The sequence below is a fragment of the Gymnodraco acuticeps genome, unplaced genomic scaffold, assembly GCF_902827175.1.
Source record: "Gymnodraco acuticeps unplaced genomic scaffold, fGymAcu1.1, whole genome shotgun sequence".
Lineage (NCBI taxonomy): Eukaryota > Metazoa > Chordata > Actinopteri > Perciformes > Bathydraconidae > Gymnodraco > Gymnodraco acuticeps.
In genome coordinates, this window is record NW_022991287.1 from 11,877 (window position 1) to 156,055 (window position 144,179).

Below are 144,179 nucleotides of genomic sequence, written 5' to 3' on the forward strand. Positions count from 1 at the left end.
ATACACAGTAAGGGGGCGGGGTGAGTATCTGAGGATTTCATCGGAGGATGGTCTGGTCGTTCCTCGGTTATCGCTCCTCCATGATCGCTCCTCGATCCTCGATCCTCGATCCTCGATCCTCGGTCCTCCGGCAGAAATAAGAGCCATGGGACGGTACTCAAGATGGCGCAGGCAAATCAACTTCCGGTGAGACCGAGGACCGAGGAGCGAGGAAATTAAAATAGTCGACCTGAGAAGCAGCCTATAGCGGGCCCTCTGTGAATGTAGAGAGGGACCAACAAGCCCTCCCGTCTTCACATAACTCGCAGAGACGGCATTTAACCCTTCACATTCCAACAGAAACTGAACAGGCAGATTCGAAGGATTTATTTATTTGAAATATTATTTTAAATACAATTAAATCAAGTTATTTTGGTAAAACTAATGAAAAATGTAACAACAACAAAATATTAAAAATAAAATTTAATTTTTTTAATGTTTTCAAATATTATTTTTTAGAATATCTTAGGCCCTCACAGAGGGCCTAGAGGGCCCTGACGGCTCGCCACTGGTGTTGACATATTAAAGATTCAGATACATCAATGTTTCAGATGTGTACATAAAACGCTCATTTTGAAATGAAGTAGTACACCTCACCTATAAACACTACCACACATCTCACACTAGAGATATATCATTCATAATAAAGTTAGGGATAAATGGTTGTAATAGTTGACCAAAGGTAATATTAGATATTAGTAATATTTTTGGCTAAAAAACTTTTTTTTTAAATAGCTAGCTAAAAAATGTAAATTAGCTAGCTAAAAGTGATGGCTAAATGGTTAGCTAAAAGTGATGGGCAGATTGTTGGGATAGTTAGCTAAGAACTGGTTAAAATGGTGAGCTAAAATAATTAATACATTGTAAAAGTAGTTACCTTAAAGTTTTTGATTAAGGTTTAAAAGAGTTAGCCAAAAAAAGTATGGGTAAAGTGGTAAGCTAAATGTATTAGACACATTGATGAAGTAGTCGGGCTAAAAGTGATGGCTAAATGGCTAACTTGATGAACCAATTATTCAAAACGTTTGCTATAATAAATTGAATAAATGGTTGAGATATAGCTAAAAGTATGGATAAATGGTTGAATAATCAGTCTAAAGTTTAGACTGATTATTCAACCATTTATCCATTACTTTAGACTGATTGTTCAACCATGTATCCATTACTTTAGACTCTAAAGTAATGGATAAATGGTTGAACAATCAGTCTAAAGTAATGGATGAATTGGTAACATAGTTAGCTTAAAGTTTTTGATAAATGCTTTAAAGAGTTAGCTAAAAAGAATGGATAAAATGGTTAGCTACAAGTAAAACACCAATTCTTCAAGTAGCTTGAAGATAATGGATAAAAGGTTGAATAATTAGCTAAATATTATATATACGTACATTGTTTAAATAGTTAGTCGACCTGAATGTAATTGATAAATGGTTGGAAGTTAGCTAAAATAAATAATTTAAATTCTTAGCATTAATTTATGGATAAATGGTTGAAATACTTCAAAGTAATGGATACCCACATAAGCATTAGTATTATCATTCCAAAGGCACCTGCGTGCTTCGAACAAATTGGGTTATAAATATCAACGTCAAACAACAATCTGAATGCAGAAGTGTTATACTGTAGTTGTACTTGTTCCTAACAACCTCAGACGATGGTGGGGTGAAAAGCCTGCGATCTTATGGAAGCAGAGTTTGTTCTTGCAGGTGATGTGAAATCTATTTATTTCTATATTCTAAAGTTCCCCCTCTAACTGTGTGTCTGATCCACAGAGATGGCTGAGCGTCATGATGTCCAACATATCCTGAAGGTAGCGCGGGAGCTGGTGCACAGAGTCCAGTCTCTGATGGACAACAAGTGACTGTAGAGGACTGTGAGGATTCAGAGGGGGGGGGGGACACTCTCCCTCTCCTCCCCCAGAGAGACAGTGTTTCTAGGCCTTCCCCTATCCAGAGCAGGGCCGGGGGGTCCAGGCCTCCCTCCTGCCCAGCTGAAGGCCCTGGGAGTGGGGCAGAGCGCCGCAGCAACAGCCTGGCTCTGGAGCTTCAACTGTTTACATTCACCTTCACATGGAATGCCCTCGGTGTCCGTTCAGACATGTGGATTTGTCTGCATGCTTGTGAGTTTGATCACACTGTGAACACATCCTTGAGTCTCCCCAGTGCTACAGAGCTTGTGTGCGTGCATGAATGCACACACACACACACACACACACACACACACACCACATACACACACCACACACCACACACACACACACACCACACACACACACACACACACACACACACACACCACACTTCCAGACAGCATTGGCTCTATCAATACTGCAGTTGTTCTAGAGTGAACCAGAACATGTTGGATGCTTGTCAGGATGCTTTAGCGTTCTGAGTGGGTCGACAGGGGGGGCGGGATTTACAAACAACATTGTCCGAGGAGCAGAAAGACTTAGCCAAGAAGTTTCATTAGTTGACCAAATGGACTGTGGCCAACCACCTTTTCATGAGTGCTTTCTACTATAAGCATGTGTGTGTTTACCCCCCCTTTGTGCTTTTTGTCCAAGAGTTCATTCTCACACAAATGTTGCCTTTATCAGTAACAGCCCAAGGTACTTAGTTGCACTTTTTTGTGAGGATTTCCTTCCTGGTGCCTGTGAAAGCCTCCCTAAGTTGTTCAGGGGCCGGAGGCGCCACAAGCGGCCAACTGTGGAGAATTCTGGGATAAATTGCAGTCAACTTTCCTGAGCATGGCAGTGAGCGGGTAGTCCTTGTTCTGAGTGACGTGGCAGCAGAGCACAACAGCAAAGCACACGCCGTCCTCCATACTTTGATATAAAAGTGGTGTGACTCTGTTTTGTAGTTACATGGCTTTCCCCACTAGGGATGCTAAGGTCATGGCTTTGTGATATATCTGGTCATTTGGGGCGTTAATTGCCACTGGAGGAATTACTAGTCTATGATTACACACATATTACACATTACATGATTATATGAACTGTCTATAGTTGTCTATTCTTTTAGGAAAAAGCATTATTCTAGATTTAGATGACTTTATAATTAGTCATCAAAACCCATAAAGAGTCCAAGTATTTCCAACTCACTGTAGCCTCAGCCTCATTCCCATTGGTTCCCACTCATCTTTAAAACAGGCTCTCCAAATATAGTTTCATTTTTTTTAAAGCGATACACAAACAAAAGTATTTTGAGTGGCAGATGTATTTGATGCTGTACTTAATATTTACGGCAGCAGGTATTCCCCTCATTTTTAAACTTTTAATTGCTGGAAATGTGATGAGTTTTTGTTCGTCAGTGAAGCTCTATGACACATATAGTGATGCAAAGCCAGAGACACATGTTAGTTGGAAACATTTATTGTTGGTTTGGGTCTTTCCATGGGATTTGTAGACAGTATGAAACAATAACATATTCCCAGTTGTCCTTAGTGACTTGGTGTAAAGGATGCTCACTGTCAGGAAAAGTGGTTGCAATTGTCCGTGTGGAACCTGATTCTCCTCCAGCCTCTGGAAAGAAAACATACCTGGGCTGGGTTGGTCTAAATAAAAAACGTGTGTATTTAAAGAAGCTGCTTTTAATGCCAAACGCCCTCTAGTGTTCAGTGGATCAGGATCAGGTTTGTCTTCGCAGTGACAGCAGAGTACGCTCATGTTTGTATCTGAAGGGACATTTTTGATACGGTTTCCAATCCCCCTTTGTCATGTGACCCTTTATCTCCTCGCCTCCTTAAAATGTCCAACACGGCTGCATACGATTGGTCATCCAGCTCGGACCTGCACCTGTGATCCAAGTGCCAAGAGTCTTCCCCAATCCTCAAGTGTACTGTAGTGATCCAGCTCTCTGATTCGCTAGTTTGATCCCAGGAAACAGGCGGGGGGGTGGCTGTACCTTGCTGCTCCCCCCCACTGCACCCTGACGGAGGAGGGTCTCTCGGGGACCTGGGGCCCGTAGCAGAGCTTTTTCTTCCAATCAGGACATTGTGTACCAAAGCCTTGAAGCAGCCCCCTCTGTGGCATGACGACAATGTGCAATTTCATACTGCATCTTGAAGACTGACTGTTTACTATGTGTGTATAATATTTTTGAAATGGTGATTCTTTATCTACTGTGTAACTTCTGTCGTTTGAAGAAACCCATCAGAGTCTACGTTGCTGTAAATACGACCTGAAAGCCCGATATTTATATGAAGACAGTGAGAACATATATATATAACTTATTTTGAGATCTATTTTTTATGTTGGTTTTAGCAGCACTAGCTGGAGGTGTATTCTGGGATGTGGAATGTGTGCAGGCTGTGTTACACGTTGACTGTTAAGTGTTCTTTTTCAATGTTGTGCACTGACTTCAAATTTCTATTTATTTAGAGAGCCAATGATTGCATTGCTGAGTATGTATTGGTAAGGATGTATCATTTGCCTTGAATGTAATGTATTATTAAATAAGAGTTTGTTCATTAGTGGGCTGCTCTGTTCCTTCTTTGATTAGAATTGCTGCCCCACAACCTCCTGGTGCTCGTGACCTCTGCTCGGACTTCCTGGATTTCTTCCAGGCCAAAGTGAATTCCATCCACTTGCAGCTTAGCGCACCAGCGCACTCCTCACACAGCTCGTACTCCAAGCGCCGCTGCTCCAACTGCACGCTCCTCATACTGCCACCTCTCTGCTTTCGCCCCTGTGGATGCTGTCCAGGTAAGCTGGTCTCTAAGGCCAAGCCCTCCACCTGCTCTCTGGACCCCATGCGCACTGTCCTAGTAAAGGCAACATTACACATACACACTGTTCTGCCCACCATCGTGGACATCATTAACTCCTCCCTGCTAACTGGCATCTACCCGACATCCTTCAAAACCGCCTCAGTCACCCCCATTCTGAAGAAACCCGGACTTGACCCAACTGACCTCAACAACTACCGGCCAATCTCCAACCTTCCCTGCCTTAGTAAAATCTTGGAAAGAGCAGTCGCCGACCAACTCCACCATCACATGTCCAACCATGAGCTCTATGAACCCTTTCAATCTGCCTACCGGACCCACCACAGCACCGAGACTGCCCTGATCAAAATCACCAATGACCTCCTCATCGCAGCTGACTCAGGCTCCATCACTACACTAATTCTCCTTGACCTCTCTGCAGCCTTTGACACCATCTCCCATAATATCCTCCTCACCCGCCTGTCTGAACTCCTTGGCCTCACTGACTCCGCCCTCTCCTTCTTCCACTCATACCTCTCTATTCAGTTTGTCACACACGCTGGCTGCAGCTCCCCCTGTGCCTCTGTCAACCATGGAGTCCCCCAAGGCTCGGTCCCCTTCTATTCACAATATACATCCTTCCGATTGGTGATATAATCCACAGCCATGGTCTCTGTTTCCACTCCTATGCCGACGACACCCAACTGTACATCAGCACAAAACCTTCTGCCCATCTCCCCCCTCAGTCACTAATCAACTGCCTACACACATTTAAAACCTGGATGACCATCAACCTACTCAAACTAAACCGTGATAAAACTGAGCTCATGGTTGTGGCCCCCAAGGCACTGCTCGGGAAGGTTGGAGATCTGCTCCTCAACATCGACGGTTCCATCATCTCCCCATCCCCTCAGGTCCGCAACCTTGGTGTTGTCTTGGATTCAACCCTCTCATTTCAAAACCACATCAAATCCGTTTCAAAATCAGCCTTCTTCCACCTCAAAAATATTTCAAGACTCCGGCCATCACTGTCCGACTCTGTTGCTGAGAAGCTGATACATTGTTTCATTACCTCACGCCTGGACTATTGTAACGGACTCCTGTCCGGGGTTCCCAGCAAAACCCTGAACAGGCTCCAGTACATAGAGAACTCAGCTGCCAGGGTTCTCACACGCACCAAGCCCTGGGAGCACATCACCCCCACTCTCTTCAACCTCCACTGGCTCCCGGTCAAGTCCTGCATCACCTACAAACTCCTCCTCCTCACCTACAAATCCCTCCATGCCCTCTCCCCTCAGTACCTCACAGATCTCCTCCACCCATACATCCCGTCCCGCACCCTTCGATCCTCAGACTCCGGCCTGCTCTCCATTCCCCATTCACGCCTCCACACCTTCGGGGACCGTGCCTTCAGTGTCGCTGCCCCCACCCTCTGGAACTCCCTCCCTGCAGAAATCCGCAACGCCCCTTCTCTCAACATTTTCAAATCAACCCTTAAAACTCATCTGTTCAACATCGCCTTCCAACAATAACTCACCCCCCCCCCCCCACTTACACTTCTGCCCCCTGTTTTATGTTTTGTTTTTTTTATGTCTTGTCCTTGTATGTTTCTTTGTAAAGCGACCTTGAGGTTATGAAAGGCGCTATATAAATTCAAGTTATTATTAATTTATCATTATTAGACCAGAACAAACTGTTCTTAGGAAGGTCATCAAAATGTATATGTTCAATTAGCCCTATTATGCCTTTAAGGGTGTGTTGTATATGTTTTTGCCAAAATCCCGAAGTTCCCTCCATCCACTAGCTCAGCAATTCTCCTGACCTCTTTAAAATAATAATTAGTGGTATTTATTTGAGCACTTTTCTAAGTAATCAAAGCGCTTTACATTACATGAAATTACATATATAATACATTGAATACTGTAGACAATGCCCACAGAAGCAATTTAGGGAGAAGTGTTTCACTGGTCTCATCAGTGTCCAAACACAAAGCTCTTAAAGCCCACTAGCTGTCTAACACCAAATAGAAAACTAACAAGTTTGTATCACCATTCAACCAAAAATAACCAGACTGACACCAGGTTTAAAAACAAAAACAACAATGTTTATCATGGTTGATACCGATCAGTACCCATGGCATTGCACAATACAAAGGCATGAAAAAAAGTAACATTAAAATAGGTATGGCATCTTCCAAAAGCTAACTTTTTCATTCATAAATGCTTCTTGCGATCTCGGTTCACTGCATTTTCTTACAACAGAATCACAGAATTTGTCTAAATAGCCAGAAATAATTTCTAAAAATCGATGAGCGTGATATGACACGAAAAAGAACAATCAGCAGACATTCTGTGGCTGTGAGAAGTATTAGTATTATTTTCTGTACAGTACAACATCGAAGGCCAAGAGTTCTCCGTAGACTCCGCTGAGGTCATGTGACCGAGGCCCAACACACATGGAGGGGGGGCGGGTGAGACGATGGCCATGATTCTCTCTCCAACCGCTCCTCTGGTCCTGTTAGAAACATCACAATGCATTGTTTTAATTAAAAGCAGTTTTACGACTTAATCAGCGGCCTGTAAACTTTATTAGTTTGGGTTTCACCAACTTACCACTCCCAACTCGACATGAAAGGAAATACCCTTATCCACTTTATTGCTGAGAGTTAGAAGAAAAGGTCTATACCGCTTGTTAAGATGGCAGAGCTAGTAGTGGGTTAGCTCAGGTTAGCATAAAGAAAGGACAAATATAGCCTGGCTGAAATGGTTCTAAAATCCCCCCAACAGATAAATACATGTTTATCCGTATAAAAACAAAGCATGAAAACAACAACTCCCTGTTTGAGGGGGGGTTTATGTGGGGGCTATATCTTGGCGGGGTAATGTTAGCATGTACAGTATATATTCAGTGTACAGACGAGACAGGGCAATAGATCTTATCACCTAAAGTTAGATAATTGTTGACTGGTCGTTTCAAGATTTCCTCTCAGGCTCTGGAACATTCTGCATGTTTACTGGTTACTGAGTTTATTTCAGACTAAATATGAATTGATGTCACAATAGTCAATGGAGTGAAAAATAATGGGATGAAATATGAATACCATTGAATATTCTTACAAAGTTACTACATGCCATTTGTTCTGGCAGTGGTGGATGAAATGGTGGCCGACATGTTAGAGCAGCAGCGTCTGTGGACCCTGAGGAGGTCTGAGCAGGCAGAACTACCGTCTGTACTCTACTATAGGTCACCATCCTGTGAACACATGGTGTCAAGTATTACAAGGTCAGGAAGTGAGGTTAAGGTAGAGAACGTTTGAATGATGCGTGTGTGTTTTATACATAACATCTGAGGCTGAACAGTTGATACTTTTTTTAATAAGCTTTGTCGTCATATTTGATGATGTCGTCATTGAAAATGATGGAACTAAATAATGATTCATTAAGTGGGATTCATCAATTAAATGTGTTGGACATTTTATGAATAAATCAACTCTTTTTACGAGTATATGAGTCAGTTTCATTCGATTGCTACCATGCTAATACAATGTGCGTTGAGCAGGAGAGGAAGCAGCATTTTGACCACAATGAACATTTGTTTTTTTTAGGTTAAAACTCAAAGAAATACACATAAAACGACATGTTTGTTTCCAATACATTTTGACTTTACACAGCTCTGGAGTCATTGGAAATGTTTTGATCACATACGCCTGAAACAATCCTACCCAGCCACCACTGAAACTTATTCTTCAAATAGTATAGATTTGTATTTTGGTGTAGCCTCATTTCATCTGAAACTGTAAAAAAGAAATCTGCGAAGCATTCAAATGTTTGATTTCCTACAAGTTGTGATTATGTCTTCAAATCCTCCAGTGAAAGTAACAGATGAATGTAATGGAGTATAGAGCAGCATGTTGTGTACCTGTGTGTGGTGAGGCGCTCTGCTGCTCCTAACTGGGCTTGGGTCTCACTGCAGACTTCTGAATCTGTATGGAGGAACAAAGAGGAGACAACGCACACACAGGTTACAGTCTGAGAGTGAGAGATAAGGAAACACCAGAATTGAAAACTCCAAGAAGATTCTCCAGTCAGCTGACTCACTGACTTCACATTTGTATGTCCTTTCCCCATGATTCAAAGAAAAAAGAGTGCTGATTGTGTGAAAAGAACGTCATTATTAACAAAGCAGACAGACTCTTCTGAAGTGAGTTCCTACAGCATGAAGACAAAAAGATGTAGGTTGCCGTGACAACCAGAGGAGGGCACCAGTGCTCTGCAGACCCAGACACAACAAAGCAACATCAAGAGATTAACAAACTAAAGAACCACAACAGACCAAAAGCATGGAGACAATCATGAGGCGGACAACAAGCTGCGTTTAATGACAAGGAACTCAAGAGATGAGTAAATGTGAGCAGATCTGAAAGGAGACCTCCACTGAGCTGCAGATGGTTCAACTCAAATCAGACACTAAAAAGAAAAAGTGGAATTGTGTGTAAAAACAATGATAGAAAAGCTAAACAGGCAGAAATGTTACTGTACCTGTGATTGTTCTTTTAGGAAATCTGGTAGCTGAAATTCACCCTTAAAGACCTGGGAAAACAAAGGACCAGGTTTAGAGCTCCACAAATGTACTGAATGCTTAAATGCATCGTCTGGATCACCACGGTTTACTGATGAGCATTTTCTGTGTGTGTTCCAGAGTTAGGAGATTCCTCTCAGCGACACACACCACTACTCCCGTCTCATTCCACGACTCATAACATCTACACAGGAAGTCACCTCCTGCGCGTTGAATGAAAACAACGCAGTAGCATGAGGTCGTTCTGTCAGCCGGGGATAGAGAAGAATGTGTGGGGGGGGGGGGGGGAGACTGGGAGGAACGGCAGCGTAATGACGGATGGAAGCTGGATATCAAAGGACTCGCAGATAAAGACATGAGACAGGAGCAGAGAGACAGCTCACTACATCCCCTCCTATCAGCATGTTATTTATTCAGCTGTTTGCAACCACCGGTTTGCCTTTCATTATTTAACATGGCTAAGTTGAAAACTCGATTCTGATTGGTCAGTGTGGTTTGGAAAAAGAGCAGACGGATGTTTTGATTAAGGGATCCTATGCAGTCATATCCATCCGGCAAGAAGTCTGGTGAATTTCAACTAAGTAGTGGCCACAAAAATATGATCCTCTATCGAAAACACCACCTTTTTGAATATCTATTTCTATATTTGTGGAGAGCGGGAAACTTTGGATTCATGATGGATAGACTGTCCTGAAAAAGAGAAGACGACAAAAAAGTGCAAGAGACGCAAAGAGGTTAAAGACAACGAGCTGGAGGACAGAGAAAGCCGCAGCAGCAGCAGAAGAAGAAGACAGACAGGAAGTGAACACTAACGGGAAAACAGTACTCTGGCAGTGTTTAAAGACTGCTTGATGGAACAGAACATGTGAGCAGACAGTTACAGAAAACCTGGATCAGTGCTGCCGCCATTTTAAGTGATGTTGCTGTCAGCCGCCGTTCAGCCGTTGGTACCAGAAAGCTCAGCCATCAGACCGCACCATTACGTTTAAATCAATATGTTGTATGAAATTCCATGTAGCCTTACATAATGTGTAGTGTGGTATTAAAGCATGATGTGCAGTATGTGTGTTTATATAGAAATATAGAAACTGGTTAGTTTTGCCTGCTTGTGTTGTGTTTAGTGTTGCGGTTTCTCGTTGCTTTTTGCAGTGTTTCTGTTGCTCCGACGTCCCCTCTCTGTCACCACCACTAACCTCAGCCGCACTCCAAGCAACGGCAACATCACAACAACCACAGGCAAACACAGGCAGTAAACAAGGGCAACGAATGACTGAACTATTAAAAGACGGAATTTTTATGTGCCTATTTTGATCTCATGGTTAAAAAAAATTCGTCCTTTTGATGGTTTACATAGCAGCGCTGCTACACCCAACATATCAAATGTTATTGGATCAGATAATGATGCTAGATCTGAACTGGACCCCCGTAGTGTGGGAGGACTGGATCAGAAGTCTTGTGCCCCCCTCTACAGCTCAGAAGAATACACTTTCCCAAAAACCTATTCCTTAATCCCCTGCGTGACTTCATGCATGCTTGCGTGCTTGCCTGGAGTGAACTCAGCGCCAGAAAATCCACGTAATCTCAAATTATTTCCAACACCAGAGACAGGGAGGCGAGCGCATGTTACTGATTTCCTGCCGGGAGCCATTTTGCAGCTTTCCCTCCTCAGCGGGGAGGCTCCGGGCCAGACTGCTGAGAGGCCGTCCAACCCAGAGAGGAGAGGGGGGAGAGGAGAGGAGAGGAGAGGAGAGGAGAGGAGAGGAGAGGAGGAGAATGCCCTCTGGTTGGACAAAAACAATCTAAGTGGTGAGCCGTCTGCTGAAGATCAATGTGTCCTTCAGAGGACAGAGAGGTGAAGGGTGACCTCTGAGAAGGCCCAGACTCCATGGCTACATGTTGGATCTCTGCAGTAACATGAAGCCGGCCCCCTCCTGTCCAACAGAGCCCCCCCCCCTCCAGGGCTGTGACCCGTGAAGGATCCGCTTAAGAAAAGGAGGGATAGTCACAGCCTCTTCGATTGAGGCAGACAACACGAGATGAAACACAGATCAGAGGGCCGCTGCCTGCCAATCATCTGTCTGACAGAGGGGATGCTGTGCTGCCTTCCTGTCATGATCCCACGGTTCAATGAACACACGCTGACCTCTTTTAAACTCATATGAAGGTGTCTGTCAGCTCATAAAAATGCTAAAAGTGACTTTCCACAGTTATAGGTAGTCACCACGTTTCTGTGATGGAAACTTCTGAAGCCATGGAGACGAAACTCAGAGAGACACGGGGAGAGCTGGAGCTTGATGGCAAACACTGATGGTTTATTATAGAGTTGGAGAACTGACAAAACGTGTGCTGCTGCCATGAGGTGACACAGCGGATGCCAAACCAATTCTGAAGAACTCTAACCCCAGACCCATGGATTTGGCTGGTTCTGAGAGAATACATGCTGCATAAGAAGATAAAACAGGCAAAGCACTATACCACCTCTATCAGCTGACGCCAACAGGCAGGAATATGGAGATAAACATTGAGAGCAGTCTCAGGCCTGTGCTCAGTGAGGTCTCAGGCCTGTGCTCAGTGAGGTCTCAGGCCTGTGCTCAGTGAGGTCTCAGGCCTGTGCTCAGTGAGGTCTCAGGCCTGTGCTCAGTGAGGTCGGGACAGACTGATAAACTGGGTCAGAGGTGTGGACCTAGGAAAATATTTCCCCAACAGTTTTAATAACTGAGATCGGAACTATGTCTACGGTCTACGGTTTAGAATTCAATGCAATCAAAATGTAGAAATCCACGTTATTTCCTTGATCTGCTAATTGGGAAAGTTCATCATTGACTTGGGAAATGCCATTAAGGGGACCTTGCATTTTTTTTTGGTCAATATCGTCTTTGATAGCCTTTAATGAGCATGATAGATTACAACATTTTGAATTGGCTCAAAAGTTAATATTCTTTTGCGAACGATTAAATAAAAGTGATTTGAGTTTCAAGGGAAAACTAAAGTCTAGTTTTTCTTCTTCAGTTGCAAAAAACGTGCCAACTTTCTCCAATTATAATGTATAAATGGTGGCTTCACTCTTCAGAGGATGAAAGCCCATCTGTGGGTAAATATTCTCCAGGAGGAGGTTACAAGAATCTTGAATGTTGAATTATCACATGCAGCAACATTTCTTAGAAGAGTATTGTTATTAAAAAAAACTCTAATCTGACTGTGCTAACGGAGTCTCCTGAAGCCAAAGGTTTGACGGCTGTGAGAACTAACAGCAGCCATGCTTGTTTAAAAGTTCATTATGATAGTGGCTTTGGAAGGAGAAGGGACAGGCTGCCAGTGTTGCCAACTTGACGATGTGTAGCCAGATTTAGTGAATGTTTGAGCTTGTGCATAGCTACATTTAGGTTTGGATCCTTTCAAAATGTACCATTCTCTTGCTAGCTTCACGAGATTACCAACACTAGCTACAACGAGTTTGATGATCCAATTCCGTAGATAACCCTAATACTATAAGTAGACCTTTCGTTAGGCGGTTTTTGTCAATTATATTCCTTTTTTAATTCAGTGTTCTATTAAAACAGAAAACCTTCTGTACCTTCCATCTCACTATAACAGCCGTAAAGAATATGTAAACCACTGACTAGGGGTGCTCGAATACGGCTAAAAGTATAATCACAACTATTTTTGAATGATCTTGAGATGACCATTATTTATTTTAGGTACAAAATATTTGTAATCCACTTTTTATATAAAGAGAGCACGGCTTCCTCTTCCATGGTGTGCTACATTCCTGCTAATCAACACATATTTGCTTTAAAATAAGAGCTCCTTACCCACAGTGCATCTCCGAGAAGGGAACCAAAGTGAGGTAGAGTCTCAGAGGAGCCCAGAGGCAGGGTTTAGCACGGTGGGGTCAGCCAAGGTGCATGCTGGTACAAGCAGCAGGTCAGCCCAGTGTGGAGCGGCCAAACTAAAGCCTGCAGTGCCTCAGCCTCAGCACTATGGCGGGGGCTCCCTGTGACTAAGCCCCAGTCCCGGGGGTTTGAATGTGGTAACAGCCCAGTGCATCTGAAAAGCTGCCAGTGTTGAGCCGTGAGCTTCAGAGGAGACTGCAAGAGCTGCACAGCAGTCTGCTTCCACCCGAGGTTTCCAGGGATATTGTTACCAAATGCTTTTATCCGAACTACACACAGAAACTCTTTGGAATCTGTGCATGTGTGTGTGCTGTTTCTGGAGCCAGGGGCTGTAATAAGCTTTGATAATACAAAGTAATGTTCAATCACCTGTGTTTGGAGATTGTTTTCGAGAGAGCAATAACTTGAGAGGACGCTTAATGATTTTCCTTCCCTAATCTCCTTGTGGTCGATCTTTGCCAGGGGGCCTAATACACTCAACAGACACATAATTAATCTGTTACAAGTCCTAGAATTGACCTTAAAATCAGGTCCAATTATCAAAAACTGTTGAGTACTGATAGTCAGAGTGGTGCCTGATGACAATTTATTTAGGCTGACTCGCAAGTTGCAAGGCAAGAGATCCCTAGACAAAAAGCAATGGCATTTCTCCATTGGATTTCAGTATATTGCAAAAATCTTTGTGGCCAACAAACAATGATACTTTTACGTTTTCGTCAGCAGGATAATTTCCATTGCATAAATGCAATCCCCAGGAGTAACGCTAGGCTACAAACAAACTACATCTCGGTAGAATCAACATCGCTAAGCTAAAGGCGTGATGATGTTTAGTAGTTTAGCAACCGCCATTTCTATGACAGAAGTTTTGGGCATTCCCTAGTGGGGTATTCACTGATGTATTGTATTTCTGAGAACTAAACACGACAATATCTTTGCTTGATTTAACCAGAGATCTTATTTCAGGGTCTAACCACAATCGCAAAAAAACATTGACTTTGAGACGAGGGAACCAGAGGAGGTACATGCTAAGCAGTGGCGACTGGTCATTAGGGGCACAGCCCCACCTAGTGTCAGCAAAAAGTATTAAAAATAATGATTACAACAAAATGCAAAAAATAAATAAAAAAATATATAAAATATATTTTAAGATCATGTTTAATAATCTGATTCGTCTGTACATTGCTGTTTTAGTCTGTGTTCTTCTAATTAGTGTCTACAGTGTGTGCCTATTGAGCTGTTTAGAGCCATGTGGGACAAAACCCGATCCTGCCCCTCCCTCTCACTGTCTAACTGAATGGTGACTGTAAAAACTACACTGCGCATGCTCAGAATATTTTCCTATTTAATGTGTGTGGCAACAAAATAATGACCATCAGGGCATAGAGCTGCCATCCCCACCATACGTCATCTCACATAATTCAGAGCTGATTGGCTGTAAGTACGTGTGCCGCGAAAAGTGTGGTGTGTGAAGACGAGACGAGAGCTGCAGTGACGCATCCTAAAACTAGGAAGTAAGCTGCGCATGGCTTCCCTCGACAAAAAAGCAATGAGATTTTTCCATAGGATTTTAGAAAATAGCTCCAAATAAGGTCTGTGGGAAACGTAGCTGTTAGATAAATGCACGTTTTGTTCAGCCGGATAATATCCACATGTCTACCCTACTTTTATCATTTTCTAATCATAAATCTATTGATTAGATCAGATTTATGATAGACTTTTGAAACTACAAGAACATAAGGAGGACTTTTACAAAAAAGTAATAGAGATTTTTGTCCAGAAGGATAGGCCAATGGACTTCATCTTCAAGTCAAGGTAAGACTGCAATTTTATTGAAAATGGGATCTTACTAAGAGAGAACAATTCAATATTTAAATGATAAAAATTACATTTTTTGGGTATCCTTTTGTTGAACTGTCTGTTTAAAATTAGTCGAAGCATCAGACAAAAAAAGCTTTTGAAAATAATATTATATTTTGATTTAGGTCAAAATATAATATTTGTAAACCTGAAGAGTCAGTGCCGGTGCCTCAGCAGCCATGAACCTCACTGCACCTCACTGCAGAAGCTTATAGACATCTAAGTTTTTTGTGCCCCACCACTTTTGTACATATAAAAACGCCACTGATGCTAAGTCATTGAAGCATTTTGGGAGTCGTTTGAGCACCACTCTAAAACATTGTTAACCTAATCATGTGGTTTTAATAGGGAAAGTTTGTGTATGGCTGCTTGCTTTTAGACAATGATTACATATTTTAGGGGAATCAACAAATGGAAAGGAATCTTGATAATTCAGAAGAGTGCTGTAAGCTCAGAGAAGCCTCTTATCGGAAAGCTTATATGTAAAAAGGTTTTCTATAAACCAAGCCTTAAAGTAAGCTATCAAAGTATATTTGCTCTTAGTATAAAAAAACCTCTTCAAGCAATCTTAATATGAGTTGAAGGAATTAGAGGCATGGATCATTGGACATTTCATGTGCAGTCCTCATTAAGAAATATTTTAGTCACTTTCTTTCCCATGCTCGTATAGTCGATGGTTTTATGAATACGAGTCTCTGTGGAGGTCTAAGAGCCAAAGAGCTTCACGACGGCTGAGAACTGACGCGGGCCCTGGATCAATACAACGTGATAAGCCTGCACATCAATAAGAGTTCTTGCAGCAATATGAAGGAGGAGGTTCTGCAGCAGAGCGGAGCACAACACGCTGAACGAGGAACTCTACATACATTCATTCTCATTTCTCTACTTACTCATTGTTACTGTGAGAAAGTGAGAACTTATCGATCCCAATATCCATTTCTCACCAGGGATCGGAACAACTGCAAAGCCACTTTAAAGCTATTGATTGTGGCTTCAAGAGATGGGCCCAAGGGGCCTCATTTACAGAAGCTGGAACCACCTCTCCTGACCAGCAGTCAGAGGGGAGGCCTCCACAAAAAGAACACAACTCAGGTGTTGTCTTTTTAACAAAGTCATTAGCGGGTCGGAGCAATTTGTTCCTTTATCATTTTCATTTTTGTGCAAATTCTGTGAATTGAGTTTTGAAACTGAGAACTGATCAACATCAAATGTATGACCTGAGCCCACTCCAAGAGCTGGGACTATATAACTGTAGAGAAATAAAAGATCCTTGACTACAGACGGATAAAACTAACATGAACAAAACACACCTTTTTCTGACAAGGTGTAGGTCTCCACCCCACCATGTCTAAGAGTGGTGCAGTGATGACGTGTCATTGTAGTGCGACAGGGAACTTAGTGTCCCTTGACAAAACGCAATGGGAGATCCCCATTGGATATTACTATATTGCAGGATATAAACTTTATGGCCAACACACATCCATGATACTTAACACGTTTTGGTCAGCAGGATAATACTAATTAACACCACGTTGTGTTCACTGTTTATGTAGATGTAATTGGCAGAAATAAAAAGCTGATGGAGTGCTATAAAAGGAACTATCACAGTCATATGGCTGCGCATGACACCATTACGCTAAAGGTGGACCGCCGTCGGCATGATGGCGTTCATTTAGTCACCAATTAGCAACCGCCGTTTGTATAACATATAGAAGCTTTGGAGATTCACACATTTTGTAAGCTTGGGATAACTACAGATATTTCAAGCTTCTTACCAATAAGTGGTAAGAAAGTATTTTCTGGTTATTAGGACTCTTTACTGCACCACTTTATAAATGATTACCTTTAAACTTTATTTCTTAAATCTATACAAAACAGATGGACTGTTTTGACCTCAGGGCTGATACTGCTTGGAGGATAACTTTTAAGACTGGTTTTGACTCACAGTAGAAAACAACTGAGCGTCATTGAGATAAGGCTGCTCTCAACAGGTCAAGCTTCATTAATCATCCAGATCCCTCCGTCTCCACAACACAAACATTTGGTTCAATGGCTGCTTCCAAACTATTTATTCACCAAGCAGTGAGAACCAGGCTGCATATTCTGTGGTGAAATCAGGGCTGACGATGAGATGAGACAGAGGGTAAATGTTTGGATGGGGCTGGGTGAAAACCCAAGACAGCGAAGAGCATTTCCACATGTGGCTTCATCATACAGTGATTTAGTTCAGGGCTGCTTTCCAGATGTCTTAGGCAATACAGCAGAGAATATTAGGGAGGGGGTGCTAACATACTAATGGAAACAAAATTATTCTCAGAAGTTGATGACTAAAAAGAACAATAAAAGCAGCCTTTGGACTCAAGAAGTTAAACGACTTTCTGTCCTTGTTTTGTGTAGTTCACTGAAACAGCAAACTACTGTTTTGTGCCCTAAAACGAATATAATTGTTATTTTTCCATTACTTTTCTTCTGTAATTCATCTCTTTGACAGCCCTGCCCCCCTTCTTCTTTTAATGCATTCTTCAGGCGGCCACCACGGCACACTTAACCTTTCACCTCTGTGTAGTGCCTGGCTGCCCGCATGTGAAGACTGCTTTAGTTGTTAAGATGTTACTAAAGAGTAAGACAACAGACCCATCTTACTAACAGGGCTTTATTTGGTCAAATTGCATCAAAAGGTTTTGAAAAAGTGGGAAGTCTTTGACATTAATTCAATTGTGTAGCATTTTCTGTTTTAGATTTGTTACAAATCCGTATCTGAGGTACAAGCATGAAAACAATAATACAGAGCCTGCAGCTGGGTTTGATGCAGGGAAATCGCTCTAATAACGCGCAGATGTACACAGCATCAATCTAATCAGAGGAGCTTAAACACACACATGTTGTCGTCTAGACAGGGAAGCCTATTGTGAGGAGGACAGCGTTAACTCAGGGTATATGCAGGAATCCTGAAGTCAAATGTAACACCTTTTAAGACCTTTTCCATACATTTTAAGACCTCATCGCCACTTTGAGTTTTAACCGGTTACATTGACACACTTTACCTCACATTTACTATATACAGTATTGATTGTCCTTCCTCCTTATCTTCCAACCATTTGGACGCAAACTTGCATTTCCCCATAACGATGTTGTTTAACAACCGGCACAAACGGACCTTCGCGCTATCAAGCAGTGAGCGTGCGATGTCCTGTTCAGATGACGTCCAATCCAACGGGATGCCATAAATAAACTACACAGAATCACACTACACACCTACGCAATGATTACATTCAGGCAGACTGTAGAATACAACCTCTTTGGACAATTTATATACTTATTGAAAACAAGCTACAACATTTAATACCTTGGAAAATGCCGTTTAATACTTTTTAATAGCCTTAATTTTGGCTAAATTGATTTATCAACTTTTAATACTTTTTAAGACCCCGCGGACCCCCTGTAACTATTTCAGAGAGCGGAGGAAGACATGGATATTTACTGCATCCAAAATATGTAAACAGGACCACAGGCACATTTGAAAAGCATTAGCATGCGCAACATGATGCTAACATGACAGGAAAAACATGAGGATTTGAAAGCAGTCCAGCACACTGACATATGGCAGCCTTGATAGAAAATTGGTAACATACAGTATGCAGGCTCACCTTTAAAGTAACAGACCAACATTTGTGAAATGTGCAACTTTGTACTTTTCTTAAAATGAGGCATTGTAATTTTAGGAGCATTTCAACACAACAGCTGTCTGCAATGTATCTGCAACCTCAACATTCATGGAGCCAGATGCAAAAAGCTCTGATCAGATACACAACTAGATCTGTACGGGACTGGACATGATCTGTTAAATGTGTTCAATTCTTTTTTGAACCGTCTGGTAGTAAGCTAACAAACCTGTGTTGAATGTTGAGTTTTGCCCTTATCAGTCTCCTCAGACGTGTCGGGGCAGATGTGGCTCAGGGGATAATGGGCCTATACCAACCAGCGGTTTGATCCCCCAGCAACCCCGAATTGCTCCCGTAAAAATGCACCAATACAATATAAAACGCACCAAAAACCTATTAGGTATAGTTTTCCACTTATTTGAATTAAACCTTGATTTACAAAGTTACATTTAAAGATGTACCAGCTCTGCACGCTGTTTTTGACCCCCATCATCCTCTTTCTCGCCACACGTACGCATATCCTCTTAGTGGTTTAGTTCTGAACTTATTTATATGTTTGTGACGCTGGGTTGAGCTTTATTAAAAAGGCACATCTTTAACCTGTTTTTCAGGTCTCAGGCTCGAAAATGACATAACCAGAACAAAAGACTATATCTTCACTTCTAAAAGGGTTAAATTAATAATCTTTTTTCAAAGCAATGATACATCTGTGAGTTGGATGTAGAAAAGTCAGAATCAATATACTGTAGATGTATTTATTTTAAGGTAAATTCAGATTGAACATAGTAGAACAGTGTAAATTATAGTGTCCGTCCAAAAAAAAAACATGACTTACAGTGAAAACCAGCCTTAATGATGGGATAGTAGACTAAAAGCTTTAGGAATCCAAACTATAACATTGATACCCTGTATCAAGATTGATGCAAAACAAGTGAAATTTGACCTTTTTAGAGAGGTTTAGAAAAAAGAAACTCACTTCTGGGTCATTTGGGTAGATTTGCCATATCTCTGTTTTGAACTGTTAGAGCCAATAGAATCGAGGGGGAGTTCCTAAATCCATCTAAACATTACCATTGAGGAATGAGAGTGATGCGCAGCCAGCATCCCCCAAACCAGAAGCTGTCATACACTCTCGTAGCTCTCATACAGTAGCAGATATATATGAAAGGTACTCTTATTGACATAAATGTTATGATCAGTAATCATTTCAAAGTGACACAGAGACATTGGATTGACCTTCAGCAGCGTTTATATGCGTTTCAATGCCATTGAACACAACTTTTGATCAGAAAACAGCAAAAGTAAGACGTATTTGCCGTTTTGGCCACGTAAAGTGAAGTTGTGTGTTGTCTTTGCTGGCTTTCGCTGCTGTGAGTTTTAGTCGCGCAGTGATGATACTTATACCATTGGAATTTGTGGAATCTCAGCTTTCATATGATATCTAGTTTGTGTAGATCCGATGAAGTATAAAATATTTCTACCGTGAGTTATGTGCTTAGCGCGTTAGCACTCTTTCGATTAGTGCTAATTCGGCGTTAGAATTGTGTTTTGTTTCGGTAAAAATGGTTCATATCGCCAGGTAGCTGAGTTTCTTCCCGTTAAATGGGCATGACACATTAATAGATTATTAAATGTTAAGAAGCCCTCAGACGATGTTTCTTGCAAGATGTTGCGGGAGCCCCCGCCCCCGGGGGCTCCCGGGCTTAACAGGTTAACCACTGGTGTGCCTTTCTATAGTTTCTGCTACACCAGTCTACAGACCCATCAATGAAAAGACTGGCTAAGAAGTAGCACAATTGTATCAAAGTGTGAAGGTTTTAAACAAGCAGTAGAACAGATATATTTTGGCCTAAGAAACTGTCTATGCAAGTTTGCATGATGTGAACACTGCATGTTCTGTTATTGAATGGAAAATCTAGAAAAACAAATTGGTATGAAGACAAAGAAAAAGAAAAAAAACTGGTTTCAAAATACTTCAACTCCTGATATAAATTAGTTTTGGGATGCACCCACCACTATTATAGTTAGCAGAAGTTGACTATATGAATAAGATGTAAATACTACAACGTAGGTATATTGTTCAGAGGAAGTTATGATCACACTGGTGACTTTGAAAAAAAGGCATGTATTAAAAAAGTTTTAAGGTTGAATACATCTTATGAAGAGCATGGGAAGACGTATTTGCCACTCTGCTACCTAGTCAGATTTTCCCATCCGTTTGTGGTTGCACACATTTTTCCAATAACTACCCGAAGGCAAAAAAAGAGGTTCCCTCTCCCCTCAAATGGTACACTCCAAATGTTTTCCCTTGGAGTCCCAACGGTCTTGACAACATGACAAATTGCAAATTCAGTCTGCACTTCTGTCCTTGTTCCCCTTCTTGGTTCCTCTCAAATGAATGGAAAAGCAATGTAAATGCTTCGGAAAAGTAGAATAGCTGAAACTGGGTTAAAGACAAACCCTTCAAGAATTATCGGAATAGCTGTCAACTTTTCCACAAAGATAAAATCTACCACACAGCACACAGAGAATCTTCTAGTAAACCATGTGGCCGGTGAGACATTTCCTGAGGGAATGGCAGGAAATGGTCTTAATTCTTTGCTGAAACATCACTGCTGCATGAAACGTGTCAGGATAAGAGAGGACTTTGTGACACAGAAACACACACACCACTAAACACACACACACCACTAAACACACACACTGTATGGCTGAAGCACTGATGTGAAAACTGGCTTCAGTTACCGTGACCTACGCCATGACACGGATGCATTAGAGAGACTGTAACACTATCCGTAACAAGAGCACAGACCTAGTCTTTAATGCAACTGTCTGCATGAGTACCAGTAATAGCAGTCTGTCAGAGAGAAAGGCAAAGCTAACGACTGCCTAGCAGAGGTGCCCAGTACGTCGACCGCGGGGGCAAAGCTGGTAGATCACGAGTCATTCATAAAAATAAAAAATCCAGCTCCGTTAAAATAGACAAAACAGGTTTTGTTCCCTCCTCCCTTGGCCTCCCTGCCACTTAATTCAGGAGTTTACTTGATTGACAGAAAAAGCGACCTATCGCATTCCAGTCTGTTAACCCAGAATGCAAAGCGATACAAAATCAGTCAAGTGCCGGGAAAACTCAAATTAAGTTAAAGAGACAAACAAGAGACAAACAACAAAATGAGTGCGGGACCGAGCAAGAAGCTAAAGACATACCACTTCCACCCAGAATGGGAGGAAGAATATTTGTTTGTGATGTCACATTCAAAGGTTATTTGCCTTATTTGTAAAGCAAGCGTCGCTCTGCCAAAGAAAGGTAACGTGGAGAGGCATTATCGGAGTGTTCACAAGGCATATGACAGCGACTTCCCTCCGAGTAGCGAGTTGAGAAAGAGAAAGGTCATGTATTATTGCTACACAAATATTATCTCGCAAACTCGTTTCTAACATGCAAAAAGACAAACAAATGCGTCTATGGTCGGTGTATTTTCAATCTTTCCGATCCAGACGAGATCTCTCTCCCCCGTCTGTGCGCGAGGGGGCGGGGCAGTTTACACACACGCGGCTGCTACAAGCAGCAACACACGGAGGAGATGGCGGAGAGAAGCGCTCCAAGGTGTGGTTACATGTTACCCGTCTTGAGGTGGACAATGCTCGTTGCCAAGAGTGTTTAGCATGTAAGGGCGGTAACACGAGCAATTTGTCTAAACATTTAGTAAAAGTGCTCCACATTCAGACGGAGGAATGCACCGGGTTGGACTGTGTTTCTAGCAGCTCTGTAGCGAGTAACGTTTCCACGTCAGGTGTTATGTATGCTAGCAGCACCACACGGAGTTAACTCCATTATACAAACATGGGTTAATGATTAGAGGTAACTGAGTTATTTATTTTGTTAAAGTTTCAGCTATTCTGTTTACAGTTCTGTCAGATTATTTAATACGATTTGTTAAAACATTGTTGTTTCTTTTTATGTGAAATATTATTTATTTAAATTTAAATAAAAAGCAATGTTAATTTTGTTCACAATTTGTTAAGTTAATTTAATAATATATGTATTTTTGAATCAAGTATTCATCTTTATTGTCTTCATTGTTAGTTTCCACATGCCTAAAACAACCTCAAGCTAAATCTAAAAGTTGATGGCTAAATAAGAGCGCTTGAGAAATTGTGCAAGGCATACAGTAATAGTCCGAATAGTCGATTCATCGTTTCATTAATCGATAGATTAATCGATTATCAAATTAGTCGTTTGTTGCAGCCCTATTATCCCATGTATAAATAAAAACGTGTTATTCAGCAACCCTTGCAATTTGGGATTTTATTTTTGGTTGGTAGACCTCGGTGAGCTGGTCATATCAAAAGTAGCTCACCAGCCAAAAAAGTGTGGGCACCCCTGGCCAAAAGCATCTTCTTAATCTAGTCTTGGCTCAACACTAACATTGTTACAATAAACATTTATCAAAGATGTGCTAATTAAGCATTTTACACTATTTGGCCAAACGTTGTGTCACATTTAATATCAGACTAAAAAAATAATAAAATCCAGTAATCAGGCATAACTTGCTAAATCAGTAACATAGCATAATTACTCATTAATACCATTGGGTGTTAGCACACATCATGTGAGTCATTCCTCATATTTAATACTGTTGTCGCACATTCCTCGTCACTTTAAATTAGGATAAACCGCACATATTTTGTTTCTTAGAGTAAATTGTAATATACTGTATATATATTTTATATTATAATAGTTTTTGCTTCAAAGATTCTTCTAATGAATGTTTATGTGTGCACCATATACGCCAAAGCTAATTCCAAGTATGTGGAAACCTACTTAGCAATAATCTCGATTCTGATTCAGTTTTAGTTCGTCCTTCTCACAGAAATGAGTGGTTCTAGTTCTTTGTATTATTTTTACATTTGGTTCTTACTCTGGACAATAATGTTAGCCAGACTGCAAGCGTTATCCATGTGGCTAACAATATAATATATCAACAAGTAGATCTATCTTCTTGTTCATAAGAAAACAGAAATGTTATTACTGTCTCTGTATTTATATCACTTGGAAACACTTGGAGGTGTTGAAAAGTGAACTGTTTTGCTTTGAATTCCAGGTGTCTGGTCAAACCAGGAGTCTGGAAGCATTGGAGTTAAATCTGGTATAATCGCATTTCTGACTCGGGTTCTATTTGAAATATATGTAAATATTAGTCTTTATTTTTATGGTGTGGTCAATAGTAGAAACAAAGGCTGAAAAGACTACATGTTTTAGGAAAATACTTAGACGCAAGGAAAGAGTTCCAGCCTTTGTCCTTAAAGCATGAGCCAGAAAGGCTTGGCCAGCAGTCAAACAGGGGAGAGGTCAAACCTGGAACCAGTCCAGGAACTGACACGTTGCAGTCTTTATCATCACTATACTGTTAATAACACCGTGAACAATAGACATTTTCAAACTAATGAGAACTACTGACTCTCATCCTAGATCATCAGCTCATTTGTCGAGCGAGGGTATGAAGTCATCCTCTTCTCACTGGTTTTAATGCTTTATCGATGTTTCAAAATGAGTATAATGGGTACTTATTCATATTTGAACATCTTAAAAATGCCAAATTCAAAACACAGAGAGTTCTATTTACAGCTAAACTGATTGCGTTAAACCTTCAAAATTGGGATTTCCAGTTTACACAAAATGTATGAAGAAATGGTGCATCTTAGTACCAGGAAGACCTTGAATCCACAACCTTTACAGATCTTGATGGATAATACTATAGAGAACTGTGTCCTCTGGCTCAGACATTAGGTATGCAACCAAAGAGAGGAGCTGCAGAGCATGTCACCTGATAGCTCAGCTTGAGGAAAAGGATTTAATAAAACATATTCTGCTCCAAAAATAGCAAAGGGTTTGACGTCTGGCAAAGACATCAGTGCCACAGCAAAGAAGACTGCAGGTACAATCTCCCAATCTAAGGCCTGCCTCCTATAAAACTCTTTGAGCAAACAGACCGTGTAAACTAAATCTATGTTTTCGCGAAAAAAATCTACGTCACAGGGACAAAGCAACATCTGGATAGATGTCATGTCTCAAAGGGGTAACTGCCAAAGCAACCCAAGCTGTAATCTGATGGCATCACTAGGGCTGGCCACAGAAGATAGTAAAGTACTGTTTTCACAGGATCAGCAGTACTTACAGTATACATGTAGAATGGATGCAGGGACTACAGTGTTATATTAAGGGGTTTTAATTGAGCAAATGTTCCTTAGGGATCTTACATAAAAACAAATGTTGTTAGTTGTTATGTTCCACTGCGATTGACACTCAGAAACACAACCAGTCTTGTTCTTGGAAATGCTTTGCAAGTGCATTTCTTTTGACCCTTTTCCAGAGAACCACTGGTTTCCATCTGTTTTAGTGTGGCATCATAATGCACTTGTGGTGAGCACACTACTTAGTACAGACTGAATGATGGGGTGTCACGTTTTCCAAATCCACGATTCTATTTGACTTGAGTTTTTAGGTCAAGCACTGACGGCTATGCCTTTCTTCATAGAGATAAACAGATCATTGCTATTAGAATAATATAATAATTTGTTTATTTCATTTGCAGTGAATGGGCTAAAATTCAAATAGGGAAAGGCCTTTTTAAAGTTATAGTCAAGCATTTTGGTTAACATGCTTGTACTCTTTCTTGACTGAGCGTTTGATGAGAAGATGAATACCCTCATATCTGCCCACTTAATATAAAGCAACGACCAGCAGCATGTTGTATAGGCTTACCTTAGAAACTAAAAAACAGTAGGACATGTTACCTGGGCTCCAAGCAAAGGAACAAATGATTGCTTATTAGCACATCTGAAGTTCACTAATTAATGAAGCTTATAGTGTTAGTTTAATCCATAAGAAAAGTCAGACAAGTTGCGGTGTTATACTTCAAGAAGGGTCTTTGAACCAACTGCTAGCTGTAGCTTCATAATTACCATTCAAACATGAGTGGTATTGATCTTTTCATCCAAAGTCTTAGTTTGAAAGCAAATATACTAAAATGATTTCATTACAAAACCCCTTATTGATTATTGTGTTAATAACTCAAAAAGTGATCATTTAGACTGACTGAGAATACAGTTCTGAACATGGTTGTAACACTGATCACTCTGGCTCAGACTCACCCTTCTGGTGTTGTCCAGGACCTTGGGGTCCGGCCGGCCGTAGTTGGGAGGGTTGGCGTGGGGGTCATAGCCCAGTCTGGACAGCATGGGGGCGATGACAGCCATGTCCCTCACCACGTCAGCTGGGATCTTCCCCACCCACTTGGACAAGGCCTCCATGTTGATGGGCTTGATGACCTGATCTGTGGACCTCTCCACCCTGGAAAGACAGAAAGATGTTCAGCTTGTATCTGCAAAAAAACATATCCTGTTGCCAAACATCCACGGTTTAAACCTTAAGAGGGTTGATTTGGCAAGTAGTTTCATCCTTTCAAAAATATTTAATGTCTCGCAATAGTTTCTGAATTCCTAGTAAAAATGAATAATTTAGAAATGTGGTCAATATTATATTATGGTCTAGTGCAGGGGTGTCAAACTCAATTTCATCGCAGGCACATTAGTATTAGGGTTGCACTCAAAAGGGCCGGTTGTAACTTTAAGACTATATAAAAATACATATATAAATAATATTAAATATATATAAAACAATGTATTATATTTAGGGTTGGGAACCGAAACTCGGTTCCAGATGAGAACCGATAAGAAAATGTCGGGTACCGGGTACCCATACAAAATACACAATTTCGGTTCTGCTTAACGGTTCCTAAACGCGGTAGACCCTGTATTCCAGCGGGTCCGTCTGCACCGCGGTGCTGCGGTGACCCGGTGGAATACAGGGCGGACCTGGAGAATCACAGAACGGCCGGTCGTCAGCGGGCCGTTGACGGCCGGCACCGCCCTTCATTTTTTTAAACGGCATCATATAAATTGCGCTGACAGGCGACAGAGGTCCACAGTTGCCCCGCAGCGATGCTCCCCCGCCCTCCCGTAGACATTTCACGAGCTCAGTCACTTCATAACACCAAAGATAGGTCGCGGTAAACACTCTGAAGTGAGGCTCCACTACACTAAAAAAGAAAAAGAAAAGGCAAAGTGTAATGCCTGTTAATAGCTTGCCACAGGCATAGCTCAGTTAAAATAAAGCACAGCTATTGTGCAATACATTTGTATTGCATGTATATTTTTTAGTAACAATTTCAGTTAAAGCTTTTAAGAATAAATATATTTTTGTTATCTAAACGTTTGACCTCTTTATTTTACAATTTTGGAATCGAAACGGGGAATCGATAAGAACCGGAATCGATAAGCAGAACCGGAATCGAAATCGGAATCGATAAATTTCAAACGATACCCATCCCTAATTATATTACATTATTGCCTCTGCATTAGATTATTATCGGATAGGGTAATAAGCAGGGGTGCACATAACTTTTTTGCCCTGGTTCTCAAAGGAGCACCTGGAGATGTTGCTTGGTGCTCATCCTTAAAATGAAATAAACCGTAACTTTTGAGGGGGTCTTGACTTTATTTGCCAGACACACGGCACTGAACACACAGAGGTGAACACAGAACACACATGCAGAGGTGAACACAGAACACACATGCAGAGGTGAACACAGAACACACATGCAGAGGTGAACACAGAACACACATGCAGAGGTGAACACAGAACACACATGCAGAGGTGAACACTGAACACACATGCAGAGGTGAACACTGAACACACAGAGGTGAACACAGAACACACATGCAGAGGTGAACACAGAATACACATGCAGAGGTGAACACAGAACACACATGCAGAGGTGAACACAAGACAACATTAGCACGACCAGTAATCCTACAAGCTGTCATCACTACCCTCCTGACTGTTCTCCTCACTGTCTTCCTCTCTGTCAGACATGGTAGCTGATGATGTAGGCCTACTTCTTCCTCTCTGGTTGAGTCTGTGATTAGCTGCTTGCATCCACAAGTCAACAGCTGGGTTTGGGTCGAAAGTCTCTGTTGTGATCATCTTAGACAAGTGGATGTAATCAAATAAGTATGTGAACATAACCAATAACCTATAGCCAATAACAAATTAATGTAACTTATTTTATTTGTGTTGTTCATTCATATATTATTTTACCTTAACATTTATTTATTTATGCTTTTTTTTTTATCTCCAGTTTTAAAGGATATTTGTGGTTACTGTCCTATAGTATACATTGGAATGATTTCAAACCTGTTTATCCCAATGATTATAAAGGAGTGCCTTGGAAATATGTGTTTACATAAATTGTGACCAAACTGTTTGAACTTAGACTAAAGTGAACTATCTAAACACTCAGAGTCCTTTACCTCACTGAGCTGTAGTTATCAGCCTCTCAGTCTGACTGGAGAGGACTCTCCCTCCACATCATTGTAGAAACATCTTCTTCTTATATCCGTTAGAGCAGCTAGCACGGCACCAGATTCTAATAACAACAGCGCCGGTACCGGGCGGTGCGCCCTTCTCTCTCTCTCTTGCTCACTCGCATTTTGGCTGTGAGCTGCGGGTGCCAGATAAGCCAACATCCCCCATTTTCATCACTTACAGCGCCCATCATACAGGGCAAATGAAACGTGTAACCGGGTGAAAAGGGTGTTACATTTACTTAATTATGAATATTGTTACATCAAGGCCGAAAATTAGGATGAACCCCAACGGTCAAACATGTTTTTTTCCCTCCCAGAGCTGCCAGCGCAGCGCCTCCAGAGATCTGGCGCCCTAGGCGAACATCTATAACGCCAGTGCTACGGGCCGACCCTGAGTTCATATGCAACTCGCAAATATCTTTCTCTCTCTCTCTCTCGCTCTCCTCTCTTTTCCCTTCTCTCTCTCTCCTCTCTTCTCTCTCTCCCTCAGTCCTCTCCCTCTCTCTCTCTCAATTTTGATACGCAAATGCGCCTTTTTTCAAATGACCCGGTGCTCTTTTTTTGGCGCATGCGCACCAGTTATGTGCAGCCCTGGTAATAACTTCATAATTAACTACGTCTGAAAGCAGAAGTCTAGGGCAAATAATTGCAAGTCTCTTCAGTGCGCATGTCACAAAACAAGATGCATTGTGGGATATGTAGTTTGTGGGCAACGTGCTTCTGTAAAGCGGCATGTAACCGTATAATAAACGTATTATATTCTTTGCAAGCTCTTGCGGGCCACAGACAATGAGGTTGCGGGCCGGATTTGGCCCCCGGGCCTTGAGTTTGACACCCCTGGTCTAGTGCAATGTCAAAACCAAAGTACATACATCTCATTTAGCTAATCCCCATTAAACCAGCCAAGGTTTATCATTATCCCATTTGGATTTGTTTGGCATTGTGTTTATTTTGGATCTGTACCTTATTGTTACTTTATCATTTATATTTGCAGTTTTCCTACTTTTCCCCAAATGGCCCGGTTTAAACAGACAAGTCTATCCCTCAGTTTTGTTCATTGGCTGTAATCTAATCCTGAGACAATATAAAAGATGGTTTCCTGGTTTCCCTCCCTCAGCAGATCCCCTTGCTGAATAAATCCCCCTTCACTCCATTAGTTCAATCTGCTGCCAACATGCATCACATTTCCTATACTCATCAACATATGGACTGAATTCTTTCCTTTAGCTCAGTTATTAAGTGGAATCTCCATCACTGTGTCAAAGGTGAAATATTTAAACCCTGCAAGGTCATGACATTTCAAAACAAAGTCAAAGTAACAGAAGAGAACTTCACCAGGCAATGCATTTCAAATGTGTTTGCTATAAGAATACAAATTCCTAGTTTTTATAAAAATGCAGGTTTCTTGGAATAATCCTCCACCCGCCCTTTCCCTCCATCAGCCAGGAAGCATTTTTGAGAGGGAGAAATCCACCATGTTGTCCCGAGGTAAATTATTCATTGTCTGAAATTAAATATTCAACAAGCGAGGGGAATAGCTGGACTGCGTCTTTTGTCTTCTGAAAGGACTTAACTACTACTGTCCAGCAGGAGGACTTTGATGTCAATCTATGATCATGTAGATACCTTTGGAACAGTTCCATAGGTTATATATATGCGTGTGGTGCAGTGGATAGAGCGTTGGTGTTGGGATCAGGGGGTCACAGGTTCAAACCCCACTGCAGTCAGCATGTCGTTGTGTCCCTGGGACACTTCACCCCAAATTGCTCCTGTGGGGATTGCCCACAGTATGTAAATCGCTTTGGATAAAAGCGTCTAACAAGTGACATGTAATGTAATATATGTATAGTTTGCTGTATGTCAAAACTCGGATGAGAAAACACTTTCTTTCCACAGGCAGTCACTGATGAACTGAAATCAGTTCAACATCAAACAACTTTTCTATTTATTGTTCTTCTTAATTATACATATTTCATACTTGTATTCAAAGAAGTTGTACCGGTTCTTTGCTGTTATGTATATTTATTTGGAAGTAAATCGAGATCATAAAAATACATTAAATAACTTGTTTGTGTTCACATACTTGGCCAATAAAACGGATTTCCTCGCATTCTAAAATACCATATTGCATTATGGGTGTGATGTTGGTTGCGACAAGACTTAGGAAATAGTTTGGAATTTTTTTTCGGAATAGACTGTGGGGAGATAAAAGTTGCTGAACATGGTACACTCAGAACAACATCATTTGTACACATAATGACATGTTTTAGCAGCACCCATCACTTTATACAAGACTGCACAAAATAGGCGTGAGGGGATGATAGCATTTAGTCTTGGCTTCATCTTAACCCACAGTTTTTATATATTTTAACATTAGGGCTGCGCAGATGACACATTTCTCAGTAAGTACCAATGCCCAAGGTTAGAGTCACCATTTTGTTGAGGGAGATGTTTTTGCCATTTCATTTTGAAAACCAAAGCATGACCAAAACAATTTTTTAAGAAAAAAATGTGAATTGTTATATAGCTCTTCATCAAACAAAGTATGGATGAGCACACATTTCTAAAAATACTTTGTACAAAGTCTCTCTCTCTGCTATACTATTCCCAACTCATTGAGCACATTTTCATTTCCAACAGTCAGTGGTTTCATTTGATTCTCTTTGCCGGTCATAATGTATTACTACCGTAATGTATTGATGATATATAATATTTAAAAACATTGAATTTCCATTTATTTAATTGAATGTTTTTGCATTAATCTATGCATTTATGAGGGCAAATTAAGATAAATAGAGACCGAGTGTTTAGTTTTCATGTCAACAAACGCAGCAGATGAGTGATTATTTAAGAGAGATTATTGTCCTTATTATATATCTTTTTAATTCCATAAAATGACATCAGCATCTCCAAATTTTCAGACAAACTGTACACAGGCTCCAAAATACATTGTATGCCACATACAAAGCCAGGCTTAAATGGAGTTATCCTGGGTACTGAGTTCAAAGAAAACATGACCGCCATTTCACAAAGAATTCTAACAAATGCTCATTTCTTTAATTGCCATTACTATTTTCCTTAGGTCACTCCCTCGCTCCCCAAACGATTCTATTTACCGTCAGCAGTCCAGCTTCTCCCTCCCTATGTTTCCTGTCTATACTCTATACCTCAATAAGGCAATTCACTTTCCTCTAATCCATTTACTTTGCAATTGAATCTTTACACTGTACGGGTATAGTCTCCTGCATGATTAATAGAGTGAGCTGGTTTCGTCTTCTCAGGAGGACGGTGGAGATGGTTTCTGAGAGACGGGCCATGATCCAAATATCCACTCTGCAACAAATGGGTAGGGAATCACTTTAGGTAACTCCATCAAGACCCAGGAGGCTGCTAAGTGTCGACGTCAGATATAAACTGATAAAGAACAAAGACTGAGTATAGAGAGAGCGGCTGACGAATCTCAACGGCTTAGGAAACAGATATTTGAATAAATAAAAAGATATGTAATACTGAAATACCTGTAAACAGTTCAACAACAGCTTTCCATCAACTGTTGCTCATTCACACAACTAACTTCTCTGAAAACAAAAACGTTGCATAACTATAAAGGTCCACTCAGGATCGACTTTCCAAACATTGCATTGTGCTTTTTGGGGGTTAACCTTCCCTGATGTGCATTCTATAGGTTGTTGTGCATGTAAATGGTCTGCAAAGGCTCCCTGTGTTCCCTCCCAGAGGAACTTTCTCTCACAAACACTCCCCCCTGTCTAAAAACGCCTCCATTGGACTCCTTTGTTTACTTCTGTAGTCTGGGCTCTGGTTTCAGACAGAGGGTGAAAAGAGGTGCTGCAGAACAGGCGGTAAGAGGGAAAAAAACAGCTTAATAGGGCCCTTTTGTATAGAACAATGATATAAGGAAACCAAACAAAGTCCTACATATAATCAGCCACAATGTTCTTTTTACATTTTCTTCTAAATAAAAGAACCATTTCCACTTTAAGTGACCATGTTTCCAGCTATCCCCCAAAAAAAATGTGCTTAAAAAAAATCATGGCGGTACTTGTGGAACGCACATAGAGGTACGGTTAAGTTTGGCCAAGAGGGGTACGTGCTGCTTGTTGTTTTTCACCACTGTAGAGCAGACTTCTTGCCGTCAATATCATATTTTCTCATGCCATCTTTTAAAAAAAATGTGGTTTAAAACCAAATAATTGACAAAAAGGCATATTTGCATACTGTTGCATTCTGCTTTTGAGTATGTGCAACTTGAATTGGTGTAAAATAATTACATGGTGGGACTCTTTCAGACCTACATTTTAGGCTACAGCGGATCCTACGACTCTTCTGCCGAGGTGTTTCTCTAGTGTTTCTTTAACAGAACATCATTTTAATGGACATAAAATGTCTCATTGCTATCATGCAGGATCGTATCATGAATCATTTCAAGATAGTTTAATCTCTCAGCCCCAGGCCAGAAAAAGACACTCAACAGCACAATAAAATCATGGAGACAATCCAGTGATATTTATATCCCGTCTGTTTGTTTCCTGTCACCAGTCTAAAATAATGTTCACCCACACTGCTGAGCAAATCATGTGCGCACATCCCTCCTCTTGGCTTTAAATGTGATGTGACAAAAGACCTACCCACCTGTCACATGACCACTTCCCTTCAGGCTGATGCTCTTAATGGCCTCTAGCTTGTCAATTATTCATTGCAGGACCTCCTTTACCCAAGGTGGTGTTCTGTATCACCAACGCCTGATAAGAGAGGATTGGCTGGAGACATCCAGATCTCCAATAGGATGGAGAGTTAGGAAGGAGGGGAGGAGCGGCTCCCTGTACTGGGATAAGTAATGGAGTAAGTTGCTCAGCAAGGCACGGCCTCTACTAAATCAGGGTCAGGTAATTGATGATAATGCATAGACAAGGGCCCGCTCTGGGGGCCTTGCTGCCAGCTGATTGAGATGTTCATGTAGATAGAGCCCGGGAGCTGTTGGATGCTGCAGAGGGAGAAGTGCTGGTGGTTGTAGTGGACAAGATGCGTTTTCTGCCAGGTGTCATGGGGGTTGACTTTAATGCATTGTGGGCAAAGTACTTGAGAGGGGATGGGGCAAATGTTAATGATGGTAGTTGTGCTGCCCCGAAGGCTTGTTGTGGCTGGCTTCTTCTTACGTCAATTGTATCAAAGTTCCATGTACATGTGAATTTATCATAGGCATGCTGACAAAAAAAAGCATAATCTGATCGAAATTTGGCCGAAAATGCATAGTAAATCAAATATTGAACCGTGACACCCTCATCATTTTGTATCTTGACCTCAGATCAAGCAAAGAAGGATGACTGGTGATACTGTGTGTACTTAGAAATCGTTACCAGCAGGGAACAGGAATACAAATAGTAATTCTAGCACTCTTGACAAAGACCCTTGTGACCTTTCAAAGAACTAATGCAGGGGTGATCCAAGTGTTTGCAGAAAAATCCTTTACCAGCAATATCAAATGTCTAGTGATCACCCAACAAAAATACTGAACTCAGTCTTAGCCTCAGGTTCCTCAGCGTTACACTCAATAGTTGACATATGGGTGTTTTACTGGGTGTGTTCTAGGTACAAGCATTACAGATAGGGATGCTCCGATCGGTCGGCCGCCTATCGATCTCGGCCGATATTCACTCTCTGCCGATCGATCGGTGCTCTCTATAAAGGCCGATCGTGAGAGCCGATCACATGGCGTAAAATACATGACACTTTTCTCTGTGCGCGGCAAAATGGCTTCACCAGTCTGGCATTATTTTAAGGTGAATCCGAAAAAGACAATAAAATAGCGGTATGCAACGTGTGTGAAGCAGAAATCCTGCAGCTCCACTCACTGTGACGGACTGGTGAGCTGAGCTAAACACACACTAAGAGTTAGACCTAACACACTTAGCTATTTTATCTACCTCTGGAACAAGCTAAACTAGTTATAAATATGTTTATTCTTCACTGTCGGGTCACTCAGTACTGGATCAGTGAGCATGAGACGATACTGACAGGCTGTCAGGGGAGAGAGAGAGGGGGGAGAGAGGCTCCCGTTCTCCCGTGTTATTATCCAAAGTTAATGTAAACTTGAATAATGTACTTCATTTGAATGTAATAATTATGTTGGTTGTTGTTTGTGGAAGTGCCAGTGAATGAGCCCCATTAACTGAGTTTTAAACATCACTTTAAATGGAAGATCCCCATAGGCCCCGCCCACTCGATCGGCCGATCCCGCCCACTCGATCGGATCGGCGATCGGTATCGGCCGAAACTGATTCCGGCGATCGGCCCCAAAATTGGCGATCGGAGCGTCCCTAATTTGTTTTTAAATGAATGCAAACATAATCTTCAGTAACTCTTGAGGTCTTACTTAAAAACGGTTTTATAACCCAATGTTATTCCTAAATGACTTGTGCAGTTTAACACTGCCTTTAACACACAAACTTAACTTAGTGTTTATTTTTATTTATTTTTTGTCTGACCTCTTCTCTAACCTGCTGCCTCTTTGATCTTTAAATTGTTTCATCTCAAGTCAAATCAAGAAGAAAAACAGAACAATGACAAATGGAGTCAATTCGAGTTTTTTTTATCACTAACAAATCTAAAGTTCTAGAAAGATAAAAAGGCATTTAGAGGGGGAAACTGCTCAATGGATGAAAAGAGAGGTTCTCCTATGCAGACAATAACAAAACGTAGCCCAAATGTCTCCAGAGGATATGGAGTGTGTTCTGGTGCTACGTGGCAGGAAGAGGGTGTTAGCATGGGGGGCTGGGGGATAGACAGAAGAGAGGAATGGGGTTGGACCCCTCCAGTGTTTCCTAAGCGCCTTCCAGGGGCCAACCCTCCCAAATCACTGAAACAATAACAACTCTGACACCGGGCAGAGCCATTAGGAAACCAGCTTACAGTAGTGTAGTGCAGACATAATCTCATGTGTTCACTAATGACTAGGTTCCTCGCTGCGCGCAGTCGTAGGATGTTTAATTTACAAATGAAATGTAATGATGGAAAGTTCAGAGGCTTAGTGAAAACATAGCGAGGGTATATGTGAAGGCCAAAGGTGCATGTTTATTTTTAAGGCCTGCAGTAACGGATATTCAATAGAAAGTGATATCTTGACACACTGCTACTTTTATGTCATTTTTCATGTCTGCTGGTTAAGAGCAGATCCATACTTTCTCTCCACTCAAGGACAAGTAGTTAAAAGCTAAGTAGACATGGGCATGTCCAAGCTCATTTCTGTTTGACTGGGAATGTGATATATGGCAGACATAACTTACCATGTGAAGCTTATGAGGCTGGCACAAATCTCTACTTCTTACAACAGCAAATATTTATCTAACCACCACTGCGTCATCACTGAAATATTTAATAAATCTGCAGCTGCAGAGGAAACATCTAGTAAAGCCTCTGCTGCTTATTATCAGCAGCCAAAAAAAAAGAACAGCAAATGAATCGCAGTGATGGCTGGTGATTCAGTGTTACCTCGCTGGTAGCTAGAATGTTTGAAAGTACTTAAAATGCCTCAACTCTTAGTTTAAACATTACAGTGGAAAAAACATAAGGCTATTGACCCCCGTTGTACAAGCTAGTGCACTCAACCCTAATAGAACAAGAAGACTTTGGACAATTGAGGTTCTGTTTCTGTTTGAGGGAACTGCTTAAAGAGAACATCTATTCTTAAAAAGGTGTTACAAGGGCCTATGTTCTAATTATATACTAAAATTAAAGAGAACAACATGGAGAAGTTCCTCCCAGAGCAACAAAAAAGAGAGTTCAAAGGCACAGTGACAATAGGGGGAGTGAAGTTTTACCCTGGCTACAATTACTACAATCACTGTGTACAATAAAACATAAAAGTTCAACCAAACATGACCATTAACCTGATGATTGACTATCTCTCTGCCACATCTTTATTTCCCCTATAAGACTTAAACTATCACCAAAACACAAGACATTGTGAGTCTATTGGCATCCGTGCTAGAACTGGTACCTTTTTAAAGTACGAGTACACAAGAAGTTGTCAGGGCTTGTGTTTGAGTATAGGTAAAGAATAAAAACCTGTCAACATCACTTACTTTGAGAGTGACACTCCTCCAGCCTTCCCAATGAGCTCCTCATGGCGGAGGACAGCATCATTCCATGGAACGTCAAGGAACTTAAGCAGTGTCTTCATCCATTTCTCCGGATGAAGGACCAACTGTTCGTAGTGCACAGGTAGGCATTTGTCCGATGCCTCCAGGCACTGAGTGTACATGGTCTCTATGGCCCGATTCCACTTGGTCAGGCAGTCCCTGTAGCTACCAAGGTCAAAGCCGGCAATGGTCACCTTCCGTGAGATCATAGAGTGGACTGAAGCCCGACCATCACGAATCATGAGTAGAAACTTGGCATGAGGAAAGATTTTGGCCAGGTAGGAAAGCGACTTCAAAGCAAAAGGGTCCTTGTTGCAGAGGAAGTTGGCGGGCTCTCCGTGTTTGACGATGATCTCCAACAGGAAGGCCTGCATGGCGGCGTCCAGCACCTCATCTGTCACTCCGGCCTCGTCAAGGCGCATCTTCTCCCGTCCTGAGCGGCTCCACATCTGCTTCATGGCCAGGATACGAGGTATCACTCGAGTTTCTTCGCCACAGCGCACCTCAGGGTGGGCATCCAGCATGGCTCGCATTAGCGTTGTCCCACTGCGGGGCACTCCACCAATGAATATGAGTGGCATGTCTTTATTGTAAACAAAAGGCGTGCTGAGATTCTGGCCTGTCCGTAAGGTGGTCCGCATGCTGCCTCCAAGCGCCGACAGAGGCAGGATCCCGCCCGGCTGGCTGCGCTCCTCTATGCGATGGTGGCACTCCATAGCATGGCGGCCAAGGTAGAAGACCGTGACCGAGCTGATGACCAGACAGGCCACCAGCAAGTTCTGTTTCAGCTTGCCAATCATGTTCAGACCACAGGTAGGTGAGGCAATATCACCAAAAGGGCAATTTAGGGGGAGGGATGGGAAAAGGAACTGAAGGGCAATCAAGGTTCCCACCCTTTATGGTTGTTTGCTGGGAACCGGGCATGGATCGAGCTCCCTGGTGCACAGTAGGCGTGGAGTCCCCAGCTCCATGAGGCCTGGATTGTGACACAAAACACAGTTCTGATTAAAAACCAAGAAAAAAAAAAGCACCAGGACATTCATTCTGCACATCAAAAGCATCTCAGAAGAAATCTACAGAAGAGGAATTTATGAAGCAGAGTGATCACCACATTCCCTTTATCTGACAAGTCTTTTGATCTAAGGCCAACATTACTGTGAAAATCTAGCACAAAGTGACACAAGACACAGGGCTGCTTTCAAAACCATTGTGACAATAGAGTTGCGATCCAAATAAACTAATAGTCAGTCTCCCAGGCTTTATATAGAGAGTTAGTAGAAAGAATGACAAAGAATCTCTGCTGACAGAGCATACAAAATGTAGCTTAACCAATGTAGGCATTTAATCAAGAACACATCATTTTTTTATCTTGCTGGACATTTCTCTTTGGCTTTGATTCTCAGGTAGTGCGTCATTGTTTACGTTTAGCATCTAATTTTGAGCATGCACACAAACTCAATCTGTAGATAGGGCACTGTGGCTTACAGAAAACATACACACTCATATAAAATGTACATGCCGCAGTGGCCTGGCTGAGAGCGTTCCCCCTGATGTTGGGTAATAAAATCTGCAGGCTTACTACAGCTTATATGTTAAATGGTTTTCTCTGTGCTGGCCCTGAAGCCACAGTCACCTTCCTCAACGACCAGGGAGGAAGAGGGGGAGATTTAGGGCAAAGGGAAGTCACTGCACAGAAGTGCTTCACTTACACATTCAGACTTTGGAAAATGTTACACAACTATATTATTAAAAGCTAATTAACGGTAAAATAACTGCAATTAAGCCTATAAATGTTCCATTGATTAGAATCGTATAGTTGCTGACTAGATTGTAAAAATAATAACACTTTCTGTGAAATTGGCATATAAAAAGAACAATAATGTTCTACTAGGAAATGACATCTTACAACCCTTCTTAGAGTCAGTAAATGGCGCAGCCCAACAGTAATTACTAGTTCTGGAGAGACGGAGTTGTCATTTTCATGTCCAGAGACCACGTAGTGTAAGTAGCAACTATACTTGGGCCTATCTGTGTGCACATGGGTGTGTTGTTTTTTTTAGCAATAGGTGTGGTCAGGCACATGGATAAAGCATTGCTTTCTTGTGGCAGCGGAAAAAAATGGCACCATTGAAGTAGGAAAACCTGATCATAAATCTATGGCGCACATTTTAACTAAATGTGTAATTTCAAGTAGTGATGTTTCAAGACCTTGTATGGGCAGTAAAGTCAAACCTCTGCGCTCAGCATTTCCTCTTTTCACACATCTGCATCAGCAAGTGTAAAAAAGTAGGTTACTTTAAAGTTTTTGAAGTAGCTAACAGGCCTTCTTCTTTGTGGCCTCACTTAATGCAGAGGCCCCCAGTGGGTTGCATGGGAAAGAAATACAGTTTTTATTATATGCTTATAATATTGAATATTTATTATAATACAGTTAATTGTGAAAAAAGCTCATTTGGACCGGTATTGTGCCCTAGGTTATAGGTGTGATTGCTCATGTCGAAGTAGTAGATTGTACAGATTTTTGGAAGACGGCGGGCGGAGCTGAGGGTCCTGAGGCCCAGGACAACACATCTGCTTATGCACCTTCACTTCCAGAACAAGTAGATGTGTTTTCTCAGGAGAAAAACAACTGCTTGTTTCTTTATTTGCCAAATCCATCAATAAATTAGGAACACAGGGAAACCCTGGCTTCAGGAGAGAATGGGAGATCACTCATTAGATGTATACATGTTACACTAAAAACACATTGGAAACGCCCAAAATGCACTTGTGCCATGTGTTTTAGACCATGCTATGGATAAGTTGAATAGAGGAACTCATATATAATCAGCCTGCTTAGGAGACTTTACGTCTGATCTTCAGTTATTGTAAGTCAAGGGTTAGGGTCCCAGAAGTGGCTGCCCACTTTTCCTAAACAGAATTGACCATGCTAAGAATAATTAAGTATAACTTTACTCATACGTCGTCTAGCAATTAGTTGTTTGTGCCTCACATTCCTGTCTCTTTATTTACTCTGCTGTCTGTTTACAAATGTTTAACGTCAATATGAGCATGATGGTTAACAGGCTCTGTAGGCATTGTTCTGACACAGCAGGGACTCTGGCATCACTTTGTGACAGGCTGATGTTCATCACAGCAGTGCAATGAACCCAGTGCACCCCTCTCCCCATCATGGTATTTGAGGCAAAACAGAATGACGCAAGACACTGTCATCGTCCCAACTCATGTTTTATTAATCAGGGACACTGTTCCCTTTCCGCAAATACATTACTTCTAAATGGTATTTTATTCTCTGGAGGTCTTACATACATACATACATAGAACTAGAAATGCTTTTCATAATTCAGGTTTGTTAGGTAATGGCGACTGCTTACGAAGGTGGAAATCACCTATTTGTATCTGTGCCTAGCCCTGACAAAATGAATGGTTAAACACAACTTGCAGACAGGCGTATGATAAATAGAAAAAGACATTGCTGTCTAATTCTCTAAATATCTGAAGTTTTCAGGTTTGGAAGGTGATCGAACCGCATACATTTAAAAAGACTATCTTAATAACACTTAGCATTACATCCATCATCATTGGAGATGTGCAGCTATAACACTTAAATGCCGATCTGTTTTCTAATTTAATATTGTTTTTTATTCCCCTTTTATTCTAGGGACACAATAATTCCTCACTATAAAAAACACTGAACTGCCACTGAATTGTCCTTTATCACGTGACCTTTAAATGAGCACAAATGTAAAAACACATTTAGAAGACAACCTTTAATAGAACATTCTTTTGCAAGATAAATATGTTTTTATGAATGCAGGATTTCCCACAAATGCCTTAAGTGTTAGTTTTGACGTGAGACTGAAGAATGTAAAACATTTGTAAATCCAGAACAAAGGTTTATACAGTGCAGCATCTGACAATGTTTATTTATTCATTTGTTCCTGTTGTTGGGCTTGGTCTTACTTTCAGCCCACCCACACACTCTCACATCTCTGTCTTCTACTCTATGATTCAATGTTAAAGAGGTGCCTGACGCTTCGCCAAGGTTGATGAAACTGTCCTTCAAGGGGAAAGAAACATAACTTTTTAAGTTAGATCCAAGTTATTTGGCTAGCCAAGTTCAATAGTGGTGCAGTGTTGACGTATTCTTGTAGACCAGCCCGGAAGTCAGCATCGCAAAGTCCTACTTGACAAAAAGCGAATGGGATGGTTTCATATCACACACACCATTTACACCACTTTTATGATGTTTGAGCACAACTGCAAGTTGCCAGTAAAAAAGTAAAAGGCCAAAGTTAGGCTGTAAACTAACTACCGAGCGGCGCATTGTTGCGTGTCACCACCGCCAAAGTAAAGGAGGCTAATGTTTGGAGTAGAGATGTCCCGATCCGATCAATTGATTTTTAAAAGATCGGAATCGGGAGAAAAAGATCGGGGATCGGGAATCCTTTTTTGTTTTTTTTATAATTAAAAACAAAAATGACCATGTTCACGTCTTAAAGTCATCATGAGGCCTTAGTTTTGGTTTAAAATTACACAACATCATGTATGTGTTGCTTCTTTTGGGCTTGTTTTCAGACCTGGTTGCTTATTCCTCTCAAATCTGGCAACAGAGTGGGCGCAGTGTCTAATAGTAGCAGTAAGCTAACGAGAGGCTACGTTCAGCTGGTGACTCGGGAGTCGGGACAGAGAAAATGTCAGCAGTTTGGAAGTATTATAAAATTGAAAGCGAAGGCAGTGTAACAGCCAGATGCAATGTTTGCAAGGCAGAGGTTCCGCGTGGTGGAAAGAACAGAGCTACGTTCAACACGACCAATCTAACACGCCACCTGAGAAACAAACACCACCAACAACACGGCGAGTACACTAGGGCTGTAGCCGAATATCCGAATATTCGTTCGTTGGAGTACTATTCGGGTTTCAATTTCGTTATTCAGAAAATAGTTTCGTTTGTTTTTTCATTTTTTCCCCCGTTTTTTTTTCAAATTGAATTTATTGAAATCTCCAATATCAACGTAAGAGCTTGTGCCTCTTCGGGGGGTGCTAACACATAACCATAAACGTTATTGTTTATTTTCTCCGTCTTTATATGTAGATATTACTTTTCTCCGTTAATCTCCGTCACGTTGTTTCCAAAGCAACAACAACTTCCTGTCAACAGCGCTACCTCTCCTTCAAAATAAAAGCATGTCCATAAATAGGAAGCCAAGCCAAATTACACTTAAGACATATACAACGGCAACGAAAGTAACAAACACAATGCGATATCCTTTTCAATTTCAAAGAACACAAATTGGGTTACATTAACAAATAACTATAAAACAACAATACTGTAGAATAACAAAAATAAGTGGTTTGCTGCTGATTACTATTGAATTGTGTTACTCCAGTAAGATGGAAATATAATACTTTGTTTATTCATGTTATGTTAAGCTGCTGTTGTTCATTGCATTAATACTAGACTAGTTAGTCTTAAGGCTAGAATTCTGCACTAAGCCACATTTTTATTTTATTTTATTATTTGTGACTGAATGTGAACTTGTGAAGCTAGTCAAGCTACCTCTTTCCAGTAGAGTTATTTTTGTTTTGTTACTGCACTATCTGCACTCAATTTGTTTACATTTTGTGGTGGACCACTGATAAGCTTTATTTTGTTTTGATCCAATGCTGCACAACTGAACTGATCCAATGCTGCTGTGAAAAAAAGAAGCTATATCCATGTTGGATACAATGGATAGTTGGGTACTGTCATTTAAATAAACAAATAAGCTTAAGGGACAACTTGAATGCTTTTTTTCCTTTTTTTTCTCTTAATGCATTGCATAAAGATCGGGGAAAATCGGTATCGGCAGATTGTCAAAATCAAATGATCGGAAGCAAAAAAAGGTGATCGGAACATCCCTAGTTTGGAGTGATGAAGTCTTAATAGTCTAATTTAGTCCCGTGTTAGGAACCGCTTTTTTTCCAAGACATTTAAAAGCTTTGGACATTCACATGTCACTTCACATGATACTTACTGACTTATTTTATGTTGTAGGAAAAAAAAGTCTCTCAGATTGTTAACCAAAGAAAACAAGTTTAAAAAAATATAGCGACATCAAAAACCATAGGGAAACCATAAGGGACTCAATCCAGAGAAAAAGCAATCTGAGTATAAAGAAGTTATCATTTTCAATGGGGTGATATAACAATATATATTATAAGATTACAACTACCTTGCATTGTTGACCTGTCAATATTCAGGAAGCAGTCCCTTCAGAGGTGAAGCTTTATGAACGCCTGACTGATAAACTGCTGCTGAGATTTAGAGCAGTGTCAGGTTACATCTTGCACCAGGGCTAAAATGTGTTTGTGTTAAATTAATTGAGACTTTTCTCTCCTGTTACTGATATTGTATCCTCTGCCTCGCAGGATACTTTTTACATTGATCTGTTAGGGGAAGCAGTGGAAGCTGATGCTCCTCTCCATGGAGCTACGGTGAAACCAAACCACATCAACACTTAATAACGAGGGCGACTGCAACTCATAAAGCGCTGGAGAGAGAGAGGTCTGAGATATTGATAAGGGTATTCAATCAGATATCTACAAAAGTCCTTTTACTCAATCGTTTCTCCTCTGATATTCATTGTTTGATAAGAATGCAAGGCAGGTTGAAATATTTTTGATAAAATGTTCCAATGATTAGTCCATGAATGATCACTCCGCCGGGCATACAGTAGGCAGGGGAAATCAGCTGGTGTGAGCAATATGTCCTTCCGCCAGACCAGGGCTGAGAGGGCGTCCACCCCGAGAGCGGGGGGGCGTGACATCACGTGACTTGAATTGAGCCGTCCCTTTATAGATACCATCTCTTTACGTATTAGTGAAGGGAATTCCGGCTCTTTTTAGTGAGCCGGATCATTTGACTCGGCTCACTAAGAAGAGCCGGCTCTTTCGGCTCCTAAACGGCCCTTCATGTTACCACAGTTTACCACGGAGCCTCAGTTTCGCCGCTGCGAGGCTCCGGCGCTCACAGTTCACGCTCACAGTTCACGCTCGCGCTCCACTAGCACCCCCCGTCAAGGCTCGCCGGCAGTTCACTTTCCGTCACAGGAACACGCTTTGCTGGCGGCGAAAAGAATCCCACCAGACTCCTTTGCCCCTCCAACAGAGGGATGTCCTTGTCCTTTTTCCTTTTCAAGCTAAAAAAACTCTCGATCTTCTCTCGAATTATTTTCTTTTTTGGACGCCCTCGGCTCGAGTTCAGGGCGTTCCGAGCCGAATAAGGGCATCAAATGACGGCAAGACGCCCCCCTAGCGGACACGCTGCCTGTCTTAAAAAGCTGATCATGGTATTTATTTGCCTGTATCACCTTTTATAGAAAGGAGGAGAGATTTATAATAGTCCAAATGTTTCAGTACTCTTCTTTCACCCTCACATTACATAGCTGAAGATGGAAGACATAATCTTTTTTACAGATTATATCTTTCACTACCAGCAGCATGGTGTGTTTTTATCTGTAACGAGGCTGGCGGACATGTGCGGATAAGGCTTTGATATATGTTCCAGATTATATTTTATAGTGTAGTCATTAATATGATAAGGGACGTTGCAGGTCTTCTAATGTTGTATGGATTCATCCGCTATAAAATAGTTGTATCATCATCAGCCAACTTTAACTCTGCCTGCACCTCAAGTTAGCTTGTTAGCTTGTTAGCTTGTGACTCACTTGAAAAAATGTAGCAGGAATGAGCAGCTTCACTATGGAGTGTCAATTGTTTCTTTGCTTGAAGATGGCAGCATCAGCAGCAGCATAAAGAAACTTGGTACAGCGTTGGAGGGGGGGGCCGCGATCATTTCTATGAGAGTTGCTCAGTGGCACAAGAAGCCAAGATGGCCTGACTTTCTAGAACAAAAAAAACACGGATCCTGAAGGGATCTTTCACCGATTGGGCCGGTAGAGCATGTGCATTTGCGTTTTCCTTGAACTCTTCCTCCAATCCGCAGCGTCATGGCTGATCTCAGCTCAGATATATCATTCGAGGGGGAAGGTAACTCTAGATTCAGCTTTTAGAACATTTGAACAACTTTAAGTACCCAATGATTTAAATAAGGGCTGTTCAAGTGTTTGTACTTGTTAGTTGATTAAGCTGAAACAAGTATTTGCTGATTAATAGACATCTGTTTGCCAATGCAAGTCAATGAAAACACCCGGCCTACTTCCTGGGGGCTTGCTCCAGCTTAACATGCTGATGCTGCTCCTCTCATTGACTAAAGATGGTGCAGAAAAGTGGCAAGTCTAAGACAGTTGCTCCGAATGATAACTAATGATACTGGATTGGCCTTGTTTCTGGTGCTCAATGACATTTGTGCCTTGTTTTCATATTGAAATAACATTATTGCTACAACTGAACCCATGCGAATTGAAGGAACAGTTGACATAATATAAGAACCGTTACATACTGACTATCACCAAGAAAAGCACCTGTAAATGTAGCTTCCATTCAAAAATATCTGCATTCGCACTGTTAAAGAGTATTTAAAAAGCAATGAGGCTTTTAAAATAAAATATTAAATGAAAATAACGAATAATTGTTATAATAAGAAAAACCTGAATTACAAAATAGTGAAAAACAGTCATCACAGTGGCCCTGCTTGTTCATCTCCTGTCATCCTCTTACTGATAAGTGCCCCACTTATATAAGAAATCTTTGTTCTGGTACATTCCTGAATTTACACACAACTGCAAGAACACATAGAAGGACTGTGGCCTTTACCCTGTCATAAATCACATGCCATGTAAAAATCGAATCAACCTCCAGTATGACAGGAAGAAGAGATGTCCTTCCCAAGGCAAGACACACTAACTCCAGTCGGAGTAAAGTCTTGATTCGGTCGGTGTGTGCAAAATAATCCCAAAAAATGACTGTCTGCTTCTTAATACATGGCTACAGTTACCTCTGCATGCATGCATCATCTGACGGGATTAGAAAGCAAATAAACTAGGGGATGAGGGAACACACAGTCATCCTCCTCCCGCATTACCTCCCCCATTATTTGTACAAACCTTGAGTCAACCTTTGGTTCCCGAGGGATTTCATTTGCTTACACACCTGTCACAGTGTTTACGACCTGCAGGGACCTAGTCATCGTGTTCCGAATGGATGGAGTGCAATTACAGCTGAGACAATCTGACATTATTTAGCCAGGAGAAACTCTGCCCTCAGGCAAGAGTCATCCCCTTTAACATCGGTTTAATTACCGAGTTGTATTATTTTCACAGAACCAAATGAATGAGGTGTTTTGGATGTAATGTTATGCCTGCCTCCCTTTTTCCACATAAAATATCACACTCACCCATTAAAAAACCGGCATAGGATGAGAAAGGGATAAAGACTCGAATAAGACAGGGAGTGGCTGCTTTATTATGATTTGCACAAGAGATTACCTCGTTCAGAGGAACCATAAAGGAAATCCCTGCTCTGTACTATGACAAGAAAACCCCTTTTTATATTGCAGGGTGTAAATAATCCAAATAAAACTCAATCTATGCTCCAGAGTGTGTGAGAACATGATTTATACTGAACTCTGACATTACATTAGAGGCAGTTCCATTAAAAAAAAGAAAGGAACAGCAGTGGGTTTTTGAGCTTGGTTGAAATGTCAGTACTTGATAAAGTTGTATAGTTTAAAGTTTCAAAGCCATCCCATGTGCAACTGTGTCAAATCCTGCAAGAACGACAACTGAACGGTCACATATTACTGTACTAACACAAGGACAACAACCAGCGTCTTGCACTGCTGACATGCAGGGACCCTTGCGCTGAAAAGGCCAAAAAAGGAGGAAAAAAACAAGTGTGGGCAATATCTTCTGGAGATAATATATATAGGCTACCGAAGGTCAATTACTTTGTAAATCTAAGCCAACTTCAGGTAAAGCTATTTATTTACCACTACGTCTACCTTTGGCCAGTCGTAAATATCAAACATGTTTAAAGAAATGTTTATGTTAAAGACTGGCAGTGACAGAATCTGAATCACTGCCTGAAGTGAGCTATTGCTTAAATATACAACACATTATATCATGTTATCTTCTAACTGTGCACCAACTGGCCCCATTCCAACCAGAACAGATAAGTAGTCCCACCAAGATCATATTCATTATCAGCTCAACAGTTATCTACAGTATGTCCCCACTCCCCACACAGGTGTTCATTTAAATACTTGGAGAATCTGCGACAATAAGGACTGAAGCTGTTCTTGAGGCCCGTGATGGAACAACACGTTATGAAAATATAAGAAATGTTACATTGGTTTGTCCTATTTTTGAAACACATTTGCAATTATCTATATGTGAAGTTCCAGGAGTTTTTTGCAAGGTTGCTGATGAGCAATATAATATATTGTGCCTCTTCGGGGGTGCTAACACTTAACCTTAAACGTTATTGCTTACTTTCTCCGTCTTTATATGTAGATATGACTTTTCTCCGTTAATCTCCGGCACGTTGTTTCCATAGCAACAACAACAACTTCCTGTCAACAGCGCTAACTCTCCTTCAAAATAAAAGCATGCCAATACAAAATAGGAAGCCAAGCCAAATTACACTTAAGACATACAACTGCAAAAGTAACACGTGTTGAAGCGGTTCGCTGCCGATTACTACGCATCTCCCCCCCCCACCGCGCGGGCCGAATATTCGCTGCCGATTACGACCGAATATCCGGAGCCCGAAAAATGGCATTCGGGACAGCCCTACAAATTGGCTGACAGTCTTACTGCTTTTAACACAGGAAGTGATTGCACTTCAAACCACAGCAGTTGTGCCTACATGGCATGCAGCATCACAATACCCTGGTTTCACTATGCCCTGTTCAAGCAATGCAACACTTCGGTTAATCAACTGTTCCTTGGTGCCCAGCAGATGTACTCTCACAACCACAATGCAGAGGCTATAAACAGCAGATGATAAATCCCTAATCAGTAAAGTGACTGGCTGAAAGACACGGTGGAGTAAGTCTGCAAATGAATAGACAGTGTGTAAAGGTGGGGGGGGGGGGGTCTGTGTACTGTGTGGGCAGCCTTTAGTCAACAATTTGTAAGGCAGTGAGACACAATCTCGGCTACCAGGGATGTCAGTGTAGGAGTGTTGCCCTGGAGACCGTTTTTAAAACTACAGTATTAACAATAAATACTTCATATTTTACTGCTGATTATTCGAAATCATACTACATTCTTCAATTGTCGAGGGAGACAATGACTCCTCGAATTTGACTATGATTATCAACTCGATAGCTTGAGATAGATAGTGCATGAAAATGCTAAATTATGTTTGCGATCTTTTCAAATATGTTATTGTTGTGTGGTGGTGATGCAGTAATAGTCAATGAGGATTGGCAACAAAAATATCCAGAATTCATAAAAACAGATGTGATACTATTCAATAGACTACTTAAATAAACAAGCTTGACACGTGCTTTTCAAAGTGGTAAGCAGCATGATTTGTATAGATTTCATGTGACAGTGGTATGATACTATAACATTTAGCTAAATAAATGATTGCTTTTTATTAATTATTACAGAGCTTCTACTTGTTTGTATTTTATCAAAAAAAACATAATGCCACAATAATAATATTATAATTTTTTTTTTTTAAATGTACATTTACGATGCTAAATTGTGTTAGTCCAATGTACCCTTGTAAACAGGATTTTGTTTTAGGCTGAAATGTTTTTTTATATATAAAAAAAAAAAATGGGTAACCATTACAAATCGGGTGATAGTAACTTTTTTTATTGAAATTAAATTGAAATGTTGATCCTCAAAATCAAAGCAGGAACGGCACACTTCAAGTATTATTATTCCATCTCCGCCTATTTGTGCGTATTTGCGTATTTAGTGCATCAACAGGAAATGTATTGACAACAATGCTGATAGCTAATTAACCTTTTATGTCATTTTAAAAGCGATTAAAAGCCTTTGCTGGTTACAGAGTCACAGATGTGTGTTGCTGTACGGTTCATTATCAAACTGTGCATGCAGCCATACAACACATACAATAATAGGTCCATTCATTTCTCACTGAAATACAGCAGGTCACTGGGGAAACCTGAGCAATGTGTGGGTGGTCGCCAAACTTATTGCGAAAGCTCAACTGTTCCGGGACACCTCTCTGAAAGACCCAAGTTTTATAGTTTCCCATAAATTTCATACGATGCTACTTCCCTAGTGTTTGGTAGCTTTAACTCACAAAAAATGCCAACACTATGAAAGGCGTTAAAGAAATACATAGAGTGACATGTCAGCTGTAAACTTTGAAGGTGCAGACAACTAGATAAACAAAAATGAGGGTCCTCACTCAGGATGAGTCAACAAACTGCAATCCATCAATATGTGTTTCACAATGAAAACAAGCTGTGCACGAATGAGTCATAAAACCCTGAAATGATACAGCATTCAACCACTTCCGGTAACCTCGTCTCGAAGTCAATGGTTTTTTGAACGTCTTTATAATAAGATCTATAGTTAAGATACGCTTAAGAGGTGTTCATGTTTTGTGCTACAACATAAATATATCAGTAATGACCTCATTTGTGAATGTCAGAAGCTTCTATGAGTCTTAAAAATGGCTGTTTCTAACGAGGGTCTTAATAAGATTACTAAACGTCATCATGCCAAACACAAGTCTGCCTTTATCTTAGCAGTTGTGACGTTAAGACATGTGATGGATTCCATGTAGATGCAGTTCCTTTCTAGCTTAACATTAGCTTTTTACTACTGGTGATTGCATTTACGCTTTATAAATCATAAAGTCGTGTAATAATGAAGATTATCCTGCAAAACCAAATGTGTAAGTACCATAAATATGTGTGCTTTCTTTCTGCGATATTCCAAAATCCAATGAAAAATCCCATTTATTTTTGTCGAGGGAGCCCTTGAGATGCTCACTTCCGGGTCGACCTACAAAAACACATCATCACCGCACCACTTTATGTGTGTTCCTAAATACGGGCCCTGGTCTGCAGTTGAAACCTGGCTGTGCTCAGCGGTCAGACAGCTGCTTGACTGAATGTAATAATTGTGCTGCGGCAGTGGGTGTTCTTCTGAGACAAGGAAATGAGAGTATGAGCTGAAGCCCAACTGATCCAGCTCTGCAGCTGTGAAAGCCAACCAAGTGAGAGCAGCCAGCTCTGAGAAATGCTCTGAATTCATCCGAGTCCAGACCACCTGCACGCAGCAGATGTGCTCCACGACACCGAGACACTGGCACTCTATGCCCCTCGCCGGCCACTGGAAATCTTTCTTTTAGCCTTTATAGACTGCTACTAAGTATTTTCTTTTAAAAAAGTGCATCCTTGTTAATCCCCTGAACAATTTCCCTGCCAGATGAGCTAAGAATGTCCTTTATTTTCTTGAATTTCCGACATCTTCGATAACTGTTTACGTCAGCAGTCTGGGACACAGTAGTGGTAAACATCAACACTGCATTCTTAAAAAGATGGAAAAGTCTAAATGTGAATTTTCAGTTTATCCATCCATAGCTCTCTTGTCCACCACAGGATACATTTGTTTGGCATCTGAAAGGACCTAGGCAATAAAATGATTACGTTTCCATCATTTGAGGATCATACCGTTACATGGTTGCTATGCACAAGCTTGACCAATGTGATTAACTGAGGCAGGGTCAATTTTTCCAACCTTTGCTGCACTCTCAGGCCAAAACAAGTATAAGCGAACACATTCCATTATCTATTCATGTATCGTATTCGTAACCTCAAAACAATCTACACCACTGAGGCTACATTTCTACATCAAATCTGAACTTAACGTATCCTTCAAACAGTGGTGTAAAGTAACCAAGTACATTTACTCAAGTACAATTTTGAGGGACCTTTACTTTACTTGAGTATTTCCATTTTCCGCTACTTTGTACTTCTACTCTACTACAATTCAGTGGTAAATGCTGTACCTTTACTCTACTACATGTATTTAATACCTTTAGTTACTTCACAGATTTGAATCAATTATGTGAAATACAAACAACTCTTATATTAGACTTTAGTTAAACCTGGAGTAAATGCACAAGCTACCCTGCAGTATACAAAGTCATTCAAACTAGCTGCACCTTTACCAGCTTTGAGAACACTTTAAGTATCAATAATTTTAATGAAAACATATAATATATATTATTCTGAAATAGGCCAATCTGCATAATGTGCACTTTAACTATATATAGACGCCAGTACTTTTACTTGAGTAACATTTTGAATATAGGACTTTTACTTGTAACAGAGCATTACTACACTTTAGTATTTCTACTTTGACTTAAGTACAATATCTGAGTACTTCATCCACCTCTGCCATCTTCCCCACTGAGCTACAATGTCTACATCGAATGTGAACTTTAGTTATCCTCCAAAGCCTTCTTCCCCCCACCCAGCAGTGTTAATGTTGGATGGAAATGGTAGAAGGAATAGCACAGAGGACATGTTTTAAGTTCAATTGTAAAACGCACTGTCTGATGGCCCAGCCGTGGGGCCAGTTGAGAGTTGCCTCTTGTAAAATGTTTTCGGTGGTCTTCAAGGTGTGTAACCTAACTACGTTTGTCGAAAACGAAATCAGATTTGTGATACAGACGTTTCCCGGTCATGTAACAGTGCTATCTGTCAACACACATGCCGGCTAAACGCTTTTGGTTTGACACGCTCTTAATGTGTATGTGATTTTATCAGCCAGGGTCATTTTCCAATCGTGATACCAACATTCCAAACACTATCACTTATGTAACCAACATTGAAGAAGAAAAGTAGCTAGGCTATGTTAATGCTAAGAAAACGACGTATTATTATACAAACCCCATTGCCAAAAATGTGCGTTTAATTGTCGCAGCTATGGGCTAAAGGAAAGGATATGAAAGGGACATTGTAACAGCACCACAGCGCCAACAACCTACCCAATGCTGCGGATACGGTGCAGGAGACTTGGGTCCGTCGGTCAGAAAACCTTCACGGAATCCAGTGTCACTTTCCGGGCATTTTATGTGTACGCAGACCGTGTCAGTCGCACGGTAGACTGGCTGTGATACGGCTGATATCAACCAGACTGCTACAGCGGCACTGTTCCACTGCTGTTGGGAGACGAGCTGTGATTAGTCCACAATTCAGAGTCGGGTTGTGTGTCAGAGCTGCTGGTTGGTCAAACGCTGTGGGGCGGGACTACCGTAGATTTAAAAGCACAGTACATTCACAACGAATTTTATTTCAGGTTCAGACCTCCAGCCTGAAGGGAATGATTAGTATAAAACAAATAATCACTTAAATTAATTTAAAATATCCTAAATACCTGAGAAAGCAAAAGTATGCTTTCTCTTTTCCGCATATAGCAGCCTAAGTAAGTAGCAAATGTGACCTTGTCTGCTTCCTATATATTTCAATGGCCTACATTTCTCTAGCCACTTGATATAAACTAAATAATTAGATGTTGGCCATTCTGAAATTAGCCTTAATAGATGCTTTTGTTTGAAGATGGAGAGTAGCACAGGAGACCATATCACAATCTAAACAGGTCAGAAGAAATACAAAATAAGGTTTAACCACAGAAATATATAAAAAGTTAAAATATTGTTACACAAAACTGACTCATAAATGCATTATATTGCAGATTAAAGCATCTCCACATGCAGGAATTGTTCCAATTCATTACATGAGTTGATGTCCATTTTACTTCATATTGGTAAGTGAAGCAGCTGCTGTGTCCCATAAAGGAGACAAAAGCCAAGCCACCACATTATCTGTGCCTGAAGGTCAGAGAAAGACTGAGGCAGCGGGACTAAAAGCACTTCGGGCCTCTGAGAGTAAGGGAGGGCAGATCAAGCCTCTCACCAAGATAAAGCTTGCAATTCTCCTTCGGAAAAATATTTCTCATGGCAGTGGAAGCTTTGAAAGCAGCGACAGAGAAGATATGTCCAGAGATCAATGATGCCATTATGGTGGACGCTCTGGTTTCAGTCACAGTGAACGGTCAGCAGAGACTCAGCACTCAACATCTCTAGCGTTCGGAGTTCAAAAGTGCATGTTAACTGATATGAGCAAACAGAGAAAACTGAGATCACATAGAGTGTGGACAATGTGGCATTTAAAAGGCTGATACTGATACTTCCATTTTCAAATTAACTTCAGAAATTCAGCGTATTTACAGTAGACTGTTTTGTTCCCCAAAAATGAATAGCGTTTTCCTCCCAATTAATTCTGTCACAGTAGCATTTTAAACATAACAGCACTTTTTATCCATCCTTAAATTGTTTGATTTAAAACCACCTTTATATACTGTATAACATTATTCAAAAGATTATAGTGATAGAGCAACAAAAAAAACACATGCAGCTGTGGTCTAGCACGACTGCATATCAGATGACTGGATACATTATATTTAAATATTTCAACATTTATTGATCCATCTGCAACAAATACTTGGACAGTTGACACCTCTAGGCCACTCAATAAGATGCTCAGTATCATATAGTGTTGATTGCAACAAAATCTAGTGGTATGAACAGATGTGGTTTGGCCAACACTAATATTTCCCATGAGACTCATTTACAGCAGAATCAATGCACAGTGACAGCATTCCTTTGAGATGTGGTAATCAGACCGTTTATATACCACTGCTGATTTCTTCACCTTAATCCAACATTCCCCCTCATTCAAGGAGGTACGAGACATCATCCATTGGAAGGCTGGTGAGGTAGATGAGGGCAAATATAGCTGCTGCCACAATGCACCCCCTGGAGACTTTGACTCAAGGGTCTGCTGCAGTGTGAGAACGGATGGGGGTCATTGGAAAATAGGAGGAAATGTGCAGTCTAACAATGCCTATCTCCTCTGGGAGGAGGTACACAGGCCATGGTGTTGAGGTAAGAAATTATTTATAGAGCAGAACAAGTTTGAATGACCAGGATTAGCCACATCATTTGTAGCTAGTTAAACACTGTGCAATGCAAAATAAAGGGAAGCTGGCCCATTAATACAAATCTAATTTAATAAAAGAAAAGTCCAACTGTGTTTTATTTTTTATTTTTGCAAATAAACCCAGTCAGATTTTGTATCCTGCAAATATTTTGGATGTGCTTTTGGTGTGTTGTATTGAAATAAAGTTAACTTAAATATTAGCCTAGTTAAAAGGAAAACACTTCTATCTTGTCTAAATATATATTTTTCCCATAGGCAGATTGTAATATGTATATCCATTCCGTATTTGTATGTTAAAAGAAATGAGTTAAGAATACTTTTATCCTTGCAAAGTTGACTTTATGTAGAACCTTCAATAATGTCATTCTTAAATATTCCAATAAATCGCAATCTACTTATTAATATTTATAGTCAGAGTCACAGCTATACCCAAACTAACCCAACTTTTCAATGCCTGAAATAAATCTAAATGTTCTTCTCAAATGCATGATGTTGTAGTTCGTAGCTATGTCAGTTACTATATTTAGCCGTAACATGAGTCGTTAGTCCAATTTTCTGATATGGTTTGGATAGCATGAAGTTGGTAGTTTAAAACCAGAGGAAGAGTTCTTTCTAGAAAGATGTATGGCCTTGATTGACAGAGTAATTTACTGGAGTCACCTTGAGTGTGTGTTTGTCAGTGTTTGCTGTTCAGCAGTCCAGTTTTCCCTTTGCAGAGACATGCCAACAAAAAGCATGAAACACTGCACTTCTCTAAATGTAAGACAAATGTGTCTTGTTTTTTCTCTGTTACTGTGTGATTAAACCAAGTTGACTGTAGCTAGAGTTAACCATTCTGTTCCCACACATTCATCACAGATAAACACCTTAAAACCATCAGATGTTCCTTCATCAAAGCTGATAATCATTCTTAAGTTAGTTGCATTGCTTTTGCAACAACACAAAAATGCTGAGACAAGCTAATTGATTCATCAACAACGGTCCATTCTGGACCTTTCAGCGATGACCAGTTTTCCTCTTTGACACTGCTGTAACACAGCATTAGCTTATTATAACAACATTACAACTTAGCATTAGGCTAAAGTAGCATACGATAAATATATTTTTTCTTTCCATCTGGAATGGATCAGGATCTAATGACTCATGTTATTATTTATTTCCTTCAGATGGCGCTTTCGTCTGTTTTCACATTTGTATCATCCCTTCTCTGTTCTCCTTGCTCTAATATAGCTGTAATATATACAAGACAATTGTACCTGTCTCTCATTGAAGAGCAGTTTGAAGGTTTGATAAAAAAATATTTCTGAAATGATGGAGACAATTGTCAGTGGCCTTAAACTTGGCAGCGCTTATCTGGCAAACATTATTAACATGAGCTTTTTATTATTAATAGTCTATATCCCACAAAAGGCTGCCCATGGCCAAATTGGGGCCCTAGGCGAAAATGTATCATGACTCATGAGGCTTATTATGTGTGCAGGTAGTTGGTCATAAAGCAGTATTGCACAAATATTATTATTTTTGCCTGATAAAATGTTATGGGATCACCAAAGTCATAATAATGAACATAAGAGCAACATGAATGCATGTACCAAATGTAATTGGAATTCTTGGATTGAAACTGAATGAGACAGAATAAATTAATGTGTGGAAGTAGATGGGCGTGACTTCGCCACTAGTCACGCCCATCTACTTCCGTTCCATGGGACCTTATTTCGGAAAAATAATGTATTGAAGTCAATGGAGAGAGAAAACCTATCTTTCGATCCCGTTTGAATTGTGCCATGAATTACACATATGATGTTTGTCAATTAAAAAATTATTTCCATGTCAAAAAAGTCACAGTTTGTCATTAAACTGTTGAAATGTAAGACTATGAAAAATACGCAACTAGAAAGACTACAAATCCCAGAGTCACGTAAGTGATGTCACCATTGTTTTCCTCCACTAAGAGATAGCTAAGATCAGCGCCATATAGATATCATCTATCTATATGGCGCTGGCTAAGATAAGATAACTTTAACAAGATGCCTGTGTGCTTAGTACCAGGTTGTTATCATACCAGCCAGTGGCGGATTTAGGATTCTAGGAGATCCGGGGCTTAGCCCAGGAGTTGTTGGGGGGGGGTGCAGGGGTAAAGTGCTATTTTTTTACAAGTGGGGGGTGGACCGAACATCCTTTAGGGGGGTCGTCGCCTCCTTTAGGAGGGTCCGGGGGCATGCTCCCCCGGGAAGATTTTTTTTTTAATATTGAAGTTAAAAGCACTGGTGCACTTTGAGAGCAACATTAACCCTACTTTAATAATACCTTAAAGGGGATATATCATGCTATATTTGAACAATATATTGTAGGGCCATACCTATATAAAGTATATAAATAGTTTTTTTTTCAAAATACCAAACAGATCCTGCATTTTAGCCATGCCTCATTTCGCTCTATTTGCTCTTTCCAGCCCTGTTTTTGCAGGGGGCTGATTCTGTGAGCTGCACCACGCCCCCCTGCAGGAGAGGGGAGCGTGCTTTGAGATCAGCTGCTGGGCTGCAGCGGGGAGAAGAGGGGGAGAAAAAGAGATCTCCGTCCTCCGTGTTTTATTCTTATATGATTATATAGAGTCATTATTCATTTATTTTAAAGCTCAATAAATAACAAAGAAGACCTTTGACCGGCACTTTTCTAATTTTGTCCGGAAGATTTCAACTTTAACGGACATGTTGACCGGCGAAAAAAAATCTAACTGAAACTCTGCCGCACGGTCCCCTCGTTCCTTGGAAGAGGCGGAGAGGTGAGTGTTTGTCATCTGCTGGTGGACTACCGGAGAAAATTACAGCGAGGGTGGGATTGCAATGAATAACAGCAGCAGGAGCAAACGCTTGCCTCGGGGAGGGAGAAAAAGAGCCGGGCATCCATGGCAACCATGCACGGGAAGTCTTCTTCGCTGCTTTTGTGGCAGACTACAGCGCCAATTACAGGCCTGGCATATGTACTACAGCGTCTCCAGCGCAATGGCCGGCCGTGGCCCAACCCCACATTCCCCTGATAGGTGGATAATTGATCACTAAGCGGAGCACCACTTCTGCGACGTAGAAAATAATTCAAATCTGGATCAGTCTGTATCAGATCCGTTGCAGCCCCATTTTTAGAGATTTGGGTATGGAGGAAAAGAGAGAGGGTTGTGTTTTCTGACACTTGGTGACACCAGGGACACATATTCATGTATAAAAGACGTACAAAAGCGCATTTTGCATGATAGGTCCCCTTTAAAGCGGACAAAAGGCACTGGAGAACACTTATTCATTAACACCCTTTAATGAAGCAAACTAATGCCTTAACTCACTCAAATACAGTCGTTTACTTATTTCAGTGAAACTAATGTGCGTAGAGTTTTAAAGGATGCGGATAGTCTCACCTTGATTCTGGCGCATTGCTTATCGTTTTATAGATCTATTCTCATCCACCATCTTTGTTTGTGACGTAAAGAGTGTAAGAGTCACGTTTCTGACTGTTGCCTGTCAGTTCCGTTGCCTGTCAGTTCCGTTGCTATGGTTCCGTTGTTATGTGTACTGAAACGAGAGCCGGAATAATTCCACGTGCGAAAACAAAATAAAAATTGGAATACGTTATTTTAGTGTCTTAAAAGTAGACTGAGGTACAGTATGAAGGGTTAACGTTACATCTTAGAATAATTTTTATGTCATGTTCTGTATACATACTAACATATAGGCTAAGGGTATTGACTTAGTGTGGTTTATCTTTTTGTCGCTGCTTTTAATTGAAACTGAGCTGTTGTGTTCATCAGTAAAGTGGAACTTCTGTGTGAGCTATTCATATCTTAAACTGCACTGTAACTTTTTATTCATGTACTTTTTATTCATGTATTTTTTCTTTTAATGTTTATTTTATTATCTTTTACTGTTTTTAAATGCCTTTGTCTGAATGTCTTTCATTTTTGTAAAGCACCTTGAATTGTATATATTGTAATTGTATTGTAACTATATAAATAAACTTGCCTTGCCTTGGTTACTCCATGTTTACTAGCTATAAGATTAACGTTACAGTACATCACTCTTTTTCACTTCTTACTCAGTCAGCCAGAGTGCAGATATCACCATTAGATTCACAAACCTGAAACATCATCCATTTCTTCACTGCTGGTGATGACATTGTTGTCAGCTGCTGATACTGCTGCTGCTGCTGCTGCTGCTGCTGCAGCTTGTGGCGCCTGCTTCGATGAAAAATAACTTTCTAATATTCATAACTTTATAGGCTATTACTATTAGCTTAAAACTTGTCAGGCACTAGGAAGGATCACTTCTTCTTCAGGGCAGGGAAGGCTACGCAGTACGCAGGCGAATGTCCCGCAGCGGCTGCCTCTCTGGTGGACTCCGGTACTGCACATTACTCCCGAGACGTTTAAAAAAAAAAAAATCTTTTAAAAAAAATTGTTTTTAAGTGAAACATCCGGGGCTTTTCAGAAACATCCGGGGCTTGAGCCCAGGTAGCCACCCCCTAGCGCCGCCACTGCCAGCAATGGGTCTTGCTCGTTCTTTCGCTTCCCGTCTGATGAAAGGACCAGGAGTGGCCATAGCCGCGGGAAGTCATTTTGCTCAGGGGGTGCTGCCAAAAGTGAGGAGGGAGCCGCTTAAAAAAAAAAAAAAGGCGGTGCCGGGCCGGGACCAGCTGTCAGCGATACGAGCCGCATACATTGTTTATTAAAGGCGAGACACGGCAGGCAAAAACATCGTTTTTCATGCACTGGTAAATTTTGAGATGTTGTACTATTTTGATTCCATAACATGTTTTCTTTAAGGCTTTTGGAAGTAAAACGTACAAAATACACATTTAAGTGTTCATTTTACTATAGTTGGTCTATTTGCGTCTGTATATTTCTCCTAAATTCACCAAAAGTTAGCATTCTAACGTAACATAAAGTACCGCGACCACTGTTTGCACCATGTCATCGTTGGAAAGCTGAGTCTCTCCTGCACAATCTCATCGGATCCAAATCTGGTCATTTCCTTTGTATCAGCAACCAATCGTGAAAGCACAAAGGGGTCTTAAACCAAGAAACGAAATCTCATTGGCTCGTGTCAACTTCTGACAACGTGATTCGTTCAGATGCGTCACGTGATGTGCTAAAACACTTCCTGGTTAGCTTTCCGCTAGAAATTTAAATCTCAAAATGGCAAAGGAACGGCAAAAAAAACGTTCACAGAGAAGACAACAACAATTTTCACTTGCACGAAGCAAGGTTATACAAAACACAAATGACCCCGAACATGAAATACCTTCACGGAGTGCGTCGATGCGCAAGCTGTCATCCAAAGAACAGGAGGGTTTAGCTAGCGCCTCACTGCAATCTTTAAAGGTCCTTTTCTCAAAATGAGTTTTTTCTCCTACTCTGAGTTCGAAATGTCCACTTCAGTTGCACTTACATACACCAAACCTTCCAGTTATATTCCTATCAATATTATGAAGGCTTTTACAGAAGGGTTTGTTCATATGTCATTCATAGCCTGAATTATATAAGATGTTATACCTAGAAACATGGCGAAAATTGATATTTTAGGGCTGTTGACAGTATTTTCTGATTTATGGAGTGATAAAAAGAGATATCCAAAATCCCTTCTGTAAAAGCCTTAGATGCTAATATGACTACAAAATGAAACGAGCATTTTGAACCTGGCTTTATCCAAAGTTCAGATTTCGGTTCCTGAAATGTGTTAAAATATGCGCAAATGTAATGAGATAATGGCTCATTTGCATATTCAGAAAACTTGTAATATAAGAAACAATTGCCTTATTGTAGGTAATTAACTGGAGAAATTACCCTATTCACCTGGGGTGTCTCGCCTTAACTTTAATAAACCATTATAGACCTTAGCAACAGCTGCACATGCCCACATGCTAACTATGGGTCTTACAAACCTACATAACATTACAAATAGTCCGAAAATATTATTTACAATATTAATAAAATTATGAATTCAATGTTAACTGATTGACAAGGCAAAACACTGCACAGCGGCAGCAGCATTAAAGGAAACATCGTTTTACCTTGTGTTGGGGCTTCACAAAACTCAAAATGTAGCCTGGGGTGGCACTAATGAAGACCCTCATTAGAGGAGATACATCCAGATTGTCCAAAATGTTACTATGGATATGCATTAAAGTCAGATGTGTCAGTCTCTTCTGTGTCATATTACTTGTAGAGGTGGTGGGCTGAGGAGTAGCTGGTGGTCCACTCTTTTTATTGGGTTGTTTGTTGGAGAAAAAAATCCAAAATCCTTTTTTGCGCCATTCTATAAAGTTGTCACTCTGCAGTGTGTGTGTCGCATCAATTACGTCACTCTCCCACGACCTATGACCTAGATGACTCGGATTTTATTTATTTGGAAAATAAATTCAAGCCACCTGATATATACAAATATATACTATGACTATTATATGCTACTGTATACAGCTAATTTTATTTTAAGTAAAATCATAACTATTTTATGTAGTTTAATCATTTTTATTTAGGTGGTCACTCAGTTTTTCAGATGTATACCACTCGCCAACAGGGGGTGCTGCAGCACCCCCAGCACCCCTACTTCCCGCGGCTATGGGAGTGGCTGGATCAAGTTAGCTACCTAGCTAGTAGCTAGCACGTTAGTTAGCATTACAGCCTTGTCATTTGTATTAGCCTTAATATGAAGTAACATTAAGTAACCCAAAATGTTAAACAGTAAGAGTAGTAGTCATATTTCGTGAACCCTGAAGAGTACTGTTACCGGTGTGATCATTCTATAATACACCATTAAGCCCGGGGGAGAAATGCTAACGCTAATCGACATTAAACATTAAAAAGACCAGGCAGTTCAGAGATAATCGGAAGGCAGGCAGGCAGCTTTGCATGACATTCTTCTGGACGTGTTTCCTTGTGGTGATAGTGAGGGGAGTCAATCGTTTTGTTGACAGACAGTAGTGACGGCCATCTTGGTGACGTGTGTTGTTATGCGAGACTAGAGATGTAGTTCATTGAGCATTTCACACAAACGTGTTACTTCACAGTTTTAGTACCCTTTTTCTTTTTTTTTGACTTGCAAAATTATCTTTTAAATTGACAAACATCATATGTGTAATTCGTGGCACAATTCAAACGGGATCGAAAGATGATCTTTCTCTCTCCATTGACTTCAATACATCATTTTTTCGAAATAAGGTCCCATGGAGCTCCCCCGGAAGGGGAGGGACTTCGCCACTCTATACGTAAACTTGACATGAATCAAATAGGGACAATGTAAATAAAGAAATCATACAATGTACCGTCAGGGCTGTTTGACCATCGTTGCATGTCAAAAGCCCTTCCGAGCCCAAGGCCTTTCTGTCCTGAACGGGCAGCTCCCTCCGGCTGCTTCCCAATTAGCAGCAGTGCATCTGTGCTGATTAGTCAACAGCTTTTCAACCCCTGCCAGCAAAGGGTGCCAGAAAAAGAGACAAGGAGCTCTTGGCCTAGATTCCCAACTATTGAAAGTCTAACAAGGTGAAGTGGCATGCATGAAATACAAAGACGAAGGTAGTCAATGTCGCCATGCTCTCGTCACCTCACGCCTAGACTACTGCAACTCCCTCCTGGCTGGTCTACCTGCATGTGCCATCCGACCTCTGCAGCTCATCCAGAATGCATGCAGCGGCTCGTCTGGTCTTCAACCTTCCTAAATTCTCCCACACCACGCCGCTCCTCCGCTCCCTTCACTGGCTTCCGGTAACTGCTAGAATCCACTTCAAGACAATGGTACTTGCGTACCATGCTGCGAATGGATCTCGCCCTTCCTACATCCAGGACATGGTTAAACCGTACACCCCAGCACGTGCACTCCACTCTGCATCAACCAAACGGCTCGCTGCACAATTGCTGCGAAGGGGACCCAAGTTCCCATCAGCAAAAACATGTGGGTTTGCTATCCTGGCTCCAAAATGGTGGAATGAGCTCCCCATTGACATCAGGACAGCAGAAAGTTTACACACCTTCCGGCGCAGACTGAAAACTCATCTCTTTCGACTCCACTTCGAGCAATAGAACTATTAACAAAGCACTTATATACTAATAAAGGACTGGCTTACCTAAAGCCAGTTGAGTAGCACTTGAAATGTTTTTGCTCTATGAAACCTGATGTACTTATATGATTCTGTTTTCTTCAAGTTTGTATTTTGTTGGTCGAACGCACTTATTGTAAGTCGCTTTGGATAAAAGCGTCAGCTAAATGCAATGTAATGTAATGTAATGCTGTTCGCCTTCCAAGGGACCAAGGAGGATGACAATAGAAGCATTAAGCACAGGGCTGCCAACACTCACGCATGAGCGTGAGAGTCACGCAATTAACCCATATCTCACGCACTCACGCCACACTTGCCTTTCCTCACTCTAAGTTTTCGTCCAAAATAAATGTATATAAATGTAACGTCCGAGGTGTTAAGGCTTCAAAGATACTTCTGTGTAACAAAAACTCAGGAACTTAGTACTTTTTGTAGCGTCCCAGATAGCGCCTCCGTTTATTCTTGTCGAGTCACACCATACTCTCCCTCACCACTCCAGGACAGACTGTGCATGCTCACAACACATGACCTCTCTGTCACTACCCGATCCGTCCCTCTGCCCGATCGGTACTGCGCATGTGCGAGATGGTCCGCCATATTGGACAACTCCGGACGGCAACCCAAGATGGACACTTGACACAGTGGCTTTTGGCAAAGCTCAAAAGGAAAACTCGAGAGAGATGAGTTATTGTTATTACAACGTGACTTCACTATTATTTAACAACTCTTTTTATTGGGTTCTTTTATTTGGGGTTATTATGTTATTATTGTCAGAATAAGTGAGAAATGAATTTAACTTCTGTTAGACAGCTATGTGCCATACATTTTTGCACACATTCACAGTAAATATGTATTCAGTATGATAGCTGTCTAACAGAAGTTAAATCCATTTCTCACTTATTCTGACAATGTACTTAACCCCAAATAAAAGAACCCAATAAAAATAGTTGTTAAATAATAGTGAAGTCACGTTGTAATAACAATAACTCATCTCTCTCTCGTTTTCCTTTTGAGCTTTGCCAAAAGCCACTGTGTCAATGTTGTCCTACTTGGGTTGCCGTCCGGAGTTGTCCAATATGGCGGACCATCTCGCACATGCGCACTGCAGATCGGGCAGAGCTGCAGATCGGATAGTGACCAGGTAGTGACAGGACACTTGACACAGTGGCTTTTAGCAAAGCTCAAAAAGAAAACTCGAGAGAGATTAGTTATTGTTATTACAACATGACTTCACTATTATTTATGAGATGAGTGATGAGGAAGGAATGAACAGTGGCATGCATGAAATACAAAGACGAAGGTAGTCAATGTCGCCATGCTGTACGCCTTCCTTCCTTCCCAATATAAAAATAAAGTGAAGGAACAGCTAACCGAGCGGTCTACGAAATGAGACGGTCTTCTGGCTTAGTTCAGTAAAGTTGGAACGATATTGGGAGATTCTGATTTCACGGATCAATAACTCATGAACAAAACGTTATTCAGACACAAATGACGTCTCCTAAGTACCGTGGTAAGGTTGACAACGAACTACAATCACATTTTGATTTAAAAAAAAGCCAATTACATTGGTCTCTATCAAGGGCGCCGGAAGCGGGGGGGCCATAGGCCCCCCCACTTTACGGCCCTGCCCCACATTTTCGCAGCAGCGGATGCCGCGGAACACTGTACACATCCCGTTTCAATAATTCCCCTCTACTCTAAAGTCGTATCTAAAAAGAACGCCATCTGATCTAGCTGTGTATATTTTTGTTATTTTTGATTGTTATATTCAATCTCATTAGCTACAGGCATTTTTTAAGCTTGTAAAGGGAAGAACACAGCTCGCATCTCACTCGCCACTCTGCTCTTCCACAGCGCCGCTTCCCCTCCCTCCGCTGACATTATGAATGTAAGGCATAGTAATCATAGATAACACCGCAGGGTCCGTTACAGTTTGTTTTCATCTGATTTCAAATAAACAAAGTCTTGGCTTTCACAATATTAAACTTGTTTCGGCAAATTCAGATGATAAATACAGCTTTGAAGCTTTTAACGGCATAATTACAAGCGGAGAACGGAGTAACTTGACGTCACAGCAAGCATAACAACAGCCGGTGTTTCTCCTGAGAGTTTTCCCCGGGAAACAAACGCAAAAATACACAAACACACACACGTATACACACACACACTCGCGAGCTTCCCCCAGACCAGTAATCCAAACGAAAATATCTTCCCTCCGTACTACTTTGATCATTTGCTCCGCTAATAATCAATCAGATCGATCCAGAGAAGAGGAAACTTTAAAAGGCCTTTTTCTCAAAATGATGACAGTCATTATATAATGTGACATATTTTGCTTAATATAGTAGGCTACAAAAACAATCCTGATATCATTAGAAAGCTAGGAATCTCCTCTTTCCAACAGTATACAACTCAAAATGTGTCTTCGGATCAATGCGACTGATTTCGATGGAGCAGGTCACTTTGCATTAGGTAAAATACAGCAGGCAGACATAACAGGAAGAATATGTACATTTTAATCCAATCAAATATTGTCACACCATTCAAATGTATCCATGTACATTACAACCAATAACAAAGCTTAGATGTGTTTATTTGTTACGTTGTTTACGTTATGTGTTACGCAGGGGTGGATCTAGACAAATATTCATGGGGTGGCAAGAGGGTGGCAGGAGATTTTGAGGGGTGGCATCCCCTGACAGAAGTATATGCTGATTGAAATCGCAATCATATCAATCAATTAGGGGTGTAACGGTACATGTACCCGTACTGAAATTATTCGGTACGGTCCCTTCGGTTCGGTACACGTGTGTACCGAACGAATATAGCGTTAAACGTAAAAAATTGAGAACAACTTTCTGGAAGTAATCTCAGGTATATATCATAGAGCGACCAAGTCATTTCATTGGATGAGAGGCATACTATGAGAGCTGGTCACAGGGATGCGTTCAAATGTAGTCAGTAATTTGAGGAACTGTCGAAATGGCGAACGCAGATAAAGTTGAGCTGAAAATCCTCCAGCATCATTAAAGTCTCCGGTTTGGGAACATTTTGGTTTCGTAGTTACGTACAAGGATGACGGACAAAGACAGGTGGACCGAACCAAAGCTGTTTGTCGGCATTGTTCAACTAAAATTGGTTACGCGGCTGGCAATATATCAAACTTGCACACTCATTTGAAAAGGCATCACCCGAACGTGAATATCACCGGTACCAAAAGAAAAAAGACTGAAGTGCAAACCCAACTCCCACTAGCATTTAAGCCTCCACCACTCGCAAAGAGTTCAGACCGAGCCAAAAGCTATTGCAAACGCCAAGTATCCTTATGTTGCCATGTTAGCAAAGCGCTACCTGGCTGTGTCTGCTACCTCTGTCCCTAGAGAGGGTGTTCTCCACAGCAGGAGACATTGTTAGTGCCAGCAGATCTGCCCTTTCGGCAAGCAATGTGGACAAGTTAATTTATCTTTAAAAAAAACATGAAAATACAATGACAAGCAAGTCCTAATGTCAAGCTGGCTGCTTAGGTACTAGTACAGTTCAAATACAGATTATTTCAGTTCATCGAAATGCTGCACCTTAATGTTTATTTTACTATATTTTGTATTTATTTGAATACATTAGTCAGTTTAATAATAATTTAAAAAAAATATTTAATGTTTTGTGATAATTTTTTCTGCTGTACCGAAAACGTACCGAACCGAACCGTGACCTAAAAACGAGGTACGTACCGAACCGAAATGTTTGTGAACCGTTACACCCCTACAATCAATGTTAACTTGGAAAGCCACAATATTAATATTTTAACTCAATCACATAGGTGATATTATTGTGGCACATCAGTAAAGCCTTACATATAAGGTGGCAGACGTAATTTAATCGTTGAACCGAAACAGGCTGGTTCCGACTGCATGGAGGTTTGTTGTCGGGACATTGTGACGGGCAAATAAAAGCTTATTTTGGCAAAGAGAAGGTACTTCAATGCAGAATGGTACAAAAACAGAGAGTGGTTAATTATTTGCAAAACCACTAAACGAGCCTTCTGTGAAATATGCAGATTTGCTGCTGTCAAACGGCTTGTAACTTTCTCCAAATGTGGAGATGACAGCTTTGTAAATACAGAGTTAATAACTGGAACTTTTCACAGAGCTTACTTCAGTCAAACACCAGTCAACATTCAGCCTGTCAAACAAGAGCGTAGCAGGAAAAAAGAAGAGATGGAATGAGCAACTGCGCTGTCATATGTGTGGGCTGGTCTGTATAGTTTAATTTACATGAAAGGAGTGAGCAGAGGGTTGAGTTGTCCATTCTTGTTCTGTTTTCTCTGACTATCTTCCTCCTGAAGACCCTCTCAGACTTTCATTTGCTCGCGCTACTAAAGAGACACTTACCATGGAAACCAAACAATGGTGTAGCTGTATTGAAGTCCGAGTGGAAACAGTAACATTTGGTGCGTTATGTTAGAATGAAACAAATCAGATTTAGTCAGAAATCGGGAGAAATACGGGATAAATATGAGCCCGGGAGGAAAACGGGAGTCTCCCGCGAAAATCGGGGGGGTTGGCAAGTAGGCTATGTCACATACACACGCACTTTTAGGCCCCCCCACTTCTGAAATGAATCCGGCGCCGCTGGTCTCTATCCGCAGCCGGAGAAGAAACGAGTGCCCAGGGACCGTCTCCAAAGTGCAACTCCGAAAAAAGAGAATACAATAATATTCAATCACTATTATACAGCTTATTACAACCAAACTCACTACACACATCAATAGTCTCCTGGTGGTCATACTACAGCCGAGAGTTTGGAAGAATATCCTTTTGAATAATTTTGGGGAATATTTATAATGTAAAATCTTCAATAAATATGGCGTCATCTTCAATAACTTTACTATCATACTGTATATTTCCACCAAACCCACTATTTGCATTGTTGTTGTTAGCATCTGGTTAGCTTAACGGATATTAGAAGCTATTTCTAAAACAAGGAGAGGGAGAGCTCTCTGCTGTCAGACTGAGAAAGATAACTACAGCTCAGTGATGTAAGGGACTCTGAGTGTTTAGAATCTTAACTTTAGCCTAGTTATCTCAGTGGGTCTCAAACGTTTTGGTCACCATTTATGAGAATAAATGAAAAACAGTTATGAAATACTATATGATAGTAAAACAAGAATACAGTTTAAAAGGTGAGTGATTTGTAAAATATCCATAAAGAAAAAGAAAATCTGTGTACAGTTCTGTTTCATATGGGTGTTGAGAGATGTATATCCATCAATTCATTTTGCTCTCAAAATGCACCAGGTTGATGCATTTAACTTCAATATTTAACCCCCCCCCCCACACACACTTATAAAATAGCACTTTACCTCTGCTTACACCTATATGCCATGTTATATGGTGTGATGTGGTGACCACCTATTTAACCACTGGGACATAATTCAAACTTGGAACTACAGTTGCGGTTATTGTTCCCACACGGACATGTTATGGGTTACCTATAAATAGTGTGTACCCTCTTGGCTCTCTCTTGTCGACCCGGGCTGCGACCCGACAACATGTCCTTTGCAGCTTGTGAATAAATCACTATTCTTGCACCTTCCTTGCACCGCCTCTGACTCCATATCTCTCTGCACTACACTGGTGACCCTGATACGTCTTGAGAAGTTTCCGGGACGGAGCCGAACACGGCAAAAGGAACTCGAGTTCCTTTCTCGAAATGCCGGGGTTTGATTGGAGACGTCCGTGGCTGCCACCGGCACGCGGACTGAGGCTCGGTGCGCACTCCGCAGAAGGCTGGAGACGTTGCTCGCCGTTCCCGCATCGGCTTTCTATCCAACGGGGGGACGATGCACGACCTGCTGGGTCGACCAGCAACCCCATTGCTACCTCATGGGTTTGTTCTTCGGGGCGTGCGGCTGCACGTCCCGGCTGCTAACCACGTGGGGTTAACGACGGCTGGCAGCTACCCATGGCTGGCAGCTACCCATGGCTGGCAGCTACCCATGGCTGGCAGCTAGCGGCTAACCACGTGGGGCTAACGACGGCTAGTGCTAACGGCTATCAGCCCTTTTGAGTTTTTTTTTTGTTGGTACCGGAGAGGAGGTTCGACTAGCCGGTTGACCTCATGTGGACACTCACCTTTTTCACCACCTCCACGGCGGTTCCAGACGCCACTCACGTTTTCATCGACGCCTGGGTGGTGCACTCCTGGACCTCGCCTCGACGGTTTTGGACGTCGCTCATGCTGCCATCGGCCCGTGGGTGGCGCGCTCCGGAGCCTGTCTGGCCTCTCCTGCCTTCCGGGGATATCCAGACGCCACTCACGTTCATCGGCGCCTGGGTGGCGCACTCCTGGACCCCCTCTCGCCTCGACAGTTCCGGACGTCACCCATGCTCCATCGGCCCATGGGTGGCGCGCTCCGGGAACCTGTCTGGCCTCTCCTGCTTCCCATGCCTCAGCGCCTGCTGAGGACTTCATGCCCGCCGCCGCGGCACTTCTGCCTGCGGCCGGGTTGCTCTCCTGCTTCCCGGGGATACCTCGACACCTGCCGAGGACTTCGTGCCCGCCGCCGTTGCACGTCTGCCTGCGGCTGGGTTGCGCTCCTTCCTCCCGGGGGACTGCTCCTCTCTTCCAGGAATACCTCGACGCCTGCCGAGGACTTCGTGCCCGCCGCCGTTGTGCGTCTGCCTGCGGCCGGGTTGCGCTCTTTCCTGCTGGGTTCTCCGCGACACCTACTGCGGCCCCCTCACTACGGCCCGCCCCCGGTGTGGGTGCCCTCGCCCTCGTTAGGGCCCCTGCCCTCTCCTGCGGCCCCCTTTCGTGGCCCGTTCCATGGCCCGGTCCTCACCTGCGGCCCCACCCTCCTCGGCCCTTGTGGTGCTTCCTCCACGGACGTGGGGATATTTTTTTTTGTTGCCATGTTTGAATTCTGGGGGGGCTTGTGTGGTGACCACCTATTTAACCACTGGAACATAATTCAAACTTGGAACTACAGTTGCGGTTATTGTTCCAAAACGGACATGTTATGGGTTACCTATAAATAGTGTGTACCCTCTTGGCTCTCTCTTGTCGACCCGGGCTGCGACCCGACAACATGTCCTTTGCAGCTTGTGAATAAATCACTATTCTTGCACCTTCCTTGCACCGCCTCTGACTCCATATCTCTCGCCACTACAGTGAGCTGATTATCCAACCCAGTCTCATGGCATTTTGTGTTCACCAACACGATTTTGAATCTATTGATTCGTGTTCACCAACACGATTTTCCCCTTTTTTTCGTGTTGCACAGCACGATTTTAAAAGCAATGTATTTCTACTGGTAATGACGCTCATGGAAGCACGGCATTCGTTTGTGTCGGCTGCCCTTAAAGGCAATGTGAGCGTCCATTCTCATTGGATAACGGAGAATTGTACACCCGGAAGTAAGTATTCCCCTTACTGTCGATTGATTTTACAGTGATATCTGCACTACTCCTCGACTAAAAAACACCAGATTATCCTTGTTAATTACACAACATTGATTGGTTTAAATTGTGTGCAATGCTTTTGTATTTTTCCCCTTCAATTCGGAGAAACAAATATTTTTTCGGAGTAAAGGATAGCAGAAGACACTACACTACCCAGAATCCCCAGCTATCGTTTGGACTACACCATGTGCTCTGTTTGACAAACCCCGTGATAGTCCTCAAGCTCTGTGATTGGAGAGTGTGCTCCGAGGGTTACGCCGAGCCTAGAACAGCACTTGAAATGGGATGGAACCACGGCAGACTGTCCAAAACTGGATTTGAACGGGTCCACCGGGTCCACCGGGTCCCCCCCTCCCCCACCCCGTCCCCAGAACTACACATGCTGGCTATTCTGTTTCGCAACATGTTCTCTATCTATGGCACGTCTCTACTGGGAGTTGTAGTTTTAAAAGACGTTTTCGTATTTCCCATAATAAGAAGTTGCCAGTATTAAACTGTGTACATCCCTGGAGGTTTAGGGGATAGGAAACACTCAAATTTAAAACATATAATTAATAAATGGGTGAAAATTGCTTGTGCCCATAATGGGCAGCATTCATATATATACACACATGCCAGCTAAGGTCAGAAGAGCTTTATTTAACAGCTGGTCTTATGTTTGTGACCCCTGTTGTTAATTGATAACATTACATTATATTACATTAATTGATAAGCCTGAAACATGCACTTGTCAAGGTTCAGAGGCAAATTTTGCAAATATGGCAGTAGCCATCGATCAGCTTAAGATAAGATATACTTTATTGATCCCAAGTTGGAACATTTGCGTTACATCAGCATGTGTAACAGTTGTAAATATGCAGTGGTGTTTATTTGTAAATCATTTAGTATAATCACACAAATTCTGTGTTTTATATTTAACAATTCTGTGTTCTTTATTTATTGATTGTTCAATACCTGACAAGGCCGGAGATGAAATATCTACATACATCTTATAAGAGTATAATACATTATGTATAATATCAGTTAAAATAAGTGCTTCAACATAGTTAACATTGCTGGAGGTATGCACAAATATTGATAGATGTCTTGTAATGCACTATTGAGGAACCTGCGACCCAAGTTTTTCATTCAATGCATAACTACACCATAGTTGTGTAGGCCTATATGATATGTCAATAAACCTTAGAAAATCTTGAAATCTTGAAAGGGATGTGCAAAATAGTCATTATATACAGTCTTTAATGAACTATTAGTAGAGAATAACGAGTAATGAATATACTTTATAGGGATCCTATTAATATCTAATAATACAAATAATGAAATTCAATAACATGCTTTAACCACTAGGTGTCCCTTTATATCAGCTGTGCACCTTTATGGTGTAAATACAGCCTATCTACCGATTGGATCAAATATAAAAGTCAGCCGAATTAGTGTTGATATTGCAAGGAGACGTATTGTGTGAAAAGAAATGTAAGATGTTGTTTAATGGCTGATATATTTATGATCCACGTCACGTTTTCAGTTCCTCGTGTTTGTCTAGAAGTCTATAAAGGGCTCTATAAATACAGAACTACGGCAGATATGTCATATTTAATGCAGCCGAACCGTGTATTACAATGCCGTTATGTGATGACTTTCAAAGAGAAAAGCAAGCACACTCGGAATAAAGTATTATTTTATTTTTTTTAAATGTTTTCGGTCTGTTTCCGGTATTTGTTAATGACGATGTGCTGTGAGATGTGAGACTGGAATTGCACAGGGGAAAATAACGTAGGCTATCTTTAGATGCGGATTTTGTTAAACTAATATATTTGCGCTGTGGACCAACACTATACATTGACGGGGAAGGGGGTAGCAATAAAAATAACACCATTAAACAGTTACACAACATAACAGAAATAATACCGATAGCAGCGTCCCTAGCAACCACCTTGGTAACAATGAAAACGTTCTATGGACGCAATTTCCTGAAGTAATCTTCGTAATAACTAGCAAACTAAAGATCATGTACATCCACTGCACACATAATCTGAAATAACAACTCATATTTCTCGCATCAAATGACATCAAAACGCATTTTAATGGCCAAACTAACTTTAAAATAGGCATTTTCCACCGAGAATAAAACGAAGTTCGGCCATGTTTTTTTTTTCTGCAGGGAGAAATTTGAAGATCACGTGACATAGACATCTATAAGCCATTGGAATGAATGGTGAAAAAAAACGGGGTTTGTCAAACAGAGCACATGGTGTAGTCCAAACGATAGCTGGGGATTCTGGGTAGTGTAGTGTCTTCTGCCATCCTTTACTCCGAAAAAATATTTGTTTCTCCGAATCGAAGGGGAAAAATACAAAAGCATTGCACACAATTTAAACCAATCAATGTTGTGTAATTAACAAGGATAATCTGGTGTTTTTTAGTCGATGAGTAGTGCAGATATCACTGTAAAATCAATCGACAGTAAGGGGAATAGCCTACTTACTTCCGGGTGTACAATTCTCCGTTATCCAATGCTCAAGAGATGCTCAACTTGGAAGCAGGAGTGGGAGTCAGCCGGGCCCTCCCGAATCCACCGTTACATCTGGGACCCAGGAGATGGCGCCATTGGAGGAGACAACCTACTGCGCCGGCAGTGGACCACTCTGAACCGTCTACGAACTGGGGTCGGTCGCTTTAAAACATCGATGAAGACGTGGGGCTTGGCGGACAGTGCGGCATGCGAGTGTGGTGACCCTGAGCAGACCGCTGTCCATATAATCACCATCTGCCCCTTATATAGACCACCCTCGGAAGCCGGCCTCTTCGACCTAGGACCAGAGATGCGGGCATGGCTACACGACACCGAGTTGGACCTCTAACGTTACACGAAAGAAGAAGATCCAATGAGAATGGACACTCACATTGCCTTTAAGGGCAGCCGACACAAACGAATGCCGTGCTTCCATGAGCGTCATTACCAGTAGAAATACATTGCTTTTAAAATCGTGCTGTGCAACACGAAAAAAAAAGGGGGAAATCGTGTTGGTGAACACGAATCAATAGATTAAAAATCGTGTTGGTGAACACGAAATGCCATGAGACTGGGTTGGATAATCGAGCCTTCATTGTAAGAGTCGCAGGTACACTGTGTATGTGCGTATTCCACTGTAGCGCCTGGTACATTAATGGGAAACCCTAGTTTGTACATGTTCAATACATTTGTAACACTGTACACATGAACTCTTCTAAAAAAAATCTCACTCCAAACTGAACTCAAATGTTGGCAGCCCTGATTAAGCAACAGGTGGGATTTGCTTGAGGATTATAAACTGGAATGATTTCCAGTATGAAAGATAGCCAACAAACAGTATTCAAGGGTCACATGTGTTTTTATTGTTTAAATTTACTGATTAGCTTAGCTTATTAGATTAGCTGTTTTATGTCTTCAAGCTAGCCTAGTTTACACTAGTCTAGACATTAAACAGTCTAAACAGCTAGCTTGTCTGTCCACAGTTAAAAAATATATACATTAACCTTTTAACTACCGTTATAGCTGTCTTATTTGAATAATGCTTAGTGTTTGTTTTAAGAGGGCTTTATAACTCTGGCAGAGCTAGTGTTATGGCTGCCGGATTTGACACCCCCTCTGTAACTTCAGCTGGGATGGTCATAGTCTCACCAAAATCACACTGGTGTTCATTATTCCCCTCTAGTGTACGCTAAAAAGTCCCAACATGAACAAGGACATTTATTTTAGGGACATCCACCTATACTGTTCAACGTCTCTGGTGATAGTTTGCGTGGTTTTGGTCTCTACAGAATTGCACCAATTCTGGTAACAACACTTTGTACTTAGGAAGACTTCCGGATAGACCTTTTTTTTTTACTAGGACTACAGAAAAAACACCAGTCCAAGACTTGGATTAATGATGGCTTGATTACATTAAGGCTCCTGGTATTGTGCATGCTGGTTTATTGTTGCGACTTGCAGAGCCATTGGTAAGGTTATTAGAAACACTTACCCGTGCCTTTCCTACTATAACAAGCCAAGATGTTTGCCGTCAACGGTCAAAGAGGCTGACACACTGTTTGTTGCAACAAAAAAATTCTAGTACATCAATCTCACTTAAACTTTTTTAAAGTAATTTTCTTTGTTTGTTAGACAAAATACAACAGTTCAGTTTTTCAGATCCAAGACAGGCTAGCTGTTGAACCTTTGCTTTCTGTCTTATGTCTACGCTAACATACCTTCACCCCAGACTGGAAAGTATTAATATTGGATGCACCAGAAAGCAGCAAGCCTCCAAAGTCAGAAACAAATAAATCAAACATCACTTGTACATTTGATTGATTGAAATGTAATACGTTGTTGATCAAACAATCAAAATCCAAATGCGTTAAGTTATTTCTTGGCTGAGCTAAATTCTTTTTTACTATAGACAGCCTAATAGATAGCTTCCTGCTGGCTCTGGTTCATATTTAATGTATAATTTACCAGATTTCTCCCTAAGTTGAACAATGTTAAGTGCTTGACAGTTTTTCAATACAGCTCGAAATTTAATGAAATCATAACAATCCAAAAAAAAAACATTTACATCGTTTAACTGATGTAAACATTTGAGTGAAGTTTAAACAATCAATATGCAGTTAAAAGTACTCAATTGCAAGAGCAGTATTAGTTATATTAATTTGTTTCAGTTTGAATTTTTCCCTGGCAACATAAAAAATGGTGTTACTTTTTGTGGGAGTAGTTCTTGTACACAGACACACACAAGCTGTCTTGTTGGGTTAAGTGTGAGTCTTGTGAGTGTGCTCAGGTTTTATCCCACAGTAAGCCGATCGTCAGGGGTCTGTCTGTTCTTTGGGCAGATGGTGAAAGGGGGGGTTTGGGGGGGTGTGCAGCAGAAGTGTGAGACCACAGTAAAAGACACGGATGAGTGATGGAAAAATGACTCAATATTTATCTAAGCCAGCCGTATCCCAGTATTTAAATACAGACATGTCATATGTCACAGCAAGACCACTAATCTCAAGTTTGTAAATAAATATGCAAAGATGAAGGGATAAATTCAAGGCACTGAATAAACAGTAAGTATTGACTATGGGAACATAATTGAAATATTAAATAAAATACAATATTTTAAAAGGTATTTATCTTTATTCAATAAGCAAGTCTTCCTGACGAAATAAAGTACTACTAAGTGTGTTTTCTCCTGATTGAATTGCAAAAGAGTACTTTCAGGGCTTCAGTGTCAATATGACACAAAACTTGTTTCAAAATGAGAATTAATACAAGCTGAAAAGAAAAAAACCTGCTGTGAAATGAATGGTCACCATGTGCAAGATGTTGGAAAGCTCCAACCAGATAGGATCCACAGTGATTACATCCACAGTATCAGGAGAACTCATGTAAGGACTCCATACTATTTACTATATGTGCAAAAAAAGAATAATAAAGACACTTATAAGACACCTAGAAATAGAGACTGCAACCACAAAGTAGTGTAATACTGTTATTTAATGATGTTGTAATGAATTGCCTTATTTAAAGGTAAATCCAAATTGCAATAGGATAATAATCCTCATAACTACATCATGATTTAATGTGATGGTCTGAAATAGAAGACATTTCACAGAAGATATTTTTTATTTCATAGTCAATCCCACGGAGATGCACAACTGTTGAATAATGGGTTTGTCACATAATGCCTATGGGCCTAACGGACTTTCTCCAATAGACTGACATTGAGAAAGAGACGTCTGTAAATCAGAGGATAATGGTTTTTAGGGAAATAAACTTCTCATTATGAAAGCTTAAATAGCCGTTATTGAAATGACTAGGTACCCTAAAGTGGGTGTGGCTAATGAAAATGCTAGGGCTAGCTAGCTCTATTGGCCTTGTGTGTCTTGGTAATATTGGCAATGAGTCATGTAAAAAGGGTATGACTCAAAACCATAGTTATCTTTTGATACAAAAATATATTTATGGTTTTATTCACACAATTATTGATGAAAGTAGATATTTGTTCAGTTGTTTGCTCGCGATAATACATTCCTACAACCTTTTCATTTTAAAGTTGCAATATGCAATCCTGCCCATCACCGGTAACAATCTTTTGGGAAAGGAAGGCTCCCTTTACTGCACAAATTGGAAGAAAACAAAATACCTGTCCAATTTTGGGAACTATTTTCAAATAAAGGAAGCAAGCACCTGCTCCAAAGGTAGCTTCAAGGTGCCAGATGACGTCAGACCATCATTTGGCGACGTCGTGGCACATTCAATTGCATGGAGCTTTGCAGAATTCGGTGCCTTCACATAATCATAGTGCATGTTGGCTTAAGGTACATTTGCATCGCTTTAAAGAGTTCAATAGCTGTGGTGCTATATGATCCTGTACTGCACGTCTTCTTGATAAATGCATGATCATGAGTCAGTCTGCTTCTTTCTTGCATTTCTTGTTAAGTTGATGCTGTTAAAAAGGCTTCTAGTCTCCTTTCAGTACAGGCCATCACTGAAGAAAGCTCCTTAATGCTTCCCTCATTAGCCTTTCAGCCTATGGTAGTGATACTCCACTCACTGGCAATGAGTATGATAAGAGTACAATTTCCTTTAATGTGTCTGTCACACATTAACCCTACGTCAAACATAAGCTTTTCTGCCTCCATCTTCGGTATCAAGCTTCTTCCAGAAAGCTTTTTAACTGCCGAGGCTGTTGGCAGGACAACAAACATTAGGGTCGGCCCAACCCTTTGCAGATGTAGATCACGTCCTCGTGCAACCGTTCGGGCAGTTAACAGTCGTTCTTTGGGTATTGTGGTGAGGTGTAAAGCTGCATGGCTGTCAATCTCTTCCAAGTCTTAGAGGAAAACACTAGCAATTATAACACAAGTCAAATATACCACTAGTGCAGACCTTTGCTCACTGCAGTGCACGCAATGGGAATGTGAGATTAAGTTATAGTGGCACTAATGCTTGAAGCAATATTTGAACAGAATTTGTCTTTATATCAAAAATGTTTAAGTCATTTTTAATTCACAAAAGTATATTAGCTGTATTTAAAGATTCAAAGGATTCAAAAGTGTGTTTGTGAGGATGAGGTTTTGAGGAATGCAGTGGCATGTAATCAAAATACTCCTCTTGTGCTGTTGTGGAAAGAATGGTCTGACCTAAAGTCACCCTTGGCTGAGTAGTGAGGACTCCAGGAAGCAGGATATTAATTTGATTGATAGAGATGTTTAATTTATAATGTTAGTCAAACTGAATTGGCCAGCCAGTGCCAGGAAATCATAAAAATGCGTATGTTCATGTTCTGAGAAAATTCCATCAGTGCTGAGCCAATATCTCCTGCTTTTTCCAGGTCCAAAGTAACAATAACACAAATGTGAAGACACTTACATCCCGGTTTGGGGAATAACAGATTACAAATAACCGGATTACGTCACCAGGATACAAAAACAAGGTAAGGGTATTCCCTTAAAGTTAATTTAAAAAAAATGATGTTATCAGATTACTGTTACATTTGATTACAAGCAGGATGTTACAGTACATTTTCAAATAGAAATGTGTATGTATTATAGGTAGATGTACTGCTTGTTTATTGCATTTGGTTTTCATTTAGGCTACTTTTAATCTTCTTTATTTTAAATATATCTTTTCAATTGCAGTTGGTGAACAGCTGTTTTTTTAAACAAAAAAACGTTGTTTAATTTATGTATTAAACTAAATAAGCATTTATTTACTCTACTATTCTGTAGGCCTATCCTATCATTTAAACCACATTATGATATTAAATATCTTGATTTCTTCTTTTCTGTGGTCACATTGTTCTGTGTCTAACATAATACACTTAAATAGAAAACATATTATTTATATTTAATTTCTCTGTTTTTACTTGCATTGCATTTGATATTGAGGTAATCCAAAAGTATTGGAAAGTCATCAGATTGCATTACTTTTATATTTTGATACTCAGATTAGGTTACTAATTGAACATCTTTAAAGGCAAATAGTAATTGTAACAGATTGCATTTGTTTACAATACACATGGTTTCTGTTACTTCTGGGCATTTCCTAACTTTTTATTGTTGTTGTCAATGTGGACCCACTGGTTTTTTTCTTATTATTTGTTTGCAATAGCGCTTTTTTATTGTATTATATTATTTATTTTAGTCTATTTATTTATTTTATTCGCTGTGGAGGATATGTTTATGCTCTCAAAAAGACTACATCGGTTTTACTGGTTCCTTACACAAATGATCAAAATGTGAGGTGACCTTTTGACTGTTCTGTCCTCTGTAAGCAACTCTTTGGTAAACAAAGTGCAACATTTAGAAGCTAAAGAGACATTCCCCTCAGGAGATGGTGGAGACCAAAATAGAGCCAAAAGGAGAGTAAATATCTGACTTGAATGTGGAAGACACAAAAACAACTCCAAATGTGTGATCATTCTATGTCTGTTATGTAAACAGGCAACCTTGTGCCAACAGATTCATCATTTTGTATGTATCAGCTGATTATATACAGTATCACATGTTAATGTTGTGTTTACAGTTTCTTGTGCTGCCCCAAGTAGGGGGAAACAAATGAAAGGCCTGCCTTAATAGACAACAAAGATGTTGGAGAATGTGTTATGAATCATTCGTTCCAAGAACACAGTCTGCTTTGGAAAGTAAAAACATGAAAACAACCACATTCAAACCCAGACAAAAAAAGTTTGGTTTATTGGTAAATGGACTGTACTTATATAGCGCTTTATCCAGTCTTTAAGACCCCTCAAAGCGCTTTACATACTACATGTCATTCACCCATTCACACCCATTCATACAGAGCAGTGTACCTTACTATAGGACCTAACATTCACACACATTCACACCCCGTTGGCCATGTCATCGGGAGCAACTCAGGGTTAAGTATCTTGCCCAAGGATACATCGACATGTTGACTGCACAGGCTGGGATAGAACCCACAACCTTCTGGTTGAAAGACGACCGCACTCCCTCGCAGCCACAGTCGCCCTATTCAGAGTTTGTCCAAAGATCCTTTAGGAAATCTAAAAGGGTTTTGCAAAGGATTATGTAACATGTTTGGAAAAGCCCAGACAAAACTGACATATGATAAACTGTAGGTAAGTGCATTCTGACAGGAATACATATCTTTGTGGATATGGGTGTCCAGTTGCCATGCTCAGTGAACCGCAATGTTTGGTATAAAGAATTGATAAAGTATATAATTTAACCATTGCCAATATCAGTAAGTCTGTTCCCGCATTATTAAACTGGGACTATAGCAGACCGGCAGCAACAAAAATCAATCAGCAAACAACAGTGCTTTTCTTTGAGCCGGCGTTCACACAGGCCAATCATTGATCCACTGTCGTTAAAGCCAGCAAGTCGTAATAATGTTTGTTTATCTTGCCTGTCACTTATGACGTGCCTGTATGATTACTAATGTGTTAAAACGTTCAAATGTTACAGTAATGGCTAATGGCTGATGTGAATGATGAAGTGCGTTGGTGGATCGAGCCAATGCCATTAAAACATCGCTCATCCTTCCCATGTCTTGCTCCTTCCACAGAGATGAATTAATGGCGGTAATGGCTCGGGGTGGAATCTGCTGCACCAGAATTTGTGTCCTGCATGATGAACCAAGCATCAGCATTTTCACACTATGCAAAATGGGTGGCAGCAACTATCCTAAAATCGTTTTGCTGCAAATAAGCTAACAACGGGCGAGCCGGACCTGATGCATTTAAAGTTTAATTGGCCCTGACATTTTATTGTATTTCCTTCCCACTTTGCTAATTCCCCAGAGAGCTCTGGCCTCGGCTGGTGCCTCATTGGCGAAACTTGAGCTCAATCAAGACGATAGACTCCTCCAATAAGGACCTGCTGATTGTGCCGTGTCAGAGATTCTTCCTCCAAGTGGACTTTCAGAGTGGGGGAGACGGCTTCACAAAGTCCAATATGTCGTCCAGACGCGCTCATCGCGTTTGACAGGGCCACTGCTAATCACGTCTTGGATTGACGTTGCAGTAACTGATAGCTAGGTCTGTGGACGTTGCAGATGAGGAAGTGGGGATTTTTACTGCTAATAGGACATTTTGTTCTGTAGTCCTTTGATGTAAAATGTTTAGAGTTAACCAGTGTTAAAGACCTGCAGACACCCAACTGATTATAACAAAAGGGAAGATAGGAATACTTTACACAGACAAGACTGACCTTACTGTAATGTCTGTCCACTCTTGTCATGAGGACTGATTTCAAGAGCTTTTTTTGTGTCCTGGCATCCTGACAAAAACAAGACTTTGATCAGTGAGTCATTTGCCCCAATTTTTTGGGCAATGGACATTGTTACTTTCATATTTTTATATTAATATCTTTATTTTATTGGTATGTTTTTACTTTAATTTCTCATGTTTACTAAAATATTTGTATTCTATTTCAATGTATATAATATTGGATACTATTACTTTAACTCCTGATGTTTATATATAAACACTGTTGCCCTTAAAGTTGGAATATAATATGTTGTACCTCTTCTCGTGAAATGATTGTGGCAATGTGATTTATTCAAGTGTATCTCTTCTCAAACCTTTATTGATCAATCTCTTCCAAACTGAAAATGAAATAATAAGGGCAATGTGTCTGAAAATAAAATGATTACAACTTTATGGGAAACAGTGTATATACAGTAAATCTGTATTCTAATTGATTTTAACTTTTTACTGCAACTTATTGCGCAGGTATACATATTTCTATTCTATTTTCTTATTTAGCTTTCATTTTCTTCATTTTAAAAAGAAGCAACTATCACAAAACCCAATTTCCCCTGAGATAAACAAAGTATTAAGATCTGATTATTTGCCTCACATTACTTCTGTGACTGCATGACCTGCTTAAGCTTGGGTTGGTCAAACATTTTGTGATGATGCATTCAATGTTATAGGTAAATACAACACCTGTTTCCCGTACACAATTATTATAAATGATAAATCATTGAAATGTTGAATATTTTAATTTTTAAGCATCTGAATTTGAGTCATAGGTTCTCAAATAGAGCCTTGAAATAGAAAATAATTTTTGCTATATTTTGAGGAGAATTAGGAAGTCCTATGTGCAATAATAGAAAGGCAGAAGGCTGAGAACAGCGATTTGACATATCACAAGAGTTACTTGTGTTGGAATGATCACAACATCTTGACACACAGTATGTAGTCATCTTTGTTCCTCTATAAACTTGAATTAGGCAATTTCCCCTAGACCTTAGAACTCTTGAGTGCAGCAAGTGTGTGTGTCTCAACAATCAATCAATCAATCAATGTTTATTTATATAGCCCAATATCACAAATGTTACATTTGTCTCAGTGGACTTCATAGTTTGTACAGAATATCAGTATGACAATACGACACCCTCTGTCCTTAGACCCTCACATCGTACAAGGAAAAACTTCCAGAGAAAACCCACAGTTTAAAGGGAAAAATGGGAGAAACCTCAGGGAGAGCAACAGAGGAGGGATCCCTCTCCCAGGACGGACAGACGTGCAATAGATGCCGTGTGTAAATCGAAGAGATAATACATTTTACAGCATAGGTAGACCAAATGTTTGGAAAGACCAAATGTTTGGAAATGCATGTGTCTATAATAAGAAGATGAATCCACGAGGATGTCAACAATCCTGTGGGAGCCATCAGGGAAGTAGTATGATGAGAGTCAGGCAGGACCACAGTGATAGGTTCAGCCACGACTCGAAGTCCAGGACTCAAATCCAGAACTCAGGATTAAGGATCCAGGACACAGGATCCAGGATTTAGGACTAAGGATCCAGGACTCATGATCCAGGATTCAGGATGCAGGATTCAGGACACATGATTAAGGATCCAGGAAACAGGACCGCAGCAACAGGATCAGCCTCGACTCAGGATCCCGGCGTAGATAGACAGCAAAAAGAAATTTGGGGGAAGCTGGGTTATTCGGAACATGAGAGTACACAGGTACAGACGGACAGAAGGAAGAAGTAAGGTGTCCCCCGCCAGTCTAAGCCTATAGCAGCAAAACTAACGTGTATACGAGCATGCACTCCCTTAGGATAGGTTGAGGGGAAAGTAACAATCTGAGCAAATGCCTCCTAATGTTACGCTATAAAGCTGGAAATAGGAAGAGATAAAAGTGTATAAAAAACAGTGCTAACAAAGTGATAAGTGGTGCCTCGTAAAGTGTTGAGGTTTTACAGTGGAAACGATCTTGTGTTAAAGTTACCAAAGCAGGTAAACAGAGAAGATGTGTTGAGTTTACCCTAAATGGGGAAAGACGGAATAAAAAAAGTAGTGTTTTGAGCTTCTTTCAGTGTTTTGTATTTGCAGCGTTTCTTTTGTGCAACGCTTTTAATAAACCATGTACCTATTTGTCAAGTTGGTGAATGTTTTCTAAATGTTGCGCATGTGTTGTCAAGTTGGTGAACATGTTTCTTTATTTGCATGTGTTTTGGCACATTCATGCTTTATATTTGCATCATTTTTGAATTGACAAGATTATACACAGCCTTACATCACCTCCGCTCAGGCTATTGCCAGGACAACTGCACACCAGATTGCATTATTCTGTTCAGAAAAAGCTATTTTAGTCAATCTTCAAATTATGTTAAGGTTGCACAACAACTTCACCTAATCCCAGCAACAATTAGAAAACAAGCCACATCAAATGTATATTAGACCCATTTAGATTTTTTTTTTTACGGTATCAGCTCTGTCAACTCTAAAACAATCTATTGCACAGTACAGCCCACTGTCTTGTACTGCTTTAACCTGTAGCTGTCTTCATGCCATTTAATATGTATATTTTGTTTGAATCAGGTGAAAAATATCCTCTTGGCTCACTCATTTACAGAAATGTCCAGAAATGTGCACTGTCCCTGTAAAAATAGACAAATAAAATAAATATATATAAGACTGACATATACCTCATTCACACCAACGCAACTCCGGTTCAAGCTCCGTGCTAGAGCTTTTCAGGTTCAGAACCGGTTCTTCGGTTTAGCTCCGGCTCTTTTCACACTGCCCAGAGTTCGACTGGTGCTGCGTCATTGCGTCATCGTTTGCGTCATGACGTAACCGTTCGGGTGCCTGCTTCGTAAAGCCAAACCGCGCGGAAACCCCTCACAGCTGACACCGACAACAACAACAATGGCCGATTGTGTTGAAGCGCTACTCGTTTTGGTTTTGCTCTGTAGAAACGAAATGGAAGAAATGGGACGACTTTACTACCAACTTTACAGTCGTTACATGCTACATTCAAAACTGCTTTACAATCGTAATAATCAACTTCAACGACGATTCCGATTCCCCCTGCGCCCGCCTCTACGTAAGCGTGACGTATGCGGTGCTTTTGCTCTAGCCGAAAAGAAAATTGGTGCTTGAAACGAACCGGATTCCGGAGCTAAGAGGCTGCTCCGCTGCGGTGTGAACAGGAAAACCCGGTGCTTTTTAAGCTCCAGCTCAGAACCGGCCCTGAAACACCGTCGGTGTGAATGAGTTATAAGTTCTTTTTTTGTTGTTATTATTACTGAGCATCTTTTGAATGTGCCTACAGATTTAAAGGTTATTTCCATTACATCCTCAATAAACCTTCCCCTCACCCTCCATCACAACCCACAGAGCTCCAATCCCGCACAATCCAGCAGGATATGTGCTGACACAGCTAAATGTTGACATACTTACAACTGAGCGTACTGACTTTTTTTTTCCGCTTCCTCTTAACTAGCAAACACGTTTCAAAAGCTACTTTGGGGAAGTTGAAACAAGGACCTAAATACTACAAGGGTCTGGCAACATGTGAATGTTTCCATTTCCCTGCAGCTAGACAAGAGGCAGCATGTTGAAATATTACGCAACACTGATGTGTAACTCAAGTAATGAAACATCTTCAGACCAACAGCATTAGTGTTGTAGAAAAACATTCAATTGTTTGACTTCACCGCCTGACTGGGCACAAAAACGCCAAGATGTTTTACGTGATTAGCACCAACCTCTGCAACAAGAGCTTAATAGAAAAACTCAACTGACCCATAATGCATTGCATCTCCTTATGCTGGTGAGCAAGTTTTGCCAGACTGCAACAGAGCACATGGGAACTCACATATTAATACATTACATTGTGTATATTATCATAAGTTAAGCTCCAAGCTTATAAAGTAATTCAAATAAACCCAGTTTTACCAAGTGCCACACTGAAGTGATGAACACGTGCCATTCGGCCAAATGAGTACTTTTACTTTTGTTACTTAAAGAATTTTTTGATTGAGGCCCTCAAGCTTCTATTGGCTAATGCTCCAACACATTATACATTATATGCTAAGAGGCGGGACATCTCTAAGCGGTTGACCAATCACAACAGATCCGGTCAGTTACCCATCAGAACTGACTGGGCTCTGGTTTCAGACAGAGGGTGAAAAGAGGTCACATGTCGCAGTACACAAGATACAAATATAAACCTGGAAATGAGCCGAATAGGGCTCTTTTTGCAGGACTTTTACTTGTAACTGAGTATCTTTACACTTTAGTACTGCTACTTTTACTTAAGTTAACAATCTGAGTACTTCTCCTCTGCTGTTTGTAAAACACTACACAATTGCTCTGAATCCAAAACATTTCTGCTTTATCACCATAATCAGAAAACATCCCATTTACATTGTTTCAGTGTCCTAACTTCATTTCAAACCATGTAAAAGGCTTCTTCCCTATCACACTGAAGCTCCTGTAATATTTGTTTAGAACACATTTTTCTGTGATTAACCATGGTCTCTGAGATATCTGTATTTAATCACAGAAATGGTGTCAGGAGATAGGAATGGAAGAATGTGATGAGTGCTGTGGTGAGCTCTCCACTCATCTGAACTTTGACTGAACTTCTATTGAGAAAGAGAAGAGCGAGGGATTCAAAACGGTGCAGAGGCTTTGTTATCTGCCATAACTGTTCGCCGACAGGAAGCAAGTGAGGCGAAGAGACAGACAGAGAGCGGGTGAGATATGACAACAGCATGATTCAGGACTCACAAATCAACCCTCTGCAGACCCACAAAGGTCTAACTGAAAACAAAGAAATGAATTAAGCGTGTAATGTTGCTCGGTGAGTCACAGTCTGTGGGTGTTCAGTGATAGCAGATGAAAAACAGCTTGAGGCTCATACTGCTACATACTCAGGAAAGCAGGTAATATTCGATATCCATTCTGCTGGGTAAACCTGCTCTATGGCCTTTCTCATTACACATACGAATCTCCCCCCTTGAGAATCAGGCAAATATACATCTATTTAATAATAAACATATTGTAAAGATTAAGTATTTTTTTAATGGAACCACCAAGGTACACATCACAATCTAAAATGAATCCCTATCACATGATGGCTGACAAAGTGTCTCTGAATTTTCAGAACCAAAAACAGGCCGACACTGTTGTGGTTGATAAACCAGTAAGAGATGTCCCGCCCCTTAGCCTATCACGTGTCATGTGTTGGAGCGCTAGCCGATAGGAGCGCAAGTGTTACATAGTGATGTCATAATGTTACAGAAGTAAACAAAGGTGCAAATGTGCACACAAACCTATATAACACACTACAGGAAAGAGAAAACCCCCCAAAAAGCACTTTAAAATATAAATGGCACTGCTTTTGTCTTCATATACTGGATGAATACTGTGTCATCCTAAACATCATGTATCGCAGTAGTAATCTGGACAGGGCGAGGGAGTTTTTACACTTTTATTCTAGGTGTTAACACCAAAAAGAGAAAACTTCATTTCAACCCTCATTTTAGCTGCAGGATAACATACACTGTATGAGGTTCTACACGTAAAATATTTTATGATAAAGGTGTATAAAGAAGAAGAATTTAAACATTGTGTAAGGCATGTCTGATATGCAGATATGCTATGAAAGTGATCTGTTAATATTTCATGTATAGATGTAGATATATAATTATATAGGCATATAAAAGTTTTATTACCCATAAAAAGCACATGAATGAAAACCAGCCAGGTGATTATGTCCTCAGCTGGAGGACAGTACATATGGCCTGCACCTGAATGTGTGTGGAATATATTGCAGTGTGAGCAGACATCCTGTTTTTTCTGAGCAGACACACAGTGTCCTGATTCATCTCTGATGTTCTGCATATGTCCTGATTTCAGCTGCCAATCCTCCAAAAACACCAGCGCAGTACTATTTTTAAATGTATCCCTCACAGTCCCACCCACATATGGAACAACAGATTCAGAGCAGAGTTATAGGCCTGTAAATCTGCCACTCTCACCTGTTGTGCTGGTTGCCATGACAACAATGCAGCAATAAATGTTGGCCCATTCATCGCATACAGTGGTTTTTCCTTTAAGTTAACAACCAGGGTAACATCAGTCAAGCCTAATGGATGTTGTTTTACTGAAGAACTCCATCAAATGTACCTGTTTCTCCATTTGGACTATTCTATAGCAAGACATCTCTTAACTCAACAACGTTTTAATGCTTGAACATATGTTTCTTTTCTGTGATGGTCCCAGGTGTAGGCTACTGTGTGGTGAACTGAACACACACCTGAAATAATAAAACATCTGAAACTAGATTTTTAACCCTCTTCCAGGCACACAATTGATTAACTGCTAATGTTAGCATTTTAGAGGTAAAGTCAGTTGATCACCAGTCTGCAGGGTTCCTCCTCTGAAAGTGAATACCAAACGTGATGCCAATCTTTCTCATTTATTCCAACATATCGCATTCTGGACCAAAAATTTATAAAACTACAACCCAACCCTCCCTGTCAGCATATGAGCTTGGCTTGGTTATTTATTGTGATATATTAAATATTTTCACACATTCTGCAGTATATTAGTCCTGGAGCATTAGGGCCACAGGGAGTTCCAAATCCAGCCTTGAGTAATGCCCTGTATGGAATAGCTCAGCTCGACTATCAGATAAACCCCTCCAGTTTAGGCGGGATCAACAGCTGATCACTGCCACCTGACTCTGCCTTCACATCATATTCAATGTGATACTTGCTGAATCCTTTTATAGGCAATCAAAAAAGGAATGTACTGTATGCACTCGGTCAAATGTATGGTAAAGGGTACCGAGTTAGTTTTGTGGGCTGCAAATGAAAAGAAATTCCAGCTGATTGTGAGGGTAACTTGGCTATTTACCGGTCATGGGTTTGTGCAGAATGTTACAAATTGTGTTTCAACCTAACCTTTAAATATTGCGTCATTTAACGCAGACGTTGTGGTGATACTTGGAAAACTACCAGGTACTATCTATACAACTGAGCACAACAAGTTCAAAGAGACGCGTCGTACCATGCAGCTGAAATGCCACATATACGTCTAATTAGGCTTGTAATATAATAATATACGTCCAAAACAAACCAAACCAAATACAGACAACATTGACAAAAAAACCTTTTTAAGTGATTTTTCTATTCTGCTGTATCAAAGATCAAGACAACAACAATAAAACCTAACATAAAATATGGACTAAACTTTGTGGCACCCACATTTGATATGAGATGACAAAGGCTGTTAGCTGGGTTCTTCCTACCCCTGCCCTGAGTAGTGTAAATAGTCATTAGTAAATACAAAATGACAGATATTTACAAAGATACCAGCTGACATCAGCAGCTAATGGAAACATGGAAGGTTCCTGCCCCAGGAAGTCATGGATATTACGACGTTTGTCAAACAACCTTAATCTAAGCAGATCGATGCACTAATGAGAGGCACCATCCGCTTACAGCTGGTTGTGACGTACAGCCTGACAGACGGTAAACAAGCCAGCACTTCTAATTCAATCAATATTCCAGGCTGAAATGTGTGTCCAATAAAACACACATCCACATTTTATTGGAGCATGACAATCTATCAAAATATAACTTCCCACAATATTTGCAAGGAGACAGTGTGGCCCTTCGCTTAATGGATCAATTGATAAGGTACCACTTTGGCTACATTTCTTTATTCTCGGTTACTCTTGTTTTAAAAAAAAGCATCACCTTCAATGAGCAGTAATTCAGGATATTACAATTAAGATTCATTCTTTAAAAATGTACATTTTCTAAGTTACCTCTCATGCATATGGCCATGTATTCAGATTCAGTTTTATTTTCCTATTGATTGTAATGCTCTCGCTGTACAGTACAATGGGGGTCAATTATATTTAGTTTGTAATGCTTCGAGCTTAAAGAAAAAGGCATTTGAAAAACACTAGAAAACATTTCTAGGAGCAATGCACAGTCACAATTGAGTTTTTCAAAAGCCACAAAACAAAGTAACACCCACAGTGAAACCACATGGCTTTGACTTTTACCATTCCTAATCCTCCATGACTTTTAGATGAAACAATTGTGACTTTGCTTCACTGGGATTTTTTTTTAACACCTAACCCATTTTGAAATAGCATTCTAAATTAGGCAGAGTAGCAGCGATACTGTGCAAATAAAAGCAAATGTAATTTGTTTGCCTGGTACTCTAACAATACAATAATCCCTTATAAGTCAATTGCTAACTACGTCATGTTGACTTATTTCATGAAACAACAGGCTACTTAAAAAAAAATCTTTTATAGATTTTTGATTTTCCATAAACTTGGTTGAAGGGTTTAGCATGGGCCAGGCGGGCGGGGGGGAGAGAGAAACTCCCTCTGGAGAGAACTTTGGGATTTTAGCCTTGGCAGACCATTTACAAGCACCACAATTTATATAACAGACTACAGGAAAGGAAAAAAAAAAAAGCAAATAGGGCCTCTTTAACATCATACCAAAACTATCCTGTAATGGTATCTGACAAATATAAATGAATTGCATGTTCTAGGACTTCTGAGAATTTAAACATAAACTCAAACCTTATTTTGTATATATTTTATCAACAAACCAACATTTTAAAACACAGTCGATCATTCAGAGCAAAATATGATGATCAAAGTTATTTATTACTTGCATTTATGCACATTAATCATTAGAAACATTGAATAAAACATACTTCTCAGGTGATAAGATGCTAAAATAGCCTCATTCACAGTGGCAGGATTTTCTGTGAAATCCACACATGTATGAAAAGAGTCCAGAAACCGGACATTTCTGAGCAGTGCTGCTGAGAACAAGCCTCCCCTCCTCCAACAGTGAGGTGGGGGGGGGGGGGGTTGGTGACGACCCATGGGTGAGATGAAAGAGACCCCTCACATAAACACACGCTCAACAGATGTTGCTTTGCACGGATCTTATTACTCAGTCAAATACATGTTTAGATGATCATCAAATCAAAATGTAACCCATTGTTTGTTTAAAATCGATACGGAAAGCTAAAGCACGCTTTTATTCAAGATGCTGATGAAGGATGTAATTGTGAGGTCGCTGGAAAAAGCTGCAGCTCCAAGGTGACAGCACACCATTCCAATTGTATGATTAATTCATCAAAAGTGATGTTCTGAGCAGCTCTACAAATTAAACCAAACTCAATGATTCAGTGTAGGTTTCAAGGAACATCTCAAACAGAGGAAAACTGCTGTGTGTTGTCGTGACAAGTTTTGTCAACAACATGGGCTTCAGCATGGAAGAGATTTCCCAGGGATGGTTTGATAAGGTCTGAACTCCTGGAGCACTCCTAAGCATAACTTTTTTTGTGGTCATGGTAGAATGAATTGAAACAGGGTTTTTTGTATTGATAAAAGCGCCACAGTGTCTGTTCTGAAAGTACATCTGGAGGTGCCAAAGTAACACCTTTTCCAATTCTACACATTTAGATTGCAATCTTAGCCTGATAACAGGACTGACTTATCGTTTGCCTCACACTTCAAATATTCAGACTGACATTTGACTCGTATGTGTCCATTGTATAAAAATGAGTGAAAAAGTGAGACAGATGATCAAGTATTACTGGATAAGCATCACGTCGATTGATTTATTATAGAGAATAGGATACCTTGTTCAAAGATGGTACCCCATTCATTCCTATGAAAAATGGCTCACCCTACACTACAGAAGCCTGGTATGAATTTGTGAAATGAAAAAAAACTATGGATGATGGCGGTGTGGTTCACTGAACATCTCAGGTGGTGTGCATATTAAAACACTGGATCCAAAGGCTGTTTAACATGTTAATACAGTGAAGGCTGGTAGATGAATGGAGGATGGTAAAAGATGGATGTAGATAGATGATTTTTTCCCTATAATAACATATTACAGGTCAGGTTTTAGACAACAAAATAATCCTAAAGAAGGCTGTCAAGCAGTTACATCATGAATGCATCCACAGAAATAAATTGCTGCCTTTTCCTCACAACAGAGGAAAACATAATTTGGGATCGAGCAAAACAAGTAATAAAAACAATCTGTTTATTCTGAAATCTAAATATTTAATATCAAATATTCAAGGTACAAACAGGTGTAAAGTCCATGTGAAAACTCAGTCCTTTCCTTTGTTCTGCCTGCCGTTTTTGGAGGGAAAGAAAGGAGTAAGAGGCCTGAAAGGGCAGGGTTATACAGGCTTGGGTAGGAGAGTGGTCTATCTTGACAGCCTGGTGATGCAGGGAAGAGGAGACTTGTGATTTTTAACAATAGTTGCTGAAAATGGGTTGCTCATTCTTCAATTTTGTGAAACAATAAGCAATTCCAACAATGTCCCATCCGTGTAAACCAGGGGCTAGTTTAACCATATACAAATTGACATTATGATGTGATATTCATCAATAAGTGGGGCAGCTTCAGCAAACAATACATTTTTTATGGGCTAATCCTAAAGAGAAAAAACACATTTTAAATAAAGTAAAGGTGGATTCATACTTGTGCATTTAGGGTTAACAAAAGACACATCTAGCTGACAGACACTCATCTGGCCTGATATTGTGCCACATAGTCGAGTGCTGAACACATAAGGTGTTGTACCATTTTCTTTTCGACCCATCAGTGAACCCATCAGGAAATTCAGTCATGTGTTTGTGTCTCCTTTAGTTTATGGCCTAAGTCAGACAAGAACCAGTGTGTTTAGACATTAAAACTTTTATTGTGCTTTGCTATTAAACATAAAACGTTCTCTTTTTTTAAAGTAAATTCAAGTGGGTTTCTGCAAGTCGGTCCAGCTCTCAGCCCATCTCGGGTAGTGGCACTCCACTCCAATAACAGCACTCTGCCTCCTCATGATGGGACTCCTGCCAGACACTTTGGGGTTGTAGACCAGTGCAAAAGCATAAATGAAGGAATTCTCTCTCATCTAGAGAAGAAAGGGAACAATGGTTCATATTTCATGGCTGAAAGTGTAATATAGTGGTGGAAGAGGTATTCATACTTAATACTCTGTTGGTAGTCAAATTCCTGCATTCAAAGTATAAGTAAATATACAAAAGCATGGCAAGGTCAGTGGTAACACAAGCTAACAAACGTTCATGTTTGTTCTACGATATAAAACACGTCAGTAAATACTGTGACTAAATGAGACTACTTAAAGTAAACACGCCAAACATTAGCCACCTTTAGCTTAGCAGCGAGGACAAGAAGTCATGAGATTTTAATGTAGTTAGTTTATTTGATAATGAAAAAATAAAAATTCAAAATAAGGGTTTATTTAGCTAAACAAGTATTACTATTATATTTACTATGCAGAATTGTTCTTTAAGAACATAATACACTGGATAATGAAAATTATGCATTAATGGTAACATTAGTCAGAGGTGGGAGAAGTATTCAGATCTTGTCGTTGAGTAAAAGTAGAAGTACCAGAGTGTAATACTCTGTTACAAGTAAAAGTCCTGTATTCAAACTGTTACTCAAGTAAAAGTACTAAAGTGTTTGCATCAAAATATACTTAAAGTACCAAAAGTAAAAGTACTTATTCTGTAGATTGGCATTTTTAGAATATAAATCATATGTTTTGATTATAATTAATGATGGATTCATGCGTTTATCGCACCTGGTAAAGTTGCAGCTAGTTTTAATGACTTTGTATACTGCAGGGTAGCTTGTGAATTTACTCCAGGTTTAACTAAAGTCTAATATAAGTCTTGATTATATTTCATGTTATTAATCCAAAAAGTAAAGTAACTAAAGGTTGTAGTGGGGTAGAAATACATACTTGAGTAAAGGTACTTAGTTACTTCCCATCTCTGACAATAGTTTCTAACTGCCTCTGGTAAAGGTGGATCTAATCAATGCACTTTATGAATAAAAACGTCATACCACTAGTGTGCTGCCACAGCCGTGCAGCTCACTCTCAAAGGCGAGCACATGAGCCAAGTTGTCGACCTCAGTGGCTGAACAACCACCGAGGGTGATCTCCTCCGGCTTTATTAGCGTGCCCCGGCCCAGCAGGTCCTGGCTCACCTCCACCTGGACCCTGCTCTCCCCACACCTCACTGCAAGACGGTTGATGTTCACCGGCTGCCTGGGTGAAAAGTTCACAGGGGCCTTTCTCACTGTTTCCACTGGATCCTTAGGATACCTCCAGGAGAGAGTTTGTTCTCCTGGCTGGACCTGCTCTGCCTGCAGGCTGTCATCGTGCTGAACAGACTCCCTGGAGTGCTCTCTCTCAGGTTCTGGCTCTATTTCCACTTCAACTCCAAAGTAAGTTGGCCCGCTCAAACTCAGGAATCTAGCGTCACTAAGCCCGACACAGGCAAGAACAAAGCCAAACATCAAAAGCTGCCAGGAACCCATTTTGTTAGAAACACAGAATTTCCTCTGCAGCTTTCTTAAGCATGAACACTGAAGCAGACAAAGGGAGGGAGGCCTCTGCTAATGAGCTGGAACTATTTGCACCTGTGTGGATCTCACAGCTGCACCACGCTCACTAATTGGAGAAAGGAAGTGAAAATAACAGAGGTGTGGAGCAGAAAATAGAAAATGAAAAGGCTTTGCACAGTAGCAGTATCTTAGCCTGTAAGGTTTATCCGAGGCATAATCATTTTTCATCAATTACTTGGTGAAAAAAAATAAAAATAAGATAAGACAACACTCAAGAATTTGATGAAAAAAATGAATCAAGTGGTTAAAATACCCAACCATGTTTTCAAGCACTGTTGTCATAGTGAGATTACGGTACTGAATTTCCTTTTATTATATGTTACGGGTTACAGATTGTATGTACTAAACATGAGAGGATTTTAATATAATAGCACTACAACTAACCATTTTAATTTTTTTAATCATCCAATTAATTGAATGTAATTCATTCTTGAGGTTATTCTCCAACTTTATCTAATGCTGAATTAATCCAAGATAAAAGTAATGTTTGAAATATGTTAAGATAATTCCATCCTTTATCTTCTAGCTGTGTTTTTTGTGATAGTAGGCTAATAGTTGTATTCCTTTACACTTATAAGCTAAATCTGTTTAATTCAGCCATTTGAAATGGAATGCAGCCACATCAGGTAATGTGGAGAACACAGATGGAAACCAACCAAATGTTTGAGTAAAAATGAAAAAAGTGTTGCTCTAGTAAACCCTCGTGATTTCATGATATGTGTCAGTTAAATGAAGTTGTATCAACAACATTAAGCCTCATTATAAAGATGTCCATTGCTGTGTGTTTCTTTATGGGACATGTTCTCTGTTTATCTTTGATGACGGCACGTCGGAGGCCTGAAGGAACGCACCGTTTCAAGGTCGGGGGAGTGGTTACCATAGCAACGGTACCTGAGAAAGGAAAGTCATTCAAGGATTGCAGGACGCTGTGATTTACTGGAGGGTGAACTGGATTATGTGAAGGGGAAAGAGTCCTTTTTCTCATAATACTTTATAATTATATCTTTTACTAAATAAACAATATGTATTACATCAGTTAGTTAGTTAGTTTGTTAGTTTGTTGCTATACCTGAATAATTTCTTCCAGTGTGAACCTTTCTATATGGAAGCCAAAGGTGGCCAATATTTTATGAATACATTTATAAAGTAAAATACATAACTGAGTTGTTTTTCCTATTCCTGACCTCGCACCTTTCAGGCAATCACAAGACAAAGCGTCATTTTTTGGGGGGTGGAAATCAGAAAAAAATACATTTCTCTAACAATATTTTTAAGCATTTAATTGGAGTCTTGTTTCTATTCACATGGTAAATATATCTGCTTTTTTCTCTCTTTACTAAAATCCACTGTGTTCACAAGAGTTGCTATTTTTTCTGTCTGTCATTGCGGTGTGAAATGTCTTTTCAGAACTTTTTATTATATACTGCAAACAGCACACTGGTGAGAGTGGTTAGAGTGAATACAAAGAGTCAATCTGCAGCCCTTAAAACCAAGACAATGATCTTAAAATGCCAGAAATCTCTGTAGAACTGTAGACTATACTGCAGGTCCATCACTACAGCTGTAATATAAGAAATCCATTGTTCAAAATAAAACCTTGGAAAATGCAGCTTTAACACATTTAATTTTTATCTTAAGAGTTGTAATTCTACCAAAACAATGCAGATGTTAAATAGTGTGTAGTTCCATGTGTCGTTTCCATATGAAAAACTGTTGATTTATGGTGTTTTCCATGTAATGCCATCGACACCTGTTTGATTTACACTCAGCTAGTGTTTACAATAAACTCTATACTTTAGTTTTTTGTTGGATTTGTTTACAGCAATGTCCATTTGTTTACTATTTGATCAAGCTTAAGCCTGTAACAAAAATATGCTGTTATAATTAATGTTAAAAAAAACATATAACACAATAACATATTATTGCATAATGATCAACTATAAAAAGATGTATTATGGCATAGTGTCCTTAAATCCTTGAATGTATAATTGATATAACACAAGTAGGTGCATGCAAACCACTGCATATAGGATCATTATAACTGTTTTTACATAGTGTGGTTATAAACCATAATGCATTGAGGGCCATTGCAGTTTTCGACCCCCATTCAAGTCAATACATTAAGCTCAATTTTTTTTTGTATGTTAATTGCCATTTCTGTATTTTGAGCCACCATGCATTTCCCCCCAGAAATGCTTTCCATATTGTTTCATTAAATATTTTGGAGGTCAACAGTCCATCAGGGAAAGTGGGGGGGGGGGGGCAGCAGCATCATGTATAGCTACATTTCTCACTGCTGCCCCGAGGAGAGCATGCCTGTCCCTGAATGACAAATCAGGCTTATTGATGAACAGAGGGCATCAGGGTCACCATGGAAACAAGAACAGCAGGAGCCATTCCAGTCAGTGACCGTATTAAATCAGGCCCTCTCCTTTTTCAACCCTTTTTCATGGTCAAATTAAAACATTTGAAGAATTTTCACAGTGAGTAATGGAGTGTATACATGTTCTGCTTTGATGTTTTTGAAGTAAAAACAAATTCTGTGGATCTGTAAATAAATCACCTCCTAATCAAAATTAGCCACACTAGCCAAAAACTCGACTTCAAACCAGCTGAAGGTATCTGAATGGACACACACACACACACACACACACACACACACACACACACACACACACACACACACACACACACACCAAAAGGCCATTACAAATACATGCAAACATATGCTCACCTTCACACCTCTTGAATTGATGCCAAGATTTCAAAGGTTCATCTTCAAAGGTGTAAGCTTTGCATCATTCATGAGACATTAGAACAAAGACATGAGATAGGAGAAGCACTGCACCTCACATGTTTTACATTCAACCTGTATGATTAGCAGAGTGAATTATGTGTGTGAAGGGATATCCTTTTCCAAAGGCGCAGTGTGGCTGAGGAATGGTTTTGCTGACTGCCAGCAGAGATCAGTCAGCCAGCTGCCGGGCTGAAGGCTTTTTGGCACTCTGGTTTGTGTGTAGAGGACAAATGAAGGCAAGCCGCTGCAAACGTAAACCTCACAGTCCAGCAGGACTAAAGCACTGAAACTACGGCACAGTGGTTTCTCCTGCAGTGCATGAGTCATCTGCAAAGAGAACATATCGCAACAGGTCAGGAAGCGGGAGTCCTGTCCAACCTGCTGATGTGGACAATAAAATGACATCCTGTGTCAGTCAGCTTCATCTAGGAATACAACTAGACTACATGCACTGGGGCATTTCCATAAGAGAACATGTTTTCTCATTTCTCTAAATATAAACTCACTTATCCTACTACTTGGAAAAACAGCAGTAGAAATTGATTTAATTAAGAGATAATAACCATGTGAACTATGGAATGCTAAACCTTATTCTCACCGGATGGATCCAAGGCTGTTCTCTATAATTGGTTCTGACCCCAGTGTGTACTCCCGAGGATTTTTTGTGATCTGTGACTTTTCCTGAGATCTCAAACCTGTAGGATCTGCAACAGCACGGACCATCTGCCTTGAGCAATGGCGGCCTGTAATTGAAACAACTGAAGTGTCATTCAGTTCATTAGGACAGATCAGTCACAAATGATGTGGTGATAAACGTACATGCAAATGACTGACAGGAAGATCTGATGTGTCACATGCTTTGCCTCTTTTAGGCCTACAAATGTAAACGTGCACTGGGGGTTGGCTTGTCAGGTAAAAAACATTAGCCATTAAAGGGGTGTAATGTAATCAAATACATTTACTCAAGTACTGATATATGATTCAGTGGTAGCAGTTATTTAATTGAGTATTTCGATGCTACTATATACTTCCAATCCATTACATTCTGAAAGCCAATATTTACCCTTTTACATCGCTATATTTATCTGACATCTGTAGTTACTAGTAACTTTTTTCAGATGATCAGCTAAATAAGATTATAAATAAACTGATAAATAAACTATGATATATTATTATAGGTTAAAGGGGCGCTATTATGCTCATTTTCAGGTTCATTGTTGTATGTTGTGCCTCCTCTATGACATGTCTCCGTGCTTTAATGTTCAGAAAGCTCTTTATGTTTCTCATACTGCCTGTGCTGCAGCACCTCTTTTCACCCTCTGTCTGAAACCAGAGCCCAGTCTGCTCTGATAGGTTAGCTGGCTGGCTTGTGATTGGTCAGCCATAAGAGCATAACATGGCCCTAAGATATACAGCAGTATAATTCAAGTTATTAAAATGAGCTCCAAATTCACCCGTTGTTATGCACACTTCAATGACTCAATTCTCTTGCAGCTATTTGAAAGTCTGAGTTCTTCATATACACTACAGATGACTGATCACCAAATCTACACCCCGCTATCTGATTCAAAGCATTCTTGTTGTGTTACCATGCAGCACACATATTCCCAGATAGCACATTCAGAGTGAAAGGAGAGCTGCAATTGTGAAAGCGGTGCATTGTTTTCATATGGAAGTAATGGACTGGTGGCTCCAACAGATTTATTGTGCAGGCCCAGTCAACAGTGAAGCTCTTCTGCAGTTATGTAACAGTTATTTAGGCCTCCAGGAACTCAGTACGACTGCAGTGAGCCTGTTAGGCTGAAGCAGGCTGCTGAGAAGGCAGATGCTTCCTTTCGCTGGATCACACTGAATGCCTGGATATCCCCGGACCTATTAAGTGATAAATCTGTCAGGGTAGAGCTCAGCAGAGCATCTCAGGATCAGGGAGAGCGTGATGCTAACGACCGCTAGCTTTAATGACTTCAAAGGCTTTGAATCAGCCTTGAATGCACTTTGGCCGAATAACGACAGGACTAGCACTGTATATTGATAAGTTATAACTGTCATATATCACCAATGCATATGTTTTACACGAAAAAAGACGTACACTTAAGAGGAATGTCATAACTTAATGTACCACCACAAAACAAGAGAAATTCAAAAATATATCCTTTCAATCCTTAATAACAAATTGTAACTGTACTGTCAAAGATAATTTGTTATTAAGGATTGAAAGGATATCTTTTTGAATTTCTCTTGTTTTGTGGTGGTACATTAAGTTATGACATTCCTCTTATTTAGCTCTCTGCTGCTCTCTAGCAGCCACACAGAGTAACTACACAGTATGCCTTTTTTTATTTTGAAACAGTATAGAACCAACTGTTTGGACCAAATCACATATTTCACCCTACAAAATATGTTGTTTGTGTATCATAAATTCCCCTCATATCTGAACATTTACAAATGAGTAAATGAGGCGGCATTTAACAACAGCAGAAGTATTTCAAAAGATCCGTTTACTCACTCATTATTATCCAAGTTACAGTTTAGGTTTGTTCACACAACAAAACTAAAATCTCAAACTTGATCTAGTCTTTATTTTCTCTGTTGTCATTCTCTGAGGTAAACTAGGTACAGGTAGTGACCCCTTGTGTTCACCGTGGGAACGACTGTAAAAGGAAGAACAGTGCTTCTAGGATGGATTAAGTTGGGTTTTTGATACACTTGTAATGTCAGTTTGAGAATCTCACACTCTTACTACTTGGATGATGCTGTTGTTGTTGTTGTTGTTGTTGTAATAATATCTTGGCCAAGTTTATTATCCATTTCTCACTTTCATTTACTCTAGCTGTTCGCCAGTCTGCTTTTTAAGGCAGGCAGCCTTTGAAGAAAGAATGTTTTTCTCAATTTGATCCAAAGCATCATATCAGAAGCAGATGATGTGACTGACTAATATTTATCATATGTTTAAATCTGACCGAAACCCTCAGCAACACAAACTCTCACATTCACTCTCCATCTTTCTTTCTCTGTGGGTAAAACACAAAACAAAATGTCTCAAAGGTTACTTAAGGTCGTTAGTGTTGATCCTTTTAAATAAAGAATATGTCACATTTATATGCAACACGTTAGAACATGATAAATCAATGGAGTAGAAGAATCAATCTAGATGAACAATTGCTCAGTTTAACATACAGCCTGCATTTATTAAACAAACAGACAACAATTCATCTCTTTTGACCCCATTACCCCAGTGAGACCCAATGTCCTTCCACTCATTCAACTGACTCCAGTTGAAGAGGAATAAACCAAAAAGACCAAAAAAACAATTAAGACCTCCGAAAATAAACAAATAAACAAATCAATGTTCATCTCCCCGGGTAGTATATTTTCTGTGTTGGCTTGATAAACTAATCTGATATTTGAGAGGAATGAATTGTGAGGTAGTCCTCTGCAGAAATAGTCCTCCTCAGCTCTTCCTCTGAAGTGGACCTCAAAACTCTCCCTTTATATTTGATCTCATAAAAGAGCAGCTCTAATCTCCTTCCTGCTTGTTGGTGACTTTGGTGGTAGCTTCTCAAGGAACATCAGCAATGCAGTAAATAAAACCGAACCCTGCTCAAAGTCTCTCAGGCCTCCAGCTGACACTCACCCTCATTAACTAATTTGGCTCTTGTTCTCTCTGGCCGTTTCTCAATGTCGAGTAAACCTGCTGCAGAGCCACTGGCCGTTTCTCAATCGCGAGGAAACTGGCTTCCAAGCCAATATTTCAAGGATACTACGTCATCGAGTGCCGCCCGAAGGACTGTTCCAATCTCCAGCATACTTGGAATTCCACCGAGGCCGCGTCCTTGGTTTGGAGGTAATTTCGAGGCTGCACATGGGTAGACTTCGCGTCCTTCAAATCCCCACAATGCTTTGCGCACGGACCAATTTCCCCAAATCTGTGGCAGAAAATGTAAGGCCGGGCCTCTCATATGACGCACACCTGCACACTTGCTAGCCTGTTCCACTCTTCGTTTTCCGAATGCCAGGAAGGATTCTTGCCTAGCTTCTGAAGGAAGTGACTCGGAAGACATGTACTACCAAGCAAGCATCCTCGCGATTGAGAAACGGCCACTATTTCAAGTATACTACGTCATCGAGTGGCGCCGAAGGACTGTTTAAATGCATGTTAAATGCCCAGCATTCTGCGCCACTGTATGACGTAGTATACTTGAAATAGTGGCCGTTTCTAATCTCGAGGAAACTGGCTTCCAAGCCAATATTTCAAGGATACTACGTCATCGAGTGCCGCCGAAGGACTGTTCCAATCTCCAGCATACTTGTAATTCCACCGAGGCCGCGTCCTTGGTTTGGGGGTAATTTCGAGGCTGCACATGGGTAGACTTTGCGTCCTTCAATTCCCCACAATGCTTTGCGCACGGACCAATTTCCCCAAATCTGTGGCGGAAAATGTAAGGCGGGGCCTCTCATGTGACGCACACCTGCACACTTGCTAGCCTGTTCCACTCTTCGTTTTCCGATTGCCAGGAAGGATTCTTGCCTAGCTTCTGAAGGAAGTGACTCGGAAGACATGTGCTACCAAGCAAGCATCCTCGCGATTGAGAAACGGCCAGTGGCTCTGCAGCATGTGTACTCAACATTGAGAAAGGGTGTTTCTCAATCGCGAGGAAGCTGGCTTGGTAGTCGCGTACTTCCAAGTCACTTCCTTCAGAAACGAAGCAAGTACGCTTCCAAGCCACGGCTTCGGAAAATGAAGAAGAATGGAACAGGCTAACAAGTGTGCCACTCTTTCGGTTTCAACATAAACTGTACCGAAAATAAATACCTCACGATGTCTATCTAATTATGAACTTGCTTTACTTTCACGGAACACATTTTTGGTGATAACAAACAAATGTAATAAAGTAACATATTTACCAACACATGTTCTACGCCACTACATACTTACATTTAAATGTGTGCTGCGTCGGTTCAGCAATTCTCCGCAAGGGTTTTTGAAATTGGTCCGTGCGCAGGGGTTTTAAGGACGCGAAGTCTACCCATGTGCAGCCTCGAAATTTCCCCCAAACCAAGGACGCGGCCTCGGTGGAATTCCAAGTATGCTGGAGATTGGAACAGTCCTTCGGCGGCACTCGATGACGTAGCATCCTTGAAATATTGGCTTGGAAGCCAGAATCCTCGAGATTGAGAAACGGCCACGGCCTCTCTCTCTCTCTCTCTAAACTCTTCTTCTACCCCTGCAATTCAGACTTGTTCCCCTCTGCAGCCTCAGCACTGCCCTCAATTGGAGCTGCTCCCTGTTGCAGGGTGAAAGAGACATTTAACTCACCCTCATGTTTCGGTATTTGAGTGGGATACAAATATATATTTTAAAAAAAAATTATTAGCGAATGCTAAGTATTGCCTGAAAAAAGATGTATAGAATTATAAATGGTGCTAAATAATGGAAGATGATAATAAAGAAATATTTTATTCTGAAACAACAAGCAAAAAACATTTTTCATGAAAAAGTGAATGTTAACCTCTAATAATAAAGAATGCAGAGCAGGACACGTGTTGTTGGACTTTTTTAACATTACGTGTCATTTAGCTGACGCTTTTATCCAAAGTGACTTATACAGTTCAAACCCGTAGACATAATGTGGGAGACATTTGGGGTTAAGTACCATGCCAAAGGACACTTGGACCTGTTGACTGCAGGAGGTGGGTATTGAACAACTGACCATCTGATTGGTTAAAACCCCTTCTCCTCGGGGACACAGTCACCAGTAGTTGTAAAAGCCTCTCCAGTACCAGCAGGTGCAGTTGAGGCCTGCGGCGATGAGCAGGATGACCATCAGGGCGACGAACAGGCCGAAGCCGATGACGGTGGCGGTGACGGCCCAGATGAAGGTCCTCTTGGACATGTCGATCAGAGGGGCCCTGAGGGCCATCCGCACCCTGCGCGCCCGCCGGCGGTCCTGGGGAGGGTACCGGGACAGGTTGACGTTCTCCATTCCCAGAGAGCGGATGAGACACGCTCTCTGGTGGCTCAGCTGGTCAAAGGTGTGTTTACCATGGTAACGGCCCATACCACTCTGACCTGGAGGGGTGACAAACAAGTCTGCAGTCATCTCTTTTCAATTGAGAAACTTCATTATCATTTGGGAAAGAATGGATAAAGATCCTAAAGTCACATTTATTTCTTTAAAGTGACCATTTGTGACCCAAGTTGAGTTGTATTTAGAATCTACCAGCCCCAGTTCCCTAACCCTCATCAAGGCTAATGCTACTTAACCCCCCCCCCCCCCCCCCCACCTTATCACCTGAATCTCCTCCTAGAGCAGGGGTCTGCAACCTTTTTGACCAAAAGAGCCATTTTGCCCCCTTTTCCACCAATTATTTTTATCTGGAGCCGCAAAACATATTTGATAGCTTGATAGCTTATCAAGTTGTATATATTGTTATATCATAGACAAAAACTAGAGTTTTTTTGCATTTATTATTTATTACATTATAAACTGTTTACCTCTAATAATAAACAAATAACTCATGAGGAGAATTAAAAAGAAATACACAGGCCAACTTCAAAATAAATCAACACAGCACTTGGGAGTCCTCTGCACATTTGAAGAAAATGAATATAATATAAAAAGAGTTAACTGATTGAATTATGACTGAAGATCGTCAGCTGTCTTCCTCTCCCGTGTTGTTCCTCGATAGGTAAAGGCTGCATTACCCTTAATAACTTCTCTCTACATATCAAACATACCGGTAAGCCAGCATCGTTTGCTGTGAAAGCATATAACTCTGTCCACGCAGAATTAAACCCCTGTGTTCCTCCGATACTTTATTTTCTTTGATTTATCCATAGTTCGCTCATCGAGCCGGGGGTCAGGTTATTCGCCTGCAAGAAAAGGCGCTGGCGCGGGACCGTAGCAGGATATGACGCATCTTTTAGTTGACCTAATTAAAACCGTTTTGTTTTGTTTTGTTCTGTGTCACAGAAATACGAGATACGAAACATTTTCAACCATGCAACAAAATATAAATAGTCCTACAAATACTTGTAGCCTATTCTTGTTTAAGCTCAAGGGAGCCAGAGCAGAGGGTTTAAAGAGCTGCATGCGGCTCCGGAGCCGCAGGTTGCAGACCCCTGGAATAGAGCACCATTGTGTTCTTTGTAACCAAATGTCTCTCAGAGGGGCGTGGGGAGTGGCTCCTTATTTTTCATCTAAGTAACAGACAGAGAATCAGCACTTTTTAAACAGGGCTGAAACAGAGGGGATTATGGGATGCTACAATGGGTGATCTGTTAGGTATTTTGAGCCAAACACTTCAGAGACATGTTTTTATTAGGGCTGTCAGTCGATTACAAATATTTAATCGCGATTCATCGCAAATTAATCGCAAATTTTGTATCTGTTCTAAATGTACCTTAGAGGAATATTTTTCAAGTTTTGAATACTCTTATCAACATATGAGTGGACGAATATGCTTTATGCTAATGTGTATTATCATTTGAACAATGACAAATATTCTCATGAATATTAAACACAACAACCTCTGAACATTACAAATATTCGCCTCAATTCAACCTGAGTATAACATTCAATAATACAATACAAAGTGTGTGTGTGTGTGTGTGTGTGTGTTTGTGTGTATGTGTGTGTGTGTGTGTGTATGTGTGTGTGTGTGTGTGTGTGTGTGTGTGTTGTGTGTGTGTGTGTGTGTGTGTGTGTGTGTGGGTGTGTGTGTGTGTGTGTGTGTGTGTGGTGTGTGGTGTGTGTGTGGTGTGTGGTGTGTGTGTGTGTGTGGTGTGTGTGTGTGTGTGTGTGGTGTGTTGCGTGTGCGTGCGTGCGATGGAGGCATATGCTCGAATGGGAGCTGCCTGGACGCTGCAATCATGTTGCGCGCACTATCCGTGCTGAGTGTGCTGACTTTTCGTACAATGTCCCACTGTCTGGCTTCCTGCATAAAGTCAAGTGCTCGGCACAGTTGTGGCGAAATGTCGCTCCTCTGTTTTCATTTAAACAGCTCCTTATAATCCGTTAGCGCAGCTAGCTAGCACCAGATGCTAACAACAACAATACACGTAAGGTCTCTCTCTCGCTCGCTCGGGCCACACATACACACACCCTCCCGGTCCTCCCGATGGCCAGTCGGTGCCTGCCGGTGAGCGTGGAAGTGTTGTCTGCTGCAAGCGGGCAGCAGGAGCGGGGTTGTCAGCATCAGCTTGTAGATGATATTTTAAACTTGATGCGCTCTGAAACTACGGGGCGGCCGAGGAAAATAAATACACATGCGTTAATCGCGTTAAAATAATTAGTGGCGTTAATTTTTGCGTTAACGCGTTATTAACGCGTTAACTTGACAGCCCTAGTTTTTATATATTGATGAAAAACAGTATAATAGGGGACCTTTAAAACGTTATCTAATAAACTCAAACTATAGAAATAAAAAAATCCTTCCTTAAATGTCACCTTGTTTTGAACTGGAGTGCAACAACACACTAGAGGGGGAATAGGTGCCCAATAAAATGTTAGCCCTGAGGCCCCCCTCACAGGTTAATACGGCCGTGCACTGCCCCCATGAAAACATCCACCTGAGAAAAAATACATACAATATATAAAGCACTTTGAATCAGACTTACCAACACCACCAAACGGGAGCGAGCTGAGCGTGTAGTGCATCATGACGTCATTGACCACCACTCCTCCACTCGAGGTCTCCTCAATCATCTTTTTCGCTGCCTTCAACAGACAGAAGGAGAATACACATTAGGAACATTATAATAATTAATAATAATTCCTTAGATTTATTATAGCGCTTTTCCAGATGCTCAAAGCGCTTTACAAATACACATTACACATATCATGCAATGGTCACCACTGTGGACAATACCCACAGGAGCAAGTTCAGGTGAAGTGTCTTGCCCAAGGACACAACGGCTTTACAGACGCAGCAGCGGCGGGTTTCACCCCTTGATCTGATGATCATTGCACAGCGCACTCTGCCACACTGTCCATCTTCACGCCTCAAAGTCATCAAGGCGCTTTTACAAGTACACATTAGTATCATACATGTACTGTGGACAATACCCACAGGAGCAAATCCGGGTGAAGTGTCTTGCCCAAGGACACAACGGCCTGACGCAGTGGCGGGTTTCGAACTGATGATGATCAGATGCACAGACCACTGCGCCACCCGTCCCACATTAAACATTGAAACATGTTTTAAATCTCCTCGCTTCTGCTGTCTCCTCTCACCTTCTTATCAGAGCAGAAGATGTAGAGTGCCAGAGGTTTCTCTCTCTCGTTGATGAAGCGGATGGCATCTTCCATGTCACTCACGGCCACTATGGGCAACAAGGGGCCGAAAATCTCCTCCTGCATTAGCCGGGAGTGGGGGGGCACGTCCTTCAGCACTGTAGGGGCTGCATTTACAAGTCAATGTTACTGTAAGTAAACCGTTTTTAATGGTGGTGGACAGTAGCTAGTACATATGTACAGTACTAATAAGTACAATTTTGAACTACTTTACATTGCCTGCTACTTTATACTTCTACTACAATACAATTCAAAGTTCAATATTTTACTCCACTGCATTTACTCAGAGCTTTAGTTACTTTTATATAGAAATTAGATTGTCTCAACCTTTATTTTGAAATGAATCCTTCTGCAAAAGGAGTTATTTTACTTTTAAGTATATATTGATCCAAATACTTTTGTTCTTTTACTTTAACAGGACATATTATGCACATTTTCAGGTTCATATTTGTATTTTGTGCCTCTACTGTGACATGTTTACATGCTTTAATGTTCAAAAAGCTCTTTATTTTTCTCACACTGCTTTTTCCCTCTTGCCACTCTCTCTGGAGGGAACACAGGGATTTTAGCATTTGCAGACCATTTACATGCACAACATGTAACATATGTGAAAGGGAAAACCCCCAAAAGATGAATAGGGCCTCATTAAGTAACATTTTGAATGCAGTACTTGTAGCAGAGTATTTCTACACCAGGGCTATTCAATTAGTTTGGAACGGGGGCCGGTTGCTGAAAATGATCCAAAGCAAGGGGCCGGGAAAAAGATGACTTGAAATATGAGCAATCATATTAAGAGCTTCAGATACAGTAAATACTACAACAGCATAGTGGAGAGCATATATTGTGTTTATTAAATCAAACAACATAGCCCCAAGGCCTTTATAGATTTAAATGGCAAGTTCAGAACTCAGTAGGCCTACATGTGAAGCTAATTTAACCATCAACATAATTTACTTCGATTTAATTTAGGTGAAATTATCTAATCATTCACACAAAGATGCAATAAATGACAGTTTGTCACTACAGTAGCTAGTAGGTGGGTTCGAAACCCGAGCCCGCCGAAGTTTTCAGGCAATGTCTGCCCCTCTATCTCTCAATGTAACACCCTCTCTGGAATAAAGGCACTCTGGCCCAAATTTAAAAAGTAGATTACTTTTTAACATTATACTCAAAGGGCCAGTAAATATCACCCCGGGGCTGGATTTGGCCCGCGGGCCGCCAATTGAGTAGCCCTGTTCTACACTTTGGTAGTTCTACTTTTAAAAAATAACAGGACCTGAGTACTTTCAACATTAACATGTACTACCTTGCTGTATCTACCTACCAATGTAGCGCTGTGAGGCATCACTCTGTCCTCCTATCACAGGGGTGTAGCCCTCCATCAGACCCATGACTCTGTTGAAATGATGCGTGTTGATGATTCGGCCATAGTCCGGTGAGCATTTGGGATCAGCTCCGTAAAATTCCTGAGATAAAATCAAAATATTTATAAAAAGTCCAGACTATCCAGTATGATTGAGGTGTTAGCTCGGACGGGTTGAAATGTACCAGGAGAGTTAGTCGGAGGCACTCCACCACTCGGCCCTGAATGCACGGTTCACACAGAATGAAGTCTGGAGCGATGCACGTCTGACCGCAGTTCACAAACTTTCCCCAAGTGATACGACTGTCAAAGAAGATAACAGAACATTGCAGTGGCAATTCAGAATATTTAAAGACATATTTGATATGATTTAATTTAATTGGAGTCTGTTTGTTGCAAAAGGGTTAGGGTTGGTGTCATTAAATGTAAGTGACATGTCACCCAGCTCTGTGTATGCCCACTGGTGTGAGTGCTTTGTTACCGGCAGGCGACTCTGATGTCACAGTTCTTGTCGATGTAGCAGGGGCTCTTCCCCCCCAGCTCCAGGGTCACAGGGGTGAGGTGGCGAGCCGCGGCCTCCATCACTATTTTACCCACGCTGCCGCTGCCTGTGTAGAAGACGTGGTCAAACCTGAGCCTCAGCAGCTCCTGGGTCTCTGACACTCCACCCGTTATAACCGGGTACAGATCCTGGAAATAAACAGCAAACTGTTAACGGAAAGAAATCTATATTTTGTATTTGTTTTGTCTCCCTGTAAGCAGAGAGGAATACAGAAAAACCACAAGCCTGATTTTTTGTGATTGGTGTTAGGGCGTAGCATGGGCCATGGAAGAACATATTGAATTCCTGAACAGTTAGAATCATGGTCTAGACACAAATTATTGCAAAAATTGGTGCTAGTTACAACCAGTTTGGCCAGAAATAGCACACACGGTTTTCACAAGCCAACATGGAGGTGGTTTAACTATAATGGAGAAAGCTAGCAGTCTAACAGTGCTTAAAACAGCGTCAGTGTTAACAGAGCTAACAAAGTTCACCCGCGGGGCAACCAGTTGGTGGGCATTTCACTTCTACGATGTACTGTTTCCAACTGTAACTGGCATATGAGGGCTGTGCACTCATTAGCTAAGCAGTGGTACATTAAGGGAGAGACTAACATCTAGCCCCAGGAGGTGAGCCAGGTGTTGCAGAAAATGCTGTAGTGGTCAAACGGAGGTACTTCACGACAACGTCTGTGTAAATCTGTACCATCATGTGGGCCCAAACGACTTGTATCCATTTACTCACATTTGGAAAGAGACTTCTCTAAATCAGTGTGTACTTCTTTTTAGATAAATCATTATAATGATGATGATCCGGGGACTTTTGGTATCTACAGTCAGGCCATTTTTGTCCTCATGCGCCGCTGAGAAACTTTCATCCACTCTATCTATTACTCTTTATACTGAAGACTTACATGGACCAATATGCACAACAGCCGGCCCAGCTACCAAGAAAAAGGATAGAATAGCTTGAGAGGATGAGCATCTTTTTTTCTTTGCTTAGGTAAACATAGCCTTATCTATGTTTACCTAGCATGTCATTTCTGGCTGCTATATCAATGCTCCTAATGTCTTGTATATAACCATCAACATTGCGAGCGGTTGGCCTTGGCGGGGTCTGCGCAATCTGGGTCCTCTCCTAGTTTGTGGGGTGGCCTTGGCTCAGGAGGTAGATGGAAGTCCACCAATTGGCAGGTCGGTGGTTCGATCCCTAGCCCCTACAAGATTATTGACCCCAAATTGCTCTCAAAGGGACTAATGGTGTTTGAAATGTGTCTGAATGTTAGTTTCCCTGAGCAGATGGCACCTGTATGACAGCCTGTATCAATGTTGCTCAATGAATGCTGACTCAAAGCACTTTGAGGGGTTGCAAAGACTGGAAAAGTGCAATATAAATGCAATATATTTACTATTTCATGTATAACTATGTCTACTACATGTGGTAACTAATGAAAACACTGTATAAAAGCATGAATATGATTAACAAAATGCTGTCACATTCAAATAATGGATGGAGGGAGCCCAACATATCTGTGATGCACTGTCCTGTGTTGGTGCAAGGCTTTGACGTTACAGCAGCCCTGAACATTATTCCAGCAACAATAGCAGCGGGTGTTCAGACCTTGTCCAGATAGCGCGGCAGCAGAGCCCGGAGGAGGAGGGACGAGCACTCGCTGAGCTCGGACGGCTTCACCACAGCTGCGTTTCCTGCAGAGAGAGAGCACGAGTTTCTGTGAATGGAATGAGATCACTGAGTGACGCAGAGCGGAGAGTAGGAGGCTGAGAATGCTGACAACCTGCAGCTCACAACACCCTCACTTTCTCTGACGCACAATGCAAGATTATCAGACATGCATATTGCAAGTCATTATCAGTATTGTGTTTTTGTACATTTTTCGTTTGATGTTAACTCAATATGTAATCCCTTAATAGGGGTATATGTATTAAATGATTTAATAATACAATTGCAAAAAATATTTTATCGCACATTTAACTTCCTATTGTTATATAAATATATCTGTCACAAAACCCAATCTCCACTGGAATAAATATACAGGACAATTACGTTTTTTTTAATAAGGTTTTCTGATTCGGATTCTGATTATGCTTAATTCAGGTATATTATTTCCTCTTATAATATCTGATTATATATTTAGGAATTGCGTAAATTCCTCAATATACCGCTAAACAAGTATATTATTTTCACTATCGAAATGCATTTATCATTCCATCAATGGAAAACATGAGGATCACATGAAGCTGAACTTGACTTCTTGAATTGCGATAAAGGGCAAATTGATATGACACATCTAAACTTTTATTATCTGATGTTGTGATACAAAAGAAAGTGGTAAGGCAGTTCATTTGATTCCCTTTTTACTGATCTACATTGTTCTTGCAAGGGAATGCTGATAAATGTTATGTCTTGAAAAATAAAAATACTTTTCTGTGCTGTGACTGAAAGTCAGAATACCTACCCACAGCAAAAAGAAAGCAATTCATAACCCCCCCTAATAATTTGGTTACGGCTAAGCAAGCAGCGATTACACCTTTATTATTTTATCAGCGCATGGACTTTGGTGGCCTCATAAAACTCAATGGCCCCACTTCAATTTGAGCAGAGAACTAAACAGCAAAGATCGACAAAGTGATGGATGTGCAGGGCCTTCAAAATCAGTGCTGTGCATTTACTTTTAAGTGCCCTGTTATGCTAATTTACATGTTCATATTTGTATTTTGTGTCTCTACTGTGACATGTTTCCATGCTTTAATGTTCAAAAAGCTCTTTATTTGTCTAATACTGGGGAGAGTGTGGTAGAGCAACTCCCTTGGAAACGTTGGGATTTTAGCCTTTGCAGACCATTTACATGCACAAAGCCTATATAACAACACACTACAGGAAAGGAAAACCAAAAAAGCTAGGACCTCTTTAAGTGTAGTACTTGAGTAAATGTATTAAGTTACTTTCCAATATTGATAAGCTTAAGAATATAGTATAGTATAGTATTTAGAGGTACAGGGGCAAAAAGGTTCCCTACCAGCAGCAATGGCCCCCACCAGGGGCAGGAGGGTCAGGGCCCAGGGGTAGTTCCAGGCCCCGATGATGAGCACCACCCCCAGAGGCTCCGGCTGCACGTAGACCTCATCTGATATGGTGAGGAGGTTCCTCTCCACCGACCGAGGAGCCGCCCACTCCGCCAGCTTCCCTATGGCCAGCTTGATCTCATTCTCAATGCCAATCAGCTCCAAGAGTGGTGTGTCATACTGGCTCTGTAGAAAACCCAACACAAACACATTAACATTGTAACATGTTACATGTAGGAGTGTGTTGTGTCTCCACATACCCTGTTGATGTCCTGTTTGAGGGCGGTGGAGATCTCCGTCTCGTTCTCAGTGATCATCCTCTTCAGGCCGTGGAGCTGCTGCAGTCTGAACTCCACGGCTCGGGCCCTCCCGCTCAGGAAGGCCTCCCTGGCCCGCTGCACCGCCTGCCTCTCCATACACACAACTGCAGCAAAGAGCCTGGGGAACTGCACACAGCAGGCTGCCTGTTGGGAAAATACAGAAACAACAGCGGTGACAGGCCAGTGTCCAACCATGATCTTCTGTCAACGTGTCCTGATTTAACTTCAGTTTTATAAAGACATTTTGAGGCCCAGAGTAAACACGTGTTTAAACTAAAAGGTTACCATTAAATAGTACAAAGGAAAGTGATGAATGAGCACTTAACAGTCTTATTTAATCTCATAGTTAAAGTAAAAAAACAAAAAAAGTCTGTACTGTTAAACAGTCAAGATTATGCACTATATATTTGCCACAAAACAACTAGTCAATGGTTGTAATGCGCAAAACAATAAAACAAGGGACAGCTGTAAGAAGATACTGAATTTGGTCAAACATAACGTCTGCAGTAAAGGAGCTTTTAAAAGAAATTAGGCTACAAATCAAAGTACAGCCATACAAAATATGTTGTCTCTAAACAAACTAACAAACAAATCGTCTTTAAAAACGAACAAAAAAATACTTCTGCTTTTATTTGATTAAATACCATTTGAGGTACTTGTACTCTACCCGAGTATTTTCATTTTTACAACTTTAAACTTCTGCTCAACTGCATTCTATGAAAGCAAATTTTCTAGTTACTCCACTTCATTTACAGATGTATTTTTTTACTTTATACAATTCAGAATTTGACACATAATACTGAGGAAAAACTATAAAAATATGATTACTTTGTAAAGATTAAACCATCCAATTTATTTAGAAAATTTAGTTATCTTTATCAAATGCTTTCAATGGTATGGATTTAAGCATTTGATAAAGATAACTCAATTTTCTAAATAAATTGAGTTATCTTTATCAAATGCTTAAATCCATACCATTGCACTGTTTTGAAAGTAAAAGCTATCATAAATAGTCTATAGAGGTAAAATTGTTATTTTCATCAGGTGTGTTGACTTCTTAGCATAACTGCTGCCAATATATTTTCTGTTAACCCACTCGTGGTTTAAGTTACATAAATAACATTTAGGATGGTTTAATCTTTACAAACTAACCATATTTTTATAGTTTTTCCTCAGTATTATGTGTCAAAAAGTCTGAATTGTATAAAGTAAAAAAATATATATCTGTAAATGAAGTGGAGTAACTAGAAAATTGGCTTCCATAGAATGCAGTTGAGTAGTTTAAAGTTGTACAAATGAAAATACTCGGGTAGAGTACAAGTACCTCAAATGTAAGTAGTCTACAGTAGTCTATTTGAGTGTACTTAGTTACTTTTCACCACTGTGTACCCTCATAGCCCTGTTTGCTTCAGTCTACAATGTGAGTCTCTACCTGTGTTTACTAGTGAGGTAAATGGATCCAAACGGCTTGTTAGGAAAAGTTTTGATGCTTTTATGAGAATTTTCATGGGATCTGCATCTGATATTGGCAAAACTCTGAAAACCCTCCGTGTTGACAGGCATATAGTTACAGGAAGCCTTATGAGGTTTCTCTCTTATAGTTCAGGCTGAGCAGACATGACGTAAATACCGTGCATTGAAAAATAAACTGTGATGTTAATGGTCCTTTTTCTGCTCAACTCTGCGATCTTAACGCGATTGTATCGAATATCATTTATTCGTTCGATTCAGAAAAAGTGAGAAAGAAAAAAATAACACTTACCTACGCGCAGGTCAAATACACATCGAGTGTATTCTTTATGAAATATGAATTGATAATCCGCCAGTGATCTGACCTGAAAGCGGTTCAGATGTCCGGCACTGTGCGGGCTGACTCACTGACTGAGACTCAGTACAGACAAGCTGCTCTGAGATCAGTGTACTGTAACTGCTCCATTCAGACCGCCTCAAGCAGGGAGACCCGAGATAACATCACACACACACGCACGGACGCGCACACGCGCGCGCACACACACACACACACACACACACTGGTGCAGAGTAACTAAGTACATTCACTAATAAATAAACTAGTAACTGTACTACTTTACTTAAATTGTGAACATAATTTAAAATAATAACAAATAAATATGTAAAGTAGGATTACAAAATATCGTCAACTAGAAAAACTAATATTGTTATTTTAATAATTTCAAATTATCCCAAGGGTGAAATTATAAAGCCTATAAATAAACATAAATCAAACTCATGAATCACTTCTGTACAAAATGGAGAACGGTTAACAAAAACTCAACAGCGAAACAATGAATTATAATAAACTTTTAAAAAAATGTTTAATTGCACTGTGGCGCACAATACAACTGTCTTCATTAAAAGCATACAATATATTCACATTGTGATGGATTACCATGTTAAAGGTAGTTAGTTTGTGTATAGATTTTCATTTTGTAGTGAAATGTATGGTGACCGACAGGTGCAAACAAGTTACAAACGGCCCAAAACATTTACAAGGCAAGGCAAGGCAAGTTTATTTATATAGCACTTTTCAACACAAGGCAATTCAAAGTGCTTTACAAAAAATGAAAGACATTAAGAAAAAGACATTTAAAATCAGTCATTAAAAAGAAAAGCTAATAAAATAAACATTAAAAGAAAAAATACATGGATAAAAGTTACAGTGCAGTCTAAGATATGAATAGTTCAATCAAAAGCAGCGAAAAAAGAAAAGTCTTCAGCCTGGATTTAAAAGTAGTCAGAGTTGCAGCGGACCTGCATGAGGAGAAACGTGCAGCAATCAGTTACAATCCAAATATAAAAACACAAGCAAATGAAGAAAAAATGTTGGGCCGCTGTAACGCGTTTGAACCTGTTGGCCACAGTAGACATGCATCATTGCTACAGAGTTATATTAGCAGTGGTAGAATGTTTTATAATTTCATGATCTAAATAAAAACTCTGCAGGTTAAATATAACACATAAAAGTGCTACAAACTTGATGTAAAACAATAAAAACATCATTAGCAGCTGAAGAGAAGTGAAATGCCATAAAAACATATATTTAAAAGGACCAATATCAGTCTACGTGAATTTGAAATGTTATGGACCAGTAAATCACATGAGTGCTGTATCAGTCAGGAGTCCATGTCCGATGTCCCAGGATCCCCAGCAGCAGCGGAGTCAAACTGCTCCTCAGCCCCACTGCAGGAACCTCTGCAAGAAACATGGAAGCAATATTGAGTACAAACAAAGATCCAAACACTTTGAAACACACGGAAAACAGATAGTTTAACTTTTCACAGGAGCACAACAAGTGTAGATGTCAACAAAAGGTGGTGGTGGGGTGGAGCGAAACAAAAGGGCCCATTTAGCAGGGGAGAGTGAAGCATGCTGGGTAATAAAGGGAGGCATGATGAGGGGGCATTATGTGGTTAGAATTCCTGGACAACACCACACATTGTCTGCAGGAGACAAAGCCATTGTTGTGTGAGGGTACAGGCCAGTAGGATGTGTGTGTGTGTGGGGGGGGGGACTCATATCTGCGTATCTTGAGAAACTCCATCTGACATTATTTAAAAAGGTTGTAAATAGACACATATTCTCACTGTTTAAGTACAATCTCTGTAAAATTGTTTCCATTGTTACGTAGCCATTTCAGTAAAACATTAACGTTTCCTGCTATAAAGGTGAATATGTTCTCTAATCAAGCCAGCACTTATAAATATGAAATACAGTCTTCCGTTTTAACCTTGGCTGAGACAATAGGGCCAACAAAGTGTGTACATTATTAACAAATAATTAGCACCCAAAAGATAACTACATGTTGTTGTGTTAGCAGGACACTAGTGACATAATGGTTGTTGATCAAGTGGGATTAAGGTCTAATGTGGGGGGAGGGGCAGAGGGCAACTACATAGGGCAACATACATCAGAAATATATTATAATGTGGTGACACAACACTCATTCTGATAGTGTATAAGCATTTTATTAAACAGCTTAGTTGAATAATCGATTCTGATTGGTCAATTTGGACATTCTAGAGGTTAATTCTTGCTAACAGACTGCTGCTAAGGAGAACAGACCGTTGCTAAGGAGGATCAAGGGACTGTGTGCATTGACTGCATTCATATCAATCCGCAGAAAGAAGTCCGGTAAATTGAACGTAAATTGTGGACAACAAACATTAGTTTGCTCCTTCAGAAACACCTTACTAAAAGTAAGTACCTGCAAACGCCATCGGACCTCCACAGCTAATTCAGAATACTGCAGCCCAACTGGTCTTTAATCTCCCCAAGTTCTCCCACACTACAACTCTCCTTCGCTCCTTGCACTGGCTGCCAGAATCTACTTAAAGACACTGGCACTGGCCTACCGAGCTGTGAAGGGACCAGCTCCTTCCTAAATCTAGGCCTTGGTTAAACCATACACTCCAGCACGTGCACTTCGCTCAGCGCAGTGTTGTAGTCAAGTCACCAATTCACAAGTCCAAGTCACTCTCGAGTCCCCACTTTTCGAGTCCAAGTCCGAGTCGGAGTCCAAGTCCGAGTCCAAGTCCGAGTCACCCAAGGAGTGTCCGCTTCAAGTCCGAGTCATCATTACCTGTGTTCGAGTCCAAGTCAAGTCCGAGTCGCAAGTCTTCATGTATTAATCTTAGTGGATATATTTGTTGAAATGTAGCTCCTCCTCTACATTGCTTTTATCCTGTCATGTTATACTAATTTGAAGTGATTATATTTGTATGCCAATATTTTCTTATGATAAAGTTTTCATTTTGCACGTTTATTTTGATAGTAATAAGATCGGGACTCTTATTTTGAAGGAACTTTTACCGGAAGTCAATGGACAATGCAGTGCAGAGCCATATAATGGCTCTGGAGCAGTGCAGCGCCATGGAGCAGTGTAAACACCAAACACACATGTATAGAGTGGCAAAGTCCCTTCCTATTCCGGTGGACCTCCATGGGACCTTATTTCGGGAAAATTATGTATTGAAGTCAATGGAGAGAGAAAGATTATCTTTCGATCCCGTTTGAATTGTGCCACGAATTACACATATGATGTTTGTCAATTTAAAAGATAAAAAAAATGTGTCGTAAAACTGTTAAATAACAAAAAAAAATGTGTGAAACGGTCAATGAACTACATCTCTGGTCTTGCACAACAACACACGTCACCAAGATGGCCGTCACTACTGTCTTGCTAAACAAGGGATTGTCTACCCTCACTATCACCACAATGAAACACGTCCAGAAGAATGTCATGCAAAGCTGCCTGCCTGCCTTCCTTTGATTCTCTCTGAACTGCCTGATCTTTTTAATGTTTAATGTCAACCATTTGTAGTAGAAAAGATCGGCGATCGCCAATGCTAGCGTTAGCATTTCTCCTCCGGGCTTAAATGGTGTATTATAGAATGATCAGTGCTGGAATTGGGCCGGTACTCACCGGTACGCAGTACCGGCACTTCTGGTTCTGACCCATGGAGTACCGGCACTTCTTGCTCAGTACCGGCATGCTGGCGGTACTCCGGTACTCATGCACCGTGCCAGTACTCAACACTCTCCCGCCGTTCTTATTATACATCCATATATATATATACAGCCGCCCGGTACTCAGTAGATGCGTCAAGAGGTGCCGAACGGACATTCTCATCGCTCTAACCGCTGGAGTTTCACAGCGGCTGTCAGCTGTTTACTCCTGTCATTCAAACAGAACGTGCTGGAGAGGGGGCGGGGCTTATCTTCTCCATGTAAATACTGTGGTGGAAACGACTATGTCAAAATTAACCTATTTGACCGTGATTTAATAGTAATACACGTTTCAAAATAATAATAATAATAATAATGCCGAAGTAACAACATACTGAAAACTGTTAGTAAAACCATGTTTTAATGCTTTACAATTTACATACCTAGATGCACGTGTGTTGTGTTTATGCAGTGCAACTCCCACCCAGTGGGTGGCTATGTAGAGTGATAGAACAGAGCAGGCACGCCCCCGAGAGAAGGAAAGCAAGTCACGTCACAAATTAGCATTTCTAAAATGTTAGCGTGGATTAATAAAAGTGCAAAAAGACAGCGGTTGTCGCCGGAAGAAACTTCAAATACAGAGAATGCTGTGCCTGTGTTGGAAATTGTGTCTGATGGGGAGCTTTCTTTGGTTGATCCTCCTGCTCCAAGTTCTAGTGCATTAGCATTAGCACTAGCTCCGCCGCCTCCTCCAGAGCCTCTAACGTTAGCTGCTGCTGGCTCAACTGCCACCACCAACACCGGGCAAAGCGATGCACCTGACTGCTGGACAACGGACCAGGTGCAATATTTTTGCAAGACCAATGCATGGCTCCTTCTTAAAGATAAGAAGCTAGGATGTCGGATATGCAGAGATGTCAAATCTTTGGGAATACACACTGGACAAGGACTGAAACTGTCAACTGAATGGGGTGAGTGTGCAGTGTCTCATTTCGGTGTTGACAAGGGCAAACAACATGCTAGCCTGAGAAAAAAAATCAAAGAACATAAAGAATCACAAGCCCATGTAAAAGCTGCTGACATCCTTACATCTGCTTCACGTGAAACTATTCAACATCAAGTGCAGTCTATGCATAAATCTGAATTAGACACCACTATCAGAGTTTTTCGAACGGCATATAAAATTGGCAAACATAGCCGGCCATTCACAGACATGCCAATTGATTTGAATGTACAGAAACTGAATGGGCTGAACGTGGGCAGGGTTTTGCACTCCAATAAAACCTGTGTCGAAATCATCGACCACATAGCTCATGAGCTGAAGAAAAAAATGGCAAAAGACATTACAGAAAACCAAAGAAAACTCTGTGTTTTGGTCGATGAATCTACCACTATTAGTGGTAAAACGGTGCTTGTTGTGTGTCTACGCTCAGCATTAGCTGATGTTGAGCCCGAAACGTTTTTTTGGGAGCTGATCGAGTTGGATGGAACAACGGCTGATGAAATCACAAAGGCGTTAATGGAGTGTCTTGGAAGAGATTTTAACGAGGACTTTTTAGGTCAGTGTTTCGTTTCTTTTGCATGTGATGGGGCTTCAGTCATGCTAGGGAAGAGAACAGGCGTTGCTACCCAGTTGTGTAGTAAATTCCCAAGCCTGTTTGTGTGGCACTGCTCCAATCATCGTCTAGAGCTGGCAGTTGGGGATGTGGTCAAGGAGGTCTCAGGGCTCAATCATTTCCAGATCTTTTTTGACAAACTCTATTCCTTGTTCCATGCCTCCCCCAAAAATCAGAGGCAGTTAGCGCAGTGTGCGCAAGCAGTCGGACAGCGTCTCCTGGTGATAGGGCGTGTTTTGTCCATCCGCTGGGTGGCTTCAAGTGAAAGGAGCGTCAGAGCAGTCTGGGAAAACTACTGAGTGCTTCATGATCACTTCACAAATGCTGCAAACGACACGAGCAGGGATTCCAGAGACAGAGCAAAGTACAAGGGCCTGGATGATGTGCTCACATCTGCAACGTTTGTCAGCAATCTGGGACTGATGTACGATGCGCTCACAGAGCTCAGCGACCTCTCTCGGCAACTCCAAAAAAGAGAGATGACACTGCCTACAGCAGATAGGCTCTTAACTCGAGAAATACGAGTTTTTGAATCCATGGTCACCATGCCTGGCCCACACATGACTACAGTTCATACAGCTCTAGCTGAGAAGTCCTTCAAGGGTGTTGCCCTGCGTGAGAATGGCAGGCTTGTACAGATTCATGCAGGTCAGTTTTTCCGCAGTATGGTAGAGAATCTGAGACACAGAATGACTTCCACAACCTCCTCTCTTGTCAGCACAAGAGAAATCCCATTACATGGCCGGGAGGCCCGGGACAATCAGCTAATCCAGGACATGAAAGTTATCCATCCTGGAAGTTGGCCTGAAGAGGAGTTAGACGTACAGTATGGGGACGTAGAGGTGCTACGTTTGTGCGAAGTGCTGAAAGTGGACAGAAGAGAGACTGTTCAGGGCTTTCGTGAATACAAGGAAACCAGGGCATCCCGTACACCTGCTGCCATGGAGCCTCTACTGAAAGCAGTCCGAACCATCGCTGTCTCCACTAGTGAGTGTGAGCGGGCATTCAGCTGCATGAACGATATCCTTACTGCAAAAAGGAATGCTCTCTCTGTCAGCCGACTGTCCAGCCTGGTTTTCATTAAATGTAATGGACCATCACTAGGACAGTTCAATCCGGAACAGTATGTGAGGTCCTGGCTGGCAAAGGGAAGGAGAAGTGCTGATGAAAGAGCCTGTCCAGCTCCAGCCCCTGATTCTGATGTCCCCAAGGCCTTCTGGAGCCTTTTCTAACAATGTGAAGTATATTGCAAAGCAGCTCACCCAGTGAGAAGACTTTTGGCATAATGTGCCGATTTGTACAGATCCTGGAGATAGAAGGACTTCAGACCAACCAGGGAGTTATCTGATCAGCTTGGTGTTCAATGTAACTCTTTACCATGGCTCAGACTTTGTTACTTGCAGTTACAGTTTCTCATTTTAGATTGTGCAAATTTTGCATTTGTTTTTACATGTTCTTTGTTCATGCTCTTTATCATTTTTCTGAGTTGGAAAGTTAGATTGCATCATAGTTTACTTTATACATATTTGTATTCTTCAGTGGTGAAGTATATTGCAAAGCAGCTCAGCCATGTGAGAAGACTTTTGGCACTTTTTCGTTTTTCGTTTTCTGAGTTGGAAAGTTAGATTGCATTCAAAATGTACAGAAATACTTAATTTTGTTAAAGCTTTTTATAAAAAATGCTTCTGACCAGAGCTTTGTTTCCTTGTCATTAATGTTGAACACCACCAGAGGGGCTCTCACCTGAAAGGTCTCTGCTTCATGTGTCTTCAGCAGAAGATCTAGACTTTGATTGCTATATTTTCAGTTAATATTGACCTTACTGAGCTTTAGCCATATCCGCTGCCTATCATAAAAAATGTTAAGTACAGTGAACCTTTCTAAAATATACAGTAGTAAAGCGACAAACCCACCAGCATTATAGTAGCCAAATTCTTGTTTGTGGGCTGTATATATAAAATTGACTTGAAAAAGTTGCTGATTTTAGAGTACTGGCACCTTTTTCATTCCAATTCAAGCACTGAGAATGATCACACCAGTGACAGTATAGTCTTCAAAGGGTTCACGAAATATGACTACTACTCTTACTGTTTAACATGTTGGGTTACTTAATGTTACTTCATGCTAAGGCTAATAAAAATGACAAGGCTAAGGCTGTAATGCTAACTAACGTGCTTGCTACTAGCTAGGTAGCTAACTTGATCCAGCCACTTCTGGTCCTTTCATCAGACGGGAAGCGAAAGAACGAGCAAGACCCATTGCTGGTATGATAACAACCTGGTACTAAGCACACAGGCATCTTGTTAAAGTTATCTTATCTTAGCTATCTCTTATATTTAGCAGAGGAAAACCATTGTGACATCAGTTATGACATCACTTACGCGCAGTGGCGAGCCGCCAGGGCCCTCTGTGAGGGCCTAAGATATTCTAAAAAAGAATATTTGAAAACATTAATAAAAAAAACTTTTTTTTTAAATATTATTTTTTATATTTTTTGTTATTACATTTTTCATTAGTTTTACCAAAATAACTTGATTTAATTGTATTTAAAATAATATTTCCAAAGAAATAAATCCTTCGAATCTGCCTGTTCAGTTTCTGTTGGAATGTGAAGGGTTAAATATGAAGGTAGATATGGTGCAAAATGCGAGAGCGTGTAAAACCTGATGTGAGCACTTGCAGAAAAAAAATCTGAGCTTGTGTGCATACATTTACACTTGTATAAAATATCCACGTAACTGTGAAACAAATTTACACTTGTATACAATATCCACGTAATTGTGAACCAAATTTGAAGTCACAGAAGAAAAAAAAAAGTTTTGTAGCTTGTAGAAAAAAAATTAACTTAGTGATGAAATGTTCACTTGCAGAAAAATACATATTTTTGAAATATATTTTCCATTACAACTGCAACTTGGTTATTACAACTCTTAAATCAGTCATTACAACTTGACGAATCTGCTCTGTGGCAGTATACATCAACGAATCTGCGGTCTTGACTTTTGCTACACTTCTTGCGATAAATGTGTTGCAAAAGTAATTTTCACCTGTAGATGTGGGGGAGGGAGGTGGGTTGGAGCGAAGGGGCGGAGCTATCAGAACGACAAGGCTCGGGTCAGTCACAGCCAGGGGCGGACTGGCCATCGGGAATACCGGGAGTTTCCCCGGTGGGCCGGTGCTGTGCATGGGCCGGAGGGCCAAAACAATAAATACATTTAAAAAAATATATATATTTGTGAGTACCGGCCACTCCCTTTTTTTTTTGCTTAACTAAATCCTACCGGCCCACATTTGTAAGTGCCCACATTTGTAAGCGTTCCGGGCCGGCCACTCCCCATCAGGCCCGTAGCAGCTGTCACTGCGCAGTGAAAGATCAGGAGTGAGTTACTGATGGATAAACAAGCTCCAAAGCGTAAAGGAGGTGCACAAAAACTTAGGGATAAAAAAATGAAAGCACTTGAGGAAGGTTCAGCAAAATAAAAATAAATTACAGACTTTTCGTTTGGTCCTGCAGCTGGTTGTAGTTGTAGTACAACCACCACCGGAGAAGCTGATGTAACGTTAGCCGACACAGCGGCCATTCCCAGTGGCAGTGAGTCCAGCAATGAAACTGACACAGTACAGCGGCATCTAGAGCCCAGTACCAGCAGTGATATGATGGTAAGTTAATGTTATGATTGATGCTGAAAGTGAAAATCCTCATTTGGCTAATGCTAGCTTGCTTTTTAATGTAGCAGATGAGGTAATATTAGCTAGCTAGCCTATTTCTAGCTAGCTAGGCTATTGCCTACAGTACATTGTGTGTTCACAGGGACAGCTAATGCATTAGCTAGCTAGCCTATTGCCTACAGTACATTGTGTGTTCACAGGGACAGGGTAAAATTAACAACATTCACTGACCAAATTCTGGTGAAATATGCAAGCTGCTGGTAGATTTGCTTCACTCATTGACAACGGTAATCTATTTGAACATTATAGCCACTTGACTTGGGCTGGTGAATCAATGAGACTACGATGATTGCTTATACTGTCTTTTGTTTGATTAGCTTAGACGTTAGGTTACCTTATTAATACTACAAATAATAAAGGGTCCATTATTTGTCAACCTGCAACTAAAGTTACTGTCTGGTGGAAATTAGCCTGTTACTGTCTTTAAGACTTTACTTGGTTTACATACATAATAATAACATGGTGGTAACATAATAACGTAACATACTAATCAATACTAATCATTTATGTAGGCTGAAGATGATCCTGCTGCTGACACTGACAGAGTTAGTCAAGGCCAGGATGTCAGTGCCACCCCAGTTGATTATTTCACCAGGCCGATGTCAGGCACATTCAGGGTCGGCGTCATGGGGGGTCATTCGCGGGCCATGCCCCCCCAAATGAGTTACTGTGCCCCCCCAACGCAGGGTGGGCAAGCCTTGTCACTTTGCCGATTTTTTTCTTTTTTTTATCATATAGGCTAAGTGAAAACGTTTCCACTAAAGGTTTTTTGTGTGAAATACATCAGAAATAAATAATACAAATATAAAACACAGCCTGAGGTGTGCTCACTGCTGCTCTCTGATTGGTGTGTTGCTTGACCAATGACCCCCGACCTTTTTTTTGTTATCATTACGTGGCTGAGTGTTTAGATGAAAGCCCAGTGGCGGTCTGTTAATCTGTTACACTGATTATACAGTAAAGCCATCGAAAATAATATGATATACAGTACAATACAAGTACATGGGTCTCTGTGTTTCATTCAAGCTCTGTGTGTGTGTGGCACGAGCGCATTTTGTGAGTGCGCGAGCGGTAACGTGGAATGTTGTGGTTAGCATCTGGTTAGCTAGCTATGCTAACGGATATAAAGGGCTGTTTCTACACCAAGGTGGAGGAGAGTCCTCTCCTGTCAGACTGAGAGGATCTTATAACGTCAGCTCAGTGAGGTAAAGGACTCTCTCAGTGTTTAGATAGTTCACTTTAGTGTAAGTTATTTCAGTGGGTCTCAAACGGTTTGGTCACCATTTATGTAAGTATTTTCGAGGAATACCTTTATATGATCATTATAGTTATTAAAAAGAGAATAAATGAAAAACGGGTAAGAAATACTATAGGACAGTAACACAAGAATACAGTTTAAAAGGGGAATGATTAGTGAAATATCCATAAAGAAAAAGTAAATCTGTTTACAGTTCTGTTTCATATGGATGCTGAGAGATGTAGGCTATCCATAGATCTCTTCACTTTGCTCTCAAAGTGCACCAGATTGATGCATTTAACTTAAATATTTTAAAAATAATCTTCCCGGGGGAGCATGCCCCCAGACCCTCCTAGAGGAGGTTAGGTCCACCCCCACCTAAAACATGTTCACATGGATAGGATACTAAATACATTTGCACACTTTTTATATGATGGCCTATGTCCATATCAAATCAAATCAAGTTTTATTTATATAGCACATTTTTCAACGATTTTTGGTCGAGCCAAAGTGCTGTATATACAGTATAATACAAAAATAACCTACAGTAAAGACACTTTACAGCAAATACAACAGCACAGTTTGTGCAGAATATCAGTATGAGAAAACGACACCCTCTGTCCTTATATGTTTCTGTTTTGGTGGTCGTGCCACAACCGTGCATGTATGCACAAGTCATAGGTGCACTATACAATAGCACTACACCCCTGCAATGTGTGTGAAAGACAATAGACTTTACAGCATGTTTTTTAAAATTGAAGTTGCGTTGGTGTTTGTGTGTTGGTTGTTGACGGCAGTGTGTGCCCCCCCTTGGTAAATGATTTCCCCCCCATTCAAGTTGTTCTAGAGCCGACCCTGCCTCTACCGCAATGCATAGGATATTCGCACACCGCAATACAACGTGCGGGCTGGCTTGACTGTTTTTTCCGAAGTGGGGGCTGGCTCGACCACAGTCTGTTTACCCAGTGTTTCCTGACATGAAATGTTGTTATTTCACCTTGCTATTTGTTTTTAACGTATATTAAAAAAACGGGGACATTTCCGGGGACAGGCCAATACAAACGGGGACTGTCCCTAGAAAACGGGGACGTCTGGTTACCCTACTCTATTCCCATTCGCCAACATTTTTCAATATTTGAAAAGTTTTAGTTTTGCAGCTTATTTTTTAGAATCTATTAAAAGTATTGGGCAAATGTTGATATTGTGATGTTGCTAGATGAGAAGTTAGAGACAATCATCTAAATCAAATACCATGAAAATCCATCCGACTGCTGTTGAGACATTTCACTAAGAAATGCAAAATGTTGAACTTCTCCATAACTCTATTGGCGGAAGAGGAAAAGTCCAAAACCAATTGGATTAATGCTCTGTAGACCATCAATTTTTGTTCAAAATGATATTATGGTGTATAGTATTTGATATATTTTAGTCTGGTCAAAGGACTATAAACAATCAAAGCTGCCCAAAGTTGATGTCAGCTCGACCTTGGCTGAAAGGGGCTGGACACTGGTGAGTATTGTTATTTACAGGTCAAAGGTTGGTCAGATAGCACTCGTGAGAGTGACAGGAAGCAAATGCATCTTGACCCCTTCTTCACTTAATGAATGGAGACTGAATGTTGGTGTCACCATGTGGTTGCTCTTCTTTTTGCCCCATGGAATTGGCAATAATTCAACGCTTTGTTGGTTTAATTGCTCGCACCAATGCTCTGTGCGCACATGAAGAAGCTGCGATCTGATGTATTGCCAAACAAACAATCCAAAAATGTCTAAGACAGTGCACTCATCTATTTAAAAGGATGACCACAAGATGTGAGAAAACACTTCAAATTACAAAAGCTAGTGGCATAAAGTGTTTAGCCTCCACTAAAACCCTCAATGAGTGCTGGCACCCTATTTCCAACTAGTTCCACTCTTTCAGAATGAATCCAAACACCAAATTACCAGGTAATAGCAAATTGCTTTAAAAAAGGACTCACGGGCGCAACATTGAACATGAATTAAATTACGTCCATTTAAGGACTGACAAATAAACAACAGTTACATTTCTATTTACGTCTCTTGTTGAAAATAGAAACATTGAAGACATTGTTGAGCCGTGGGCCCTCTGGGGAAATCTGGAGATAATCAGTGAATTCCAGACCTGCTTGGCTTTGCCTCTCTTCATACGTCTCCTGAGACCAGGGGCCTCGTTTATAAACGGTGCATACGCTCAAAAGATGGCGTACGCCAGTTTCTGAGCAATCTTTGCGATTTATAAAAAACAAACTTGCCGGGAAAATGTGCGGTCCTCCACGCACACTCTGACCCATCCGTGCGCACAAAAACCGGAGAGACGAGAAACTGTGACACCGTTGGCAGAAGGAAAAAAGAGAGAAATATGTGGAAATAGTACCATAAATAGAATGTTACCTCTCAAAGGCCTGTTATACGTCCATAACTTGGAGAAATAAATAAATACGGAAATGTTATTGATCACCCCTCGATTATTTTCTCTTGTTAAGAAATGTATTCTCATAAATGATGCGGTAAACAGAAGGACAGAATTACTTTAAACTGATGCCGTTTTGCTTTTCTCTAGGTTGCATACGAGCATGGCTTATACTATCATGTTTAATCATGTTTTGTGCTGTTCGTCAAGACTTGATAAGTCGCTCGTAAAACATGGGAGGTATGGAAACTAAGAACACCATATGTGGTCAATTGTACAGCTGATATAACACAACGCATTAGTTTTAGCAGTGGAGACTCTGCGCACAGCTGATCGACAGCTGGAACACAAACCACAAAACAAAATAAAACAATTCAGATCCAGTTGTCATGACTCCACTCTGGAGGGATTCCCCCATCATTTCTGACAGTTTCTCATCATGGGGGGTCTCCTGTCCCGGCACAAACACACTGCCTGAGGAAGGTTATGTGTATTTTGTCATTAACTTTTTTCGGACCACTTAGCCTATTTATTTATTTTGGTGAAGATCTGATCCCCATGCTGCTACTCTGGTTCAAACTGCATCCACCAAACAATGTGATTTGTCTCCACCTCCACAAAAGAACCCAAATCTGACACGGTGTGAAAAGTCTTTTTTAGCTGTTCTCTCGTCATTTCCTGCGATCTTCTTCATGTCAAAATGATTATTAATACGGGGCGTTTCTTTGACTATTTATAGGCAAATATGGGCGTTACGTGAAGCCCGCAAAAGTTGTGCCGCATTTCGAGTTGATTGTGATTTATAAAGGAAAACTGGCGTAGAACGTGCGTGCGCAGTGTTTTATAAATCGTAATAGTTGTGTGCGTATTTATTTGCTTTGTCCTACGTAAGCCACCTTCCTACGTGAATCCTACGCAAAGCTTTATAAATGAGGCCCCAGGACCTGTCAGTTTGCGTGTGTGTTTAAGAGTATCAGGATTAAATCCTTATTACCTCCTTCCAGTGGCAAACCGTGTCTATCACAACTGGACCATCAGTAGACACACACCCCCCCCCCCCCTCCGCGGCATTATAATGTAATAATACAACTTCATCTTCACCTGTTGCACTTGTCATTTCAACGTTTAAAACGGCATGAATTGCTTCGTCACATTCATCTAGATCCTCTGTCTCAAGCCAGTTAACTAGCGGGCCTTCTAGAGTACCCTGGAACCGAGGGAAACTGAAAGAATACACCCATTGGCTACCAATCAATATGATTGGTTGATCAAACTGTCAGTCCAAACGTACGCTCTCATTCAGTGCCAGGGCATTCTATCAAGGATGTAGAATACCTTGGTTGAAGGATATTCTACCCAGAGACCCAGAACAAGAAATTATTTAAGTGCCTTAGGAGGAAAGATGGGCACAACCATAGGGAGCTAAGGACCAGAGGTTAGGGTTCAACGGTTAAGATGGTGACCTGCAGGGCTGCTGCTTCCTGTAAATAACTTCATAGGTTATGTTGCATGCTTCATTCCCATGATCTGGCAACAGAAGAATCATTTTTAGAGTCCAATGTTGTGGCGTTTGGCTTGAAACCATGCTCCCTCATAGAAAAGTAAATCAAAAAATGTAGAAAAGTAAGCAATTAATGCTGCCCCACCACCATCAAATCTTTGGATGTCATTTGAGGAACAGTTGGCTGGCAAAAAAAAGGTACTAATTCTGCTTAAGGCTCCTATTCATTGGTTATCAGGAAAGGGCATGGGGTTTATTGTATGGATAAGCAAAACAAACAGTACATTAATGGATCTTAAAAGACCAACATCCCAAAACCCTCTTCAGGATGTGTCAAGTAAAACAGATAACACATGTTATCGCCATGGACCAAGTTGAGGATGATCAGTTTAAATCGACCGACACCTCAAAACATGTAGTGGACAATGGAGATGCGTCATTGATCTATCTTGGGTCGATAGTGGGGTATTGTTACACAAAGGTGGCTTACAATAGAGTGCACCAACAAGGACATGATACAGTTTCTTCAGTAATTCACCATTGGCTCAGACATGGCAGATAAATGTAACTCCATCCTTGTTGAGACACTTTTGTCGGTTGGGTCACATTCTACATACTCTGCCTTGTATTTACTGTTTGTTTACAACCAAATCGGGCGTGTGGTGTTAGAAAGACCGGACTTAATATGACTGTTGCACAGATCTCCTGGAAATGGTGGGTGAGCCAGGTTGTAGTTTATGTAGTGTACAAGTTTGAAGTTCCAGTTCAAATTTGCCTTGTGTTTCAAACTTGTCCCACATAAAACAAAACCGCAAACATATTTTCTACCAGATTAGGTTTGTGAACAATGATTTGAAACTATACTATTAAATGCTTCGATCTTGACAATAGGACTACTTGGTTGAGTTTAGTAAAATATATCAGTACATTTGTTACATAACTTGAGCTAAGTACGAACGTAAGAATGTTACGCACGTGATGCACCTTACAAATTAGTCAAGTAGACTTTTTTCGTTTTAACACGGCTTAAACTCAAAGCTCATTATTCATACATCCACCCCAACCCCAACCTTTTAAAGAAGATGGTTGAACCAATGAAGGTAACACTTTATTTTGATAGTCCATACTCTATAAGTCATCAGTTGACATTCAACAACACTGTTTCAACAGACAAGTAACATGCATTTAACTAACTGCCAGTAGAATATAAGGTACATCTCAAGTGTTGATCTATAGATTTTACAAAAAGTGTCTGACTGTTGTTTTTTGCAATATTCAACCTTACTATCTGTAGATTGTGTCAACATCTTCAAAATTGACAATCAACAACTCAAAATCAATCTGTCAGTTGAAAGTCAACAGGGTCATGTCGACTATCTGTTGAAAGTCAAGATGTCAACTAAAGATTACATTAAGCATTAGTTGATGATCAACAGATAAGCAACTTTAGAGTTTAGTTGACTATCTGTTGATCGTCAACTAATCTAGGGCTGCAGTCGAATAGTCCATTTAGCTTAGGAATCTTCCTAACCGAGTGAAATGACCCGGAAGTCCCTCAGTGGCAGCCATGATAAGTGCCGTTCCAATTCTCTAAATGATAGGAAAGGAGGTTTCAAACTTCCTTTATAACCTACTTTAGCTTAGGAACCACTGGACCTCCCTTGACGAAAGGAGAGGAGAAAATGCTGCCCCACAATGCATTGCAGCCGCAGCATTTGCCGTCACTCAACAGTCGGCCGTTCACGGAAACAATCGATTATGACGGAGAAATGATATCATGAAAGTTACAGTGCTTATTAAGCATTTTAAAACGTATGTGGTAAGTTGCCAAAGTGCTTTGTTCTGAACGTTCATCAGTATTATAATCAAAGAGAAATATGAACGTTAGTTTTTACTGAAATTATTAATGTCAACATTTCACAGTCTTTACTGAGCTGTGTGGGGTTTGTCCAACTTTTAAAAGATGTTTGAATGGTGATATACACAGTGATAGATGTTAAGGACTAACGTTTATAATAAATACATTTGTATTGATTTTAAGATCTTTTCATAGTTCATACAATCATACGTATTGGGATCATTTGTATTAATGTGGACCGGAGGGAGAGGGTGACGAGCATACATTTCACTTTCCTTTTTTATTTCAATTCGCACTTTGGTCATGAAGAATATGTTTCTCTGTTGTCCACGTTCATAAAGCAAAGCAACAGCATCAGAGCATGGTGCAGATTCTCTAGATGAGTTTACAGTAGTCCCTCGTTCTTATTGAACATCCATGTTGTAGTCCGCTGTATAGACAACTGTAGTTTCCATAGTTTCCCCACAGCAGCAGACGCACATTCATGACGTCCGCTGGCGCATCATAAACACATCGGATAGTGAAAGTGCATTCGGATTTTCTAAAGTACCGCAGTCTCTTCTCCTAAGTCCTTTTGAATTCTCCTATCCACTATCCCTTAACCCCGTGACGTTTCACTCAGAGGTCAAGGAATAGACGATAGGAGCTGATTTTAGGATTATCCGACCGCAACCTCGAGTTGACTATCAGTATACTTTTAGTAGGCATTCTCCACTAAGCGTTTGCAGGCATGTGTTAGGACTATCCAATTAAAGTGAACAACTGTTGAGAACAGTAGATAGTATAACCTATCAACAGAACATATGCAACAGACATGGGAATACAGCTAAATGTTTTGCACAACTGATCACGAACACTGGATAACTGAAGTCAATACCAGGCTATAAAGCACAATAAAACAAACACTATAGGCAGCGTATAAAAGAAAGAAAGCTTTTTTATTTTAAGAATATACTAACAGAAGAACATTACATTATTATTATTATTATTAATTATTAACAGGTCGCAAAAATAGAATACAAAAAGGCTTAGCAGTTTGCCTAAAACTGCAGGGCATGGTAGTTTTCTCACTTTGGGATTGACCATACACCATTCATTAAGTACATTTACATTCATCAGGTTCATTGTAATAATCAGGGCTGCACATAACTGGTGCGCAGGTGCGCATGCGCACCTCTGCCAAAAAAAGAGCACCGGGTCATTTGAAACAAAGCGCATTTGCGTACCAACATTGAGAGAGAGAGGGAGAGAGAGAAGGGAGAAGAGAAAATAGAGGAGAGAGGAGAGAAAGATATCTGCGAGTTGCATATGAACCATGATATGAACTCAGGGCCGGCCCGTAGCACTGGCTAGATGTTCGCCTAGGGCGCCAGATCTGGGGAGGTGCTTCGCTGGCAGTTCTGGGAGGGAAAACAACATTTTGACCGTTGGGGCTCATCCTAATTTTCGGCCTTGATGTAACAATATTCATAATTAAGTAAATGTAACACCCTTTTCACCCCGGTTACACCTTTCATTTGCCCTGTACGATAGGCGCTGTAAGTGATGAAAATGGGGGATGTTGGCTTATCTGGCGCCCGCAACTCACAGACAAAATGCGAGTGAGAGGGAGGGTGCACCGGTACCAGCGCTGTTGTTATTAGAATCTGGTGCCATGCTAGCTGCTCTAACGGATATAAGAAGAAGATGTTTCTACAATAATGTGGAGGGAGAGTCCTCTCCAGTCAGACTGAGAGGCTGATACTACAGCTCAGTGAGGTGAAGGACTCTTAGTCTAAGTTGAAACGGTTTGGTCACAATTTATGTGAACACATATTTCCAAGGCACTCCTTTATAATTATTGGGATGAACAGGTTTTAAATCATTCCAATGTATACTATAGGACAGTAACCAAAAATATCCTTTAAAACTGGAGAGATAAAAAAAAAAGCATAAATAAATGTTAAGGTAAAATAAGATATGAATGAACAACACAAATAAAATAAGTTACATTAATTTGTTATTGGCTATGGTAGGTTATTGGTTATGTTCACATACTTATTTGATTACATCCACTTGTCTAAGATGACAACAGAGACTTTCGACCCAAAACCAGCTGTTGACTTGTGGATGCAAGCAGCTAATCGCAGACTCAACCAGAGAGGAAGAAGTAGGCCTACATCATCAGCTACCATGTCTGACAGAGAGGAAGACAGTGAGGAGAACAGTCAGGAGGGTAGTGATGACAGCTTGTAGGATTACTGGTCGTGCTAATGTTGTCTTGTGTTCACCTCTGCATGTGTGTTCTGTGTTCACCTCTGCATGTGTGTTCTGTGTTCACCTCTGCATGTGTGTTCAGTGTTCACCTCTGCATGTGTGTTCAGTGCCGTGTGTCTGGCAAATAAAGTCAAGACCCCCTCAAAAGTTACGGTTTATTTCATTTTAAGGATGAGCACCAAGCAACATCTCCAGGTGCTCCTTTGAGAACCAGGGCAAAAAAGTTATGTGCACCCCTGGTTATAATCAATGTTACTGTTAGCAGAGTAAGCATAACTTCATTGCTGTTTAGCATCCAAATAAGCGGAGGAATAACGAAGCATCTGACAGTGGCATTTCATTCAACGGGCCCTCCCCATTGGAGGCGTGGCTTTATTTATACCCATCATTGAACTTTAACCTGGTTCGCCATTGGCTTCCAGTCATGCACAACAAATAACAAACACAAATTGGTAACACATTAACCTGAATGTTAACACCCCCACTTGATATCACATTTGTGGTCTTTTAACAAATAAAAACATTATAATGTTCTAAATTGTTACTGTGGCTTACAAGCATTATTACTCTCAAAACATAAACTTTGCAAACTTAATCAACTTAAACTTTGGTGCAGGTTTTGTCATAACATCTGCCACCATCTGGTCTGTTGGACAATAATCAGATTTATTTTTCCCCCTTCCACAGTTGACCTCAGAAAATGATACTTAATGTCAATATGCTTGCATCAGGGTTCTGTAGGAACTCATTTTCACTCAGATACTCATGCAGCATTTTGTTCCAATTTCTGTTTAAGCCCATATAGTGACTTTTCTAGCTTGTACACCAACTTTTCACCTTTACTGGATTTTACCTCAAAACCTTCAGGCTGTTCCATGTATATCTCACAGTATATTGGTGCATATAAGTAAACAGTTTTACCTTCCATTTGGTGTAAAATCAGATTTTCCTGTGCTGCTTTTTGCATCAACACTCTGATACTGGTGAGGTTAGCGCTAGGTGAAAATGTCTCATCATAGTTTTCACCCCTCTTCTGACTGTATCCCTTGACTACATATCGTGCCTTGTATTTTTCGGATCCATCAACATTGGTTTTGATAACATACACCCATTTACCCCCCACTGCTCTCTCACTCTGAGGTAAGTTGGTCAGGATAAATGTGTCATTCTCTTTTAGTGATTGCATTGCAATAACCCATTGTTTTGACTCAGATGAAGTTACAGCTTCCCTAAATGTTAAAGGGATATTACACATTCATCTGTAACAATAGTCAATATTTGTCAGTAGCTGATCCTCACTTTCCTTACCACATACACTGTCACATAAGTAAGCTGGCTTCTTCCTCACTCTTGAAGGATAACGCCTAAGCTTACTCTTGTCGTCTTCTGTCTCTGTTACCATAGGTATAGATACTGGACTAACGTTAGTATCACACTTGATTTTGCCAGATTTGTTCTGTACCTCAAAGTCATCAGCAGAGACGGTTTCTGTTTGTGTTTCTCTTTCTGAATTGGTCTTGGTCACAAACTTCACAAGTCTAGATTTTTGCACTTTTCCACTGTGAGGGAAATAGACCATGTAGGCTGGACTATTTTTGTCATATCCAACAAAAATTCCCTTTTCACACCTTGAGTCCAGTTTATTTTTGTCTTGCTTATAGGCATAGCACACTGACCCAAACTTGTGCATTATGGACAGGTTAGGCCGTCTACCTGTCAGCATAAAGTAAGGTGTCTGTTTTGTGCGGTTGTTAAAGCATCTACAGTTGCAAGATAAAGTATGTGAACCCTTTGGAATTACCTGGATTTCTGCATAAGTTGGTCATAAAATGTGTTCTGATCTTCATCTAAGTCACAACAATAGACAAACACAGTCTGCTTAAACTAATATCACACAAACAATGATATGTTTTCATGTTTTTATTGAACACACCATGTAAACATTCACAGTGCAGGGTGGAAAAAGTATGTGAACCCCTAGGCTAAAGACTTCTTCAAGAGCTAATTGGAGTCAGGAGTCAGCCAACCTGGAGTCCAATCAATGAGACGAGATTGGAGGTGTTGGTTAAAGCTGCCCTATAACAAATACACACCAGTTTTGAATTTGCTATTCTTAAGAAGCATTGCCAGATGTGAACCATGCCTCGCACAAAAGAGCTCTCAGAAGACCTACGATTAAGAATTGTTGACTAGCATAAAGCTGGAAAGGGTTACAGAAGTATCTCTAAAAGCCTTGATGGTCATCAGTCCACGGTAAGACAAGTTGTCTCTAAATGGAGAAAGTTCAGCACTGTTGCTACTCTCCCTAGGAGTGGCCGTCCTGTAAAGATGACTGCAAGAGCACAGCGCAGAATGCTCAATGAGGTGAAGAAGAATCCTAGAGTGTCAGCTAGAGACTTAAAGAAATCTCTGGCACATGCTAACATCTCTGTTGACGAATCTACGATACGTAAAACACTGAACAAGAATGGAGTTCATGGGAAGACACCACGGAGGAAGCCACTGCTGTCCAGAAAAAACATTGCTGCACGTTTGAAGTTTGCAAAAGAGCACCTGGATGTTCCACAGCACTACTGGCTAAATATTCTGTGGACAGATGAAACCAAAGTTGAGTTGTTTGGAAGGAACACACAACGCTATGTGTGGAGAATCCAAAGGGTTCACATACTTTTTCTTGCAACTGTATTCCTTACTACAGCTGCTGTCTGTACTGCATGGGTCCACATTTTTTGGCATCTCATTTTCTATAAGCATGCACCTGGCCATGTCAAAAAGTGTAAGCCAATTCCTCTCAGCATTGCCATTTTGATGTGGGGAATACGGTACTGACATTTCATGTCTAATCTTATTACTGCATAGTAATGCTTGGTAATGTTTCCTTGTGAACTCTGTGCCATTGTCTGACCTGATACTGCCCCATACGGGAAAGTAAAAAGTATCGGCCAGAAATCTCTCTGTTGCTTGCACTGTGTCACTTTTGTTTTTAAGGAAATACACAAACACTGCACTGGAGTAATCATCTGTCAATGATAAAGCATACATAAAGCCTTCTCTCGATTGCGGATCTATTGGTCCTGCTATATCTGTGTGCACCAACTCTAGAGCTGCTTTGGCTCTTACATCAGGCTCCCTTTTTCTGGTTTGGGTAAACTTCCCTTTAGTGCATACATCACAATGTGGAGGTTTGTTTACCTTACCCTTAACTGACATGCCATTAACAACATTCTGCAACTTCTGAATATCATCATAATTACAGTGTCCTAGGATCTCATGCCATGTCTGTAAATCATAACACCTGTTGCATTGGTCATCACATTCATCATTTACTGTGTTCAAGAAATAAAGTCTGTTCAATTCATAAATGTGTACCGTCTTTGTGTTGCAGGACGTCTTTTCCCTACTTGAAGGTTACCGTTGCTCCTTTGGTAGTAGCTGCTTTCACAGAAATGTTTTAATGGTGGTACAACGCCTTCTTCAGAGTTGTTTTGTGTCTTTTCCCCATGCTGTCCACCATAATAACAACAGCGTTCCCTCTTCCTTCTGCTACACCATTGCACCTGGTACCATCAGCTAATTCCACACAGTGGGATTCAGCCTGGAAGTTATCATTAAACCTCTTGAACTTTGTTACATCCGTGACGATATGTGAAGTCGCCCCTGTGTCCACCATCAGTCCTCTCTCGGTGATGCTGCGCCCTGGCTGGACCTTGTTGTCCACGTCCTTGACTCGGAAAGCATACTCCTTGCCAGTCGTTTCATCCGAAGCTTTCCGCGCGTCGTCCTCCCGTCGCTGCTTCTGTTAAGCTCAAAGAGTGCTTACAGGCTGAACCCACAATACAAACACGGAAGGGAGGAGACGTGAGTATGGAAGCAAAAATAATTAAATTTCCAACTCAAAATGCAAACAATACTGATGTGGAATTAATAATCCAGATCTGGGAATAACTACGGGGGGGAGAGTGGAGGTCCGTAGTTGAAGATCCGGAGGATGTCGGAGAGAGCAGGCTGAAGCCGGGGTTCGGAGATTCCCAGCGGAACACGGGTGAGATGAGCCGGGGAATCAGAGTTGAATTGAGTGAGCAAGCTGGAGCTGGTAGTGAAGATAATCAGAGGTTCGCTGACGAGGTGGTGTTGGCTGGACGTGGCAGGCAGAGGAGTAGACGGATTCTGGGCAGAGAAATACAGGTTGAGGAATATAACTTGACTTGGAAACTAGGTTAGCTTTCTAGCAATCAATACGTGTTACCAGTGTATCTTTGAAGACGAACTGGTGAATACTGGATGAGGAAGCCGGGTATATAAGCAGGTGTGGGTGAGTAGATGAATCAGGATGATGAGTAGCAGCTGCAGAGGTGAATTGGCGGGAACTGAAAGTAGGTCAGCCATGCCCAGCCAGGAAGACAGACAGATATAAACAAACATGAAACAAAAAGAGAAGCAGAAGGAGGGAAAACTGCACATCCTTACAGCTTCCGCCTGCAGGCCTCATCCCGATGCGTGTTGCTCTTACAATGACTGCACCACAGCTTACGTTGGCACGTTCCGGCCTTGTGTCCACTCAGGCCGGATCTGTAATAAACAATGTCCGCACACTTGGTTCCTTTATCCCATGCTCTTGGTACAGAGGGTCGTCTCGCTCTCAACTACTCCCGCTCCCTCATGACGTTGTCCTCTGGTGGCGGTGTGCGCATTCGCTCAGCTGCGGAGCTTAGTCTTAAATTCAGCAAAACGTATTGTCTAGTCAATTTGCGTGATGTGTATGGCGAATGATTTAAATGATTCTGGCAGTCCCTTCAAAACCATTGCTACAAGAAGCCCATCACTTATTTCCAGGGTCGGCGTCATGGGGGGTCATTCGAGGGCCATGCCCCCCCAAATGAGTCACTGTGCCCCCCCAACGCAGGGTGGGCAAGCCTTGCCACTTTGCCGTTTTTTTTTTTTTTAATCATAGAAGTGAAAATGTTTCCACTAAAGGTTTTCTGTGTGAAATACATCAGAAATAAAGAATACAAATATAAAACACAGCCTGAGGTGTGCTCACTGCTGCTCTCTGATTGGTGTGTTGCTTGACCAATGACCCCCGACTTTTGTTTTGTTATCATTACGTGGCTGTGTGTTTAGATGAAAGCCCAGTGGCGATCTGTTCATCTGTTACACTGATTAGTAAAGCCATCGAAAATAATATGATATACAGTACAGTACAAGTAGCCTACTTCTGGGTCTCTGTGTTTCATTCAAGCTCGGCTCTCTGTGTGTGTGGCACGATCGCATTTTGTGAGTGCGCGAGCGGTAACATGGAATGTTGTTGTTAGCATCCGGTTAGCTAGCTATGCTAACAGATATAAAGAGCTATTTCTACACCAAGGTGGAGGAGAGTCCTCTCCTGTCAGACTGAGAGGATCGTATAACCTCAGCTCAGTGAGGTAAGGACTCTCTCAGTGTTTAGATAGTTCACTTTAGTGTAAGTTATCTCAGTGGGTCTCAAACGGTTTGGTCACCATTTATGTAAACAAGTATTTGCGAGGAACACATGTATATGATCATTAGCCTATAGCCTAGTTATTTAAAAAATAAGAGAATAAATGAAAAACGGGTATGAAATACTATTGGACAGTAACACAAGAATACAGTTTAAAAGGGGAGTGATTAGTAAAATATCCATAAAGAAAAAGTTAATCTGTGTACAGTTCTGTTTCATATGAATGCTGAGAGATGTAGGCTATCCATAGATCTCTTCATGTTGCTCTCAAAGTGCACCAGATTGATGCATTTAACTTCAATTTTTAAAAATAATCTTCCCGGGGGAGCATGCCCCCAGACCCTCCTAGAGGAGGTTAGGTCCACCCCCACCTAAAACATGTTCACATGGATAGGATATAAAATACATTTGCACACTTTTTATATGGTGGCCTATGTCCATATGTTTCTGTTTTGGTGGTTGTGCCACAACCGTGCATATATGCACAAGTCATAGGTGCGCTATACAATAGCACTACACCCTGCAATGTGTGTGAAAGACAATAGACTTTACAGCATGTTTTTTTAAATTGAAGTTGCGTTGGTGTTTGTGTGTTGGTTGTTGACGGCAGTGTGTGCCCCCCCTTGGTAAATGATTGCCCCCCCATTCGATTTGTTCTAGAGCCGACCCTGGGCACATTAGACCTATTCTTCCGTTTTCACCCCCAGCAGAAGGCAGACAAGGCTGTAGTGCAGAGGGCTTTTTTTTGCAAAGACGGCACAAACAGGAAATAGCTATCATACAGTGAAGCCAGAGAAGTACTCTTCTGCTCCCTTTGTATGGCTTTTGCTAATCCTAGAGATAGCAACTCCTTCATCACTGGCATGACCAACTTCACACACATACATCAGAGAGTCGAGGAGCATGATCAGAGCCATGCTCACAGAGGTTGCGCTGAGGCATATTTCCTCAGATTCTCAAAAAACACAATTCAGGACCTTCTCATGGGACCTCAGATGTCACGTCACAGAGAGGAAGTCCGCAGGAAGCGTCAAGTGTTGGAGCGCATCATAGATGTGTTGAAGCTCATTGGTCAAAGTGGTTTGAGCTACAGGGGCACGCAGGCGGAGGCATTATATACACAAGATGATGACACCATTGATCATGGTAACTTTTTAGAGATGATTGTTTTGCTGGGAAAATATGATGTGTGTCTCAAGGAACACCTCACTCTCTGTACAGAGAGGGGTTCAGGTGGAGTGGCTGCACCCGTAGGATAGAAAAGGGGGAAGTGACGTCTGACTCAGAGGTCGCACGGCTGTGGAGAAGAACGTTCATTCAGAACCCACATTCTGTTACTGAGTTTAGGCTAGTTAGCTAGCAGGTTTATTGTTCTGGGTGCAGTCACTTTTGCCTCCACTTGCTGTTCAAATAAATGTTGAAAGAAAAAGTCAATCTGTTTACAGTTCTGTTTCATATTGGTGTTGAGAGATGTATCCATAGCTTTAGTCCCTAATTTTGCTCTCCAAATGCACCAGATTGATGCATTTAACTTCAACATTTTAAAACAAATCTTCCCGGGGGAGCTTGCCCCCGGACCCCCCTAGAGGAGGTGAGGTCCACCACCTGCCCACACCCCCTGTCAAATTGTCTCACCCACATTGAGGATGCTTCCTACCCCCATGTTTTATTCCATGCGTCAAGTCAGGCAAATTGGGTCCAAATGTTATTGCATCAATGATCTGTTAACATTAAAATCACTAAATATATGCTGTAACTATTTTGCTTAGGCAACTCAAGGGCTCAGGTAATGTGATGACTATATGAATAATGGTCCAAAATAACATAAAATGCATAGGGTTTTTTGTTAAGTAACATACTTTCGTCGCCGGCCGGCCGATACATGCCGCGCATTAAGTGGGCCTGTCTGTCAATTAATCCCCGGGCCACTTTTTCCCCCCAGTCCGCCCCTGGTCACAGCCATAGTCACGTCAAACCGGATGACTGTGGGGCTAACGGTTCGTGTCGCTACCAGTCCGCTGACATGGCGCGTCAATCAACGGTAAGTTTTGCCCAGTATTACTTTGAATATTATTATTGTGATTGAGGATTAAATCCGCTTTGAAGACCACCGTTTTATATCGTGCAGTTTAGCGGCAAAATAACGTCAGTTAGCCAGCTAACGCTAGCTTTGTTGAGTTTACAAGCTAAACAAGTAGTGGTTGTAGTCTACAGCAGTAATTAATATATTATATGTCACAAATATATATCACCATATTGTAATATCTAAGTAATCATCTTGAAATATGACATTAATAATTGTAATATACACACATCTTATTGTGAGGTTGATTTCACATACACTACTTTGACGTTAGCTAAATAGAAAATAGCATGGATAATTTACAAAGGCTTTAAAAACACAGCAGGAGCCCAAGACAATTATAAAACTTGTCATTATTTCAGTACAGTTCAATTGGTTTTATTTTCATAAACGGTTGTCAACCGTTAGTGCCAAAGCAGTAGGCTATAATATATTAATTACTGCTGTAGACTACAACCACTACTTGTTTAGCTAGCATAAACTCAACAAAGCTAGCGTTAGCTGGCTAACTGACGTTATTTTGCCGCTAAACTGCACAATATAAAACGGTGGTCTTCAAAGCGGATTTAATCCTCAATCACAATAATAATATTCAAAGTAATACTGGGCAAAACTTACCGTTGATTGACGCGCCATGTCAGCGGACTGGTAGCGACACGAACCGTTAGCCCCGCAGTCATCCGGTTCGACCTGACTGTGGCTGTGACTAACCCGAGCTTGTGCCTCGTCGTTCTGATAGCTCCGCCCCCTCGCTCCTACCCCCTCCCTCCCCCCACATCTACAGGTGAAAAATACTTTTGCGACACATTTATCGCAAGAAGTGTAGCAAAAGTCAAGACCGCAGATTCGTCGATGTATACTGCCACAGAGCAGATTCGTCAAGTTGTAATGCCTGATTTGAGAGGTTGTAATAACCAAGTTACAGTTGTAATGGAAAATATATTTCAAAAATATGTATTTTTCTGCAAGTGAACATTTCATCACTAAGTTCATTTTTTTTCTACAAGCTACAAAACGTTTTTCTTTCTTTTGTGACTTCAAATTTGGTTCACAGTTACGTGGATATTTTATACAAGTGTAAATTTGGTTCACAGTTACGTGGATATTTTATACAAGTGTACATTTGGTTCACAGTTACGTGGATATTTTATACAAGTGTAAATGTATGCACACAAACTCAGATTTTTTTTCTGCAAGTGCTCACATCAGGTTGTACACGCTCTCGCATTTTGCACCATATCTACCTTCATAGTTAAATGCCGTCTCAGTTATGTGAAGACGGGAGAGCTTGTTGGTCCCTCTCTACATTCACAGAGGGCCCGCTATAGTAACTCAACGAGAGTAATGTCAAATTAAAGTACAATTGACCAATCATATCTTCCCTCTAAATGGGTGGGCTTTATTTTCGCGGACTTTATGACAAGTTCCGCCCGCTGTGAAGTCTATGCAAGTGGTGCAGTGACGCATCCTAAAACCCGGAAGTAAGCTTCGCTCGGATTCCCTCGACAGAAAGTAATGGGATTTCTCCATAGGATTTTGGAAAATAGCTTGAAATAAGGTCTGTGGAAAACAAACCTGTTAGATAAATGCACGTTTTGTTCAGCCGGATAATATCCACATGTCTACCCTACTTTTATTATTTTCGAATCATAAATCTAATCGATAGATTTATGATCGATAGATTTATAATTAGCATCATTAGTTCATGATGGCTGGCACATGTCAGTGATAGTGATGACATCGTTGCGAAATTATTAACCGAGTCATTTTCAAGATTGATTTACAATGATAACCTGTCAGAGGGGCCTAGGTATAAAAGTCACGGCTCGCCACTGCTTACGCGACTCTGGGATTTGTAGTCTTTCTAGTTGCGTATTTTTCATGGTCTTATATTTCAACAGTTTTACGACAAACTGTGACTTTTTTGAGATGGAAATAATTTTTTAAGATTGACAAACATCATATGTGTAATTCGTGGCACAATTCAAACGGGATCGAAAGATACGTTTTCTCTCTCCATTGACTTCAATACATAATTTTGCTGAAATAAGGTCCCATGGACCGGAAGTAGATGGGCGTGACTTCGCCACTCTATGCTAAGCTAGGCTAACAGGGTGCTGGCTCTATTTTCATAAGTCTTGTAGAGACAAGAGAGTATTGGGAAGATTCTCATCAAATAAATGTCAAGAAAGACAATAAATGGACTTCCGGTGACGTCATGGAAGAAGCAGCAGCTTAGAAGTGGAGCTCCGCCAGACTATACACAAAAATAGAGACAACTAGAAATATAAGACGTTTTAAAAAGTAAGAAAGAGTACTCCTGCATGATGAGCTGGTCAACCAGAAACAAAGCCCCCAACAAACAAGATATCTCAAAGGAAAAAACCGATAAACAACGGAGACCGGCCAGCCCAGCTAGCGCTAGCTTGAAAACAGATAGCAACATGTGCGAGTCGGTCCATGAAGTTACGTTGCTGGAGGAGCTGGGGAAACTCCGCAAGGAAAATCAAGAGGGGCATAATCAAACCAAAATGTCTCTGGATCGACTCGAACAGACGGTGCTAGATATAAAAGTTCAAATGGGCGGACACGAAGGGAGGATTGGAAAGTTGGAGGACAGAGTCGGCATGGCCGAGGATGTAGCGATGCGGCATCAGAGGGTGCTCCGATACCTGATCCACCGTGATATTGGCCTCTCAACCACCTGCGACGACTTAAAGAATAGACTAAGAAGAAATAATGTGAGAATCTTTCAGGTACCAGAGGGGAGTGAGGGAGGAAACATGGCAGAATTTATTAAATAACTGCTACACAAGGTGCTTAAAATACCATCGCTAACGGATATTAAGATAGAGAGAGCACACCGCTCACCCCAGTATGCCACATATTGGCGCGTTTCCACTGCAGGCCTCGCTCGGCCTCGCTCGGTTTGGTTAGGCCTTATTAGGCCCGGCTCACTTTAATGCTGCGCTTCCATTACAGTTTAGGAACTGGGGTAGTTACTATAGTAACGCAGTGTAGGCGGAGCCGTGACGTCATCTTCAATGAGCGCCCCAGAAAAACAACACAGCCGTTAGCTCTTAGCACTCAGAACTCACAGCTCCTCATATCTGTTCAGAAACTTGACAAAAGTTAAACAAGTACAAACCACAGACTGCCTGTGTCATGGCGAATACAGTCGCTGGTTTATTTATGTCTGTATAGGCCGTTGTTGTGAGTGTGGACGGTCGGAGCATATATAACGTTAGCTTAGCCAAGCTCCATTTAGAAAACACGCATTTTAAAAGGGGTTTTCGCCTGCCGTCTGTCTGCAGACTTGTCAAAGCATTAATTCATGGTTTTTACTAACCGGTATAAGTATGTTGTTACTTCGGCATCATTTTGAAACGTGTATTACAATTAAATCACGTTCAAATATGTTCATCTTGTTGTAGTTGTAGCCCCCTTGCCAGCGATTCTCTCTCTAGTTTAGCATACTCAGCCCGACTCAGCCTGGTTGTTCCTGGCCCTAGAACCACGATTTTATGGGGCCAGAAACACTGTGAATTAGGACCCACTAGCCGGTACTAGGCCAAGTGGAAACGCAACCAAAAACGGGCCCCGCACGGCTCGGCACGCTTAAAGCGAGCTACCCGCTGCAGTGGAAACGCGCCAATAGAGACCCGACAGCCCCTCCAAGACACATCATCGTGAGATTTTTGGATGCAGCGGTTAAATATCTGGTGATACGACAGGCATGGAGTCAGGGACAGGTCTCCTTCCAAGATAAAAGGATCTTTTTTGATCAGGATTACTCTCCCGAGTTACACAAGAAGCGGGCAAAGGTGCACAAAGTCATCAAGCAGCTAAAAACGAAGGACATACTGGCGAGGTGCGTATACCCAGCGCAGTTAAAACTCAAGCTGGGCACGGGGGAGAAGACCTACACCACACTGTCCAGCGCAGCAGAGGTGCTGAAAGGCCTGGGAGTCGAAGTGCGCTGCGGAGAAAGAGAATGCATGGAGGATGAGTTAAAGGATGGATGGAGGAGCAGCGGGAAGAAAAAAAGAGACATGGTACTGTCAGCATCGGATCTCAGGGCATTCTTGCAAGAAGAAGCTTAAATCATCTCCCGATGCCGTTTAAAAACCCAAAGTGACTGAAACAGGTTTGGAGTCGGCTCTGTTCTGCATACAGTAACGGTAACACATTGACAGTGGAAATACGTTATATTAAGTGGTGTTACTTGTGCAAATACTACAAATTAGTTGTTCTCATAAGTTATTCTAACATATCATTTACCAATTCTAGGCTCTGGCGGAGCCCGTTTTCTTAGTTCGGAATGAGTGAATTACACTCACTTAGACCTTTTTTACATGTCAGTGTATTATTGGTCAGGTTAGCACTCTATGTGCTTTTTCCCACAGAGAGGGCTGGTCACACCTCTCTGCCCCAGCGCTAGTGGGGATTCGTCACAGCTATAGTTCGTTTGCTGTGGCTGATTGGACAGGTGGAAGTTGAGTTCTATGTTTTAAGTGTTTTTTGTATGTTTCTCCTGACATATGTTGCGCTCTACAGTCTGTTTTTGTTTATGCGATTTAGGCAAAGTTTTTTCATGCACAGACGTCTTCAAGCAGGCAGGGCTATTTACTCTAATGCTAAACAGAGATTATGGCTTACTTAAATATTGTTAGCTATAATGTAAGGGGAATTAACAACCCGATTAAAAGGAATTAGATTCTGGGACAATTAAAGAAACTGAAATGCTCTGTAGCTCTGATTCAAGAAACTCACTTATCTGAAATAGAACATTAAAGGTGACATGTCATGCTTTCCCGGTTATTCCCCTTCCCCTTGTGTGTTATGAAGGTTTTTATGCATGTAAACGGTGTGCAGAGTCAAAACCCTCAAAATACACCATGTAGCGAGTAAAACTCTAAAACAGAAAATACCTCCCCAAAACGCCTCGTTGGAGATACGTCACTGTCCATTTGATTCTTCCGGGTACATCATGATGTCATGTCGTCCCCGGAACGAAATGGACCAATCCGTGGAGCCGTTACGTTACGTCCGCGGAGCCGTTACGTTAAGCCCCCGCTGATTGGTCCAAATTGACCAATCCACCGACTTCCTCACACACTCAGTGCAAGCAGCTCTGCTGATTTCTCCTCCCGGGCTGCAGGCTGATAACAGACAGTTGGGATCGCGGCGAAATTCTCTCTGCAGACCCATTCTCACAGCGTTTATCAACCTTTTTCTTACTCAATATCAAGCCACACTTATTGTTTTTACTTCGGCTGTGACTTTGTGTGTGCTCAGGGTGAGTTTGGCTGTGTTTCGCTGTGTATCGCTAAACAAGGAAATAACACCTCCACGGAGCTCAGCGCGATTCACAACGTCCCCGACCAATCGGAGCACACTGGGCTCACAGGGAGGGGGGGGCAAGAGCTGCAACGAGCCGTTTAGTGGAGAGAGTGAATACTGCTGAATACACATACTATACAGAGATGCTGTATGCGAAACCAATGTGAGTTTGGAACATTGAACAATGTAAATCTATTCTAGTAGACCTCAACAATGGAATTATGATCAGTGGAAATGGCCCTGACATGTGACCTTTAAAGAGATAATGGGTGGATCAGATCTATAGTGCATCATGTGGGAGGAGTAAAAAACGAGGAGTAGCTATCTTAATTAACAAATCAGTATACTATAACAATGAGAAAGTCTTCCAGGATATTGAGAGTCGTTATGTAATGGTAATTGGAACAATAGCTGGCCTAAAAATAACTATCTTAAATGTGTATTAGGGCTGCACGGTATTGAAAAAAACTGACATCGCGATTTTTTTCTCCCCCTGCGGTATATATTGCGGGTTTTTTAACCTGTTAAACCCCAAAGTCCCGGCGGGTACTTTACTTTTTTTTTCACGACAGTATCTCAGGGGATCGTAATATTTAAGATCCTATTAATGTGTTATACCAGATTAACGGAAATAATCTCAGCTAACTGACGATACAAACCATTTTTACCAAAACAAAACACAAGTCTCATAAGAAGCATCTAAATGACCCCTGAGCGAAAAATGCTAACGCACTTTGGCACAGAACTCAAGATAAAAGTACCCTTATTATTACTTATCGTAGCTGCACTTACAAGATATCCGATTAAAGCTGAGGTTCCACAGATTATTTAGGTATATAGTATCATCACTGAGTGATCTGAACTCGGACAGGGGAAGCAAACACAGACATCACAACACGTACCTTTACGTAGCTTCTAGGGGAGATGTCTCACCGTAGCTGTCAATCTGATCAAAAGACGTGTTCAATGGCATTAAAACGAGAAAGAAAAAACGCAGCTGAATCGGTTAATCCATAGGTTTTTAACATCTCTGTATAAAAAAATGATTTAATTTATAATCCATAATTCCATTTGTATGTAAATATCGCAGAGCAAAAGTTAGCTGCTAATGGTAGCCACCAGAGTGGCTGCTGCTTCCGGTCTTGACTATGCGGCAGTCCAGCGCAGTCTAACACACACACATGACCAAATAAGGAGTGAGAGTGACGCGTAGCCAAAACCAGAAGCTGCATACACTCTGGTGGCTACCATTAGCAGCTAACTGTAAAACATACATAAAAATGGAATTATGGATTATAAACAATTGCTTCAAAGCCACAGATACAATATCAACCTATGGATCAACCGATTCAGCCACGTTTTTTCTTTCTCGTTTTAATGCCATTGAACACGTCTTTTGATCAGATTGACAGCTACGGTGAGACGATCTCCCGTAAAAGCTCCGTAAAAGGTACGTGTTGTAATGTCTGTGTTTGCTTCCCCTGTTGCGAGATCGGATCGCTTAGATACTATACTTAAATAATCTGTGGAGTCTCAGCTTTAATCGGATATATTGTATGTGCAGTTTCGATAAGTAATAAGGGTATCTTTATTTAATTTTAATTTTAATTTAATTCTGTGCTAAAGTGCGTTAGCATTTTTTTTTTTAATGAATAAAACCGCACGTCCCTGCGGTGTGAATACCGCGCATGCCCATACCACGGTTATCGCCATGACACGGTTTATCGTTCAGCCCTAATGTGTATGCACCAAATGAAGACTGCAATTTATTTATTTTAAAGATTGCAGCCCTAGTGGCAGATAATGGAGAGGGAATAGTAATCATAGGGGGAGACTTCAATTGCACACTGAACAACAAAATGGATAGATTACCCGTAACAATAAAACCTCTGCCTAAAATGTCCAGAAATGTCTTAAACATGATGAAGGAGTTGGGATTAGTTGATATTTGGCGACACCTACACCCAAGTGACAAAGACTTCACATTCATGTCCCATGTACATGGGAGTTATTCAAGAATAGATTGCTTTTTGGTGTCGAAAAAGGATACATACCGGATAAAAGATAGTGTAATTGAACCAATAACAATCTCAGACCACAGTCCTGTCTCTATGAAAATCAATCTGGGGTTAGACAAATGGTTTAAGTACTGGAGACTCAACGTCTCACTATTGGCAGATAACCGAATAAAACAGGAAATACGTTCTGCAATATCTGAATACTTTGCCTTGAATGAT

General features: G+C 40.9%; 5 protein-coding genes across 6 annotated transcripts in view; 1 reads left to right on the forward strand and 4 right to left on the reverse strand.

Moving 5' to 3' along the window:
* The window catches only part of sgsm2 (small G protein signaling modulator 2), a gene marked incomplete at its 5' end in the record, with an annotated part of 16,024 nt that extends 11,518 nt beyond the window's left edge, over positions 1 to 4,506 (forward strand). Inside the window, 1 exon segment of the mRNA XM_034240016.1 lies at positions 1,809 to 4,506. Within this exon segment, the coding sequence (XP_034095907.1) occupies positions 1,809 to 1,897 (89 nt within the window).
* Positions 4,507 to 6,822: 2,316 nt separating this feature from the next.
* tpst1 (tyrosylprotein sulfotransferase 1) lies at positions 6,823 to 51,435 on the reverse strand. Of its 2 annotated transcripts, XM_034240019.1 has the most exons (6): positions 51,250 to 51,435; positions 36,262 to 37,294; positions 25,886 to 26,084; positions 9,279 to 9,329; positions 8,659 to 8,722; positions 6,823 to 7,254 (listed from the first exon to the last, which is right to left on the reverse strand). In XM_034240019.1, the coding sequence occupies exons 2-5, from the start codon at positions 37,116 to 37,118 to the stop codon at positions 8,687 to 8,689; spliced, it is 1,143 nt and encodes a 380-aa protein (XP_034095910.1). In that variant the 5' UTR covers positions 37,119 to 37,294; positions 51,250 to 51,435; the 3' UTR covers positions 6,823 to 7,254; positions 8,659 to 8,686. The 2 variants fall into 2 exon arrangements, with proteins under 2 accessions (XP_034095910.1, XP_034095911.1); XM_034240020.1 differs by lacking the exon at positions 9,279 to 9,329.
* A 38,204-nt stretch (positions 51,436 to 89,639) lies between these two features.
* On the reverse strand, positions 89,640 to 91,457 carry LOC117562181 (zona pellucida sperm-binding protein 3-like). The gene is made up of 2 exons (XM_034240017.1): positions 90,981 to 91,457; positions 89,640 to 90,018 (listed from the first exon to the last, which is right to left on the reverse strand). The coding sequence occupies exons 1-2, from the start codon at positions 91,455 to 91,457 to the stop codon at positions 89,860 to 89,862; spliced, it is 636 nt and encodes a 211-aa protein (XP_034095908.1). The 3' UTR covers positions 89,640 to 89,859.
* Positions 91,458 to 99,783: 8,326 nt separating this feature from the next.
* Positions 99,784 to 110,835, reverse strand: LOC117562187 (aldehyde dehydrogenase, dimeric NADP-preferring-like). The gene is made up of 10 exons (XM_034240024.1): positions 110,710 to 110,835; positions 108,888 to 109,091; positions 108,582 to 108,813; positions 107,165 to 107,250; positions 105,482 to 105,690; positions 105,186 to 105,303; positions 104,962 to 105,103; positions 103,578 to 103,744; positions 102,962 to 103,061; positions 99,784 to 100,411 (listed from the first exon to the last, which is right to left on the reverse strand). Exons 2-10 carry the CDS (start codon positions 109,041 to 109,043, stop codon positions 100,092 to 100,094), a joined length of 1,530 nt encoding a protein of 509 aa, XP_034095915.1. The 5' UTR covers positions 109,044 to 109,091; positions 110,710 to 110,835; the 3' UTR covers positions 99,784 to 100,091.
* Positions 110,836 to 112,121: 1,286 nt separating this feature from the next.
* The window catches only part of LOC117562182 (aldehyde dehydrogenase family 3 member A2-like), a 63,570-nt gene continuing 31,512 nt past the window's right edge, over positions 112,122 to 144,179 (reverse strand). The window contains 1 exon segment of the mRNA XM_034240018.1: positions 112,122 to 112,157. Within this exon segment, the coding sequence (XP_034095909.1) occupies positions 112,137 to 112,157 (21 nt within the window). The 3' untranslated portion in view covers positions 112,122 to 112,136.

What these genes read in the sequence shown, in the direction of transcription:
- LOC117562187 (XM_034240024.1), bottom strand. Translation starts at nt 109,043, where the DNA reads ATGGAGAGGCAGGCGGTGCAGCGGGCCAGGGAGGCCTTCCTGAGCGGG. An exon ending in TGCCGCGCTATCTGGACAAG is followed by an intron (nt 105,691 to 107,164) that starts GTCTGAACACCC and finishes GTTTATTTCCAG; the next exon opens with GATCTGTACCCGGTTATAAC. An exon ending in GACATCAGAGTCGCCTGCCG is followed by an intron (nt 105,304 to 105,481) that starts GTAACAAAGCAC and finishes CTTCTTTGACAG; the next exon opens with TCGTATCACTTGGGGAAAGT.
- tpst1 (XM_034240019.1), bottom strand. Translation starts at nt 37,118, where the DNA reads ATGATTGGCAAGCTGAAACAGAACTTGCTGGTGGCCTGTCTGGTCATC. An exon ending in TCCTGGACAACACCAGAAGG is followed by an intron (nt 9,330 to 25,885) that starts GTGAGTCTGAGC and finishes TTGTTTTCCCAG; the next exon opens with GTCTTTAAGGGTGAATTTCA. An exon ending in TCCTAAAAGAACAATCACAG is followed by an intron (nt 8,723 to 9,278) that starts GTACAGTAACAT and finishes TCCTCCATACAG; the next exon opens with ATTCAGAAGTCTGCAGTGAG.
- LOC117562181 (XM_034240017.1), bottom strand. Translation starts at nt 91,457, where the DNA reads ATGGGTTCCTGGCAGCTTTTGATGTTTGGCTTTGTTCTTGCCTGTGTC. An exon ending in GCTGTGGCAGCACACTAGTG is followed by an intron (nt 90,019 to 90,980) that starts GTATGACGTTTT and finishes TTTCTTCTCTAG; the next exon opens with ATGAGAGAGAATTCCTTCAT.